This window comes from Leopardus geoffroyi, chromosome D3 (assembly GCF_018350155.1).
Source record: "Leopardus geoffroyi isolate Oge1 chromosome D3, O.geoffroyi_Oge1_pat1.0, whole genome shotgun sequence".
NCBI classification, from domain to species: Eukaryota; Metazoa; Chordata; class Mammalia; order Carnivora; family Felidae; genus Leopardus; species Leopardus geoffroyi.
Window position 1 is genome coordinate 28,239,105 of NC_059339.1, and position 137,721 is coordinate 28,376,825.

Here is a 137,721-nt window from a genome sequence, read left to right on the forward strand (position 1 = left end):
GAACAAATAACATCAGTTGCCAAGATTCAAAAAAAATCTGCATTTCTTTTAATCAAGTAATTCCATCTCTAGAAATTTTTCTTGAAGAAATAATCAGAGCTTCTGCTAAATATTATAAGTGGGGAAAAGGTGGAAACAACCTCAATGTCCAATGATAGACTATGGTATATCCATGGAAGGGAATAAGAAACTCATTACATACATACACATACATATATACATACATGTATATACATACATGTATACATACATACATACATACATATACATACATGTGTATATATACATACATGTATGTATATATATTTATGCATATATATTAGGTGACTGCAATAACATAATCAGGATCTAAAAATTTTTTTTAAATATTTACTTATTTACTTTTGAGAGACAGAGAGAGATAGCACAAGTAGGGGAGGGAGAGAGAGAGAGAGGGAGACACAGAATCCCAAGCAGGCTCCAGGCTCCAAGCTGTCAGCGCAAAGCCTGACACACAACTCAAACCCATGAACCGTGAGACCATGACCTGAGCTGAAGTCAGACGCTTCACCAACTGAGCCACCCAGGCACCCCACATAAACAGGATTTTTTAAAACAGGTTACAATCTGTTCCATATCAATCTTTCTATTTCTATTTTATTTTAACTTACACAGAGTAAAATTCCCTCTCTTTCATACAGTAATTATATAAATTTTAATAAAATCATAGAATCATGTAACTATCAACACAATCAAGATAGAGAACATTTCCACCCTCACCCAAACTTCCCTGTGTCCCTTCTGTCGTCAGTCTCTTTCTCCGCCCAACCATGGCAACCACTGATCTCTCTGTGATCCTATAGTTTTGCCTTTTCCAGAATATCTTACAAATGGAATTTTGGAGTATGTAACCTTTTTGTAAATTAAACTTTTAATTTCAAGATCATTTTAGATTCACATACAGTTATAAGAAACAATACAGAGGGGTCCCATGTTCCTTTCACCCAGTTTCCCCTAGTGGTAATGTCTTGTAAAACCATAGTAAAATATCACAACCAGGATATTGACATCGATACAGTTAAGGTACAGAACATTTCCCTCTCCACGGATTCCTCACCTTGCTCTTCTATTGCCACTCCCACTTCCCTCCCTTCCAAGCTCCTTCCTTTCCTCCTGGAAACTACTAATTTGGCCTTCATTTCCAATTTTGTCATTTCAAGATTGTTGTATAAATGGAATCATATACTGTGTAACATTTGGTGATTAGCTTTTTCACCCAGCATAATTTTCTGGATGTCCATTCAGATTTTGGGGTGGATCATAGTTCGATGCTTTTCATAACTGAATAATAATATTCCAAATACAGAACCTTTTGAGTCTGACTTCTTTAATTCAGTATAGTGCCTTTGCAGTTGACTCAGGTTATCCCATTTATCAATAGCCTGTTCCTTTCTATTGCTGAGAAGGATTCCACTTTAAGTGTATTACATTTTGTTTGGCCATTCACCAGTACAGTGATGAATGAAAGGAGCAAAAACAAGCATCTTTGTCTTGTTCCTAAACTTGAGGGGAAAGCATTCAGTCTAGCACCAGTGAATATGATGTTCAATGTGGATTTTTCATAGATGGTCTTTATAAAGTTGAGGAAGTTCCCTTCCATTCCGAGTTTTTAAAGTGTTTTGGCATGAAATTTTGTTGAATTTGTCAAATATTTTTCTGCATCAATTGAGATGATCATGTGGCTATCATCCTTAATTCCATCATTATGATATGTTCTATTGATTGATTTTCTTAAGCTGAACCACTCTTGCATTCCTGGGATAAACCCCAGTTGCTGTGTGATTCTTTTTAATATGCTATTGGATTCACTTTTCTAGTACTTTGTTGAGCATTTTTGCATTGTATTCATCAGAGATATTAGTATGCAGGTTTTTTGTGATGTCTTCATTCAGCTTTGGTATCAGGGTAATTCTGGCCTCATAGAATGAGTTAGGAAGTTTTCGTTTCTTTTTTATTTTTCAGAAGAGTTTGTGAAGGATTGGTGTCACCTTCTTTAAATATTTGTACACAAACAAAAATTAAAAATTAAAATAAATTTTAAATAAAGTAGGACTTTCTGGTAAAACCATCTGGTCCTGGGCTTTTCTTTGTGGGAATGTTTTTTTGATTACCATTTTAATCTCTTCAGTTGTTATAGGCCTGTTCAGGTTTTCTATTTCTTCTTGAGTCAGTTTTAGAAGTTTGTGTCTTTCTAGGAATTTGTTCATTTCGTCTAGGTTATCTGATTTGTTGGTATTCAGTTGTTCATATTATTTCCTTATAATCCTTTTCACTTTTTCATGGTGTGTAGTGATGTCCCAACTTTCAGTTTTGACTTTGATAATTGGAACCTTCTCTCTTTTGTATTTGTCAGTCTAGTAAATGTTTCTCAAAGCTGTTAAACTTTGAAGAAGCAGCTTTTGGTCTTACTGATTCTCCCTATTGTTTTATATTCTCTAATTCATTTATTCTACTCTACTCATTATTATTTCCTCCCTTCTGTCAGCTTTGGAATTAACTTGCTCTTCTTTTTCTATTTCCTTAAGGTAAAGTTAAGTTATTGGTTTGAAATATTACTTCTTTTTTAAAAAATGTTTACTTATTTTGAGAGAGAGAGAAAGAGAGAGAGAGAGAATCCCAAGCAGGATCTGTGCTGTCAGGGCAGAGCCCCGTGTTGGGCTCCATGCTGTGGGAGATTCATTGCTTGAGATTCTCTCTCTCTCTCTCTCTCTCTCTCTCTCTCTCTTTCCTGCTCATGGTCTCTGTCTCTCAAAATAAGTACATAAGCTTAAAAAATAAAATAGATATAGGTGAGCTTTAAATGTTTGTGTCTTTTAAGGAATTGGTCCATTTCATTTAAGTGGTGAGATTTATTAGCATAAGGTTTTTTCTAGTATTCCCTTCCTAGCACTTTAGTGACTACAGGATCTGTAGTAATACCCCTCTTTTATTTCTGATATGGACAATTTGTCTTATCTCATTTACTTGCTCAGTATGGTTAAAGATTTATCAATTGTATTGATTTTTCAAAAATCAGATTTTTATCTTATTAGTTTTCTCTATGTTTCTCTGTTTCAGTTTCATTGATTTCTGCTCTTCACTGTTTCTTCTACTTGGAGTTGATTTTCTTGATTTTCTAAATTATTTTTTTTATGTAAGGACTTAAGATTTATTGAAACTATATATCACAATAGAATCTTTAACCAGGAAAGCAACTTTACAGTGACAAAGTATGGAAGTAGATTCACAACCACAGGCTCTACTTACAGCCGTATTAAGATCATACTCCCCAGAAACTGCCAGCCTGATAGAAAGAGTTGAATTAACAAGATAAAAACTCAGTGGATCCAGATGACCTGCTTTATCTTGCTTGGGAGAGAATCAGAGTGTGTAGATGATTGTTTTAGGCAGCATCTGCCTTGTATGTTAGGAAGCAATCTGATCATACATATGGTGAATTCCCCTTAATTTCTATTTTAAAATGTTCTTTTTTTTAGCCCCCCAAATTTTTAAACAAAGTTAACAAACAGTGTATTATAGGTTTCAGGAGTAGAATTTAGTGATTCATCACTTACATATAACACCTGGTGCTCATCTCAACAAGTGCCCCCTTAATGCCCATCACCCATTTAGCCCATCCTCCTACCCACCTCCCCTCCAGCAACCCTCAATTTGTTCTCTGTATTTAAGAGTCTCTTATGTTTTGTCTCCCTCTCTGTTTTTATCTTATTTTTCTAAATTCTTAAGGGTGTAAGTTTAGAGAGCTGAAGTGGATGAAAAAGAAAATACAAAATATCAATATTTATGGGACATAGATGAAGCAGTGCTTAGCGGGGAAAGCTTATATAAGAAAATAAGGGGGAGCACTCAAATATGTAAATTAATTAATCACAAGCATAAAGAAACTCATTGATAATAATACCATAATAGTAGGGGACTTCAACGCCCCACTTACAACAATGGACAGATCATCTAAACAGAAAATCAACAAGGAAACAATGGCTTTGAATGACACACTGGACCGGATGGACTTATCAGATATATTCAGAACATTTCATCCTGAAGCAGCAGAATACACATTCTCCTCCAGTGTACATGGAACATTCTCCAGAATAGATCACACACTGGGACACAAATCAACCCCCAATAAGCACAAAAAGATTGAGATCAGACTGTGCATATTTTCAGACCACAACGCTATGAAACTTGAAATCAACCACAAGAAAAAATGTGGAAAGATAACAATATTTGGAGATTAAAGAAAAGAAGAAAAGTATCACATAAATTTTGTTTTAAAATATGAATAATACACTTATTTATTTTAAGTAAACCCTACCCTCAATGTGGGACTCAAACTCACAACCCCAAGATCAAGATTTCCATGTTCTACCAACTGAGCCAGCCAGGTGCCCCAATAATATACTTTTTTAAAAGCCTAGAAGAAAATATACTAAAACTATTAATAATGTTTATCCATAGTGGACTTACAAATAATTTTAACTTTAAGTTTCTTCTTTGATTTTCTTTATTTCCCAATATTTCCTTAAGATCATGTGTGTCTTATTTTGTCTTTATTATTTTTTGTTTTATTTTATATTAGAGAGAGACAGAGACAGAGACAGAGCACGAGCAAGGGAGGGGCAGAAGGATGAAAACAGAATCTGAAGCAGGCTCCAGGCTCTGAGCTGTCAGCACAGAGCCTGATGCGGGGCTTGAACTCACGAGCCGTGAGCTCATGACTTGAGCTGAAGTCGGACACCCAACCGACTGAGCCACCCAGGTATCCCTTATTTTGTCTTTAAATATAATTTTTTATCGTGTTAAAACACACATAACATAAAGTATATCAGCCTAATTACTTTTAAGTGTAGAGTTTGGTGGTATTAAATACATTCACTTTGGTGTGCAGCCATCACCACTGTGCATTGCCAGAACTCTTTGCATCTTGTGAATCTGAAACTCTATACTTTTTTAAAAACTTATTTATTTTGAGAGAGAGAATGGGGGAAGGGCAGGGATAGAAGAAGAGAGAGAATCCCAAGCAGACTCTGCACTCTCAGTGCAGAGCCTGATGAGGGGCTCAAACCCATGAACCATGAGATCATGACCTAAGCCGAAATCAAGAGTCAGACACTTAACTGAATGAGCCACTCAGGTGCCCTGAAACTCTATACCTTTTAAACTCTATATCTTTTAACCCCCTGGAAACCATCATTCTACTTCCTGCTTTTATGATCTTGACTACTCTGAATACCTCACATAAGTGGAATCATGCAGTATTTGAGCACTAACAGTGCAGAAATGTTCCAATTTCTCTACATCCTTACCAACACTTGTTTTCTAGTTTGTAATTTTAACAGTAGCCATCCCAATGAGTGTGAGGTTGTATCTCATTGTAGTCTTCATTTGCATTTACTAATTATTGGTAATATTGAGCATCTCTCATGTGTTTATTGGCCATTTGTGTATCTTCTTTGGAGAAATGTCTGTTCAAGTCTGTTGCCCATTTTTGAATGGGTTGTTTGGTTTTTTCCCGTTGAGTTTTAGGAGTTCCCTATGTATTATGATATTAATCTTTTATTACATATATGATTTGCAAATATTTTCTCCCATTCTGTGGGTTGCCTTTTTACCCTGTGGATAGTGTCTTCTGTTGTACAAAAATTTGAAATTTTCATTTCAAAAGTCAAAGTTGTCTAGTTTTTTTTTTGTTGTCTGTGATTTCAGTGTCATATCTAAGAAATCATTGTCAATCTGATGTTATAAAGCTTTTGTCCTCTAGCTTTTTTCCTAAGAGTTTTATTGTTTTAGCTCTTATATTTATTCCTTTCATCCATTTTGAGTTAATTTTGTATATGGTGTTAGGTAAGAGTCCAACTTCATTCTTCTGCCTGTGAATATCCATGTTTCCCAGCACCATTTGTTGAAAAGACTGCCCTTTCCCCATTGAATGGCCTTGACATCCTTGTCAAAAATCATTTGGTTGTATGTGTGAGAGGTTATTTCTGGGCTCTCTGTTCTATTCCACTGGTCTGTATTTATGTCAATACTACACTGTCTTGATTACTGTAGTTTTATAGTGATTCTCAAAACCTTATAATGTCTGCCATCCTTCCAAGTTTGTTCTTTCCCTTCACTATTGTATTAGCTATTCTGAGTCCTTTGCCCCTCTATATAAACCTTAGAATCAGTTTGCCAATATCCACAAAATATTTCTGGGAAAGCAATATTGCTGTGAATTTGATTGGGGATTGCATTTAATCTATAGATCAAGTTGAAAAGAACTGACATCTTGATAATATGGAGTCTTTCTATCCATGAACATGGAATATTCTTCCATTTACTTAGGTTTTCTTTGATTTCTTTAATTAGAATTTGTAGTTCTCCTCATATAGATTTTGTATATATTCTGTTAGATTTATACCTAAGTAGTTCCTTTTGAAGGGGATGATAATGTAAATGGTACTGTTTTTAATTTCAAATTCTACTTGTCATTGTCAGTATATAGAAAAGTAATTGACTTGTATATTAATCTTGTATCTGTAACCTTGTTATAATTGCTTACTAGTTCCAGAAGTTTTTTGGTCAATTCTTTTGATTTTCTTCATAATCACATACTTACAAAGACAGTTTTATTTCTTCTCTCCCAATCTGTATACCTTTTGTTTCTTTTTCTTGTCTTATTGCATTAGCTAGGACTTCCAATATGATATTGAAAAGTGGTGGTGAGAAGGGACATCCTTACCATGTTCTGACCTTATTAGGAAAGCTTCAAGTTTTTCACCATTAAATATGATGTTAGCTGTAGGGGTTTTTGTGGATATTTTTTAGCAACTTGAGGAAATTCCCTTCTAGCCCTAGTTTACTGAGTTTTTTTTTTTTTTTTTTTTTTTTTGTCATAAATGGTGTTGGGTTTTGTCAGATGCTTTTTCTGCATCTATTGATATGATCATGTGATTTGGTTCTTCTTTAGCTTGTTGACATGATAGATTACATTAACTGACTTTTAAATGCTGAACCAGCCTTGTATGCCTGGGATAAATCCCACTTGGTTGTGGTGTATAATTCTTTTAATACATTCTTGTATTCAATTGGCAAATATTTTGTTGAAGATTTTTGCATCTATATTAATAAGAGATATTGTTCTGTAGTTTTCTTTTCTTATAATGTCATTGTCTGGTGTTGGTATTAGGGTAATGCTAGCCTCATAGAATGACTGAGATTGGTAAAATTTTATGCTATGTATGTTTTACCACACATACACAGAAAGAAAGAAAGAAAGAAAGAAAGAAAGAAAGAAAGAAAGAAAGAAAAAGAAAAAAAGAGGAAAATGGCACTACACACAACAGGACAGATGGAGAGATAAATATTACACTTTAAAAAGGTATTTAAATGTATTTTATTGCTTAATTGTGTTATATATGTAATATTATTATAATTTTAAAACAAAAATCATATTGCAGCACAAAACCAACAACATCTGACTGGACCAGCTTCTAAGGTGGAAATGCACTGGTCCAATCCTCTGGCGGAAATGTTTGCATGCAATAAACCCCAACTTAATGTCACATCCTTGTATCAGTTAGGAGTTAACATCAGCAAAGGCAAAACCTGGGGCTTCTTGTGGTTTTGGAGTATCAGAGGATGATTCTATTGCTTCTCAATTATTCTGAGTCTTGTTTTAATTTTATTTATTTATTTATTTTTTAATTAAAAAAAATTTTTTTAAACGTTTTATTATTTATTTTTGAGACAGAGACAGAACGTGAATGGGGGAGGGTCAGAGAGAGAGGGAGACACAGAATCTGAAGCAGGCTCCAGGCTCCAAGCTGTCAGCACAGAGCCCGACACGGGGCTCGAACTCACAGACCATGAGATCATGACCTGAGCTGAAGTCGGACGCTCAACCAACTGAGCCACCCAGGCGCCCCTTGTTTTAACTTTAAAAGGGAATATTTAGATGCACGATCTAAGAAGACAGGTTTTGGGCCTGAGAGTTGGGTAGTGAGAGCACTCGTGGTCACGTGTGACAAGGTGAAGACAGACAAAGGGCTGGGTTAGGGGGAAAGGGTGGTCAGTCTCATTTGGACACGGAGAGTTTGAGATTCTTATTGGACATCCAGCTGGAGATGGTCAGTAGGTAATTTAGGGAGAGCCAAGGAGAGGGTTTGGGGCTGGAATAGACTCGAGCATTACAAAATGGGCAGTAGTGGGAATCCACAATGTAGGAAGATGGCAAAGAAGGAGGAGGACCCAGGGTGCCAGTCTGGGAGTCAGCTGCCATGCATTGACTGGGGTGAAAGAGAAGCCAGGGGAGAAGAATGTGGGATCTCAGGTGCCAACAAGAAGAGAGTCACTGAAAAGAGAGGCTGACTCTGTGTTGAATCCTGTAGATCCATAATGTACAACAGGAACTAGGGAATTGACCAGGAAGAGGACATTGTTGGTTCTGACCTGAGAGCTTTCAGGGAGAGATGGAGATGAAAGCCAGGGGAGCCTGCCATGTCCAAGCATGTGAAACAGTGCCTGGAGCTACTGTTGGATGGATGGGTGGGTGGATGGATGAATGGATGGATATGTGGATGATGGGTGGATGGATGGACACATGGATAGATGGACAGACAGGTGTCTCAGAAAGACAGTGGTCTGAGAGATCAGAGAAAGCTTCATAAAAGAGGTGGAATTGAATTGTGTCTTTGATGTGTAGAGAAAAAGTGTGTGTGTGGGTCTTCACATGGGAGCACCATGAGTCAGGAATGACCCAGTCCCAGACCAGTAGGCTCAGGGAGGAAGCCACCTGGCTAGACCATGAGAAATTGTAGAAGAGGAACCCTCAGAAGCCCTAAATGAGGCCAGAGAGGTCAGACAGGTCTGAGCCAGTTTAGGACTCACTCTGCCACACCATGTGAAAGAACGAGGCACTCAGGGATTTATTGAACACCTACTGTATGCAGTGTCACTGTCAGCACTGAGGATCAGGAGATGACCAAGACAGCCTTGGAAAGGGGTAATACACAAGACCCTGGGTGGAGTTGGCCTCAAACAGAGGGCTAGGCACAGGGACACCTCAGGGCTGTGGGCTCATCCAGGTGTGCCACAGCTTCTGGGAGGCTGGCTGCCCAGCCCCACCTGCTACAGCCCTGTGCCCATCACAGGTTCCTGTTCTGGCCTGGCCCCCACGGGGCAGGCCCCAGGTGCTGGCCCGGTGGGTTTTGGTCCGAAACTCAATCACCCTGGCTTGTTTTCAGTGAAGGAACCCAGCTCACCGTCCTAGGTAAGTGGCTTTCACCATATTTCCCAACATGTCCCACCCCTCTGTTGTCTGAGGAAAGTTACTTTTCTCTGGAGGCCGTTTCCTATCTGCTTCCCAGCCTTAAGGGAAGATTTACCCTTAGCAAATCTGTGGGATCTGGGAGAGGTGGGTTGGTCTCAGGGAAACCAGAAGGAAGAACTTCAATGGTACAAACATTTACATTTAGAGTCTGACAATTGAACGTGGTCAGGTCCTAGGGCCTGGGTTGGAGGCGTTGGTCCAAAACTGGGGACTCCTTCCCTTCTTCCAGAGCAGACACCTGTGTGGGGTCCAGAGACTGGTTCTGACTAGGGGCACTGGGGCAGCCTTGGAGAGAGTCATTTGGGGTCTTGGCTAAGGGCTTGATGCCCATCCACGAGGTTGGGGACATGGCTGGGGCTGTGACCTCAGCCTTCAGGAACATAGAGGAGCAACCCGAGAGGAGGTCCATGGGAGGAGGACAGGGCAGTCTGGTTTGGTCCAGGCTGAAGCGCTCGGGGCCTCTATGAGGCTATGAGGATGCAGGGACACAGAGACATGAGTGATGCAGGACAAGGTGACCAGAAGCACGGCCCTCCCAGGACATTGATCAGAAAGGAGTGGGTCCTGGGGCACCTGGGTGGCTCAGTCGGTTATGCATCCAACTTTGGCTCAGGTCATGATCTCACAGTTAGTGGGTTCTAGCCCCGTGTTGAGCTCTGTGCGGACAACTCAGAGCCTGGAGCCTGCTTCAGATTCTGTGTCTCCCTCTCCCTCTGTCCCTCCCCCATTCTCTCTCTCTCTCAAAAATAAGTAAACACTTTTTAAAAAAGGAAAAGAAAGGAGCAGGTCCCATGGGAAGAGTTTTTTTCTGTCCCTGGAGCCCCATAATCCCAGGGCCCCAGGTGTCTCACCTGTCTAAGGTGAGAGTGACCAAGTGGAGAGTGAGTGGAGGCTCAGAGCTACACAGCTGCCCCTTAAAGTCAGCAGTCATCAGGATTGTGTTGGCAGGATAGGTGGTAGACTGCAGTTCACAGGGGAAGTACCCAGATCCAGAAGAATGAAGTGATATGGGGGCCAGATGCTGGGCTGAGGGGGAAACCGAGGCTGCAGATGCACCTTTCATCTACCTGGGAGAGGTGACACGGAAGGGCTATTGGGAGCATGGGGAACTGCCTGCTGTCCAGGGCTGAAGTGGAAAGGAGGATCCCCTGGGTGAACCAGCATGGCCACCATGGGAAAAGTCACAGAGGCTATAGATGGGGAAAGGGCTGCCCAAAGCCTGGACTCTCCCTGTGTTTCTCCCCCCTCTCCTCTGTCCACACAGGTCAGCCCAAGTCTGCACCCTTGGTCATGCTCTTCCTGCCCTTCTCTGAGGAGCTCAGAGCCAACAAGGCTATCCTGGTGTGCCTCATCAGTGACTTCTACCCTGGCAACTTGACGGTGACCTGGAAGGCAGACGGGACCCCTGTCACCCAGGGCGTGGAGACCACCAAGCCTTTCAAACAGAGCAACAACAAGTATGTGGCCAGCAGCTACCTGAGTCTGTCACCTGACAAGTGGAAATCTCATAGCAATTTTACCTGCCAGGTCACACACGAGGGGAGCACCGTGGAGAAGAGGGTGGTGCCCTCAGAGTGCTCTTAGGTGCCTGAGACCCCCACCCACCCAAGAGGATGTACAGCCAATGGACCTCCAGGAAGGTCTCTCCTCCCACCAGGATCATCCCAGCCCTTCTCCCTGCACCCAATCAATGCTCAATAAAAAGTCCTTCATTCAATCAGAAATCATGTTTTCATTGGGGTTCATCACTTTGTGCCCTAAACTCAACCATCTTCAAACATGAACACCATTCTTTTCATCCTGTGGGAAAGGAGTTGGCAGAAGGCATCCTCATGTTTTTTGAGGGATAGTTTTACTCTCATCCAGAATTGCCAGAGAATATTCCAGAATAGGAGATACAAATCGAACCAAGATAGACTATCTTCCACCATGTCTGTATGCTTGCTTTTCTTGCATGGACCACATCAGTCACCAGCAGTACTGAAGCCCATGGACTCCTGGATAATGTCTGAGCTCCTCCCTGGACCTGGGGCCTCACTGTCTGCTATTAGACCCCCTCCTGAGATGTCCACTTTCCTTCCTTGAATGCCCCCACTGATGCCACCATGCAGAGAAGGGACGTGCTGAGGATGCTGGGAGGCAGGCCAGGGCAGGGTCCCAGGGGCAAGAGTTCTCGAGGGTGGAGGAGTGCTCAGTGCCACAGGCAGGGGATAGGCAGGACAAGGGCATGAACGCACATGCTGAGCCCTGCTAGTTGACTGGAATGTCCAGAGCCCAGGAGAGGGACAGGGATGGGGCTCAGAGGAAGCAAGCCCAGGGGTAGAACTCCTGAAGGCCTTGGCCCTGACCAGATCTGTGGTTCCAAAAGGCAACTGTACCCTAAGATATTATAGAGTGGCCTTATTGTGTCCATACTATTTATAAAACATGGGGACACATGTTATTCAGCTGAGCCATTCAAGGATTCTGTGAGGTCGACAGCCAGGATTATGGGCCCATTTCACAGGTAGGAAAACTGAGGCCCAAAATTATTAACATACCAAAGAGCAAGACAGACTCAACTCCTACATGTCCCAACTCCTAGTCTGGGGCCTCCCATCTGATAGACAGGGAAACTGAGGCCAGCAGAGGATGGGGCCTACCTGAGCTCACATAGAACTGCACCTGTATGGAGAGCTGCCCTCTGCCAAGCACCAGGCATGCTCACGTGGGGTGACCTCCCTCTGTCATTCTGCGGCCCCAACTCCCTTCAGAAGCGCAGAAAGGAAGCCCAAGAGTGGATGGCAGGCTGAGCCGGGGCTGCAGACCCCAGTGACGGTCCCTCTACCCATGGGTGACTAGAGGGAAGGCCAGCAGGCAAAGGTCCTGGGGGAAACTCTGTGGTAGGAGCCCATACCCCAGATTTGGGCAGGCTGGGATCCTCACCCACATGCAGCCCTTCTCAGCCCTTGACCTTGGGTGACATGCAAACCCTCTGTGGGCCTCAGTTTCCTCAGCTGTACAAAGGGGAGATAACTAGTCTCTCCCCCACAGGGTAAGTGTGGGGATTCAAGACAATGTCTGTGATGTACCTGATCCACAATGACCCTCACTAACCCCCCCAGCTATTGCTGTCATCTCCTGGGCTCTTGCCCAGGGGATGCCTCTGACATGCTATGTGACTGTGAGCAAGTTGCTTCCCCTTTCTGGGCTCCAACGTTTCCCTCTGCCCAAGGACTGCTGGGTGAGAGGCTTCAAGGGCCAGCCTGCCAGGAAATAGGAGGATACCTACATAAAGGAATTTGGCATGGAGGCCCTGGGCCTGCAGGGGCAGTGAGACATAAAGCTAAAGGGGGTTAGAGTAAGTTGCCTCCCCCAATTCTAGTGGCCTTGCTGGCCACCCATGGGAACCCCCAAGCTAAAGTTAATCTTAACTTTGATCTCAACCAGAACTCAGGATGATAAAAGGGGAGAAATAAGGGGAAGAGAAACTGACCCTATGGTCAGCGGGGCGTGGGACAGGTGACAAACAGAGCCAGGTGTGGCCCAGGAAAGGGACAAGCAGATTCAAGGCTATAGCTGGAGGTTTGTGTAGCTCACAAGAGAGGGTAGCAGAGTCCTCACCCTACACTCAGCCCTCTCCCCAACCCAGCCTGGGCCTGGTGCTGGCCCCTGGCTGCCTCCCTGAGCTCTGCTCAGAATCCTGGAATCCTAGAGGGCATACCTCTGGGTCTCTCACCTCCTTCTTCCAGGACCTTCACTGAGTGCAGTCTCTTCCTAGGACTGCAGACTCTTTATCTCATCTTCCACTCAGTACCTGGTAACTGCAAGGCTACCAAGAAAGTTTGAAGGAAGGAAGGAAGGGAAGGAAGGAAGGAAGGAAGGAAGGAAGGAAGGAAGGAAGGAAGGGGTGAATAGATAGATATGTGCATGGGTGAATGATTGATGGATGTGTGGGTGGATGGATGGATGGATGGATGGGTAGTTGGGTGGGTGGGTGGGTGCATGAACAGAGATAGGTGGATGATTGATAGATGTGTGGGTAGATGGGTGGACGTGTAGATAGATGGATGGATGATTGATGGAAAGGTGATGAGTAAATGTATTGATGAGTTCATGGGTAGGTTAGTAATTGGATGGGTAAATGGGTGGATAGATAGTTGGGTGGGTGGATAGATCCTAACCATGAGAAACACAGAAACTTGGTGCCTGGCAGTTCTGTGCAAAGTGACTGAACCCGACACTTGGGTTCTGATGCTGATGCTGACTTGAGTGTGACCTTGGGGCCATCACCACCTGAATGCACTAGCAATGAGCAATCCCAAAAAGGAAATTAAGACAATCCCACTGACAATAACATCAGAAAGAATACAGTTCCTAGGAACACATTTAACCAAGCTGGTGTGAGGTTTGTGCACTGAAAGATGGAAATGCAAGTACCCTGAAGAGCCAAAAATATCTTGAGGGGCGCCTGCATGGCTCAGTCAGTTGAATGTCCAACTCTTGATTTCGGGTCAGGTCATGATCCCAGGGTCATGGGATAGAGCCCCATGTTGGGCTCCATGCTGAACCTATGGGGCCTGCGTGGGATTCTCTCTCTCCCTCTGCCTCTCTTCCCCACTCACGCTCTCTCTCTCTCTCTCTCTCTCCTTCTCAAATAAAATTTTAAAAAGTATCTTGAAAATGAAGAACAAAGTTGGAGAACTCACACTTTCCAATTTCAATGCTTAGTAAAAGCGACAGTAACCAAAATGCAGTCCTGGCATAAGAATAAGGATCGATGCAATGGAATTGAGAGTCCAGAAACGAAACTATACACCTGAGCCAACTGATTTTTTTAAACAATTTTTTTAGAGAAGTTTTAAGCTCACAGCAAAATTAAGAGGAAGGTGCGGGAATTTTCTGTTTACTGCCTGCCGCCACACATGCACAGCCTCCCTATTTTCAGTCTCCCCCTCCAGAGGGTGCTTGTGTCACAACTGACGGACCTACATTGACCAGTCATTATTGTCCAAAGCCTAGAGTTTACATTATGGTTCACTTTTGGTATTGTGCCTTCAAAGGTTTGGAGTCAGCCAAAGGACCTGGAGGGGCTAATCTTGGGAGAAAAGATCCAGGCCTGGGAGGTATTTCTCTCCTATCTTGGGACCAGCCTGATGGAAAGTAGTCTCTGGGGCCCCTAAACTTCAGGCTCAGGTGGAAGCAATAGAGTGTGGACGAGCTCAGCTCAACATAAGGGAAAATCGCCTTATTTGTATTCTGAGTTCTTGTTAAAATACAATTTGTTCATCTTGGTCTTTAGTTTAAAAATAACAACGGCTCACTCCAAATAATGTAGAAAGTACAGAAACGCGAACAGGAGAGAAAATCCCCCCCTCATACTTTGCCCAGAAGAGCCACTGCTGATATTTTGATGTACTTCCTCTACTTTAACCGTAAACTAGAACAACCATAAAAAGTATACATAAAATGTATTTGTAAAGTTTAAAAAGTAATAATAAAATAGGTCATGTACCACCTTAGAATCTGAACGTGACCAGGACCTCAGGAGCCCTTGCGTTAACCATCTCTATACTTTTTCCCATAGTTTTATGTCCTCTGGGTGCCATTGAAACAACTGTTTTTCAGCTTCATCTGTTTTTGAACTTCATATAGATTCAGTGAGACTGCATGTGTTCTCTCTCTCTCAAGACTGTGTCTTTCATATCCATCAATGATGAGGCTCCTCTTCACTGCTGGTGGAGGAGCCACCACCTGGCTGTGTGCCCAGTCCTCGGTGACACTAGGCAGGTCTGCCTGAGGAGCCGGCCCGCCACCACCTCTGGAGCCCCAAGTGAGGGTTTCCTCGGGGCTCTATCATCATGCAACCCATTGTTTTGATTTGTTTTGTCTTTAAAAATGGAGACAGTTTAGTTTTTTTCCTGTTACAAAGAGGAATACAAAGATTCTTTTAAAATAAAACAGAAGAAAAGTATAAAGAAATTGCTAGCACAGCCTGGAGACTGTGCTGGTTGTATCTGGTGTATGTCCTTCCAGACTTGACCTTGCATTTCACATAGACAACAAATAGATGACAGATGATAGGTAGATAGATAGACGATAGATAGATAGAGAGCTTTCTTTTGTCACTGAACAGCACACCCACCCAGGGGCAGGTAAACCTGGGCGTGCATCACACTTGTGAACCTGAGGTTCTAACAACACTCAGGCAGCCTGTTCTGGGTCCCACTAGCGCCACCATTCCATACAAGATGCAGCCAACACCCCTGGCCTCCATCCCTATGCACTTGTCCCACCACTGACTTTGAGTTGACCATTGCCACACTAATCAAAGGTCATGCCTGTCTAAGGCTCTGGAAGCATGTTACAGACTGACTTCCAGAAAGGCAGCACCCCACTCCTCAGAGCCCAGAAGGCCCCCCTGGAACCTAAGGAAGGGACAGCATGGACATGGATAGACAGGCACCCAAGGACATTGCCCTTCTATCTGTCCCACCTTGACTCTTGCTCTGCTCTGAGGCAGGAGGCAGAGAGGGGCTCTTAGGTTTCTTCCCGGTTCCTGGGGGCATCCACCACAGAGCGGTCCCTCCTCAGGAGGTCTCAGAGGAGGCAACCTCTCCCCAATGGTTGCCTCTCCCCAATGGTGTTTCCTTGGCAGCACCGAGCCCCAGGTGGAAGGAGAAGGCTTGGGACTGTGAGCTCTGGGGGGTGCTGGGAGGGTGTGAGGGCTGCGAGTGGAGGGCTGTGGACCGGGGTCTGTGGGGTCTGCACATGTTGGGCTGTGGGAAGGCGCAAGAGGCCTGCTGCTGGTCCCCACAGTCAGGGCCCCAGGAGGTATTTGGTCTCCTCTGCCCGAGATAACACATGGCTGCTCAGTTTCTGAGGCCAGAGGCCCAAGTCTGGCCTTCCTGGGGCACCTGCCCTTGATGTGGAGGTTGGAGGGAGGAGCTCCAGCCCCAGCACCTCCAGCAGCAGGGCCTGGGGCTCCCACTCTGGGAATGGGTCTGAAAGCCTTGGCTGTCAGGCCCAGCAGGGGCCCCAGTTGCCCCAGGAGACAGAGGGGAGCTTGAAGGGGGTGGGGTCACTGGGACCTTAGAGACTGGGCTCCACCCACTCAGCTTTCACAGCAGAAACTGAGGCCCACAGGGGGCAAAGGACTTGCCTAGGTTACACTGTGAGCCTGGCTACCAGCTTCTAGGCCCAGTGCTCTCCATCACATGGCACTCACATGTCCTTGGCCCTGAGGGGCCCCCTCTCTGCTGGGCCTCAGCCCTGTAACCTGCACCCTGAGACACAGCATCGCTTCTGGGCTGTGTAGCTGAAGCACATTCAAGCACATCTTGGCTCAGTTGGCACTTGTCACTGTGCAAATCAATAAAGGGAAACCTCACTAAAGTGGACCCTGGAGGATAGAAGGCGAGGCCAGAAAAGGGAGCTGTACCACTCAATGTCAATTATAGGGAGAATAGTCAGTTACAGACCTCAAATGAAGAATCATCAACAGAAAAGAATGACCACAATTACAGGCCCAAAGGGACAAGACGTACCTTGAAACTTCTGTAATAAACCCACCCCGTCTGCAACTCAGCCAATGAGAAACTATCCTCACCCTCCCCTCCAGCCACCTCTCCTTCAAGGCCTGGGGGAGCCGAGTGAGCCCACTACCCCACACCCACATTCCAGGTTCCTTCTGATGGGCCAGGCCCACCTTCCTAGCACTGACCTAGCCCAAACACCTCAGGTCCACGCCTGAGGAGAGGAGCTTGGGTCTGTCAGGAGCTGATGGCCAAGTGGTCAGGAGCCCAGCCAGGAAGTCACCATGCATGGTGTAGAGGTATCACCCACACAAGGATGTCACCATCTTACCCAGCTGTCCTCCATGGGCCACATGGTGTCCTGGCTACATTCCTGGCCAAGACATCCCTGTACAATGCTCTGTCTCTCTGTCTCTGTCTCTGTCTCTCTCTCTCTCTCTCACACACACACACACACACACACACATTCGGGTTCCCAGGATCCTCCCGGAGCCCCAATGCTGGGCCTTCTCCCAGGGGAGGGGTGGGACAGAGGAGCTTAGGGTCTTGAACCTCCAGGTCCCCCCAACACAGGGTGCACAGACTGCCCCCCCCATGAGGGAAGAAAGCATCATGGGGAAAAGGAATTTCCAGACCAGAGGGTCCCTGAGAGGGGTCTCCTCCATGCTAGATGCGGGGGAAACACAAAAATACCAAGAACACTGACATGGTTGTGGCACACTCACCACACATAAGCAACAAATCCTAACCTGTGGTCAACCAGCTCCCAGCTTTCCGTAAGAGAAGAAAAACAGCTGGCCAAGCTGGACTCCCTTGTTCCGCCCTTGTCTCCTAGTTCTATGTACTCCCTATTCTTGGAAAGAAACCCAGCGTCATTCATTACACAAGTAGCTACTGATCTGCTCTGAAGCCTGGCATTGCTTTAGGCCCTGGGGACATGACTGTGCTGAGACCAAGTCCTGAAGCAAAGTTCCAGTGGGTGGCAGAGGTCAGAACAAAGACATGTTATGTTGTAGTATGTGGTGTGATGAGTTCTTTAGGAAAAGGGAGAGGTTAAGGGAAGAGTGTGGCAACTGTTAGCTTAGATGGACGGTCAGGAGAGGCTACTCCTGAAGGAAGTGAGAGGATCAGCCAGGGAAGGTGCTTGGGGAAGAGTGCTCCCTTGCAGAAGGAACAGCAAGTGCAAAGGTCCTGGGGAGGGATGTGCCTGACAAATTGCAGGAACAGCAAGGAGGCCAGTGTGGCCTGATTACAAGGAAGGCTGGGAGGCGGCAGAGGGAGCCAGAGTGTCCTTGGGGCCTTGCAATTTATGCAGAACATCTTGAATTTTGTTCCAAGTTTTCAAATGTACCCGAACATCATGTCGACATATCTTGTTCCTTGTAACTTTCTACGTACAATCAACCAGGCTCTAACCACTGAGCTCATGGCTCCGTGTGTGAATAGACAGCATGGTACTGGCCATCCGGGTAGATGGATGAACATTTGGGCAGGTCCCATTCCTCCTTCACAAACACTGGCCCAGGGAACCCCTGCGCATCTCTGGTGCACACAGCAGACCTAGAACTGCAGGGACACAGGGAGTCTCTATTCCTGCAACCGCGGGGACAAGGGGTGTTTATGTTCACTTTTGCTATGAACTGCAGCCAGCTCTTAGGAGCAGCCAGACTAATTTACTGCCTGGAGACAGGTCATGGCCCCACTGTCCACGTTCGTGCGTTTCCTTGGATTTTTGACGTTCCCAGGTTGCTGCCCCCGCGGTGTGCATCACCCCCTCCCCCTCCTCGGGCCCCGCCGCAGCACTGGGAACCGGGGTAAAGCCAACTGGCGTCAATCGGCAGTCACTAAGTCCCGCCGTCCTTGTCCTCATTCTACCCTGCCTAATATGACCCTGGATTCTGGAACTTCAGTTTCCCGTGGCCTCACTCGGAATTCCCTGAGCCCTCCCCGCGGTCCTGGTCTCCGCTCCTTCGTGTCCGCGCCCTGGAGCCCCCACCTGAGCATCTAGCGAGGGGACAGAGACCCCTGGCGACCGAAAAGGGTAAGGTGGGTCCAGGAGCCCGGGTGGGGCTGCCGGGGGCTAGAGAGGGATGGCGTGGGGCGACCCTCGAAGAGCACAGAGAACCCCGGACCACCTCCCTGGGACTCACGCTGTGGACAGAAGCTGGGCTAGCAGTGTGCCCAGAGGGGGGCCCTCTCCGGATCGCCCCCCAGTGTGGGCAGGGCAGCCCGGCTTCTGGGGTTGAAGGCAGGAGGGTCCTGGAGCCCAAGGAACACCTCTTCCTCTCAAGCTGCAGACCGTCGCCGGCCCCGCCCACTCTCCCACCAGGTTCCCATCCTGCCTGGGGTTCTCTTTCTTAGCCCGAGGTTCTTCCGTGTATAGTAAGGGTCCTCCCTTGGCTCCAGAGGACCAGTGAATGAGAGTGAAACAGTGTGAGGCTTGGACAGGAGGGTGAGGAGTCAAGAAAGTGCTTGTCTGAGGGATTGTGTGTGGGGTGAGTGTTTGTAGGCGTCTGGGTGTGAGCAAGTGTGAATGTATGTAGGTGATGTTCATTCCTCTCCCAGCTGATTCACATATGCCTCTTTCTCTTCCCCTCAAAGAAAAACCAGAGCCGCAGAGAAGTTTGTGAAAATTAATAAAGGGAAACTTTCCTGAAATGGAGTGGCAGCAGCTCTCAAGACTTACCACTAGACTCAAGGGTTGTCAGTTACAGATCCTCAACAGAAGCATCAACAGGAAAGAATCATCAATTATAGGCCTCAACAGAGAAAGCTGGGCATTGTATCTCCTACAAGAAACTGACCACCCAGCTACTCCACCAATGAGAAGCCTTCATCACCCTGAACGCTTGTCTTTCTCCAATGATCTCCTTCAAAACAACCCCTCCCAACTTCCTCCTTCTCCATATGATAATGTTTCTCTCCTTTGTTGGACTAGCCTATGGTTGTTTCCCCAGCTTGAATTGCAGTATTCTGGTATTCCCTAATAAACCCATTTTTGCTGGGAACATGAAATGCTTTTTTAAGGTCAATGTTACTTGGAGATCAGAAGTAGGATCCAGAGAAGACCCCCCCCCCCCAACAATTCCGAGGCTGGTGAGCAAACAGGTGATGGTACCCGCAGAGCTCACTGCTTTCTTGTTGAGTTTGAGGATAAGTCTCTCCTGGATTTGGAGCTCCACTTTCTGCATTTTGAGCTTTTTAGGATTCATTTGGGATTGGTTTGAGAGCTTTCTTTGTTCTTTCTGAGAGTACTCATTTGGACTTTGGTCCAATTTCCTATTTATTTATGTTATTTTATTATTATTTTAAACGTTTATTTTTGAGACAGAGACAGAGCATGAACAGGGGAGGGTCAGAGAGAGAGAGGGAGACACAGAATCTGAAACAGGCTCCAGGCTCTGAGCTGTCAGCACAGAGCCTGACGTGGGGCTCGAACTCACAGACTGTGAGATCATGACCTGAGCCGAAGTCGGACGCTTAACCGACCAAGCCACCCAGGTGCCCCTATTTATTTATTTTAGAGAGAGAGGGCAAGTGAGGGAGAAGGGCAGAGAGAGAGAAAATTCTTTTTTTTTTAATTTTAAATTTATTTTGGGAAAGAGAGAGTGCGCATGTGTACACAACCAGGGGGAGGGGCAGAGAGAGAAGAGAAAGAATATCCTAAGCAGACTCTGGGGCTTGAACTCACCAACGGTAAGATAATGACCTGAACTGAAATCAAGAGTTGGATACAACTAAGTCACCAGGTGCCCTGAGAGGGGGGTGGGGGAGAAAGAAGGAGGAAAAGAGAATCTTAAGCAGACTACACCCTCAGTGCGGAGCCTGATGTGGGGCTGAATCCCAAGGCCCTGGGATCACAACTTGAGCCAAAATCAAGAGTTGTAGGCTCAACCGCCTTAGCCACCCAGGTGCCCCTGTCCAGCTCCTTTTTAGAACCAGCTATTTCTATTGAAACTGTCCTAGCCCTTGGTCTGATTTCTTTTGGAACCAGACTGTGCCTATTAAAACTGTGTTGTTTATGAATTTTTCTGCTCTAGATAAAAACCTCTAAGAAATGGGATCCCAGCCCTCAAAATGCTTTAAGAGGGCCCTCCCCTTCTGGGACCCTGGCCAGTTTTATCTTTAAAAACTGTGCACATATCTCATGCACATTTCTAACTAAATGGACTGACTTGATCAAAAGTAATTTAAGAACACCCATGGCCATTATGGAGAATTTGAGGCCACTCTGGCCATCATGGGGATTTTTCAGTCTCTCCATACGTCCTTTTCTCAAAACTGAATTGGGCAGCCATGCTTCTAAAATTGTCAAAACTGAATGGGATGGTATTCAGTTCTACTTGGATTGGTTTTGAAGCTTTCAAATATTATCAGGAATCTAAAATTATCTCTGCAAAATACAGTTTCTAGGCTGAGACAAAGACAAAAAGGCATCTGAGGCCTGTTTTCCCCTCCCTGTTTTCTTTGTCTCCAAATACACAGCAGCCATTTCATCAGGCCCCACTTCGGGTGCTATCTTCTTCCCCTCTGCACCACCTCCATCTCCTCTATTTCCTCAGTTTCCCCATCCAATTATCCTGCCCAAATGTCCTGAACCTCTCCTTGCTCCATCCTACTTTGAACCTATCAGAACCTGCCCCTTTATTTTATTTTTTTAGTGTTTTACTTACTTTTGAGAGAAAGAAAGAGAGGCCAAGCACAAGCTGGAGATGGGCAGAGAGAGAGGGAGACACAGAATCAGAAGCAGGCTCCAGGCTCCAAGCCGTCAGCACAGAGCCCAATGTGGGGCTTGAACTCATGAACCGTGAGATCATGATCTGAGCTGAAGTCGGACGCTTAACCTACTGAGCTACCCAGGCACCCCAGAACCTGTCCCTTTAAAGTCAAACCTTCTGAGGATCCAAATTAATGCCAAATATCTTCCATTCCCGGGACTAAGGCCGAATTTGGAGCCATAATCAAAGTGTTTCCTAAAGTGACCGAGGATCCCCATAAGTTTGCTGAGGATTTTAATAGAGTTGTTAAAATTTACCAACCTCATCTCTCAGATTTGGACTAGTTAATCCAGTGTTTGTTGGTGAGGGGCAGGCCAAACATTGGGGGATGAAACTTGCCCAATGGGAACATCCTGAAAGAGAAAAACAAAACCTAACTTTTGACAAAAATGTTAGAACACTAGCTGAAAACCTCCACTGAGCTTGTACAATAGCTTTGCGTAAGCTTGTTGATTGGAATGAAATTCAGGCTTGCTCACAAAAATTTGATGGATCTGTTTGTGACTATTGTAATCAACATTTGTTTGTTTTCAAAGAATATTCTGGTCTTCCTTTAGATGTTGAAAACACTCGGGTCACCTTAATGCCATGTTTATTAAGGGGCTGAACTGGGATCTTTCTCTTTTAGTTAAAAAAACCAGGATGCAATGGGAGACTATGTCCCCTCCAGATATAATCAGTTTGACAAACCAGCTTTCACACCCCAGATGAGACACCTAGAAGAAACACTTCTAAAATTCTTAATTTTCACCTCTCACCAGTGGAGGCCCCCGGACAAAACCAAACGCCTCATGGTCTGTGCTGTTACTGCAGAGACCCAGGACATGGGGGAAAAGATTGTTACAAAGTGAAGTGTTCCAGATGCCTTCAGCCCTCTAGTCAGTTTCTCCAATGTCCTAATTCCCAAGGATAGGGCTCTGCCCAATCCTCCTTCTTAATTGTCTCAAGAGAAACAATGCTCCAGATTGGCAATAAATCTCTCTGTTGTTATTTTAATTTAAGGTTATTTATTTTGAGAGAGAGAGGCAGAGAGGGGCAGAGAGAGAGGATCCCAAGCATGCTCCGCACTGTCAGCACAGAGCCCGATGCAGGGCTCGATCTCATGAACCATAAGGTCATGACCTGAGCCAAAACCAAGAGTTGTACGCTTAACCGACTGGGCCACCCAAGTGCCCCTCTCTGTCATTGTTGACCCTGGAGCTACACTCTTGGTACTCAACCCCACTGCTGTAAAGCAGCCTCTTCCTCAGAGTACTAAAGCAGCTCAAATACTAGGGGGCTCTAATAAATCTCTAAAGGTTCCTGTCTCAAAACCTATCCCCTTTTGCTAAGGTGCTTTGAGAGATACCCACTCTTTTCTTCTTAGTTCCTCTGCTCGTAATCATTTTGGGGGCTGAGATTACTTTTTTAGGGAATGGGGGGCAAGATTTATTAGGAAATATCAAAGGGGAGAACTAGTTCTAGAATTTGACAATGGTAATAAAAAAAGCCAACCAGGTCAATTAAATGACACTTTGACATCCTTCATTTTCTCTATCTTGGATGGCATGATAGCAGAGTCTGGGGACACTGAAAATGTGTCCCTATTGAATCACTTACCATCCCCTTTAAGGGCAAAATCTCCACAGTGAACTTCTTTCAACATTCAAATAGATCCCTGAAACCTCTCCCCCAAATTAGTCAATACCGTATAAATAAAGAACCCTTCAAGGCATCAAGCCCATAACAGAAGATTGTAAGGCTCAGGACCTCATTATCCCCTGTTCTAGTCCCTGAAATACACTTATTTTACCTGTGAGGAAGCCCATTGGTGGAGACAGAGGTTTGTCCAGGACATCTGAGCAATGAATAACATTGTTATCCCTTAGCACCCTGTCTTCCTAACCCCCCACCTGCTAACTGGCATCTGTTCACCCCGAAAGCCAATTTTTTCACTGTAATTGATCTGTGCAGTGTGTTTTCAGTAATCCAGTTGATAGAAATAGCCAATATCTTTTTGCTTTCACTTGGGAAGAACGGTAATACACCCAGACAGTGATGCCCCAGGGTTTCACAGAGAATCCTTACTTTTCACAAATCTCAAAAGCTGATTTGGATGACAGAATGTTTTCTGCAGGCTCTACTTTGTTGTAACACACAGATGATTTGCTTCTCTGCTCCCTTTCCCAAACCTCTTCACAGGAAAACAATATCTACCTGTTAAAACTTTTGGCCCTAGAGGGCCATAAAGTCCTCAAAGAAAAATTGCAGTTTACTCCAACTCAGATTTGATACCTAGAGCACCTGATCTTGGAACAAGGATTACATTTGGATCTAGGTAGGCTTTGTGGCAGCCTGAAATCTGAAATTCCCCAAACCTAACACTAAGTGCCAGTTATGAGGTTTTCTTGGACTGCCTGTCTACTGTTGAAATTGGACTTGAAACTTCTCTTTTCTGGCTCAACCTCTAAATGCTTTACTAAGAAATGACAAACCTGGCCTTCTTATTTAGAAAAATTGGGACAACATAGTTTGGGAGACAAAAACCCCCATTCTTGGGCACCCTAATTATTGCCTTCCCTTTTTTTCCTTTTATGTGAGAGGGAAGGGAATACCTTTGGAGTACTTGCCTAAAAACATGGAGACAATCATTAGCCCATAAGGTACCCTAGCCAACAACTGGACCCTGTGGCATGGGGATATCCCCCATTGCCCCAGAGCCATTCCTGCCACTGCCCTTTCGGCTAAGACTACTGAAGAGGTAATTGTGAGGTCCCCTTTAATCATCCCTGTGCCCCATGCAGTAGAAGCCCTCCTAAATTCTCTTCAGTCAGCTGCCTCACTTCCTAGGGGATCCTCTTGCAGCCTGCTCCCCCTAGAACTCCTTCTTGCTGCAGTAACCTTAACCTGGCTATTGTTCCTCCTTCATGGACAAGACCCCTTGTAACAGCTTAACACTGACAGATCACCTTTTGACTCCCCATGACAGTTTGTTAGCAATTCCTTTAAATTTTTGTTTACGTTTTTATTTATTTTTGAGACAGAGAGAGACATAGCATGAACAGGGGAGGGTCAGAGAGAAGGAGACACAGAATCCGAAACAGGCTCCAGGCTCTGAGCTGTCAGCACAGAGCCCGATGTGGGGCTCAAACTCACGGACTGTGAGATCATGACCTGAGCCGAAGTCGGACGCCCAACCGACTGAGCCACCCAGGCGCCCCTGTTAGCAATTCCTTTAACCACTGCATATTCCAGGGTTTACCGATGGGTTTCATAGAAGTATGAAAGTATTAATTAATTAATTAATTAATTAATATAAATAAAATAAAGTATGAAAATAGTAAATATTGTGCTGGGTATGCTATTGCAACTCCTTCTGAACTTGAGACCACACCTTTACCTTTAGCTACGTCCTCAACAGGCTGAGATTTACCCCCTTACTCAAGCTTGTATCTTACCAATGGTGAACTGCAAATGTTTATACCCATATTTCGTATGCCTTTTGGGTCACTCATGACTTTGGAATGTTATGGAAACAGCAACATTATGTAAGGTTTCCTTACCTCTAATGGGGATAAAATCTAAAGTGGCTCCTGTGTCAAAAATTTATTAGATGCCATACACATGGCTGGTAGTTCTCGTTATTGTTAACGTACCTGGGCATTCCAGACTGGACTCCCTGGAAGCCAAAGGAAATCACCTTGCTGATATTTCTGGCAAAAATGATGCTGTTAAAAAAACAATGACTAAACCTTTCTCATGGTCCAAAGAGATGTTCTCCCAAATGATCATTTGGAAAAATTGACACCCAACAATTGGCCCCAGAAAAGGAAAAACAATATTGGAAATCTAATAGTTATTGGTTTGGGGGGCCTGGGTGGCTCAATTGGTTAAGTGTCCAGCTCTTGATTTTGGCTCAGGTCATGTTACCAGGGTAGTGGGACTGAGCCCTGCATCAGGCTCCACGCTGAGCATGGAGCTTACTTAAGATTCTCTCTCTCTGGACCCTTGGGTGGCTCAGTCGGTTAAGCGTCTGACTCTGGCTCAGGTCATGATTTCATGGTTCAGGAGTTTGAGCCCCACATCAGGGTCTCTGCTAGCAGCATAGAGCCTGCCTCAGATCTTCTGTCTCCCACTCTCTCTGCCCCTCCTGCATGCACATGCACAGTCTCTTTCTCTCAAAAATATATAAACATTAAAAAAAAAAAAGATTCTCTCCCTTTGCCCCTCTACCCCACTAATGTATTCTCTCCCTCTCTCTAAAATAATTAATTAATTAATTAATTGTTGTTGGTTTGATAAAAAGAGAGAACTCTGATTTATCAGGATGATAAATAACAATTTGGCCTGTTCAGAAATTCTAGATTTCCCACTACCTACCACTGCACATGCATTAAAACATTGGTGCACTGACAAAATTATGGCATTCGTGAACCAATATTGGTGGGGAAATATTAATAAGGCTGCAAAAAATGTCTACCTCATTTGTCCCAACTGTCCAAAGTACAGTCCAGGGAACCTTGTTTAAACTGTTCCCAGACACTTTAAACTGCCCACTGGATCATTTGAAGTTTGGCAAATAGATTTCATACAGCTTCTCTGGTCTCATGGATATAAATGTGTTTTAGTCATGGTTTGTAGGATTTCTCACCAGGCCAAAGTTTCCCATTGTAGACAGACCATTGCTGCTCTACAGCTAAAATTCTGTTAGAAAATATTATCCCTACCTGTGGAACCCCTTTAGAATTTCATAATAATCAGGGAACCCGTTTTGCTGATTGATTTGCTTCTGCAAGTGTGTTTGGCCAATTATACAACACTTCCATTGTACATATCAACCTCAATCCTCAGGATAGTTGAACATACTAATGGCACTATTAAGACACAACTGGCAAAAGTTGTAGAGACCCTACAAATATATGGCTGAAAACCTTGCCATCAGTCCTTCTACATCTCAGATCTATCCTCCTTGGAATTTGGAGACTCTCACCCTTTGAGAGGGTCACAAGACCTCAAATGCACTTGGCCCCTCCCTCCTTTGACCCACAATTGAAGGAGATATATTTCGATATCGTAAAGGTTTAGTTGCTTCTATTAAAAATAACCATGCTTCAGTAGAGCAGTCTTTTCACCGTGTACTCCCAGGAGATTAAGACCTTAAGCATCACGCCTTGCAATCTGGAGATATTGTCTATTGGAAAAGATACCTTCAGAAAGACTCCCTTCAACCTTGCTGGAAAGGTCCTTAAAAGGGGCTGCTAACCAACCCTTGTGCTGCCAAACTCGAGGGAACAGACTCTTGGATTCACGTAACACGTGTAAAGAAAGTACCAAAATCTCACTGGACCTATACAGCATCTGGTGACCTGGAACTGAAGCAGATGACATCTGACACTTTCCCTTTCCCAAGATGTCCAGACAAGGCCTGTTAGAAGGCTCAAGATTAACAGAAGATTGTGCTTTTCATCTGGACCATTGAATAACTCTGGATTCTTACCCAAGTTCATGGTTTCTGAATTTATTAGACTGTATCATGGATAATACATTCAGTTCCATTTTGAGATAACAGTGCTGTTTTAAAATGTCTTTAAGGTTTTGCTGTTTTGCAAAAAGTTCATCACCTATTGCTTCATGTTTAGACCTGCACTACATTGTCCCCAATGCACTTGGTTAATTCTGTAAGTGTGCTTTTGCAGTATTCATTTTTCTGTTTTCATGACTGCTTTAAAGTGGGGAATTCCAGGAGGCATACATGACTCCGGGTTTGCCTCCACAAGGAGAACTTTTCTCCCTTAAGTTAGAATAAGTGCCAAGAAATATTTTCAGTTGGCTGTCTTCATACCTAGGGTTCTGAAACCCTAGGATCATCATGCAATTTGGAATTATCATATGATGTTTCATTTTGTACTTGTTGGCTGTCCAACCTTTATAAAAAGGATGTGTCCAAGAAGGAGATGATCTCCAGTGTTTACGATCTTGATAAATACGGACTATAGTTGGGAAGTGCCTGAGAGTTTTCCTGCTCCACCTCCTTGTTACTTGAACATGACCTCAGTAGATTTCCAATTTGTACAACTTCTCTACATTGTGACACATGACACCCAGGAAAGGTCCTGGCACTGAGGAACAAAAGACCACTGAAAACCTGACTCTCAGGGCACCTGGGTGGCTCAGTCAGTTGAGCATCTGACTTCAGCTCAGGTCACTATCTCAGGGCTCTTGGGTTCGAGCCCCATGTTGGGCTTTGCTCTGATGGCATGTAGGCTGCTTCAGATTCTCTTTCTCCATCTCTCTCTGCCCCTTCCCTGCTCATGCTCTCTCTATCAAAAATAAACATTTTTTAAAAATTAAAAGAAGACATGGCTCTTGATCAGCAATGCTTTCAGAGAAAGATCTTCATCAAAAAGACAAAATGTGAAAATTAATAAAGGGCAAACCTCACTGAGTTGGAGTTGGGAAGCCAGAAGAGGGAAGCTCTCATGCCATACCAAGACTCAAAAGTTATCGATTACTTTTGAGTAATTCTTCTACAAAAGAAGAATCCTCAATAGGAAAGAATCAATTACAGGCTCACAGGAAAAGAGGAACATTGCATCTCCTACAAAAAATTGACTACCCCAGCAACTCAGGCAGTGAGAAATGGCCATCACCCAGAACTCTTGCCTTTCTCCAATGGACTTTCATTTATCTTTTTTTAATAGAAGTTCTATTTCTTTAAAAGTTTATTTATTTTGAGAGGGAGAGACCGTGGAGGGTCAGAGAGATAAGGAGAGAGAGAGAATCCCAAGCAGGCTCTGCACCATCAGCACAGAGCCCAACACGGGGCTCGAACTTATGAACTGTGAGATCATGACCTGAGCCAAAGTCAAGAGTCAGACACTCAACTGACAGAGCCACCAGGTGCCCCTCCAATGGACTTTCATTTAAAATAGTCCCAACTTCCTCTCTTTCTTTTCAATAATATAATGTTCCTCTGCTTTGTTTGCTGGACCAGCCAATGATTTTTGCCGTAGCTTACTTGTCACAGATTGCAATTCCCTGCTATGAGTAATCCTATCTTTTGCTGGTAAAATAATGGTGGCTGCCTATTTTTAAGGTCAACAAATTAAAGTAGTAAAAACAGGTTTTATTCAGGGACTATTGGAATAGGAGGAAAGAGACCTTAGTATAGAACCAGGCTCATTTCAAATACAGCATGGGCAGGTGGGGATTTGTTGCCAAGGCAAAGGGCAAGGGGCAGTGGATAGAAGATTACTAAGAGGGGACACCATGGTAAGGGGGATTCTGGCTAACCCGACCTAACAGGATTCTTTACTGAAGACAGGCCAGGGTGATCAGACCTTACCTGGGGGATGGCAGAGGAAGAGGAACCCAATCAGAATTGAGGGTGGGGGGATTCTGGTTAGATGGACTTCAGAGAGTTCTTGCTAAAATCAGATAATAGAAGGAAGTGCACAGATGAGCCTAGGAGAAGATTCAGGAGCCTGACTGCAGTTCCATCCAGCAAAGAGTCTTTGTCAAGATTCACACACCCATTTGATATCCTGTAACTTAGATACTGAAATAGAAGATTACCCACTATTAATACATCTAGTGTTAGATTGTATGGAAATGGGGGGGGGCTGTTATTATAAATGCATATAGATGTAGGGGTGCCTGTCTGGCTCAGTTGGTGGAGCATGTGACTCCTGATCTCAGGGTTGTGGGTTTAAGCCCCATATTGGGTGTAGAGAGAACTTAAAAATAAAATTCTAGGGGTATCTGGGTGGCTCAGTTGGTTAAGTGTCTTGATTTCGGCTCAGGTCATGATCTCACAGTTGGGAGACTGAGCCCTGAGTCGGGTTCTGCACTGAACAAGGAGTCTGTTTAAGATTATCTCTCTCCCTCTCCTTCGTCCCCGTCCCCACTTGCACCCGTGTTGGGTTCTGTGCTAACAGTGTGAAGCCTGCTTGGGATTCTTTCACTCCCTCTCTCTCTGCCCCTCCCTTGCTCGTGCTCTCTTAATTTCAAATTAAATATTTAAAAAATTGTTTTTAATCTTAAAATAGATATTCACATAGAAACAAGAAAGACATGCCAGTAAGTACTAACCTACTTACTTGGTTAGAGCTGGTGTTTATTGTTCCCACTGCCCATTCTGTATTCCCTTTGCCCTCAGCAAGCACCTCAGCTGGTCAGGGTTACTTGTCCAGTGGGGTAACCCAAATCTCCATTCTTGAGGGTCTAGGACATGAGCACTCCTGCTTGAAGGAGTTGGGAGTAGTTGGCATTAACTGTCATCGTGGGATGAAGGTACCCTGAGGTCCTCAGAGTTCCAGACACATTCCTTCCAGCCCCCAATACCTGACAGACCAATCACCCGTGCCCAATTGTTCACTGGTATGAGATGCCCACAGTGGCCAAGGAGGTGGCCTCTTGTGTGCTTGGAAGAAGTCTGCTTCTCTTGGGAACGAAAACTTCTAAACTAGTAGAGCCCAAAGTTGGGAGGACATTCTTGCTGGTGGTGTCCCAGGCTGGTGAACCTTGGTGAGGGGGGGTAAGCGGCACCTCAAACTGGTTTTCTGGTTACATGTTTCTGGTTACTAGCATCACTGTGTTGTATTCCAAGAACATAATTTGTACTTCAGCCCTTTGACATCTGCCGATTCTGTTCTTTATAGCCCAGCATGTATGCACTTTTTGTTCTGTGTGCCTTGGAAAGAATGTGTGTTCTGCACTCAGCATGCGCTGCTCCATGGATGACTAGGAGGTTAACTGTCTTGTTCAAGTCTTCTCTAGCCTTTTCCATTCACAACACACTTGTTCTGTTAGTTCCTGGCAGGGATTTGTAAAAATCTGGTAGCACCCATGCATCCAGTAGGAGTCCCCAAGCTTGGTTTCCTGTGGAGATGGAGGTTGGATGCCCAGCAGCTGCCTCCCCTCTGGCTTCAGACCCGCAGAATGGCTGAAGCAAAGGTGAGAAGGAGATGCTGGATCTGCTCCTATGGAGAGGCCAGAGGGGAGGCAGCTGCTGGGCATCCCGTAGGCTGGTGTGCACCCCACAGGTAGGTGGGGTCCTGTTTCTCTGATCTCTGCCAGGCAGACTCCCAGCACCCCCTGGTGACCTCTTGCTTCATGTCAGATACTTAGCCCTGGAATGCACTGAGGTCTCAGACAAGGAGACTTTGTCCGCTGCTGCCCTGGACAGTTCTCCTCTGTCTCTATGGATTGGCTGGTCTCTTTGTCTCCCTCCCTGTCACTTTCCTGCTGCAGGTACTATGGGGAAACAGGCTCCTGCCAGCATTCTCCCCTTCAGTGCCTGAGAACACAAAATGCCAAGGACTTCTGTTGTCATCTTGGAACTGATTCCAGGCTCTCCCTGCTTCACTCTTCTATGAACTAGCCTTCCCTTGAAATTCCGGCTGGGCCCTGGCTCCATCATAGTGGGAAGAAACCAAGGACCAGGTGAGATTCAGTCACTGTGAGAGTCTGAGATTTGGTTGTCCTGGTCAGGGGCTAGGCTGTGGAGGGTGAGGGCTCAGTCAAAACCATAGTTAGGGTGCTTGCAAAGTCATTTTTAGGAGGACTGTAAATATGCCAGGTGCTGAGATGATGTGAAAGTGTCATAGTGTGACATAAAGGAGAATAATCACCCTATCTTGGACCCACTCTATCTTCTCATTCTCCACTAACCAGAGTGCTGGCCCTGACCCTAAACTTGGTCTTCCTCCCTGGTCCAGCTGCACCTGACACCTAGAATACAGCACAGGGCTGGGGAAGGTTGTGTGGGGGAGGGGAGCCTGGCCTTCTCAGAATAGCTAATCCTGGAGAAGGATGCCCCATCTTCAGCCCATGCTCTTTCCATGGGTGGGAGATGGGTGTACCCTTAGGGACACCCTTCCCGCCAGAGGAAGGCATGTTCCAGAACATAGGGGTTCAGTGTGGCTGGAGCATGGAGGGCCTGGGTGAGGAGGAGGGTGTCACATCAGGAAGGGCCTACAGGCTGGCCTCAAAACTTAGGTTGACAGAAACCAACAGGGGTGTTTGAGGAAGGTAGTGACCCCATCAGAGAGTAGAATGCTTACTCTGACTGCCAAGGGGAGAAAGCCAGGAGGCTTTCTGACTGGCCAGTGGTAGCAGACCAGGGAGGGGGTGGTGCAGCAGCCCAAGGTGGGAGCAAATGACAGGAAGAGGTGGCACCAAGAGATATTAAGGGCAAGACTTGGGGGCGGGGGGGTGGTGGTGGAAATCAGTGAATGAGAAGGCACAGCAGGAAGTGGTTTCTAGCTCTTGGCTTGAAATCAGTCTGGAGAAAAGAACAGGTGATAGAGAGAGGGTTGAAAAGCATTCTTGACATGCAGAACAGGCAGGAGTAAGTCTCTTGTGCACATAGCACTTGCTCCACAGCGCAGTGTGGGACCCGGTGGCAGATTCCTCCCCTACAGGGCTGTCAGATAGAAAGGAAGATGGGCAGAGAGGCCCCTGTTGGAGACCTCCAGGATGGGCTATCAGAAAGGAAAGACCTTGGGCTTTATTTATAAGACCAGATAAAACCTCACTAGCCTCCAAGAAGGCAACTATCTCTACCCCCTTTTCACTCCCACCATGAACCCAGGACAGCTCTTCACTTTTGGGGGTGCCTGTGGTCCTGGGAGACCTATCCAGAACCACACAAGGTGCCACTTCCTTTTTCTTGAAGATGAGGCAACATGAAGGCTACATAAGGAGCACATTGTTACTTGGCTGCTTGTGACTCCTTCTCTCATTTCTGGTGTGGACCTGGAAGACCTAAGTGAGGTGCAGGGAGCAGAAAGAGTAGTGCATCCAGTTATCTCTGGGGAGGAGAAGAGTTAGCCTGGCTAAGGGTGGTGGCAAAAGGAAGACACTTCACTTGGGGAGCTCTTGTAAGAGCCTTTCACAGGTTTGCAGGTTGTCACCAGGTGCTCTGGACCTCAGAGGGAGGACACCCCCCAGGGGGGAGGCCACAGACACTAGAGGTCTTCAGCATGTGCCCCCCACCAGCATTCGGAAGACTGTGCAATTGTATGGCCTGTACTACAGGAGGGATGGTCCATGTCCTGACACCCCAATTCCACACTCACCAGGCAACCTTCTGATGCAGTTTCCTGGGCTATTAGATACTGAAGATGGGGTTCTCCATCCAAAAAGGGCTTCTCTTTTCCTACCCCCAGTAAATCTGTGCATCAACATTCTGGCAAATATATATATTCACCTTGTGTAATGTTGGCAAATGTCAACTTGCCCCTCAAGGGCTGAGCAACTCAGCAACTTGCCCCTCAAAGGCTAAGCAACTCAGCACACTGAGAGCATATGGTTTTCACTTCGGCTGGTGGTGACTAAACCACTCTTCACCTTGGAGAAGTCCTGGCAACAAGTAACCAAGGCTCCAGCATAACATCCGGAATTGTTCTTCCCTATGGCTGCCAGGTAGATCTAACACTAATTTGCCACACCTTTGGTAAGTCATTGGCGTCAGTTTCCCCATCTGCCAAGAGGAGTGGCCAGAGTGACCATATTCTTGATCCTTTGCAATTATGACAGTGCTTTTCTCCCACCATGGAGAGGGGGAAAGGGAAGGCTGACAGGGAACCCACCTGGGACAGACGGGTGATGGGGATGGAGGTTATGAGATCAAATTACCATACAGGTTCACTCAGGGAGCATGGGACGGATCTGTGATGTCTAATTCTCGCTATATCTGGCAATATTTTCTAAAAAGCAAAGTACGTAGGTTATGTTGAAAGAACGCTGGGAGTAAGAACAGAAAATTAAAGAAATCTTTCAAAACACTAATAGTATAAGAATCTTCTACGCCCCCAGTTTGCCATAAAGGTTTGTATTTCTTACTCCTCTGAGCTCCACAAGGCTGTGAGGTGGCCTCATTCCTCCGTGTTACAGCCAAAAACACTGAAGCCAGAGGTAGTTAGAGTGGGTTCAGGACAGAGCCTGGCACTGACAAAGACAGGGAGGAGCAGGTGTGCCCAATGGTGGAGCCTCTAGCCTACCCAGAGATGATACTCCACACATGGTTAATAACTCCTAGAGATAAGAGATTAAAAGACATGGCCTTTCTGGGTTAAATATGTTAATATATGTTAAAATATAAATATGAAGATAATTTATACCTTACTCTAAATGATAATGATATGAGAACTTCTTACATAAAAAGAAAAAGAATTATAGAAAGAATCAGAAAACAAAATCCAACACTTTGCTGTTTATAAGCTATACAGCAAAGCATATACACAAATTTTAAAAATAAAATGCTGAGCTAAATAAACTCATGCAAACGCAAAGTGAAAAAAGCCAGGGTCTTCAATTATGATATCTGAAAAAGAGAAATTTCAGCTAGAAGCCTTAAGAAAGGCAAGGAGGGTACTAAAAGGCACAATTTTTCAATATATTACTGTTCAATATATATGTTCCAAATATCATGGTACTTACTTAGTGATACCCTGCCTACTTCTCAAAAAGGATTGGAGAGAACTGTACATCTAATATTACAAGGACATACATAAAATAGAAACAAAGTGAAACAGAAATAGGTAGGGTAAGAAACACATCAGACCATGATTTGACCAGGCCAATGAGTGTTCTTAACTATTTTGGGGTCACAGAGCCTTTCCAAAATGTCATGAATGCTACAGATACCCCACCCCACGCCCAACCCCAAGCAATTCATTCATGGACATAACCACACAGCTTTGTTTGATCCCTCTACACAACCTCCAAAATAGATCTGCATGCTTATGGACTCCTAGGCAATCTGCAGACCCCAGGTTAAGAACTTGTAAAGTAAGCAACAGAGAAGGTGTGAATTTGAATACAGTAATTTAAAAACTGAGTTCACAAATAGAAGTGATAGAGTAAAAATACATTTCTTGAGAGTACACAAATGCTTTATAAAAATGGATCATATATTCAGGCCCAGAGAAGTTCTATGGACACTTAGAAATGTTGACACCACAGTACAGTAAGATGACAGCAATGACCTATGCATTCATTACGTGGAAATATAAAAAATAACACTTGGGCCAAAAGGAGATTCCTAATAACAAAAAATAGCACATGTCAAAGTGATAAAGAGGACAGAAAAAGCTCTGAGAAAAAAGTCGTAGACCAAAGTAACTACTTTTACTAGAAACATTAAAAATACAATTAACTGTATCTAAACAATTAATCTTAGAAATGTGAAGTATTAAGTCAAAAAAAGAGAGAGAGAGAGAGATGGAATACATACAGTTGGACAAAACAATTCGATTAGTAAACAAAACCAAGAGTTGGAGCTTTACAAGACTCAACGTCTGTCATAAGAAGAAAAAAAGTAAGACAACCAAACAAAAATGACAAGTAAATTCAAGGGCGATTAAAATATTACCAGGATGTTCTATTACACTGTTCAAGAACCTAAATAAAATGAAGGATTTGAAAACACATAAAACAGTGAAGAAATGTGAAAAGAAAGGACTAGCTTCTGCTCACGCTTTGAAAAGTACCTGGTCTTACCATAGTTCTGTGAGGACCCGTCAACTATTCAGAAAGGGGGTCTCATTCCCCACGTTCCATAAATTGTTGAAAGGAGGGAGGAGAGGGTTGGGGGAGGAGGAGGACAAAGTGCATATTCCAAAATGCAAGAACCGCATAAAACAGTGGAGAGAAGCTGGGAGTGGAGAGAGCGTCTGGGCGGGTGGCCAGGAACTCCCTGTGGTTTGTTCAGAAGGGGCAAACCAGGTTGGCTGAAATGGGGGCTTATGTGCAGAAAAGCCCCTGCAGGTTGGTTTTAAGGAGAGTGGTGACATGTGCAAAGAGATGCTTTAAGAAAATCGATTTGGCTGGGGTGTGCAGAGGCACACGGAAAGAGACAGCAAAGGTAGGACCCAGATGACTGCCCAATAAGGAGAGGCCGAGGACGGGCCCAGGTAAGGCCAAATAGGGGATGGCCGAGGAGGTAGATCTAGGGGAGGGGTCTGCTGTCCCACCCACGCTGAACAGGCGTCTTGATTCTCTCTGCACTCATGGTAAATGACTGAAGACCCTCAGCACAGGCCACCTGCAGGAGACAGCCAGGGGCCACCCAGTCAGGCCAGTCTAGCTAGTGGTACAGCAGGTTCTAGGGGACCTGACCAACTGGCAGTGCTATGTTTCACACACTCCTTCAAGGAGAAGAGCTGGACGGGAGCAACTGCTGTTCTGCAGGCTGGGACTCCCACTGTGATCCCCCAGCTGGAGACCAGTCCTCTGAAAATTCCTAGCCTGCCAAGTCCCACTTACTAACAACTATGACTTGCTCATTTTTATTCATCAAAACTATACATAACTGCCAAGCCAACCCCTTGATTAGCTGAAATAGCCAGCATTACCATGATGGGGTTATGGGATTCCAGCCATCAACTTTTGGAAAACTTCAAAATAGCTCAGACTGCCTCTGAGGAGCCTGGGGGAAAGTAGCACCAAAGAGATCCCAGTGGCCAAATGAAGGCCTGAGCACCTGGGACACTTACCAACTAGCCAGACACAGCACTGCCTGAGCCCATTCCTGGGGGATGGGAGGCATGGGGACTGAGACAGAACTGCCACCTTCAAGCTCTGCTCATGGCAAGCAGGCCTCACATTTGGGTGATGCTAGGGTTGCACGGATGCCCAGCAGAGGGCTCACACCCTGGCCAGAATGCCCTAATCACCTGGGGAGCTTTAAAAACACACCCCTGTCTGAGCCCCTCCTCTGGGGATGCCGACTGAGTTGGTCTTGGCAGGACACAGGTGATGGTACTTCTGGAACAATACCCAGGGAGAGGACAGCCCGAAGCATGGGACACAGGCCACACAGACCATGCTGCTGCTAGGGGGAGGTTCAGGATGGCATCTGGGAAGGGTCCCTGTCTGGGACAAGGCCCAGGGTGCAGGCTGGAGGGAGTGAAGGAAAGCCTAAGCTCTGGTTTAATGGGAGAGCCTGCTGTGAGCCCGGCCACCTGGAAAACAGACAGGGTTGCCTTTCAGATCTCTGAGTGGGACAAGGGTCAAACTGGGTCTCCACCCACCTTCAACTGCCAGTCGCCAAAGCACCTTCATGGGTGGTTTCATGGCGAACAGGAGCCTTGGACCCTCAGAGGTACGTGGCCAGGTCCCACCATCCGCATCTCACAGATAGGGAAACCGAGCCTTGGAGCCTCCTCAAGGCCACTGGAATAGGAGGGGCAGAACTGGGGCCTCTGACTGAATCGCCCTGCTTCCTATGTCCCCCAGCACTGGAAGCCAGACCAGACACGGGCCCTGCTGACAACCAAGGCATACCATGGTCTTGGGGGCCCTGGGTCTTATAAAGGGGTTATCACTGGAGGGCACTAATTCCTTGTGCCAGGCTGAGTCCAAGGCAGTGTCAAACGTCCTCTGGCCCATGGAATGAAACCTCAACCCTCTTGTGAAAGAGCCACCTGCCAAAGACCAACCTCATTCTAATCCAGAACAGAGATTAAAACACCACACCAGGGGCTTGCCACCCTCTCCCTCAACCCCAGAACGAATGCTTCCAGACCCTCCCTTTCTTCTGTAGCCTGTTTCGGTTGTCCCCACCAATGCCCAAGCCAGGTGAAAGATTCCATTTTGCTGCTAATGTATCTACTTTTGGATTCATCTTCCTTCAGCTGATTTGGACTATGAGCAGAGTTCTGTCTTCTAAAAGTGCCAAACTGCAACCTGATGTTAAAAGAGTTCACCTGACATTCTTGTGTGTTTCACTCAACTTTCTCCCTCTGGCGTTCATTCTTCTGAATTTTGGCAAAGGTGAAGAGACGGCAAAATTCAGTCTCCTGGGCTTGGGAGTCAAACATGAACAATCGAAGGCCAGCTCTCTTTTTTGGGCAGGCCTCCATTTTAGCAGCTTTCCTGTTAGTTTACCCTCCCTTCCACTCTGTAAACCTGCTGAGTGTGGGGCACCCAGCTGGCCAAGAGGGGGCCTTGCTGCTAGTGTGGATGGCCAGGAGCACCTAGGTTGACACATTTCTTTTTGGCCCTGGGATCAGGGGGGTGGGTGGGGTCTCAGAGACAAAGCTATGGGGTGTGGGCTCCATCTGGGAAAGGGTTTCGAGCTTTGGTGTGAGCTCTTCTTTCTAGAGCTTCTCCCCAGCATGGATTTTCTGGTGCCGAATAAGGTGTGAGCTTCCCCTGAAGGACTTGCCGCATTTGTTACACTCATAGGGCTTCTCTCTGGTGTGGGTTTTATAGTGCTCGATCAGGGCTGACCTGTGCCGGAAGGCCTTGCCGCACTCGTTGCACGTGTAGGGTTTCTTCCCTGTGTGGATTCTCTGGTGCTGAATCAGTGCCGAGCTGTGGCAGAAGGCCTTCCCACACTGGCCGCACTCATAGGGCTTCTCCCCGGTGTGGATGCGCTGGTGCTCGATGAGGGATGAGCTCTGGCTGAAGGCCTTACCACACTTATGGCATTTGTAGGGTTTCTCGCCAGTGTGCGTCTTCCGATGCTCAATGAGGTTGGAGCTCTGGCTGAAGGCCTTCCCGCACTCTTCACATTTGTAAGGTTTCTTCCCCGTGTGAATCCGCTGGTGCCGAATCAGGTGGGACCTGTGACAGAAGGCTTTCCCGCAGAGCTCACACTCGTGAGGCTTCTTCAGGGTGTGGATTTTGCGGTGCTGGCTCAGGCCGGAACTCTGGTTGAAGGATTTCCCGCATTCCTTACACTGATAAGGTTTCTCACCCGTGTGAATGCGCTCGTGTTTTCGGAGACTTGAGCTCCGGCTGAAATCTTTCCCACATTCCCTACACTCGTATGGTCTCTTCCCAGTGTGGGTTTTCTGGTGTTGCGTGAGGGCTGAACTCTGGCGAAAGGCTTTTCCGCATTCCCGGCATTCATAGGGCTTCTCCCCCGTGTGGATTATCTGATGTCTGAGAAGGTGCGAGCTCTGGCTGAAGGCCTTCCCGCACTCACAACACTCGTAGGGCTTCTCCCCGGTGTGAATCACCAGGTGCCGGAGAAGGTGGGAGCTCTGGCTGAAGGCCTTCCCACATTCCCGACAAGCATAGGGTTTTGCTGGCGGCGCAGTTCTGTGAGGTTCGTTAGGTCCTGCGTGCACCCTGCTCACCTGTTCACAGTCACGTCTACTGGGTTCTTCTCCACTGTGGATTATCTGACACATACTAAGGTCTGATTTCTGGAGGAAGGTTTGGCCGAAAAGGTCATCGTCCTGGGGTCTGTGTACCAGGGGGGTACTCTGATGCTGAACAGGGCTTGAGCACAGACTAAAATTGCCCTCATAATCGTCATGTTCCTCGTCCTGCTCCCCAAGAGGGATCTCCTTATAAATAACAGCCATTTGCTCTAAGCCTCTTTCCTGAAGAAAAGGGTCCCCCAGGTCCTCCTCTGGGAAAAGTTCTTGCTGCATCTCTAATCCGTCCTCAAACACAAAGGTCTCACCAAGCTTGGCTGCTGCGGGAACCTCCATTGTGAATCTAGTATCACCCCCAATGACTGTATTTCTTAAAAGATGGTCTTCTTAAGGACACACTTACTGTTCTCGTCACCTGGGAAGAAACCAAGGGACACTGTCAAGTCTGCAAATCTGAAAAGAAACCAAGGGACATTGTCAAGTCTGCAAATCAAGTACCTAGTAAGTGCCTCCTTCCTGTGTCATATTCTATCGTGGACATAACAAAATAAGCAGAAGATACAATTTTGCCCTTGAGATGATCCCCACTGAATTAGCAAACAGTTTGATTTATCAGAAACAACTACAGGGGTGCCTGAGTGGCTCAGTTGTTGAGCGTCCAACTTCGGCTCAGATCATGATCTCACAGTTTGTGAGTTAGAGCCCCGCATCGGGCTTGCTGCTGTCAGCATAGAGCCCACTTTGGATCCTCTGTCCCTGTCTCTCTCTCTCTCTCTGCCCCTCCCCCACTCACAATCTCTCTCTCTCTCTCAAAAAAAAAAATACAATATTAAAAAAAAACTACAAAAAAGACAGAATCAAGTGCCACATTGTAGTGTCTAGAATCGAAAGGCTGAGGTTGTTCTGAAAGGCGGGACTAGAATAGGAAGCAGAGCCATTGTGGAAAAGGGGCAAGAGTCTAGCTACTGGAGGATGTTGGGGGTAGGGGGTTCTGAGGAAGGGCACAGACTTCCCTCCTACACTAGGTTGGCTGCACCCCCTCCAGCTAGGAGCCTAAGCCACAACACTGGGAGTCAGCCTAGACTTCTCCCTCTCTCACCCCATATGTCTAGTCTGTCCATTTCCTGAAGCTTTATTAAGAGGCCTCTGCCTGTCAGGTCACAGCTCAGGCCTCAGTGCAACTCCCCAGGAGTATTTCATTACTGACCACCTACCTCCAGCTTCTACTCCCTCTCTCTGGTAGTTCTCTACACTGACACCAGTGTCAAATCCCCAAACACAGGTCTGATCGTCTGTCTCGGGATCTTATAGCAGCTCAAATCCTTCACAAAGCCCTTCACACCTGGCCCTTCCAGCACCATCTGTAGCCTCTCCTTCCACATACTCCTAGTTGCTGTTTTCTCCTCCTCCTCTTCTTTTTTTTTTTTTTTTTTTTTTAAATTTTTTTTTTTCAATGTTTATTTATTTTTGGGACAGAGAGAGACAGAGCATGAACGGGGGAGGGGCAGAGAGAGAGGGAGACACAGAATCAGAAACAGGCTCCAGGCTCTGAGCCATCAGCCCAGAGCCCGACGCGGGGCTCGAACTCGCGGACCGCGAGATCGTGACCTGGCTGAAGTCGGACGCCTAACCGACTGCGCCACCCAGGCGCCCCTCTTTTTTTTTTTTTTAAATGTTTATTTATCTTTGAGAGACACAGAGAGAGAAACAGAGCGTGAGCGGGGAGGAACAGAGAGAGAGGGAGACACAGAATCAGAAACAGGCTCCAGGCTCTGAGCTGTCAGCACAGAGCCTGATGTGGGGCTCGAACTCATGAGCTGCGAGAACATGACCTGAGCCGAAGTCAGACACTCAACTGACTGAGCCACCCAGGTTCCTGCTGCTTCCTCCTCCTAACTGATCCTGCTCCCTTCTCACACTGCCACTGGCTCATCTTCCCAGACTCAGTCCAAATGTCTTTACTCACCCTACAACTCTCACAATCTCAGCACATCCCGAGTGGCCCATGGAGCTTAGTGCACATGTCTCTCACAACACCCATGGCCGTGGATGGCAAACATCTGCCATCAGGACTCTCGCCACCACTGCCTGAGAGCTCCCTGAGGGCAAGGTACTGTGCTCTTTCATTTTGGAATGGCCAGCGCCCCCAGCACAACAGGACAAGCTCCACACACATTTGTTGAATAAATACAAGACTAAATGGAGGGAAAGCCATCTGTTTTTGTGCTAGAACTGATGGTCACACTTTTTGGGGGGAAGGGAGCAAAGAATTCTTTATTTAAATAAATTGTATGGGAGATACCAATAAAGAAAGAAAAACAATGATTCCAATCAACAGGGGTTGTTTCCATAGGGACTGCCCATTCGGCACCCCCCATCCCACTATGGTGGCCTCTGAGGGAGCCCCTCAGGATCCCCTTCCAAAATTGCTGTGCAAGCTGAAGGGAAACTCCCCAGGTACCAGGATAATGATAATAGCTCATGTTTACTGAGCATCTACTATGTGCTAGGTACCACTAGATCTTCTACAGGCACATTTGCATTTAACCCTCACCAACTCTATACCCAGGTATTATTAACGGTACACTGAAGCGTGGAGAATGAGCTGCTCAAAAGACATGCCATGCTAAATTAATCAGCATAGTCACGATGGAACTCATTTCTATTTGGAAACTTTTGTTTTGTTTTGTTTTAAATGAATTTCCAGGGGGTAAAAAAGCCTGGTGTAACAAGAAGCATAGAACTGAAGGATTCTCAAAAATTCTTTGACCACTTAACTCCCCTCCCCCTCCTCTTCAGGAACCATAATCTCCAGTCCTTCGGGCTCTCTAAATCCACCTCATCAGGTCAAACAACCCAACAATTTCGCCCAGGTTCTCCTTTTAGTCCACCTTTCCCTGTCTAGCTTAGACTCTATCATGGATCTAACAACTATGGACTCTGACCAGCATCACGTTCCTCACCTCCTTGCCCTGCTGTAACCAGCTGCCAACTACCAACCTCCTCCGTCAATTCCTCCTAAGATGTTAAATGTTGCCAAAGAAAATCATACGACTGTGTACTGCACTGAGACAGATTTCAAGTTTCCAGTTTCAGCAGGGTCTTCAGCTGTCGCATCCAATGACCTCCTTATGGCCAATCCCTCTCTTCTCAGACTTCACTTTCCCACCTCTTTTGGCAATGCTCACCAATAGCTCCCTTCTCAAAACCCTTCATTTCAGAAGTTGCAAATTGGCAGCCTGGGGATCCTGCCACAGACGCGTTTTGCTTGGCTCGCAAAGAGTTGAACTTTTCCTTTTTGTTTGACTTAGCTGCCAATACTGAAAACTCAGTAAGTTTCAGGCTTTCTCTTGAAAACCTGGGAGATGTGATAATACAGGTCCACCCCTTCATTAAACCCACCTTGCCTACTACTACCTGAACACCTCAAGGTTTTGAACCACCCACCCCATTCCCACCCCCTGCTTTATTCCCTTCGTTTCTGAAACTTTTCCCCCTAGTTTTAATGCTTTCTGGTTACTTTTTTCTTGGGTATCTGTGATTGCAACTCTTCCTCCACCCACCTGTTAAATCCTGGTGTTTCTAAAGTTCCCTCCTTAGGGGTTTTCCATTCCCATTACGGACCACCTATACGCTGACGTTCCCACTCTGTTTAGAAAGTTGGCAATCCTTTAACTGTCCTCAACAATGTTTTAAATATTTTTGGGCCGAAGATCCAAAGGTCTGGGACCCCATCTTCCCACCTCTCTCGGGGTCTTCTTCGGCTCCTCTTGCATCTGTCACCCTATGCTTCAGGGAGCCCCCAGGGCCTGGGCACTGGGGATACCCTCGGACCGGTCAAGGTTTCCTGGTTGGAGGCCCTCGAGCGGCCGCGGACACGCACACGCCACGCAAGCGGCGACGCTGGAGCCCCTAACGCTTCCCGCCGATGGGGGACGCCCACACCCGGGGCCACCGGAGGGGCAGGTGGTCACACTGGCTGACGCGGAGCCACTCACCTGGGTCGGGGCGGGGCCGCTCACCTGGGCCGGGGCGGGGCCGCGGGCGGGCGGGGCGGGGCGGGGCCGCACCTGAGCTGCTCCAACCCGCGGCCGACCCGGCCTCGCTTCGTGGCTGCTGCTGACGCGGAGCCCGCGGCGGCCCGAGAGCCCGGAGCCCCGCCCCCGCCCGCGGGCACTTCCGGGACCGCTCTAGGCCGCGCGGAGGTCCTCGCGTCTCGGTGGTCCCGCCGCACCTGTAGTCCTCCGCTTAGCCGCTCTGGCTCGGGGCACAAGGTCTGGGAATGGTCCCGGGTCCGTTCTCAAAGCGCTTCCTGGTCGTGGGGGAAACAGCTGGGCAGGCGTTGGCGGGAGTGAAGAAGAGGAAACTGAGACCGGGAGGGGCAGGCCGGCCTAAAGCCACAGGCCGAGGGTCGAGTTCCGGCTGCACTTGCCCTGGGGGTGGGGGCAAGCCAGAGGACACTGGGGCGGCTGGGGTTTTTGGGAGAAGGGAAGGTGTTCCCAAAGCTGTGGAGCCCGTCACCCCGCACAGGCCCAGGGGGCCTGTTTGATTCACCCTCCCTAAGTAGCCTTGGTCTTGATTGCCCAGCCGGTACCAATAGAGACTGAGATATGGAGAAGTGGCCCAGTGAGGACCCAGGAGGCTGGGAGTGTGGGTGGGACTCTCTGTGTTCCCTGGAGACCCCCAACTCCAGTACATCTGAGGGATGAATGACTTCCGGACATAAGGCGCCTGTTGGGGGAACCAGGATGGAAGAGGAATATGTGCCTGAACCCCACCCGCCCAACCCATACCCAGACGCTCAGCTCCGCTTCTGATAAGAATTGCCCCTCTACCCGGTGCTCCCTGTTGGGCTCAGTTGCTCAGGTAAGGCCTTCCCTGCCTGTGGGAGAGCCTGGAGTGGGGAGAGGGGCATAGCCCCTATCACTGGAGACCAGTGGAACACATGTTCCTGACAGGAGAGATGCTGCCCACCTGTGTTCAGTACCTTCTGACCTGGTCCACAGGTGCCTCTGAGCCCCGCCCCCCCCACACCCCTGCCTCCCTGCCCGGTCAGGGAGTAGGCAGGAGCTCCCCTCCGCCCTCCAAGCTAACAAACAGCCTGGGCTCCATGAGAATCCAGTCCAGTCACCCCTTGAGCGTTGGACCACAACCTGCCATGCGGAACTAGGAGCAGCAAGGGCTGGTTCCTTTTTCTCTTTCTCCAGTTCCTCAGGTAACAGGAAGCCCAGGCCACCAGTCTGAGTCCCTGGGGGCCAGTGGAGAGGCTGGGCCCCCCTCAAGGGTCTCAGGTGCTTCCTCTTCTGTAACAATCCCCTGTATCCCTACCCCCAACACTCCCAGTCACTCTTTCAGCAGGGATCTCATGGTTCTCAGAATAGTTAATTGTTCACGTTTAATATTACTAACCCATCTTACAGAGGAGGAAAATCAAGATTCAGAGAAAGTTAGGGGCCCAAGGTCAGGGTGCAGATGTGAGACGCAGTCAAGAGGCGCTCATCCCACAGTCTACTCCTAGGATATGTAACCCACAGAGCAGTAATAATCTGCATCATCCTCAGGCTGCACAGGGCTGATGGTCAGAATGCAGGTGTTGTGGGCGGCGTCCGTGGCTGCTGAGAAGCGGTCAGGGATGTCAGGGGGCCGGTGGTAGTCCTCCTCTGAGCGGTAGTAGAGGAGGTATCGGGGGGCACTGCCTGCCCGTTGCTGATACCAAGACACGCCGTACTCCCCGATGATGGCATGGCGGGGGCTGAGAATGCAGGAGAGTTGGGCCACTTGACCTGGGAAGACAAGCAGTGCATCCGGCTGGGCCAAGCCTGGTTGAAAGACAGAGAGAGAGAGAGACACCCATGGGCCCAGGCCTGACATGGGCTCCTTTTTTTCCTGCCCCAACCTTGTGAAGGCTCCACGGAGACTGACTCCCAAAAGGCCCAGAGCCCAGTGCCATGGATTCGAGGTTGGATGGGGCACAGAGTTGGTGACTGTTAAATCCTCATTGGTGGTATGTTCCCAAAGATCTGTGTTCAGTTGAGCGCCTAGAGTTCAGAGGGTGGGACTGGTGGCCTCTGGGTCCTTCTGCTGCCCACCCCCATTCCTTGCCCTGCAGACCCCTACCCCTCAGTCACACTGGCTCTTCCAAACCCTGGCTATGGATTAACCACCACCAGGAAGCCTCCTGGGCTGTCCCACCCATCGACTCAACCTCAGACAACTGGCTGCTGGGAATCTTCTCAAGGATAGGTTGTCCCTGAGGCCCTGTAGGGTAGCTTCCCCTGTGAAAAACTAAAAAGACCCCAAAGAATCCGAATCCAAAGGGATCCTAACAATCTCGTCATTCACAAATGGGGAAACTGAGGCCCACACAAATATGTGACTTGCCCCAGGTCTAGGGCAGAGCCATCTATAGCCAGTTCTCCCCTCCACCTTAATGCCTTTTCTAGAACCCTCCCACTGCCCACATTGACTTGTTTCCTTGCAGGGGACTTCTGGAGCCAGTTCCACCCCACCCCACCCCAGGTGAGCCAGGCCTAGGGTGAGCTCACCTGACAGGAGGGCCCCAGTCAGAAGAAGGGCCAGATGCCAGCAGGCCATGGCCAGAGGCAAGGAGGCAGACAGGAGTTGTTCTGTTGGGAGTGTTCCAGGTGCTTCAGAGCACAGGCAGGGGAAGCCCCTGGACCATGACAAGGCATGCAAATCAGCCCATTAACTGGGGGTGGGGACTTGGGGTTATAGTAGCTGGAGCCCAACAGCTGGCCCTATCTTCCCAGATGTCTTTGGGGTCCTGGCCCACAGGGACTTCCGAGGAGCCTGAAAAGCTACACATATGCCTGTATGTGTGTTATAGCAGGTAGATCCTTTTTTATTGAGGTGTAACTCACATGAGGTAGAGTTCACAGATTTTAAGTGTATGGCTTGATGACTATACCATTCACCTGTTATTAGACATTTGGGTGCTTTCCAGTCTTTAGCTATTACAACTAAAACCACTGTGAACATCCCTGTCAATGTCTTTGGTGCACCTGTGCTCTCATTTCTTCTGGTAGACACCTGGGGCTGGAGTTGCCTGGTGATAGGGAATATGTACATTTCACTTTAGTAGATTACATAAGTGTTCCCAACATGGTTGTACCAATCTGCACTACCACCAGCAGGTAGGAGAGTTCCAGGGACATCCTTGCCAGCACTTGACATGGTCAGTCCCTTTAATTTGCCAGACAGAGGGGAGCTGACTTCCCAAGTTGGTATTCAAACTTGAATCTCAGAACCTCCTCGTCTTCATGAATTCAGGCAAGTTCCTTGCCCTCTCTGTGGCTCAGTTTCCTCATTAGGAAAATGAAGATGAGCATAGTGCGAGCCCAAAGGTTGGGAAGAAGCAGGCGGGATTTATTTGCTCAGTGCCGGGGACAGTGTGTCTATTAATCATGCCTTGCATTTTCTGTGTTCTGATGCTTTGACATTTGGGGCCTTGCTGACCTTGGAGGGACTCACTGACCCTGTCAGAGCTAGCCAGTTCCTGAAATAATGCATGCACTTATCAGATGCAAACCAATCCAGAGCCCACACCCACAACTACCTCCTCTATGGCTCTCATACCGTGGGGCAATATCATCCTGTCTTAGTCACCCAGGGCCAGGTGCCTGACATCCAGGGAAAGTCCCTATGCCCCAGAGCCCTGAAATTATTCAAACTAGCCAATCTGGAGCCTACTTACCCTTCCTCCTCTGTTCTTAGCCTCAGAAACCACCAGTAAAGACTCCCCCTCTCCCTCTGCCTGCTGACTTACTGGGTGTTTCCCCATGTGTTCCCCTCTGGTGCGGCATGCCCCCTCCTTTAGAGATCTGCAGGGAACAAACTGTCTTCTCAATGGCAACCTCCTGGTCTGCTGGCCTTGCCATACCTAAATAATAAAAGTAATTAGAACAGTGCACTCTTATTAACTCAAAGACTAGAGAGTTCCCTTGGGGGAACTTTACCTCCAATGGGTCCCATCCCATTCCTAACAACTCCTCAGGGCATCTCTAAGACCCTCAACATCTGATTCCTCCTTGGTCGCACTGAAGATGAACTCTTGGGACAACCATGATGGTTGTTGGAGCTGAGGCTCCCGGGCTCGGAGTGGCCATTCTTCTGGAATCTGGTTGCAGCCACTCCTGAGCTGTGTTCTGCAGGACACAAGTCCCAGAGATAGTGCTGTCCCGAGAAGAAAGTGTCCTGTGTTTAAACAGTTTCGGGGGAAACACTACCTGTTTCTACACTACTGAATGTGTACTTTCTGCATGCTGAGACCAAGGTAATATATTTTTTTGGTTTTTTTGTTTTAATTTTTTTTAACGGTTTTATTTATTTTTGAGACAGGCAGAGACAGAGCATGAACAGGAAGGGTCAGAGAGAGGGAGACACAGAATCTGAAACAGGCTCCAGGCTCTGAGCTGTCAGCACAGAGCCCGACGCGGGTCTCGAACTCACGGACCGCGAGATCATGACCTGAGCCGAAGTCGGCCGCCTAACCAACTGAGCCACCCAGGCGCCCCTCAAGGTAATATGTTTTAAAGAGTGCCTGGCTGGCTCAGTTGGTAGAACATGCAACTCTTGACCTCAGGGTTTTGACTTCAAGCCCTGCATTGGGCATGGAGCCTACTAAATAAACAAAGTGTTACCACATTTAATCCTCACAAGGACTTTGCTGAGTCATGTTCTTAACCCCCTTTCTACAGGTGGAAGCACTGAGCTGAGTGCTGAAACAGAGGCAGAGTGTGGTGCTGGGGGAGCCGCATGGAGGATCCAGTCCTCCTCTTGCCTCAGTGGCCCAGAGGGCAGGACAAACAGCCTAATCACTGTGGGGGAAGGGGGGAGAAGGCATTTCTAAAACCTTGGGGAAAAGGGAGCTGGCACAGGATGGGAGCCTGCTCCAGACACCTACCTGGCATCCTGGCTGAAGGGGTCTGGTAGAGGCTCATGGAGACGGGGCAGGAGACAGAAATGAAGAGGTAGAGACAGAGGGAAAGGCGCTAGGGGGAAGAAGGAAAGACGATGATAGAGAAAATGAGAGAAAAAGTTAAAGGATGGGCACGGATTGGCGCAGAAACACAAAAACCTATCTGCACAAAAATGTCTGTACTGGCTTTAATCCTAATGGCAAAAAACTGGAAACAATCCAAACAATAGGTGAGTGGATCAACAAACTGTGGCACATCTAGACAATGGGACCTTTCTCAGCAATAAGAAGGAATGAGCCATTGATACACACAACAACCTGAGTGAATCTCATGCTAAGTGAAAGAAGCCAGACTCAAAAGGCTCCATGCTCTATGATTTGTTGTATACAATTCTGGAAAAGGCAGGGGCGGAACACAGAGCAGTGGCTGCCAGGGGCCGGCATTGACTACAACGGGGCATAAAGGAATTTTGGGGGTGAGGGAAATGATCTGCCTCCCCAGTGTGGTGGTGGCTCTATGCGATTTGTCAGATTTTTGTCACTTTAAGTGAATTTTACTGTAAATCATATCTCAATAAACTTGATGGAACAAGGAGAGAAGGAAAGAGAGAGGAGGCTGAAGGTGTGGAGGAAAGCAGAGAGGGAAAGGAGAGCAAAGACAGCACAGGGAAGAGGGCCTTGAGAAGGTAGGGGAGAGCAAGGTTGGTGAGGATGCCAGGCTTTGGCCATGGCCGCAGCTCATAGTTGGGAGTTTTCCCAGGGACAGGGTCCTCTCCCACTTTCAGCCTGCGAGCTCTGTCTGTACTGGTGGGGAGATGTGGTCTTGGGCCATCCGTGGACTACAAGGCTTGAGCCCGCACTCTAGCCCTGCCTTAGGGAGTGCCCATACTCCAGCCCCAGATCCTCTTACCAGGATACTGTGGGGAAGGCATTTGCTGCCTAGACCACTTGGCAGCTCCCACTGCCATGGAGACCAGATTGGAAGCTGGGAGGGCCTCAGTCTGCTTTCTGGCTGCTCTGACCCAGAAAGCTGCTCTGACCCAGCAAGCAGGAGAAAGAGGAGGCCAGGCGTCCTGAACTAGCTGCAGGGACCCCTCTAGGCTGGTGGAGCCCAGCTCCAACGGTGGCCAAGCAAGAACCTAAGCCTGGATCCACCCACCCATTCCCAAACACGTATGCACGTTTCCTGGCAGGGCCCCACCCAGAATAGATCTCAGCCCCAGATCCTTCCTTAGTCAGGAAGTTGGAGGTTAGGGGATCGAAGCCCACACATCTGTCTACTCTCCCCTGCAGAGGCATGTTTATCACAGTGATGTTTGGAGGTAAGCGGGATCCCCTGTCCTGAGACAGGTAGGGGGAGAGTACATTCAGAGGCTTGCTTTCCTCCGCCCTAGGGGAGGGTGGGGAGGCAGTGTGAGGAAGGGGGGTGCACTTGGGTAAGGGGATGGGGGGTTTAGGGAAACAGCTCTATGAGAAGACAGAGCAAATGCTTGGAGTCCCTTGAGGGGAAACGCTGGTGGCTGGGTTGTGGGAAATTCCAGTGGGCTCCTCTAGGAGAACACCCACCACAACACCACAGGGCATGTTGTTAAATTACACAGTCTCTAATTCAGTCAGTTGTCTTCAAGCTTCAGGGCACATTAGGCACCTAAAGCTCTAGCCACAGTTAAAGATTTCCGGACTTCTGGTGGCAGGTGGGGCTGGGGTAGGAGAATGGGGGGGTCTGGTGCTGGAGAGAAGTCCTGTGTAGAGGCGGCGCTGGAGTGGGAGGGGGGCACCCAATGCAGGAGGCATGAGCTATGTGCCCTGGTCACTGACATCTCAGAAGATGGGTGGAGGAGGGTACAGTCTTAATCTTGGAGACCTGTTCCCTCCTCGGGTTACAGAAGAGATGAAAGCGAGACAGATGGTCCCAGACTGGGAGAAGCAGAGGGTCCCATTCACTCACCTCTGCCCTGTCCCTACAGCTGGCTGCTGGGAGCTGGTGAACACTTGGTGCAGCCTGGTGACACTCACTGCCCACTTGAGGCAGAGGGGGCAGGTGCCCCCAGATGGTGAGGGGGCATGGAGGGGTGCTGGGGAGGAGGGGCCAAGGGTCCCCAGGCAGAGGTACCAGCCCCTGCCTTGCCTTCCTCCCTGCCCTCCCAGCGATCATTGCCCTCCTGGCTGAGGATGGGCACCTGGTGAGCCTGGATGAAGGGGCTTCCCAGGCCCCTTCCATGGGCAGCCCCCTGCTGCAGGAGCGTGGGACCTATGTCCTTGTGCAGATCATCAGTAAGTGGGGCCCAAGATTTCCCCTTGGAGTTATGTTGGGATGTGAGAGGGGGACAGCAGTCCGAGACCACCCAAGGCCCGGGCCAGCCCCCCACTTTGGCCAGGACCTAGCCTTGACCCTTCCCATCCAATGCCTTGTTGACCCCAGCCAGGGCCAGCAAATAGGTCGAGTGAGAGGTGAAGGTGGGAACCACCAGGCCAGTCAGGAATCGGTCTTACTCCCTCCACAGAGGGGGAGGATGGGGCCCCCACCCGCTACGAGTCCCTACTGGAGAACCTGGATGACCAGTGTCCAGAGCTCGCAGGTGAGTCTCACGCTACATCCCCAGGGGGAGGGTGCACCTTCTCCCCAGCTCCCATAGGTAGGGCTTCTTGGGCCTTCCAGAGGAGCTTCGCTGCCTGTCAGGCCTACAACCCACAAGTGATGGCCGGAGGAGGCGCACAAGCACTTGGCGTGACCACCAGGAGCAAGGCCCCCTTTCAAAGCCACGAAGGAAGGGCTCCCTGCCATCCAGGACCCGTTAGCTGGGGCCAGGAGCCAGGTAAGGAGGAGACATAGACACCTGGAGGAATGCTCACACCCAGAAGTCCCAGGGAACAGACTTATGTGTGCTGAGAGGTAGACCCCAAACCCCCCTCCCCCAGAAAACCCCACACGCAGAAGTACATACAAGCTAGAACACAGTGCACCAAGAGACATTCCCACCACTCCACTGGGATATAAACGCCCAAGGGCAGGAACATCCTCAGTGCCCCCAGAGATATCGAATAGGGCCTGGCACACAGTAGGTGCTCAACACAGAGCTGGTGAACTCAAGGAAGGCAGTAGCACAGAGCACATGATAGTGAGGTCTGCCCTGGGATCGAAGGGCCTGCTTCTCTGTTTCAGCAGGCCCTGTGACCTGGCACATCACAGCCAAGTGGCTGAGCTGGACTCAGATCCAAGGGGGCTGGCCATGACCTCTGCCATGTGTGATCAGGCCCAAACAGATAGCAGCCCAGTGGCATTCTTCTTGCAGAATCTGGAATTACTGAGAAGCTGCCATCAGCAAGAGGGGCAAGGTCACAGACTGGACGCGAGGCCACCAAGGGGGGGGGGCCCTAAGACGTGGGTGCAGAGAAGGGGATCCAAAGATGTGGGGGCAAGCAACCCTGACAGGGGGAGACAACAGGTTTATCCAGGGATTCCAGCACCTAGAGTCAGGTGCCCTTGGGGTCCCTGCTAACGACTCATCCCTATTTGGATTGTCAAGGTCATCAAATTACAACAGGACTCCTCCCCCTCCCGCACCCAGGATGCTGGCATAAAGTGAAACATTCCACCCCTCCGTTGGACATCCATCCATGCCCCCTGACCCCACCCCAGCAGATAAACTAAATGAGAGGGCACACAGCAGGCTATGGTCTAAAACTCTTTTAATTGCACATTTGCGTCTCCGGTCATCTGCAGGGTGAGAAACCCCCTCCTCACTTCCAACCCCAGCTACATGGGTACAATCTGACATAGTGGTCTGGCTGTTGGTGAAGGAGTGAAGGTGGGTGCAGGGTTGGCTCATGGATCTGCACCGGTCTACACCAGTCTCTTCAGGGCAGGGAGCTCAGACCTGTGGAGGGAGGGGTGGGACAGGCTCAGGGTCAGCCTGCAGGTTCAGGAAGAGGGACTGCCCCTCCCACTCCTGCCCCAGTCAGGAGCTGCTCACCGTGGTTGTACTTGCACTGCTTCAGGGCCTCACTGAAGCCCTCACACAGGGACAGGTCACTCTGAGTGGTGGAGCAGTCCAGGAACTGCTTGATCTCGTAGGCGCAGGGCCCCATCTGCAGGGGCTGGGGGCCAGTGCGGATGGGGGCCTAGGGTATGGCACAGGAGGCAGCAATGTCAGCTCCAGGTTGGCACCCAGAAGTGGGTTCCAAAGCTGGGGGCTGCCTGCCTCTCCCCACACCCCCAGCCCAGGTGCCCCTGGGATCCCTGGCAGCCTACCCTGTCTACACTCAGCTGTTCCCTCTGTGAAACAGAAGGGGCCCACAGCCCTGTCAAACCCACTCAGCCGATGCTAGTGCTGGTATAGACGGCATTTCCCAATTGCCTCATAATGGGCTCACTGGGCATGTAGGGCCTGAGAGGTGGGAGAAGGCTCTGGAAAAGCATGGCGTTGTGCTTGTACTCTTGGAGTATAAGCCCCACCTGCACAAGTACCAGTAGCTTCCAGCCTCAGCCATACTGATCTTCATGACCCCTGACCCTGCCACTAAGCCGCATGTGGCTCAGGACTGGTGGGGCACCCAGTAGGGGATAAGCCAGCAGGAAACAGGCCCAGAGTCGCTGGCTACCCCTTGCCTTTGGGATGCAAGGTCTACAGGGCAGAACCTGGGAACAGGGAGAGCAGGGACTCAGAACTTCAACATCCCCCCCTCCACTAGGTTGGGTTACCTTGGGCCAGTCTCTGAACCGCTAAGGACTTTGGCTTTTCCATTTTTAAAGTGCTGGTGTATCCCTGGGAGTCTAGGGACCTTGGCCTCAGGGAAGGGACTAGGAGAGCCTGCCTGTGAGTGACAGGAGGCCAACAGCAGAGGAATAAGACCCTTCTTGGGAAAAGTCCTGGGCCTGAGGCAGCTCTCAACACGCCACAGCACTCCTTCATGGACATTCCAGCAGCTCCTTACTATGTGGCCTTGAGAGAAGCGGGCCTCAGTTTCTCCTGAGCCCGCAGCTCACCTGCTGAGTGGCAGGCTGGGCAGGCTCTGAGCTCCCTCCGCTGAAGGCTCCGGTCAGGGCGCTACCCACGACGTGTCCCACAGCCGAGCCCACAGCCACGCCAGCGGCCGTGGACGCCATCTGCGCCATCAGGCCGGGCTGGCCTGACGGGGTGGGGGCCGGTGCAGCAGCAGACGGCGGCGGGTGCGCTGGCGGGTGAACTGAGGGCGCAGCGGTGCGGCTGCGTGTGGGGGGAGACGTAGAGTCAATCCCAGCCGGACCCCGGAACTGGGACCCCAAGAGCCTTCGACTCCCGGGCACGAACCCTCCCCTCCTCCCCCCAGAGGGTGGGCGACCACAGTCTTAGACACGTGGTTGCAGCACCCCGCCCCTCCCCCCACCAAGATGGCGTAGCAGTCGCCAAGGTCACACTATCACGCCCTGGTGGGGGAGTGCCCCCGCTTTCCTAGCCCTCTCCCCACCCGGCCCCTGTCCTGCTCACACCTGGCTGGCCGGGCGGCCGCGCTGCGGCTTCCCCGGGGCATGGTGATGACGGTGGGACTCGGCCAAGCGCAGTCTGAGACGACAGTGGCAGCGGTTCTGTCTCGGGACGAATGTGGCGCCGCTAAACTCAGCTGGCGCCAGGGGGCGGGGCCTAGGGGACACGCCCCCAAAGGGAGTAGCCAGGCCTGGGGCCGCTCTCACCTTCGCGCGGGTCTCCGAGACCTGTCCCTTCCAGCATCACCTCGTTTCAGCGTCCTTCTTAGTTGGAAATATTACCCTGCTTCCTCCTTGCGCCTGGCCCGAGCTGTGTGGGCCCTGGGGACACGGACCAACGCTGCAAAGTGACGAGGGCTTACGCCGGGGCGACGGGCAAAGTCCCTTCAGAAACTATCGCGGAGCGCTGGGAGTGGAGTTGGTTCGTGTCCGAGCGCCAGGGGAGAACTTGACAGGGGGGCGACCGGTTGAAACCAGCAAGGTGGGGGGCACGGGGCGCCAGGCCAGGCTCTGGTCCCCCTCCAACGGACTGGGTTTACTGACTACGACTTGATGTCAGGGTCGCGGGGAAGAAATTCCTGAAAGAAAGCCCAGCGCGACCCATCCCCAGAACCTCCGCCAGGGGACGTCCGGAGCCCTTCTTCGACTCCATCCTGCCCTAAATGAGCCACAACCCTGGCCAGTCTTGGGCAGCACCATCTTGGGGTGGGATGAAACCCCCCATGCGGCCAAGCACCCTGCCTGACACCCTACCCTGCATCACGGATGCAGCGCCGGACACTGACAGTGTTTAGCGACATACTAGCAGCATGCCCATTCCAAAGGCCCTCTGGGTGCCCAGAGGCGTTGGCCGCGGGTTTGAATACTGTGGCCTCGCGATTCTACCACCTTGGTTCCAGGCCAAGGGAAGGGCCGAGGCGCGGATTTAGGACGCTTCCCAGCCCTTCAGGAGCTTGAGGTTTATAGGTTTTTTTTCTGAGTGATTTTGCAGTAATCACATATGACCCTTGGGCGGGAAGGAGCTCTAATTTCTTTACCCTCCCCTATCACTGTCCCGTGTGCCAGTGGGGGGCCCTGTAGCACCAGGATTGTAGGGAAGATGAAATCACCCCAAGTAAAAGTGAGTCACTTTAAAGAAACAGATTGCTCACACTCCAGGTAGTAAAGATAGCTGATGCCTTGTTTCTCCTCTCCTGGCCCTCTAGGAGTCTCTGTGGAGCCTTCCTGGAGAGGCCGAGAGGTCTCCCTGGACCCGAACCTGGAGGGAGGGGTTGAGTCAGCCTAATCGCCCTCTTCTCCCTGTTGGCCTCCTTCCCTTCTTACACCCTGGCTGGGTGCCCACAGCCTCACCTTGCAGCCTCTCAGGACCCTGCCTGATAGGATGGGAGCCGCTGCTTGGGTTTTGGCTCTGCGGGGTTGCCCATGATGGAGCAGATTGCCTTCATGAAGTGGTGAGGCACCTGGTCACGAGTGGAGGATCCCTTCCAGCATATGGACATCACCCTCTCCTTTGATTTTCACCTCCTCTCTCTCAGGTCTCAGAAACCTGGCCTCTAGGGCCCTTGTGGAGTGTGTTAGTCTCTTGAGCCACAAGTGTCTCCACTCAGAGACTGGCTCCCTGCCTGCCTCAGTCTACCGATAGCATCCTCCTTCCTGACCCCTCCACTTGCCTGCTGGTATGGGAAAGCCTGATCTTGGGCCCTCAGTTTTCCCATTTATAAATTGTCTACATGTTCTAAGCTGGGGACTGGCTAGCCACCTCCTTATGCCTCAATTTCCCCTGAGACACATCCCTTGTTTCACAGGGGCTGCTATGCCATCTTCCAGACCTATCAGCTAAGGCTCTAAGGAGAACTTTCCCTGGGAACAACCACCTGTCATAGGCTAGCAGTAGGTCAGAGGTTAGGCCACGAGGGAGATCAGCTAGGAAAGCCCCTTCCAAAGGTGGGGTAGGGACCAGGAGGAGTCAAATTCGGCTCCTGTCAGACTCCCCACAGCACAGCAGGGAAAGTGAGGCCTGGAGTAGCACCAGCTGGCCTGGGCGCCCAACACCAGGCCTCTTAGACCTCAGGCTCTCCCGATCCTAGGAAGGACTGGGTCTCCGAGCCTCCAGCCCTAGCGGGACCAGCCCTTCCCCTCCACCTCCCCCACCTTGGCCGCGGCCTCCGCGGGGAGAGTTTAGAACAAAAGGCGTGTGGGGCGGGGCCGGGGCGGGGCGAAGGCTATAAGGGGCGGTGGCCCGGCGCGGCCCAGCAGGCTCAGCAGCCCCGGGGCGGATGGCTTGGGCCGCCCGGCTCCGCGGCGCGGCCCCGCGCGCTCTCCTGCTCCCGCTGCTGCTGTTGTTGCTCCCGCCGCCGCAGCTGCTGGCCCGGGCCCCGCGGCCCCTGGTGAGTGCCTGGAGCTGGTCGGCCGCTCCTCGCCGAGGGGGTGCCGGGCACGCGGGCTGGGCCCAGTGACCGAGCTGGACCCGGACCCACGGGGGCGCCCGGGTGGCCTGGAGCGGCACGTTACCCGAAACGCTTTCTGGGTCCCTATGGACGTGAAAGATAGTGAACTTCCCGTCCCTGGAGGTGTGCAAGTGGAGCCTGCGCCGGGATTGCTCAGGCTGGTGAGGCGGGACTCTGCGCTAGACGCACGCCCCCTCCCAGCGTGGGGACCTGCTCCTCGGCTCCCCAGCTGCAGAAGCTGGGTTGTTTCCTGGACCAGGTAGCAGAGGGAGTGGTTACAGGGCCTCCTATTCTTCGCGCGGACAAAGCCTCAGGCTGGTGTCAGCCTCCTGGTGTGTGGCCTCGGTGAGCACACCTCCAGGGGTGCAGTGAGCTGGAGGATTAAAGAAGAGCTAGGAGGACAGCACTGCCCTGGGGCAAATGGGGTCTGAGCCCAGAAGAGGTGGCTCCAACTGGGCACCTACAAGTGGCAAGTTTGGTAGGTGTGAAGCCAGGACAGCACGAGTGTGAGAGCTGTGGTGTGTGTGTGTGTGTGTGTGCGCGCGCACACGCGTGTGTTTATGACAGAGAAAGAAAGAACCGAAAGTGGGCGGCTGAGACCCTCAGAAAGGAAGGGGCTGGGAAGAGAAAGGGAAGAGAGAAGACGGTCCATGTGAGAAGGCAGCAGAGTGAGTAGAGGAAGGACAATCGTGGGGTGTTGTGTGACAGCCTGTGTGTGCCCAGTACCCTCCCCTCCAGCTGGGGCCTTGAGGGACCAATCACAAGGGTGGCTAGGCAGAACCTGGGCAGCTGCAAGCCCACAAGCCCCCTGGATCTCAGCTGAAGCATACAGACCGCCCAGGTAGGGATGGGAGCATTAGGAGGTGTGCCAGGCAGGAGTCGTGAGACCATCTGGACGAGGGAGATCTGACCAGCCTGGGCCCCTCTCTCCAGTCACACCAGCTCTACCCTGGCCAGCTTGCCCCATCCTGGCTATGGGAGCAAAAGAGGACAGGATGGGTAGGTTAGGGAAAGGAGGTACCTCAGTCCCAAGGCTCTGCCTCTTCCCCAACTCTTCTTACTCCCTTTGAACTTGGGAGAGTCAGAAATCACCCTGGGTAGCCAGTTGACCTCACTGGTTCAGGAATTAGAGAGATCTGGGCTTAAACCTGGTGCCCTAGGTGAGCCCTCTTGTGTCTTAGGATCCCACGCCTCAGTCTTGGCGGGTGGGTGGGGGATAACAGGGCACTGAGGATTAAATGAGGTAATGGGAGGAGAGGGCACAACCAGTCACTCTGGAGACACAATGTCACCTCTGACTGCCACTTTGACGCTTGTGCAGCGTCAGTTGGGGCTGGGTTTGAGCTGGGATGTTGTCTGTCACTCTGCAGATATGCAGGGAGCATTTGGGGTCGCCTTCAACGTGTTTATTCCCAGGCTGCCATCACAGGGGCCAGGAAAGCTCTGTAAATATTTATCCATCCCAGTTCACAGCTTTCAGGGTTGATGAAAGCCCTGCAGTCCTGTAGGACAGAGGCTGCATTTGTTCCTGGAGCCAGCAGGGACCGGGGTGGGGAGAAGATTAGGTTCAATGTGGGGCAGTTGGTGGACCTGCCTATTGCCTGGCTGCACAACTTGGGCAGGTTGCTTGACTTCTCTGAGCCTCAGAGGGGCATGGTGCTGCATAGAATGGTGTAGTGATGCTCCCCATTCTTTCTCACAGCCTAACAAAGTGCCCTCCCATCAGGGTCACCTCCTACCAACAGAGGAAGGCAGAGCCGTCTTTATTAATTATCCCCGTTGGACCAATAGCAAACTGAGGCTCAGAGAGGGGCAAAACTAACCTGGCCTTACCCAGCAGTTTCCTGGCTTGGGGTCCTTTATCTCCCCTCTACGGGGTGCCTCCCGTTTTCTGGATTGGAAGTTGACCCAGGCACTGACCCCAAGCCTCTAGCTCAGCCAGGAGACTGAGTCAGCTGAGAAGTTCCTTGTACGTTTGAGGCTGTGATTTGGTGCCCCGCAAGAGGAAGGCAGGGTGAGTGAGCTCAGTGCCCACCACAGGGCAGGCCAAGGAAGGCTCCTGGCCTAGGAGGAGGAGGAGGAGGGAAGGCATTGAAAAAAGAAACACTTCTCAGGAACGTGGGTTTTGGAGACAGGCCAAGAGCTGAGGAGGTAGGGGGAGGGGGGCCTTGTGGGTGGAAGAAGCATGGGCCCCAGGTCTAGGTCCAGCTCTCTTCTGACTTACTGTGTGACCCTGGGCAAAGTCCTTGACCTCTCTGGGCTCTCTTTCTTCCTCTGAGAAATGTGGTGGTGTCTGCTACCCACCCCTCCCATAGATGAGACCAGGCATGGTCTGTGCCCACCACCCCACCTCACAGAATCCCAGCAACCTTGGGAGAACCAAGCACACCAGTCTTAGGGATCTGAAAGGGGCTCTGGGCCAGGACTTTCAGTTAGGGTGTCTGACCCCAGGCCAGAAAAGACTCATAAAGATGAAGTGTAGGATGTCAGCAGGGCAGGGAGCATGTGTCCCACCCCAGTAATGGGGAAACTGAGGCCAAGAGCCGTTAAATGATGGCTCCAGAAAACAAATACTGGAAAGTACCACTGGCTGGAGACCTTGATTCTAGGGCCTCCTGCTCACTCACTCTCCAAGACCAGTGAATGTGACATGGACAGTGAGCATGAGCCTCTGGCTTTCTGAGAGACCCTGCACAAGTCAGTCTTCTCTGGGCCTGCAAGCTACCTTTGCTAGCTGCAATTCCTGTTTATGATGTAGTCTGGGAACTTTGGGGGAGCAGGACACCAGGTGGGTGGTGGGAGTTGTAGCATGTGTGGTGAGAGCAGATTTCCAGGTGTGGGAGGGGAGGGCCCACAGGGGCAAGGGGGTGGGCCAGGCAAGGGGCTCTTCTCTGTGCCAGATGCTGCAGTGGGCACCAGAGAGGGAGGTTATTCAGCCCTCTGCTGTAGTACCTTCCCCCTTTGACAGAGAAGTCAAAGCTAAAAGAGGGCAGGGACTTGGCCAGGGTCACTCTATCCAGGGTGAGCATGGCCTAGAACTGGCCTTTCTGAATCTCAGACTGTGACTCTTGCTGTTGGACTGAGAGTGCCATGATCCAGCAGTCTGGGCAAGGACCTGTCATGCCTCATGGGGGCAGGAGAGGAAGGTATGGTGTGTGTGTCCATTACCTACCCTCCCTCCATGGCTGGCTGGTCCAGGCCTCACTGCAGGGCAGAGGAGATAAGGGATTTCTGCTTACAGGCGTAAATAGAGCTGGTCAGCTGGGCTCTGGGCTACTTGGGGCTCCCAGGTGACAATCCAGTCTTACCCTTTCCAGGATTGGGGGAAGGAATCTGTTTATCTAGGAAGTCAAGGGGGCAGTGTGGGGAGGAGAAAGGGCAGGCTCTCATGGCTAGGCACACAGACCTGGGGTCCATAACCTCAATGGGAGACCTCACATATATATCATCCCCACCTTATTGGGGGTGTGGGGGTGGAGGTTCAAAGAGCTGACAGAGTGCCCAGGAAAGTAGCAGGTGCTTAATAATTTCCAATTCCTTCTCTTCTGTCATCAAAGTGAGGGCAGCCTGGATCCCTCCTCCAGGGGAAGGGTGGCTCCAGCCTGAAGAGCACAGCAGAGGTAGCAGGTAGGGAGTGGGTTGTGAGCACAGACAGCCTACCACCAGCCAGCTGTTACCTGGGCTAGTTGCTTAACTTCTCTGGGTTCTGTTTTCTCATCTGATAAATGGGGGATAATGACAGTAGAGTTAGTAAGAGGTCCCATCAGGGGCTAAGAGCATGTCTGTGGAACTGTTGGTAGGGTCCTGGATACAGGTGAACTGCAAGAGTGAAAAGTACTTAACTAGCAGTAAGTCCAATATCAACAGGAACCCACAACCCAGTGAGGCTGGGCTCTGCCAGGTAACTAACCATTCAATAAGCAAGTTCTGAAATCAGAAAGCTGGTCCAGGGTTTTTTCTCATATCTCAGGTAGCTGTGCCCCTGGGTGTTCAGAAGACCCCTTTCTAGTGGGGTGTTTTTAGGGTTGAGTCTGGGTGACTCTGAGAGGTTGAGTTATTAGTGGCCCTGGAATTGAGAGACTAGGGGCACTGGGACAAGGATCAGAGCCCTGGGACGCCTACCGCCTGGGAGAGCTGCCAGAGGCTAAGGGCGAGGGTGGGGCCTGGGTGACCTGGCTCCCACCCCAAATATGGCTGTGGGGGAGGCCCCAACCGCCCAGACCAGTCAGCCCCAGACCAGGCAGGCACTTAGTCTCTAGCCAATGGTACAGCTCCATGCCTCTCCAGCTTTGCAAAGTATCCCGAAACTACCTTCTGATTCCTGCCTGGACACCAGATTCCTCAGCTGGCTCTGCCATGCCTTTGCTGCGTGATCTTGAAGGGTCTCCCTACCTCTCTGAGCTTGTGCTTTTTTCAAGTGTGAAAACTGTGACCTCTGCCCTGGATGTTGCAGGGGGTGGGAGCTCTGTGTTAGAATCCCCATCTGCGGTGCTGGGGCTCCAGTCTGGCAGGGCTGGGTGGGGCTGGGCATCTGGGAATTGTCTGTCTCTCCCTGCCCAAGCATGGCCCAACACTGGGGAGGTATCATCCCCATTTGTCAGGTGAGCAAACCAAGGCTGTGCCACAGGGCTGCAGACCCACGCTGGGGTGTGGCAGTGTTGGGGGCCCTGGGCAGGAGCCTGCTTAGGTAATTGGGAGAGGGTAGAGTTGGGGGGCGGGGTGGAGGAAGGAAGAAAAGGAGGCAAAAAAGCTTTGCTGGGGTGGGAGGGGTGGGGACCAGTAGGGGGAGCAGGAGGAGCTTGCTTGGCCTTTCCTTGAAAGCTTTGTGGGATCCATTCCTGGGTGTGTGTGGAGTCAGGGGCTGCATCCCCACCCAGACCTTACTGGCCCAAGTGGCTGGACAGACAGCCCAGGCCCTCCAGGAAGACACAGGAAATCTGAGCCAGTCCATGACAAAGGGCCCTGTTGTGTGATGGCTGGCACACCCCTTCTCTTGCCCTCAGTTTGCCCATCTGCAAGGTGGGTCAGGTTGAGCATGAGTATGCTGATGGGCCATGAGGTCCCAAGGCCTGATCAGGCCTTCACATCCTCTCTCCTGCCCAGGATGCACCCCGCCGCCATGTGAGGAGGGGGCCACAGTCCTGGCATGAAGCTGCTCCCAGCAGCCTGGCACCTGCCTCTACCGCCGAGGAGACTCTCCAGCCAGCAAGCAGCCCCAGACCTCCCCGCTGCGGTGTGCCTGACCCACCCGATGGGTTGAGTGCCCGCAATCGACAAAAGCGGTTTGTGCTGTCAGGCGGGCGCTGGGAGAAAACAGACCTCACATACAGGTAGGGGCCAGTGGCTGTGGGAGCAGGCTCTAGACATACCTGTGTGTCTGTGTGTGAACTGCCACCCTCACACTTGCTTCTTGAGACACGTGCTAGAGCCAGATCTCTGTGGTTAATAGACCTGTGTGTCCACCGACCCCTGAGCCATCCATGGACCAACTCACTAAACCCCAACTTAGATGCACACACAGACAACACCCCACCATAGCCATGCCTTCCCACATCAGAGGGGCAGTAGCTCTGTCAACACACAAAAAGTCTCAGCACACACCTGGTGGCTCCATTGACATGTGGGGCAGGGGGCCTTCAGTCACCCAGGCAGCCCCTACTGGGGACATAGTAAGCACCAGGCCTGCCCTGGGACTCTGTGGTAAACGAGGGAAACATGGCCGGTCCTCTCGGCATTAACCACATCATTGTTCAGACCTACCATCATAGCTTGGGGTCCATGCCGATGGGAATAGTGGTGAGTGAGCAAGTAATACTGGGAGTGATGTGGAAGGTCAGACTTGTCCTGCAGGTGGAGAGCTGGCCTGGGACGGATGGCATGTGACAGATGGTATGGTGTCACACAGATTGGAGCTCAGAAATATCCTGGGTGGGGAACTGAAAACCAAGACTGGGGTGAAAGGGCAAGGTCTCCCCACAGTGAGTGGCACCATCAGGTCTAGAAGGCGGGTCTTGGGGCTCCTGGTCCTGCATTCTTTCCACCAAATGCAGACACCTGTGTGCACCAAAGGCCATACAAACCCACACAGAGATGTTCCCATGTGGACGAGGGACCACAGCTGAAGCCCAGAGCACACTTGGCACGTGTCCCATATGCATGCATCCCCACTGAGCATCCAGGGGCAACTCCGGGTCCAACAGCCATCAGGGGGCTGTCCCAAGTGAGGCTCAGACCCCTCTTCCTCCCCCCAGGATCCTCCGGTTCCCCTGGCAGCTGGTACGGGAGCAGGTGCGGCAGACGGTGGCAGAGGCCCTACAAGTGTGGAGTGAGGTGACGCCACTTACCTTCACCGAGGTCCATGAGGGCCATGCTGACATCATGATTGATTTTACCAGGTGAACCAGTTACCTAAGACCCCTCCGGGAACTAGCCCCACCTGTCAGTAGCCACTGACTCTGCCCACCCACCCATAGGTACTGGCATGGAGACAACCTGCCATTTGATGGACCTGGGGGCATCCTGGCTCATGCCTTTTTCCCCAAGACTCACCGAGAAGGAGATGTCCACTTTGACTATGACGAGACCTGGACTATCGGGAACAACCAGGGTATGGGCTGGGGACCCATTTTCCAGATGGGGCAACTACGATTGTAGAGAATGGGGATAAGTCCTTGACCTGGGCTCTGGAGTTTGAGTGTTTTCTGGTGGGAGGTTTGGGGATTGCTGGGCTATCTCCCTTTTTCAGGCACAGACCTTCTGCAGGTGGCAGCCCATGAATTTGGCCATGTGCTGGGGCTGCAGCACACGACAGCTGCTAAGGCACTTATGTCCCCTTTCTACACATTCCGCTACCCATTGAGTCTTAGCCCGGATGACCGCAGGGGCATCCAGCACCTCTACGGCCAACCCCGGCCAGCCCCCACCTCTAGGCCCCCGGCTGTGGGCCCTCAGGCTGGGGTGGACGACAACGAGATTGCCCCGCTGGAGGTGAGGCCCTGCTCCCAGCTCCCTTCACTCTTTGGCCTCTGTGGCTCCAATGTGGGCTCTTGCTCAGCCTTTCTCTCCCACACCAGCCGGAAGTGCCACCAGATGCCTGCGAGATCACCTTTGATGCAGTCTCCACCATCCGTGGCGAGCTCTTCTTCTTCAAAGTGGGCTTTGTGTGGCGGCTGCGTGGGGGCCGGCTGCAGCCTGGCTACCCTGCACTGGCTTCTCGTCACTGGCAGGGACTGCCCAGTCCTGTGGATGCAGCCTTTGAAGATGCCCAGGGCCACATCTGGTTCTTCCAAGGTGAGGAGGACTGGGTTCATGCTCAGGAGACTTCAGGAGCCAGGAATATCATGGCCCAGGGTAGGGACAGCCAGGCAGACATGATGGGCAGTGCCAAGGGAGAGTATGACTCACTTCTCTGGGCACAGCTGGGAGGCTCCCAGAGGAGGTGGCTCTCAAGATGGGAGCAGGATAGAAGGCATTGCACAGTGGACTGTGCATCCATGCATTCAACCCTCAAAGCCATCCTAGGAGGTATGTGTGATCAGTACGCCTGTTCTAGAGATGAGATCTCTGGGAAGTACAGGTGGTACAGTGACTCATTAACGGCACAGTTTGGAAAAGGTAGAGCAGGGATATGATCTCATTCTGGCAACCCCAGAGCCCGTGCTGTTAACTTTCAACTGGGAGAGACAAGAGCCTGAAGCATTCTAGGTGGCAGGGACTTCATCAACAGAGGCCCAAGCCTGCTATGGCAAGGATGGGGCCCAGGGAATGGTCTGAAGCACTTGTCACAAGGAACCAAATGCCAGGGGAAGAATCGAGAGCTCAGGGGTTTCCTTCCTGTTTAGAATAACCTTCCACATGCAGTAGCTCCCAGAGCATGTATCACCCAAACTTGTCCTCACTGGCGCTAACTTCCCTCTGGGGATAAGGGTGCTGAGTGGGATTTCTGGCCTGAGTGTTTTATGGACAAGGAAACTGACACCGGGAAAGTCTGGCGGTGGTGTTGGCCAGGTAGGTCCATGGTGGCCGGGTACAGTGGTTGGGCAGCTCCATCGCAGCCTTCCCTCTCTGGCAGGCACTCAGTACTGGGTATACAATGGTGAGAAGCCAGTCCTGGGCCCTTCACCCCTCTCTGAGCTGGGGCTGCTGGGGCCCCCCATCCAGGCTGCCTTGGCCTGGGGCCCTGAGAAGAACAAGATCTACTTCTTCCGAGATGGAGACTACTGGCGCTTCCACCTTAGCACCCGCCGTGTGGACAACCCCGTGCCCCGCCGGGTGACTGACTGGCGAGGAGTGCCCTCTGAGATTGATGCCGCCTTCCAGGATGCTGATGGTGCGTTGAGTGGGGGGGAGAGGAGTGGCTGGTACAAGTGGTGTAAGAGCCACATCTCCTACCTGGTGGTTGCTGGGCATTAGCTCCTCATCACGGGTCCTTTGTCCACCCTCCTCCTTGTGCCAGGGCAATGCCATGCCCCCATACTGCAGATGGGAAGACTGAGGGGTAGAGAGGTGCCAGGACTTGCCCAGGTCTCTCAGTATAGCTGGTAAAATAATAGCTGCTGCACACTGAGGACCGATGATGTTCTAGGCACAGTGCTAAGCTCCTTATGTCTCATGCAGTTCTCAGAACAGCCCTCTGACATAACATTTGTTGTGAACCCAGTTTCCAGAGGGGCAAACAGAAGTTCACGTAATGAGGTCCCTAACTGGGCCACTTAGATGGACAGTGGGGAGCCAGACCTCCCACCCAGGCAGTCCCTGCTCCTAACCACTGAACTGGCCTACTATCTTGAAGGACTAGAGTGGGACTTGCAGTCCAGTACTTTTTCCCCCATACCCTGAAGCTTGCTTCTGTGTTCTCCCCCACCAGGACCCGCTGGGAGAGCAGTCCTGTGGTAGCTCTGGGGCTCTGGGTCACCTGCATGGCCCACCTTGCCTCAGGATGCCAGTCTATAGTCTGGCTGGCAGGTACAGGAATAGAACTGACATGGGGGTAGGGTGGGGTGGGGTGAGGGGAGGGAGACTTGCTTTCCTGAGAGGTAGGAGTTGAGTTTCTGAGGCTCCAGGCATCTGTCAAGCTGGAATGATAGCCCAGATCAGATCTTGGGACTGGTAGTACTCCAAGGGATTGAAGGTTCCAGAAAGGCCACCCTGGGGCCTGCAGGTTTCAAGAAACACAACAGTGGTCAAGCCCTGAGAATCTGACTTCCTCCTGTGCCTGTCCCTGGGCACATCCTGACTGGCAGGTGCAGGGCCCAGTGTCCACTCACCCAGGTCTGACCCTCATCTCTCCTCAGGCTATGCCTACTTTCTGCGAGGTCGCCTCTATTGGAAGTTCGACCCTGTGAAGGTGAAGGCCCTGGAGGGCTTTCCCCGCCTCGTGGGCCCTGACTTCTTCGGCTGTACCGAGCCTGCCAACACTTTCCGCTAACTGACTTGGATGCCCTCAGCGCTCCTGACTCCTGCCAGGCCACTGATATTGGATAGAGACCAGTGGCCATCCTTGTGGCTGTGGGTACCAGGCACAGGATGGAGCCTGTGTTTCCTCAGGAGGGTGGGGAGGGGCTGCTGTCACCTTGACAACTGCAGGGAGGGCCACGCAGGTCGTGGTCACCTGCCAGCGACTGCTTTGGACTAGGCGAGGAGACTCTGGCATTACTTGAGGGTGAGGGTGGTCTCAGGCCAGCCCTACCCAACCTGTGCAGGTCACAGTCAAAGCCTCCTGCCCTCAGTTTCTATACTTATCCCTCAGGGTAACACCTCAGCAGGGCTGGGGGAGCTGAAGCCCTCATTCCCTCCCTGCTGTGAGGTTCCTGCAGGGTGCTGGCATAGGGGGGCCAGGGGCACCACTGCCTTCTACCTTTTCTTGAGAGGTCAGCTCTGGGCAGGTGCTTGGATCTGGCTGCTTTCTAGTTGGTGATCCTAGGGATATGTTCCCCAGGATCCAGGCCAAAAGGTCCAGAGTCAGCTGGGGATGGGAGTGCTTCCTGCTGGAGACCCGGGCCCTTGAAGCCTCAACATACCTCAATCCTGTCTTGGGCTAGATCCTTCCCAGCCCTCATCCCAGCACTGGGATCCTCCAAAATCATGTAAATGTGTGTACAGTGTGTACAAAGCCTTTTTTTTTTTTTTTTTTTTCTACTGAGTACTGTCATTAAATATGGTTATTTTCTACTTGCCTGCCTGGGTTCTTTCTGTAACTATGAGGCCTGAAGGGGGGAAGAGCTGGGGACCTGGGAGCCAACTCAGCACCTGCTGTGTCCTGGTCACAGCCTACTCCCACCCACCCAAGCTTCTGGTCCTTGGGGCTGGATGCAGTGCCATGGCTCCTCTTGCTCCATTCCTCCATCTAGCCTGGTGGGACTGGAGTGGCTTTGTAATTGATTCCCTGCTTCCCCGCTGGCCCCTCAACATCCTCCACCAAGTGGTGGCCACTTTATCTGGTCATGCCACACCGCAGTTTTGATCCTAAAATACTTTGTTTCTCACTGCTGTCAGGACAGGAACAAAACTCATGGTCACCACAGTTGACCCCACCTAACCCTCAAGGGTCTCCCTGCCCTGCCACCCAGCCCCATGTGTATCTTCTTGATAGTAGCACCTATCACAGCTGCAATTTTATTAGACTGAACCATATGAAACTGTCAGCAGCGGGCCGTTTTTGATCTGCTGCATTGTGCAACCAAACACGGATGCTTTGATGCTTTCATTATTGTTAGCCCCAGTCCTGGCTGTAAGCTCTGCAGGGCAGGCCTATCTAGTTTCACTCAGCACCCCACGGCTGCACTTGCTGTAGACACAGACTGCAGAATTAAGGAAGAGTGCAGAGAAATGGAGAAGTTTCCCTCCCATCTAGCTCACCGATGCCCCAGCCCAACCAAATACCACCTGGGCCTTGGAATCCTGCCAAGCCTGGGGAGCCTTTGCCCATGCCAACCCCTCACCCAGTGTTGCCATTCTGCCCATCTCCACAGCCGCAGGAACACCTGTGGGCCTGGAACTGGGGTATCTGTTCCTAGGATCCCTCTTATCTACTCAACTACACTGCGTGTTTCAGGTGGTGAAACTGAGGCACAGGTAGCTCTGGCCTCCTCTTGGCCTCAGGCCTCATTTTGCTCCTCCTCCACTGGGCTGAGTTCTAGTCCCAGCTGTGAGGCTGGAAAAATCACCGCTTGAGTCAGGGCCTCTGTTGCTATTTCTGTCCGTGAGAAATTCTTCGGAGTACCTCCACTTGGGAAGCAGTCTGGAAGAAACGGGTCGCGGTTCCTTTAAGCGGCCCGAAGGGGCGCTCTCCAGCCTTTTGTTAGGGAGGCGGTGGCGCGCGCGTCAGCGTCAACGCCCGCGCTTGCGCACTGAGGGCGGCCTGGTCCTTTGCGGCGGCGGCTGAAGAGCCCGGAGACGGCTCTAGCACCTGATCTGTCCGCCCTTCGCCGCCCGGTCTCGGCTGTTCTCGGCTCGGCAAGGCTCGGCTCCTCCTCAGTCCTCCCGATCCCTTGCAGCTCGGCCTCGGCCGCCCGCCTCCGCCGCCGAAATGATGATGATGGCGCTGAGCAAGACCTTCGGGCAGAAGCCCGTCAAGTTCCAGCTAGAAGACGACGGAGAATTCTACATGATCGGCTCTGAGGTAGCCCGCCGCGCGTCCTCACCCTCCCCAGCCTCGGCCCCGCGGGAGCCTCGGGGCGGGTCTGCTTGCCGGGAGCGCGCGTCTCCATTCATCGCGGCGGGCGGGCGCGTGCGCGCGTTGCGTCAGGGCGGGGTGGGGCCTGTCTGGCTCCGCCCCGCGCAGTCGGCTGTCTGGGATTACTTACTTATTTCGTCTTGGTGGGGGTCGCCCACTGCTGCTAGGGCTTAGGGCACTCCGAGGAGCCACTGGTTCCATTCTGAGTTGGTACAGCTCCAGCCAGCCGCAAAGAAACGGGATGTTTCGGTTAGCCCCTGGGGCGCCTGGAGGAGAGATTTTGGAAGTTTCGCTTGTATCCCTCCTCCATTGCTGCGTTTGGGATCGTGAAATCTCAGACTGAAAACATGGGGTTTATTGATGTCTCATCTCGCAAAGTGTTGGTTGCTGTTACTTACCAATGAGGAAATAGGGAGGAGGATGGATATCCTGTGTTGGGTGGATAAGGCCCCAGTCCCTGAGGTGGATCAGTTCAGAGCCAGTTGACGCTTTGGCTATCTTGAATTTAACTCAGAATTATGAGGAAAGGATTCTAAATATCTTTGATTCTTGACCAGAAGTGACAGCATTTTTATGAGTCAGCTGAACAGCTGATTTTAGGAAAACCCTACACCTCGTCCTTCAATGGGAAATTTGTACTAAGTCTACTGTTTTTCCAGGTTGCTTCAAACTACCCCTTTTTGATCCAAAAGCAATCCCCAGCTAGTGTATATTCCTTTTTTTTTTTTTTAATTGTGGTATATGCAGTTCAGATGTGCAAATACCAAGCTGTAGAGTCTTTCCTGTATAATGAGGTAAGTGCCAATCCTGGAGAGCTAAAGCAGTTTCAGAATGCCCAGGGTTGTCTTTCCTTGTAGTGGTGTTCAGTATCCTATGCCAACGTTTCATTCTTTTTTTTTTTTAATAGTTTTTTTTCTCCCCTTCACAACTGAACATAGCACGAATGAATGACCCCCTGTGGTTCCTGACTTGTTTTAGTTGGATCAGGTTAGGATACCACTGTTGTCAGTAGTATCAGGACTTTAGTGTTTCCATTTTTCACCAAGTTTTATAAAACAAAAAGGGCAGGATGCAATACGTTTTTCATGTTATGACATAAATGCTGCTCTTCAGATATTACAGGGGAAGTGGAGTCAGTGCCTATCCATGTGCCACAGCTCGGAATCGTCCTCATTGACCAGTAGGAAGCTGCCTAAATGTAGGATAGAAGGCACTTGAGGAGTTCCCAAATGATACTGGGCAGATTGTTTAAAGAAGCCTTTAACCGATGTAATGGACAGGAAAAGCAGTCAGTTTGGCTTTGACTTTCAGTGGGTGCTACTTTTGAGAAGGAAGCTTTCATTTATTAGGTGGAGTATATTGAGAGGGAGCATGTAGCCAGATGGGAAGAAGGGCTGTCTGTTTCCTGGTAACTTTTTTCATGTGTGGGAGATGCTTAGACTTGATGGCCTCAAGATCTTCCCCGTAACATGCCTTCGTTTCTAGAAGGCTAACTGCAGTCTTCTCTTTCAGCCCTGTTGAGTAAGAACAATTGTCCTGAGGCCCAGTCTATAGAGTCCCACATGGGAGAGGGGAGAGACATCTACTCTCTTGGGCCAGGCTGAACATCTGGAGGTCTGAGAAGGGTTCAAGATCAGGAGGCTGACTCTTGATAACCAGAAGCTCCTGTGACAGCGTTGGGTGGTGGATGGCCTGCAGGTCCCTTCCCCTTGGAAAACAGGCACCATACTCAGAGAGGTGGGTCGGCCATAGCAACACATCCAGTGCCCCCATGCCACATCTGTGGAGCAGCTTTGGGAAGGCATGTGTGATTGCAGCAAGTGCGTGTGTCACTCTTCTCCCCCCATCTGCAGGCAGCTGTGTTCACTAAGCCAGAGTCACAGAGCTGAGAGGACCCTAAGAAATCCCCAGGTTCACACCTTCATTTTACATCTGGGAAACAGGTCCAGAGAGGGCACAGGCTGGTTTGGGGGAAACCCAGGAAGGCAAGCTCCAGTCTCCAAAGTTCAGGGGTCTTGGGAAGGATCTAGGCATCCTGGAGCACTATAGGACCTGCGATAAGTTTATTTATTTGAGAGACAGAGTGTGTGTGAGCAGGGGAGGGGCAGAGAGAGAGAGAAGGAGAGAGAGAATCCCAAGCCTGATGTGGGCTCGAACTCAGCAAAGCCTGAGATCGTGACCTGAGCCAAAATCAATAGTTGGACAGTTAACCCACTGAGCCACCCAGGCACCCCTGTGGCCATTCTTCTGTTAGGCTGTTCAGCAGCTCTGGTTGTCGATCATAAAAATCTTTGATTCATGAAAAATGGAGAAACACATTTAATAAACATACTGTGCTGGGTAGGTAAATGGGAAAAATAATAGAAATGGTGCTTCGTGGGGCAAAGTTCAGAATTGCTCAGCATTTGACAGGTGAGTAAGGAGACCCAGAAAAGGGAGGTGATTCCCAGTCACAGGTGGAACCAGCACGTGGCACCCAGTCCACTGGCTGTCCTTTGCCGTGTGGTTATTTTGACTCGAGTGGTCATTTCTGCAATGTCAGTGAAATAATTGAGTTTCTTTATAAAAACTTTGAGACTAGGTTTCTTTTCATTAAAGAAGTTATACTTTGAGTATCTGTTATAGATAAACTGAAGCTATTGTTTGAGGCAACAGTGATTTATATAGCAATCTGGTGATTGCCAGTAAGTGTTTTTTAAACTCTCGGAAAATTCTTTTGGTGTTCCTGGTTTGAGTTTGTTACTAAACAAAGCAACAGGGGCCATGGGGGAAATTATCCTACATCTGTCCAAAATTAAAAGACCTTTTTGGTGTTTATGGCATCATAAAAATATCAAAGTCTTGTTCTTAAGATAAAAGAAAGTCAAAGGGGCCTTACATTTCTGGAAAGTGTTCGGGATCCTTAGTTTAAAGTCAGAATCACTTCGAGCGTCTCAGTGAGCTCTGGGGGTCTGCCCGAGAAGCGCCTGGTCAGGCCTTTTGGAACTTAGCCCTGTCGTTAGGATGCAGATGGTACTGCCCCCGCCTAGAGAGGCAGATGTGGGCCAGATGTGCACTGCTATTGAACCCTTGATGTCAGCAGAATGTGTTTTTATGGCTGCAGAAAGCCCGGTGCCTGGAGGCCAGCTTGTGCTCTGTTACTCGGTCGGCAGAGCCTCTGCACCAGGACCCTCCCTTTCTGCATCAAGATGTGACCCTCATAATGAGCCTTCTTGCTTTACCCATAGGTGGGAAACTACCTCCGTATGTTCCGAGGTTCTCTGTACAAGAGATACCCCTCACTCTGGAGGCGACTAGCCACTGTGGAAGAGAGGAAGAAAATAGTTGCATCGTCACATGGTAAAAAAACAAAACCTAACACTAAGGGTGCGTCTTCACGAGGGTTTGTAAACCTGTTTCAAAACCACTCGCTTATGTCATGAAGTTAAAACGTTTTCACTCCAGAGTGTCTTCACTGCAGCCCTGACCTTAGCGTGGCAGGAGCACGTGAGGGGCAGAGTCGCTGCAGAGCACGCTATGCAACTCAGGCGACAAAGCAGCTTCAGGTAGCCAGGGGTCCTTTGTCAGGTATTTTCAGCAGGGCCAGTGGGGGTGGGGGGGTGGGGGGAGCGTGAGGGGGGCAAGTCTGGGACAGTAATGGGTGCTGTGAAGACATGTTGGTTTCAAAACGTTTTAGGAATGCTGTGATGCTCTGCCATCTGCCGTGGGCGTGTCGCCATAGTCACCCTCCATGCAGCCCGAGTGGCGGGTGGTGGCCCCAGCTCCCACTCCCCTCTGGGGCTTTCACCGCTTTGCTTCCCAGAGCACCTCCATCCCGTAGCACTTCGTTCTGGCAGCCAGTGTGCTAGAGCTCATGTGCATGTCCCTGCGTGGTATGCCTGAGGTGTGTGCCTGGGGCTTGGCGGGTGAGCTAACTGATGCTAGAGAGCCAAGTGTGCTTTGGCTCTTCAGAAGATGCTCTTCAGATGCTCTGAGGGCTCCATCAGGGGAGTCTCACTGTACGTTTTGGTTCGGATGCTATGCGATGTTTGGCAGGTGGCGAAACTGCTTCGACTCGGCTGTGGCCCCTTACAGAGAGCTGCCCTGGGCCTGGGTGAAGACTCTGCCTGAAGCCGTGTGTGTGTGTGTGTGTGTGTGTGTGTGTATGTGTGTACACTTCACAGTCTGTCCTGTTTGGTTGTGTCTGTAGGTATTGCTGTGGTCTTGTCCACTGTGGGCAAAGTAGTGGTTCTTTTAATGCAGGAGCCGGGGCTGCTTTTTTTATCTGCTGCTATGACTGCCACTCACTCACTTTAAAAAGTCTCCTTTTTATCCTCCCTCTACCCCCCAGTGGAGCACCAGTCACTAACGCAGTGAGTTCCTAGCTTTGCTTTCCCCTCCGCAAGCCTCAGGTGAAGTCTCAGTGACTCTTCTGCCTTGTGCTTTGGAGATACCTTCCCCATAACCGGTTTGTTTCTCCAGGAGAAGCCAGTCTGGACCTGCAGACAGGTAGCAGCTCTTGACCGAGGTTCCCTAGAAGAGCTGTGGGTCGAGTTGCCTAGAATCTGTCCTGCTTCCCAGATAGCACGTGTTGACTGCACGGTGCCGGGAATTCATGTTGGGTGTGAGGCAGCTCTTTGTAACTCTCTGGGCTCTTGTTTTAAAAGAAAAGTATTTTTCATCTTTCATTCCATCTCTCCACTTTGCTTCGTGTCATGGATTGCAGTTGGTGTCAGACCTCTTCCCACTGGTGGTATCACTCTGGAGCCCCCCCCCCCCCCTCCGCCTTTTCCCCGTTGGCCATGCTGCACTGTAGCTGCTGCTGCCCTGTGCCCAGAGCCAGTGCTTCTGGGACAAATTAGTGCAAGTAAATCCCATGGGAGCGTTTTCTCAGTAGGACCTCTAAAGCACTCGGTCCAGATTGCCCTTTTGGAAGAGGCCAGCATTCAGCAGTAGTAAGGTTGACACTCGCTTTTCCCTCCTGCATGTGAGGACCTCGATGTGCTGCATCTGCTGGCTGCTGCTTCTTGCTGCCCCACCAGCAGGGTGACCGCAGTGGTGTCTCTGGTTACAGATCATGGATACACAACCCTGGCCACCAGCGTGACGCTGTTAAAAGCTTCAGAGGTGGAAGAGATTCTGGACGGCAATGATGAGAAGTACAAGGCCGTCTCCATCAGCACGGAACCCCCCACCTACCTCAGGTAATGTACTCCCAGCCAGGGCGTGCTCTCAGGATAATACCCACAGATATTTTTCTTATACCCTAGAACTGGTTGGGGTTAAATTGAACCAAAATACCTTTAAACACTTCACCTGCTGTGCTTACAAATTGTCTTAGCCAGATTGCCAAGTTTCTTGTGTGTCTGTGGAATTTCTAAGACATGAAAGCCAAGTCTTGGGTTCTGGAAAGTCATTAGAAGTGGTTTGAAAGTGGGACTAATCTATCAGAAAAATGAGTGGCCCAGATAAACTCCCAAAAGAAACGAGCAATAGATCTTAGTGTGTGAGCTTAGAACCTTTAAAAAAGAGTATTTACAGTAATAATTAGACAAGTAATTGAGAGGTGATTATATTGTAGAGTCTGTTCATTCATATTTATTTTTTAAATTTTTTTCATTTTTTTAAAGTTTATTTATTCTGAGAGAGAGCAAGGGCACACGTTTGAGCAGGGGAGGGGCAGAAAGAGGAAGAGAGAAAGAATCTCAAGCAGGCGCTGCACTGTCAGCACGGAGCCTGATGTGGGACTCGAACCTATGAACTGTGAGATCATGACCTGAGCTGAAACCCAAGAGTCAGACGCTCAACTGACTGAGTCACCCATGTGCCCCTTTTCTTCATTTTCATAGGTATTTTTCTTTGGTTTTGATTCATTCAGATTTATAAGAAAAACCTGGATACCCCAATAGCTAAATAGGTAAAGGGTGGGCCATCCTGGAAGCATAAGGAGTAAACAAATAAGGAGATGATGTTTGTCCTCGTGTAACATTAAGAATTCAAAGTAAAACAGATAAGCAACTATTGACATAAAGAGTTGGGGAAGATACAATAGAGCTGGCACACGCAAGCACCCTGCACAGGCTTTGGTACACGGGCATGGTCATGACATCAAACCTGTTTTCATTGTCTGACCCATTAATTTCACCCCTAAGAATCTGTCCCAGACAAATAACTTCAAAGAACACCGCCACCAACGGAAACTATTATATGGAAGGAGGTAGCATTGTGAGTAATAATGGACAGTATGGAGCCACTTGAGTGTTCAGCCTTAGGGAGAGGCTGACTGAGTGAAGATACAGCCAGCTGAATAGACTAAGGTATTACAGACTAGGATATAGACCAGGATAGACTAGATCTTGGAAGCAGGTAGACTGGATAGATAGGTAACTGTTTATGTCATAACTAAGTAGACCCTGCGGCAGCCAGAAATGTGGTTTGCCTGAGTGATGTGCAGAATATCTAGAATGAGTGCATTTACGTGCACAAAACCCCGGGGGCACTGAGGAGGAGGGAGAGGAGGGTTATTGTTTCGAGTGATGTGGTTATGGAAAAATCATTTCTTTCCAGATTTTCTTTCAACTTTACTATTGAATTGTTTTCATAATCCTCCCCACAACCCCCATGTAAAGGTGGCCCATATCCAACTTGGCCAGTGTTATAGATGTGTGCTCTGCAGATTCCTCTTTCCCCAAGGGATGCGGTAAGAACATAAGGATGGCTAGACTTTCCTAGGGAAGTGGCAGAAGGAAGTGATGTACATATGGCTGGGGCTTTCAAGTCTGCACATGTCAGCCAGGAACCTTTTATGGGGCAATAAATACTTCTTGATGATCGTGTCATATGAGGAACAGCTGACGGAGGAGAGTACTGTTACCCCAGAGGTCAAAACTACAGAGACGGTTGGGCATTGAGGTTCGCAAGAAGCTGCTTTCATGGGCTCTGTGCTCAGGAAGCGCCTTCCCACTGCCCCGTCAACCCCACAGGAGGACCAGCACCTCCCCTCCTCATCACTGGACAGGCTAGGCAGAGGCTGGATGTCCCCCTCCCTTGGGAAGACCTACTTGTAGCAGAAGAAAGGTTGAATTATATGACCCAGATTCTCGGATTTGGTGTATGACGTACTCACTGTGTCTGACAGAACTTGCACTCTACTTTAGATAGTTACCTGACAGAGGTTTGGCAGAATAGCCCAGGCCTGGTTATGAACTAGATCACTACAGAGATAGGGCAGGAGTTTTTAGGGTGGAGGGGGAGCCTCAGTGCCAGCTTTAGGAGGCTCAGAAAAGAGGCAGCAGTCTAGACCTTAGGTTCTCAGATACGGGCCCAGCTACATTGGCATCGCACATGGAAGTTGTAAAGAACCCATATTCCTGGGCTCAGAAAAGAGGTGGTGGTCTAGACCTGAGGTTCCCAAATACGGGCCCAGCTACATTGGTATCACACATGGAAGTTATGAAGAACCCATATTCCTGGGTCCTCTCCAGAGACAGGAGTCCCTTGGTCTAGGTGGAGCTCAGAGCTTTCCTACTTGAAATTTCGCACTCTGAGGGAGTCTGCAGCCAGGATTCAAAACCACTGGCCCAGTAGCTCTAAGCCCTGCCCAGATTAGTTCCACGTTCCTCCTTTTTCCAGGCCTCTGGTATTGGTAAGGCTGGTCATAAGATCTGAGCAAGACTTGGGTACAGGAGACTTGATTGAGTCCCAGCAGAGTTTGGTACTGTAAATCTCTCCCTGCCCCCACCCTCAGTCAAGGGGTGCTCTGGGACCACAGCATCTGAGGTGCAAGTGGTCACAGCTTTAATTTTTCTTTTAATGTTTATTTATCTTAGAGAGCAAGTGAGTGGGGGAGGGCAAAGAGAGAAGGAGACACAGAATCTGAAGCAGGCTCCAGGCTCTGAGCTGTCAGTACAGACACAGGGCTTGAACTCATGGACTGTGAGATCATGACCTGAGCTGAAGTTGGACACTCAACTGACAGCCACCCAGGCACCCCAGTGGTTCCAGCTTTAGAAAAGAGTCAAAGAGCCTGGGGCCTGGGCAGGTCATGGCCACTGCTTCTGGTCCTCACCACCACATGGAGAGAATGACTGCAAGCCACATCTCCTCATCCCTCCTGTGAGGACAGTGAGGGAAGGGAAATTGAGTGGTTGCCGTCACATCCTTTAAACTGTAGCAAACAGTTATGGAAGGAGATGTGGTACAGGTGTTGGGGATGTAAAAGCGAATGACACACAGCTGCTGTCCTTACAATGCTCAGACTTGTTAGGGAAGGCAGTGTCCGAGGATGATAAAATGATGTGCAGAGCATAGTGGGAACCTGAGCGCTTGCCTTTCAAAGCCAGCACTGGAGCTTCAGATTAAAAAAGCCTTTTGGGGGGTGCCTGGGTGGCTTGGTCAGGAGAGCATGTGACTCTTGATCTCAGGCTTGTAAGTTCGAGCCCCATGTTGGGTGCAGAGATTACTCAAAAATAGAAATCTTTAAAATAAAAAAGCCTTTTGGTATTTTCCTAGTAGTAAAAGCAACCTGTAATTTGGACAGAAGAGTGAACCCTTGATGGTACGTGGGTTACTTAAACTACTTTGAGCCTCACTTTCTAGAAGGTTTTTACTAACCCAGCTTCTCATACCCTACTGGTCTGGACCCTTGCAAGGCAGAAGCATTATTGAAGTGTTATACTCTGGCTGGCCCATATATCTAAAAGAACGGTCTGATCTTGTCTCTCCCTTCTTCAAAGTCCTCGGGGACTCCCAGCTGCCTGCTGAGTACAGTCATTTCTCATGGAGCACACCTGCCCCTAATCCGGACCCTCTCCATATCCGCCTCTCCAGCCCTAGTTGAGGCAACAATCTGTCCGTGCTTCCTCTCTTCTGCCGGCCATGCACTTCCTGAAACGCCCTCCCCATTCCGGTTGTTCCCCTACCCCCATCCCTAGTGAGCCCCAACTCCATGCTTAAGGCTCTACTCCAGGGTCTGCTCCTCTGGGAAGCTGCTTCCTTGTGCACATTCTCCGCAAGAAGGGAGAGTGCTTTCATGGAGTCATGCCTGGCACATAGCATGTTACACTGTGACTTGTGCACTGGGCTGGGGCTGCTCTGCTGTGTTGGGGTCCCCTCTGTACCCTTCCCCTAGCCTGGGTGCCTGTGAATGGGTGCCAGTGGGCGCCTGAGGAGTAGACACGTACAGAGTCTAGGGTGCGTAGTGCTCACCACCGGCGGGGGTGCAGTGGGCATCCATTGACCATGACTTAGAGCCTGATGGCCAGTATCGGGCTCCTAGACTGAGCAGGGGCATTTCTCACGTCTCTCCAGGGAACAGAAAGCCAAGAGGAACAGCCAATGGGTGCCCACCCTGCCCAATAGCTCCCACCATCTGGATGCTGTGCCCTGCTCCACGACCATCAACAGGAACCGCATGGGCCGGGACAAGAAGAGAACCTTCCCTCTGTGGTGAGCACGCCTCACCCTCCACTGATTCTGCCTCAGTCCTCAAACATGTTTTAGCCTCTTCCTCTCCTCTGCCTTGACCTTGTGTTTCCTAAAACACGCTGCCTTCTTGAAACTGTTCCCCCTTGGCTTCTAGGACAGCTGGTTTCTGGCTTGCTTCAGTTCCGAGCTCTGCCTGCTTTAGTGTCCCTGCTGTCTCCTGTTTCCCAGTGTCTCCAGTGCTCCTGGAAGCACAGCCCTTGGATCTTATCTTGTGGTTTCAAACGCCATCCCACTGAGACCCCACCGTTAGTTCCCTGTGGCTGCTGGAGCAGATCACCACAAATGGGGGGCTTAAAACAACACAAATCTATTTCTCACCGTTCTGGGACCAGGAGTTTCCGTGCAGCAAAATCAAGGTGTTGGCCAGACCCCACTCCCTCTGGAGGCTCTCGTGGTGGGGCGGCGGGACAAGCTATTCCCACCTCTTCTGGCATTCCGTGGCTTGTGGCTGCATTACCAGCATGTGCCTCAGTGGCCACACGGGCTCCTCCTGTGTGTGTGAAACTGCCCTTCTCTTAAAGGACGCTTGTGTTGTGGTTTAGGGCTACTTGCATAATCTCCTCCTAAGATCCCTAATTATATCTGCAAAGTTCCCTCCCTCCCTTTTGCCATATAATGGTCACAGGCTCCAGGGATTAGGACTAGATATCTTTTGGGGGGCATTTTTCAAGTTCCCACCCCACTATCATCTCTGCAGCCTAGCCTCACCCCTACACGCTGTCCTCAGGTATCTCACACACTGCTTTACAGATTCCTCCATCCTGGGACATAGTAATCCCACCCTTCCTGCACTCAGGCCAAAACCCCACGACTCTTCCTCCTTCTCCAACCGCAGAACTAGTCTCAGCAAATTCCTGCCTTCTCAGCCTTCCACGTGTCCAGAGTTGGACCACCCTTGGCCAGCTCCTCCTAAGATGTGGGCCCCCTCACCCAGGGCAGATGACTCCTCTCCTGGACGCAGGTCTTCCAGATACCCCGTCACATGCCCACCAGGGCTGGAGTCCGTGTAGTGGCCCCTCCTCTCTGGCCTCATCCCCTGCCACTGTCACTCTGCATCAGTCATGTGAACCTCTTCACTGCTTTCAGAGCCACCCAGAACACCCAGAAGCTTCTGCCTTTATAGTTCCCTCTGCCGAGAGCTCACTTCTTACCAACATCTGCATGACTGACCCCTTTTCGCTCTTCCCTCCCTTTCTTCCCTTCCTTCCCTTCCTTCCCATCACTGGCTGACTGTCACTTCTCAGAGCTGCCTCCCCTTTGGTAGAATGGCTGCTCCTGTCTCTGGCACTCCTGTCCCTTTCCCTGTCCATGTTTCCTAGAGCATTGGTGTCTGGCATGCAGTGTGCTTTCCTTGTTTGTCATCTGTGTCCCTCCCAAGAGTAATTCTCAGCCTGCTTTATTCCACTGACACCTTTAGGGTCCCCTTGCTCTCCAGCGTTCCCTCCATCTCTTCCCCGGCGTCTTCCCTCTTTGTCTTCCTAAAATACAGATATGACCACGGGACTGCCTTGCCCTGGGTTCTCCTGGGGCTCCCTCATGGGAGAGGCTGGATCCTGTAGCCCAAGATGGAGAAGCGTGGGCACTGGGACACCCATGCTACTCCCCGCCCCCGCAGTCTGCACCCCATCTTCTGTGCTCTTGCTGTGCTTCCTCAATAGTTCCTCACCTCTCCTGCACCCCTTGGCTTTTGCTCAAGTATTTCCTCTTCTGGAGATACCTTTTCTTTCCTAGTTACCAGTGAAAGTTCTGCCTGCTTTGGGGCTTAAATCTCCCTCTTAGGGTATGTCTAGGTCATATCCCACTGCCTAAGGCTGCAACTCCCTCTCCCTTCCCTGTGTGTCCTTGAAGTATGGAGCACTGCCTCTGTGACCCCAGGACCCCTGCTTGCCTCATCTCTGCTGGTTCAGCCCTTAGCTGACAAGTCCCCATAAGAAGTGGGCTTTTCCCCTCCGGCCAGGTTTGCAGTGACAGGCGGTGCAGGGAGGGAAGCCCTGAGCATGGAGACCCATGGCACTCCTGGCTGACTGTGCTTCCTCTTCACTTCCAGCTTTGATGACCACGACCCAGCTGTGATCCATGAGAATGCCTCCCAGCCTGAAGTGCTGGTCCCTATCCGGCTGGACATGGAGATCGACGGGCAGAAGCTGCGAGATGCCTTTACTTGGAACATGAATGGTACGTGGGAAGCTGGGCTCTGCATGGCCCAGGCCCGGCTGCTGTGTGAACAGACCTTTTTCTTGCCTGTTGCCTGCTGTGCTGGATCCTGGACTCTGGGTTCAAATCCTGCTTCTGCCACCGTTTCCTATGGGCTGAGCCCGTGAACCTTAGGTTCCTCCCTCCCCCAGTGAGATTGGGGTGTCAGGGGTCAGCCACGATGCAGGCTGTCGGTCCACAGAGCTCTATAATGACCTCGATGCTGCTCAGACCGGTTCTGCTGCCTGACCGCCTGCACACCACCCTTCAGCCCTGCCCACCCCTCTGGCCTCTCACAGTACCGTGTGTGCAGGCTTGTCCCTCTGTCATCCCCATGAGGTCTGCCCTCCCTCTCTGTTCTTCCTCTTTTTGTCCTCGCTCTGTAAGTCCCAGGTCAGATGGTTGCTCTTTCCTGGTTCCCAGAGTCCGAGCATGACTCTGCAAATGAACCAGAGAAAGCACAGGAGACGTTCACCATAACACTTAGTCCTTATCCCATCTAGGAAAGAGGACTGTATGAGTGTTTATTGTTTCTTTATTGTTTTCTTGAATCTTTCAGGCTTTTTACAACACATTACTTATATTAAGACCGAAACCAAATAACAACACCCCAAAGAGTATCATTTTTTTTTTTTTTAATTTTTTTTTTTTTTTTTCAACGTTTATTTATTTTTGGGACAGAGAGAGACAGAGCATGAACGGGGGAGGGGCAGAGAGAGAGGGACACACAGAATCGGAAACAGGCTCCAGGCTCTGAGCCATCAGCCCAGAGCCCGACGCGGGGCTCGAACTCACGGACCGCGAGATCGTGACCTGGCTGAAGTCGGACGCTTAACCGACTGCGCCACCCAGGCGCCCCAAGAGTATCATTTTTAAGTGAAGAAAAGTTTAGAATTCCCAGAACCTCACTGCTCCTAATAGTTTTTTTGCCAGTCACTTCCACATGCAGATGTATTTAACAGAGTTGTAATTGTAGTGCAAATACAATTTTTCTTCACTTGTAAGTGTCTTCCTGTTTTCCTTGGCCTTCATAATTGGTGCACAATTTTCTGTTGAGTTGTGGTGCCTTAGTTTACTAGAACTCCTTCCGCTATTAGATGTTTCCATGGCAGAAAACATAACGACTTACAGCTTGTTTCTCCCACAGGGGATTTCCTCAGGGAGGAACGTGTGTGGTTGTTGATACGTGGTTGCCTTAAGCTTTCTGGAAGGATTAGGCTACTTCCTTTGGTCATCTCCTGGCACTTGGTGTGCCAGGCCTGAGTCCAAGGGCCTCTGCCGAGCCCTGGGAACAAGGCCTGAGAGCCGAGTGTCTGTCCTCCAGGGTTGACAGGTTAGCTGGCGAGAGAGGATGTGGCCAAAGGGAGATGTGGTGAGGGGTTTCCAGGAGGTTGTATTGAGTGTAGATAGGGCAGGTGTGGTGGTGATACTCCCAACTCGGGCACAGGACAGCTCATGAGTGCCAGGCCATGGCCAGTGCTGTACATCCCCTATTATACCACTCCGTGCTTAATCTCAGCAGGCCTGTGTTATAGTTAATTCATCTCTCTCTCTCTCTCTCTCTCTCTGTCTCTCTGTCTCTCTGTCTCTCTCCATTTCAACCCCTTAGGTCAGGGATCTTGTTTTTTATTGCTGCTTTTCTTACAGCATTTGGCACAGAACCTGGCCATAGATCATAACATAGGAATTTAGTTGTTCAGATTGACTCAGTATGTGTATTACCTTGTTACTTTCCTTTCAATAACACATAAAAAGCCCCAACTATTTATTTAAACTTCCACCCTATTCCAGAAGGAGTAAGGCATCTTACATGAGAACTCTTAGTACAAAAGAATAAAGCAAATGCAAAAGGTGTGGTTAGGAAGAATTGGGTGAAGGGGAAAATGGAATAAGAAGATACAAAATGAAGTGAGTGCTCTGGTTCATACTCACAGTTCAGTGGGCATACGTTGCTAGGGGAGGGCATGATGCTCAGACCTTTAGAACCAGGCAGAGACAGGATGATCAGTTCTGCAGTTCTCAGCGTGGTCAAGGTGAGCAGCCGCTGGTGGCTCAGAAGCAGCAGAATCACACATAGCATTTGAATTAGAGAGAAGCTTTCCCCCTGACCCTCAAGAAGTGGACACAGTATAATGCAGTGAAGACCTGCATCTGTCCAGGAGCTCTGCCATGAGCTTCTCCAAGCTGTTCCCCAAAGGAGCCCTTACATAACATTCCATATCCCAGTAAGTGTAATTTGGTCCAGACACTTGGAGAACCAAAATAATTTTGTTCTGTGAACTCTTCCTTAGTGGTACTTACGTGATTCTTGGGGTGCCTGGGTGGCTCAGTTGGCTAAGCGTCCAGCTCTTGATTTTGGCTCAGGTCATGATCTCATGGGTTCATGCATTTGAGCCCCACATTGGGCTCCACGCTGACAGTGTGGAGCCAGCTTGAGATTCTCTCTCTCCCTCTCTCTTTGTCCCTCCCATGCTTGTGCGTGCTCTCTTTCTCTCTCTCTCTCTCTCTCTCTCTCTCTCTCAAAATAAATAAACTTTACGGGCTGTGATTCTTAACTGGTGGTTAGGAAGCCACACCCCTGGCATGGTAGTTAAAAGCACATGTTCAAAATTGCTGGTGATTTTCATAGTCCTACCTAATTTACTTTGAAATTTCAAGTAACCTTAAAGGTGAGTGTGAGACTCTTTATCACAAAGGGTCCTAAAAATGTTGAGCAGCATGAACGAACTACATGTCCTTCAGAACCAGGACATTCTTCATAACCAAGATTTGTCTCCAACCAGCTTTTGGTAGGTATCAGTTAACAGTGAGTTCAAGGTTATCTTCTCTTAGAAGGACATGAAAGAGAGTTTATCTGAATTGCTGGTGAATTATAGCATCATTTGTCTCAATAGCTAGCCTCCTTGGGGTGTGTTAAAATTCTCCAGGAAGAACAAGCTGCTGAACAAGGACACATTGATGCCAGCTTGGCCCCACTGGGGGCAAGGGAATCCTAGAGCAGGGCCAGGAACTGCATCAGGAAAAGGGGTGGAATCTGCTCCTGCACACAGGCCAAGGGTGATCAGGGCCCTGCTGGTTAACACTACAGGGCATGGCTACAGGAAGCAGGTTCTAGAGATATATATCCACATGTTCACTTTGGATGCTTAAAAACCCCAAATGACAGATTCAACAAGCTGAGTAGATCTCAGCAGTATAAACCCAAAGAAGTCCATGCCAAGATGCATCCTAGTTAACTTCCAAAAACTAACACAAAAGATCTTGAGAGCTGAGAAAAATAACACCTGACTTCTAGAGAAAGACCTGGAATAACTGCTGATTTCTCATCCGAAACCATGGAGGCTGGAGGACATGGCACATGGTTTTTCAAGCACTGAAAAAAAAGAACTGCCAATCTTGAATCTTACACCCAGTAAAAATATCCTTCAGAAATGAAGGGGAAATCCTCAGATGATGGAATACTGTCACCTGTAGACCTAACCTAAAAGAAGGGAGATGATAAAAGAAGAAACTTTGGAACATCAGGAAGAAAGAATATGATAAACAAAACTATATGGGTAAATACAATAAGCTTTCTTTCTCCTCTAAATTATGCTCAGCAGTTGAAGCAAACCTGATAATGCTGTCTGATGTGGTTTTAAATGTATGCAGAGGAAGTACCTTTCTTTGAGAAGTAAGCTTTCTGTACTTAACTTGAATTGGTGAAAATATATACATGGACCTGAATGAAAGTATCACATACCAAAAATTTTAAGACATAGTTAAAGTAGTGTAGTTTGTAGTATCAATTTGTAAAGTAGGGTAATATGTAGCATCAGTGTTTATATTAGAAAAGTAGAAAAGTCTCAAGTCTGTAATCTAAGCTCCTACCTCAAGAATTGAGAAAAAAAGCAAAATGAAGCCAAGCAGAAGGCAGGACATAATAGAGCAGAAGTCAGTGAAATTGAAACTAGAAAATGATGGAGAAAATTAATGAAAACACAACTGATACTTTGAAAAGATCAGTAAGGGGGTGCCTGGCTGGCTCAGTTGGTGGAGCATGTGACTCTTGATATCAGGGTTGTGGATTTGAGCTCCATGTTGGGTGTAGAGATTACTTAAAAGTAAAAAAGAAAGATCAGTAAAATTGATAAACCTAGCAAGATTGACAACAAAAGACAGAAACAAAAATGATCAAATTCAGCAACGAGATGGGCTATCACTACAGACCCTGCAGATATTGAAAGGGAGTATTACAAAAGCTCTACCCACATAAATTTGAGAATTTAGACAAAGTGGATCAATTTCTTGTAAAAAACAAGCTACCACAATTCACTCAATATCAAATAGATAGTTTGAGTTGTCCTATCACTACTAAGAAATATGATTCATAGTTTAAAACCTCCCCAAAAGGAAATCTCCAGGCACATGGTGTCTCTGGAGAATTTTACCAAACATTTAAAGAAGAATTAATATAAATTCTCTTGCAGTCTTCTCCAGCAAATAAAAGAGGGAACACTTCCCAGTAACATTTTACAAAGCTAGAATTACCTTGATCTCAAAACTAAAGACAGTACAGAAAAAGTAAACTATAGACCAATATCCCAAATGATTATAGACACAAAAGTCCTTAATAAAACGTTAGCAAACAGAACTAGATATAAAAAGAATTATACACCACGACCCAAGTGGGGTTTGTTGTTCCAGGGATGAATATCTAGTTCAATATTTGAAGATTGATCAATGTAATCCACTATATTAACAGACTAAAGAAGACAAGCCAGATATCAGTTGATGCAGAAAAAGCATTTAACAGAGGCACCTGGCTGGCTCAGTCATTAGAGCATACAACTCTTTTTTGTTTGTTTGCTTTTTAATTTTTTTTTTAATCTTTATTTGCTTTTGAGAGAGTGTGAGCAGGGGAGGAACAGAGAGACAGGGAGACACAGAATCTGAAGCAGGCTTCAGGCTCTGAGCTGTCCGCACAAAGCCCCATGTGGGGCTCGAACTCACGAACCGTGAGATCATGACCTGAGCTGAAGTTGGACGCTTAACTGACTTAGCCACCCAGGTGCCCCTAGAGAATACAACTCTTGATGTCAGGGTTGTGAGTTCAAGTGCTGCATTGGGTAGAGAGCCTACCTAATTTAAAAAAAAAAAAAAAAAGCACTTAAAACATTTATTCTTGGTTAAAAACTCTTAAGAAAAATGGGAATAGAGGGAAACTGCTTCAACTTAATAAAGAGCATCTGCAAAATATCCTATGTCTAACATTTATTTAATGGTGAGAGACTGAATGTTTTCTGCCTATGATAAGGCAAAGATACCTGCTCTTATCACTCTTGTTCAGCTTAGTGTTGGAAATATTAGCCAGAGCAGTAGGGCAAGAAAATTAAATAAAAAAAAACGTACAGATCAGAAAGAAATTAAACTGTCCCTATTTGTAGATGACATGACTGTCTGCATAGAAAATCTCAAGAGATCTACAAAAAACCCTGCTAGCACTAAGAGTTCAGCAGGGTCACAGGATACAAGATAAACATGCAAAAATCAATTGTATTTCTATGTACTGTTGGTGAACACATGGACATTCAGAAATAAATTACCATTTACAATCACTCAATAAGAAAAGGAATACTTTGGTGTAAATCTGACAAACATGTTCAGGACTTATATGTCCAAAACTACAAAATACCAATAAAAGTAATTAAAGATCTCAATACCATGTTCATGGATTAGAATACTCAAGATGTCAATTGATATACAAGTTTAATGCAATTCCTGTGAATATTTCAGCAAGGCTTTTTGTACATATAGACAAAATTACCTAAAATTTATATGGAGGGGCACCTGGGTGCCTTAGTCAGTTAAGCATCAGACTCTTGATTTTGGCTCAGGTCCTGATCTCACAGTTGGTGCATTCAACCCCGCATCAGGTTCTGCACGGACAGTGCAGAGCCTGCTTGGGATTCTCTCTCCTTCCCTGCCCCTCCCCTACTTGTGCTCTCACTCTCAAAATAAACTTAAAAAATATTTTAAAAAATAACATTTATACAAAAAGGCAAAGGAACTAGAATAACTAAAGCAATTTTGAAAAAGAAGGACAAAGCAGGAATCACCCTCCCCAATCTTGTCTTCATATATAGCTACAGTAATCAAGGCTGCATATTAATCCACAGTTCTCTCAAAATAAAAAGTTTAATATAAGAAAATGCTTTGCACAGTGTACTCATAGGGTGCTTCATAGGACACTTCAGCTTCATGCTGTGCTCTCCAAACTTATACTTGGCTTGCTGTATGAGTTATTGATCATAGGCTGGTTGAGTGTTCTGGGTCTGTCCTGATGGTATTGTTAGGATGGCTGGTCTCTAGCCCTTCTGGGCCAGTGAGGAAATACGGGGTCAGTTGTTGAGCAGACCTGGTTCTTGATGACAGAATCATGCTGTGTGCTAATGAAGTGATTCATCCTTGGTCACTGCCTTGTCTGGCTCATCCCAGAAGTGGTGCATGGTCATTAGAGTTTGGGTTACAACAACAGGGCAGAACAGAGAGAAGACATTTGACCACATGGGACCTTCTTGTAATCTGGCCAGTTGCAGATGGTCCCTACAAGTTCACACCTGGTGTGGCTACATTTCCAGAAGGCAGGGTCCATTACACACCTGCATGTCTGTTACGTGTGTGTTGCCTGGAGAGTCAGAAACAGAGGAAGGGTCTGTGAAAAGCCACAGAGCAGCCTAATATCTCAGGGATTTTTTTATTGGTGAGGAAGTGGCAGATGGTTGTGTGCCCATGGGACACTGACTTTAAAGTGATTTATCTGGAAGGAAGCTGTTACTTTTCTCGGGCTTCCATAACAAAATACCAGACTGGATGGCTTAAACAACAGAAATCCATTTCCTCTTAGTTCTGGTGTCTAGAAGTCCCAGATCAAGGTGTCAGAGGATGTGTTTGTGGATGAGGGCCAGGAGGGGGTGGTGCTCATCCTGTGCTTCCTCCCGCAACCCCATGTTGGGAAGGGCCACCCTCAGTTGTCATTCTCTTCATCCTCAACTTTGTCAGGGAGGTCTAGCAGAGGAGGAAGGGGATGGGAGGTTGGGGCCAAACATGGTGAGGTCAGGTCCTGCAATCAGTTAGCAATTCCTGTCCTTTCTCCTGATTTCAGAGAAGCTGATGACTCCTGAGATGTTTTCAGAAATCCTCTGTGATGACCTGGATTTGAACCCTCTGACATTTGTGCCAGCCATCGCCTCTGCCATCAGGCAGCAGATAGAGTCCTACCCCACAGACAGCATCTTGGAGGACCAGTCAGACCAGCGTGTCATCATCAAGGTAGGCAGCTCCTGGGTGGGCCATAGGGTGCTGAGAGTACACTGAGGCCTTAGTCAAAGCCTGTCTTTGGGGTCCATGCTGTGGGATCAGACTTCTGGAAAACCATCTTTTGGGTAGCTCGTGGCTCTTTACCCCAGGAAAAGTATGGGCTGATTTCTTGGAGGAAGGTCTCATATTCTGCATGTCTTCAGGGCACCACCAGGCATTGAGCAGAGCCCAGGTGGTGCTCCAGAGGAGATTATGCCAGCTGCCAGGCAGAGCAGGGAAGCCCATAGTGAGAGGAACAGTGGTGCCACACTCTTCCTGTGGACTGGCTGGGCCAAGCACACCTCATACCATGTAGTAACCTGCCTCAGGGCTTGGGGGAGATGCTGCCTTGCCTGTTGTGTTACAGGTGAAGAGGTTGCCACATGGAGAGGTGAGGTCACGTGTCCCAGACTGCCCAGCTGAGAAGTGAGTGCTGAGATTTGGGCCCAGGCCTGCCTGCCTCAGAGCCTGCTTGGTGTGAAGTGGTATCTCATTGTGGGTTTGATTTGCATTTCCCTGTTGATTAGTGACGTTGATTAGTATCTTTCAGGTGCCTGTTAGTCAGTTGTAGATCTTTGGAGAAATGTGTGTTCAAGTTCTTTGCCTTTTTTCAATCAGATTTTTTGTTCTTTTGTTGTTGAGTTTTATGAGTTCTTTGTATATTCTAGTTATCAATCCCTTATTATACAGGTGATTTGCAAATATTTTCTCCCATTCTTTGCGTTTTTACTCATTTGATAGCGTCCTTTGCTGCATAAAAGTTTTCATTTTGATAAAGTCTGCTTTGTCTTTTCGTTTGTGCCCTTGGTCTCCTATGTAAGAACTCATTGCCAAATCCAATGGCATGAAGCTTTTTTCCTGTTTTAATAGTTTTATAGTTTTATCTCATATACTTGGGTCTTTCATCCATTTTGAGTTAGGCAAGGGTCCAACTTCATTCTTCTGTGTGTGTGGATAGCCTGTTTTCTAGCACCATCTGTGGAAATGACTATCCTTTCTACATTGAATGGTCTTAGCACCCTTGTCGAAAATTATATGCCTGTATTTTTGAGAGTTTATTTCTGAGCTTTCTATTCTATTGGTCTATATGTCTTTTTATGTCAGTACCACACTGTGTTGATTACTGTAGCTTTGCAAAAAGTTCTGAAATGGTTCGAACCCACGAACCACGAGTCAAGTCAGACACTTAACTGACTGAGCCACCCAGGCACCCCTTTCAAGATTGTTTTGACTGTTCAGATTCTATTTAAGTTTAGGATAGATTTTTATTCTATTTCTGCAAGAAATGTTGTTGAGATTTTGATAAGGATTAAAATGAATTTGTAAATTTTTTTGGATAGTCTTGGCATCTAAATAATACTTAGTCTTGGGGCATCTGGGTGGCTCAGTCAGTTAAGTGTCTGACTCTTGATTTCGGCTCAGTCATGATCTCATAGTTGGTGAGTTTGAGCCACATCTTGGGCTTCATGCTAACAGTGTAGACAGAGCCTGCTTGGGATTCTCTCTCTCTTTCCTTCTCTCTCTTTCCCTCTCTCTCTGCCCCTCCCCCATGCTCTTGCTCTCTCTCTTCTCTCAAAATAAATAAATAAACTTAAAAAGGTAATACTACATAATAATAATAATACAATATAATAATAATATTTTGTAGTATTATTTCTTTAATTTCTTTGAGCAGTGTTTTATAGTTTTCATTGTACAAATTTTTCACCTCTTTGGTTAATTTGTAAGTATTTTATTCTTTTTAATGCTATTATAAATTAAATTTTTAAAAATTAAAAAATATTTTTTTTAATCTTTATTTATTTTTGAGAGAGAGACAGAGTGTGAGCAGGGGAGGAGCAGAGAGAGAGGGAGACACAGCATCCAAAGCAGGCTCCAGGCCCTGAGCTGTCAGCACAGAGCCCGATGCAGGGCTTGAACTCATGAACCGTGAGATCATGACCTGAGCTGAAGTCAGACACTGAACCGACTGAGCCACCCAGGCGCCCCTTAAAAATTATTTTGTTTATTTATCTTGGTTTATTTTGAGAGCGAGAGAGAGAGCATGTGCACACATGCACAAGCTGGGGAGGGGCAGGGAGAAGGAGAGACACAATCCCAAGCAGGCTCCGCACTGTCAGTGCAGAGCCCGATTTGGGGCTTGAACTCAGGAACCATGAGATCATGACCTAAGCCAAGATCAAGGGCCGGACGCTTAAACGACTGCACCACCCAGGTGCCCCAAATGAAATTGTTTTCTTAAATTTTTTTTCACATTTTTTATTGTTAGTGTATAGAAACGCAGCCGATTGTGTGTTGACTTTGTATCTTGCTGCTTTGCTGAACTTATTCGTTCTAACAGTTTTTTTGTGTAATCATCAGGGTTTTCTATGTATAAGGTTATATCATCTGTGAGTAGAGATAACTTTACTTCTTCTTTTCCAATTTGGATACCTTTTATTTCTTTTTCTTACCTAATTTCTCTGGCTAGAAATTCCAGTACTGTGTTGAATAGAAGTGGCAAGAGCAGGCATCCTTGGCTAGTTCCTGATTTTAGAGGAAAATGTTTCAGCTTTCACTATTGAGTATAATGTTCACTGTCGGATTTTTATATATAGATTTATTAGGTTGAAGTAGTTTCTTTCTTTTTGTCGTTGTTGACTGTTTTTATCACAAAAGGATGTTGAATTTTGCCAAATGCTTTTTCTGCATTGAGATGATGATGTGATTTTTGTTTTTCAATCTGTTAATATGGTTTATTACATTGATAAATTTTTGGGTTTTTTTTTGTTTTTTGTTTTTTTTTCCAACGTTTATTTATTTTTGGGACAGAGAGAGACAGAGCATGAACGGGGGAGGGGCAGAGAGAGAGGGACACACAGAATCGGAAACAGGCTCCAGGCTCTGAGCCATCAGCCCAGAGCCCGATGCGGGGCTCGAACTCACGGACCGCGAGATCGTGACCTGGCTGCAGTCGGACGTTTAACCGACTGCGCCACCCAGGCGCCCCGACATTGATAAATTTTTGTATTGAACTATCTTTGCATTGCTAAAATAAATCCCACTTGGCCATGGTATATAATTCTTTTAATATGCCACTGAATTCAGTTTGCTAGTGTTTTGCAGATTTTTAGATCAGTGTTCATAAGGAATATTGGTCTATAGTTTTCCTTTTTTTGTAGTATTTGGCTTTGATACCAGGGCGGTGAATTATGAAGTGTTCCCTCCTCTTCAGTTTTTTGGCAGAGTTCGAAAAGGATTGGTGTTAGTTCTTCTCTCGGTGCTTGGTAGAATTCACCAGTGAAGCCATCAGGTCCAGGACTTGTTTATTCATTCAGTCTCCTTACTAGTTAATTTCGTTCGTTCGTTCGTTCGTTCGTTCCTTCCTTCCTTCCTTCCTTCTTCTCTCTTCCTTCCTTCCTTTCCCTTCCTTCCTTTTCCTTCCTTCCTTCCTCCCTCCCTTCCTGCCTTCCTCCCTTCCTTTTCCTTCCTTCCTTCCTTTGTTCCGTGGAGCTTGAACTTGTGACCTGAAGATCAAGAGTCTCATGCTGTACTGACTGAGCCAGCCAGGTGCCCCACTAGTTAATTTGAGAGAAATACAAATCTGTTTTTCTTAACCCATTTTAGTTTCATATTATGGCTAACTAACAGGAAAAGGGCATGGGGCATCTGGGTGGCTCAGTCAGCTGAATTTCTGACTTCAGCTCCGGTCATGATCTTGGTGTTTGTGAGTTCGAGCCCTGCATAGGGCTTGATGCTGTCAGCTTGGAGCCCATTTCAGATCCTCAGTCCACCCGCTCCCTGCGCTCTGCCCCTTCCCTGCTTGCATGCCTATGCTCTCTCTCTCTCTCTCTCAAAAATAAACATTAAAAAACAAAAAAAGATAAAAGGCATAATTGAGAAAGAAGGGGAACTTCATAGGAGACAAGTGGAAGGCAATGGGAGCCTTACCTGCTTTCTCATGCATAGCCTGTCCCCTCTAAAGGATGGCCCTGAGAACTCTGCTCTGTGCTGTGTCTTTGTCCTGTTAACTGTGGTGGGGATGTGGCCTTATGGGGTTAGCCACACCCACCAACATGCTTCCAAATGGATGGGGTTGGCCACAGGCAGGGTCCTCAGGAGACTGACCAGTTAGCATCCCTGACATTTTTCTCAGAATTTTTCTTTTTCTTTCTTTTCTTTTCTTTTCTTTTTTTTTCTCTTTTCTTTTCTTTTCTTTTCTTTTCTTTTCTTTTCTTTTCTTTTCTTTTCTCTTTTCTTTTCTTTTCTTTTCTTTTCTTTTCTTTTCTTTTCTTTTCTTTTCTTTTCTTCTTTTTTTAAATTCTGACAGGGCTTCTGAGCAGCCATACAGAAAGTGGTCAGGCAGTTGAAAACCTGTCTGGGGTTGCCACCATCTCTCCTGACCAGAGGCTTTCTTGGTGACTAGACACTTGTCAGCTGTTGGCCCCTTTAAGCCCTCCATCCCACCTGTAATCCCCACCGTGGGACGGTGTCAGCTGGTAGGTAGGCTTTGGGAGACCACCCCCAGGTTGGGTTCCCTGCCTGGTTCTGGCAGAGGTCTCGCTGGCACCGAAGTCTGACACGGCTGGCCCAGGGAAGCTTTGCTGCCGTGGGACAGTGCTGTGTTTATCAGGTCAGAGCCCTCATGGGCATTGTGACCTAGGGGACAGCACCCATCTTGTAAGTGAGGAAACTGAAGGTCACACCCAAGGTTTTGGTCAAGAGGACTCAAGGAGAGCTGGGTACTTCTTTGAGGATATTCTTCCTTGTATGGCTCCTGGGACACGGTGGAGGACAGGAATCTTTGCCATGATGGCATCTGAGGAGTGTCTCTCTTCACAGAGCTGTGCCTTAGCATGGAGTGGCCACTTAATAGATGTTCTTGGGGTCTCTGGGACTATAGTTCAGACCTGGCTGCCTTTATGGGGGCACCTGGCCCAGGTTGGCTCTCTTCAGCTTCAAGGATTTGGGGGGGACTCAGTGCTTCTCCTAAGTCTAGCTGTCAGGCTCTACGGGGCTGGCAGACTTCTGTGAAGGTGTGTGTGGTGATACGGGTTGCAGCTGGGGAGCCTGGCCCCTGTGCTGCATGCCTACTCAGGAGTCCTGGCCCTGTCTCATCTCTGCACCTCCTCAGGGTCCAGCCGCTCCTGTCCTCACCACCCCACCATCCCTACAGCTAGATGGCTACCTCCAGTAAGGGTCTCATTGGCAGCCAGTGTCTCTTCTGTGCTCCAAACAGGGCTTCCAGATCCCTCTCTGGAAGCTGGAGGCCTTAGGACGGCCTCAGGCCCAACTTTGCTCAGGACCCTTCTCTCCGAGGAGCCACATGGCCTGCTCTCTCTGCCCATGCAGTTCTTCTTAAAATGCTGCCTCCCCCAGGAGGCCTTCTTGGGCCTCCTGGCTAATGTGGCCACCTCTGTACTTTCTGTTCCTCCCTTCATTTTCTTCTTAGGACTTGGTGATGTGTGACATTTACCATGCATTCACATATTTAACTTGCTTAGGTGTCTCTCCCCAGCTGGAACATCCTCCACGAAGATGGTTTTTTGTCTGTCATACCCACCATTGCATTCCCTGTGCCTCTCTGTGATAAGCACACAATCTGTATTTTTTTAATAGACGCAAGCATTAATGACCAGTTGGCAGGGGACAGGCAACCCAAGTCCACACGGTGGCTAAGATATGGCACCAGGCATGCCAGGTATGGCACCTGGGGCAGGGCTTGCCGGGCCTGGGTGTGGATGGCTACACCTGTTGGTCCTGTTTGTTTCTTTTTGATGTTTTTCTGTGGGCTGACTGCTGCATCATGTCTTTCTGGTCCTAGCATGCCCTTGGGGCTCAGTGGGCATTCGTTTCCTGTGAGGGGAAGGGACAGCTCTTCCAGCTCCATTCTGTAAACCATCATTCATTACCCAGCGTGAGCAGAACACAGAAATGGGAAAGGACCCAGGCTCACTGGCAGTGAGTGGAAGGTGGTATACAGGGCCCAGAGGTGCAGAGCTTCATGAATGGGGACAGGGAGTGGGGTCCCATGCTTCTTTGAAGGCAGTGGAAAGGCCCCAGTGGCTGTGGGCCCTGAGCAGTGGCCACCCTGATCTTTGTCTTAAAGAGCTGAGCACTCAGGGACAGTGGGGTGAATGAGCAGTACTGTGGCCTGGAGTACTACTGAGCAGTAGAATGAGCAGTACTGCTCACCTGGAGAGCAGTGAGGGGTGGTCCCAGTAGGAGGAGTCTCGTGGATACAGTGCCCCAGGACACAGCCAGCCCCTCAAGAGTCCTTCCTGTGTGTCTCAGTGATGCCCAGTTTCAGAGCAGGCCTGCTCATCTGTGGGGTGAGGAGTAAAGATGGTGATTCTGAGTGTAGGTGTAAGTGGGGAGCCCTGGGTCACAGGCTAGGTTCTGTCTTGGTCTGGGTGCTGCACAGGCGGGGCCTGGACCCTCTTCTGGCTGTAGTTTACATGTCAGCAGGATATCTGCTGGGTACATGGTGGGCAGAGTTGGCTGTGGGCCTCTGCTGCCCACCCAGGCTTTGCCTGCACCTTGTGGGCTATTCAGGTGGGGTGTGCATCTAATGTGAGATGGGTAGCTGTGCCAGGCCTTGAGCCAGAGCCCCTTGTGGCAGCCCCAGGAGGTGCGTGGTGTCATCTCCAATTTCTGGATGGGGACCTGCGGCCAGAAGGACAAGGGCCAGCCCCAGTTCTCAGCTAGTAAGTTGTGGGCAGTGTCCAGCCCGGCCTGGTGGCTCCCTAGTGGGCTGTCTCATCTCCTTGAGGCCTCTCCAGGTAGGGTACGGTTCTGACTCCTTTAACGTGTGTTCTTTGGTTCTTGTCCCAGCTGAATATCCACGTGGGAAACATTTCGCTGGTGGACCAGTTTGAGTGGGACATGTCAGAGAAGGAGAATTCACCAGAGAAATTTGCCCTGAAGCTGTGCTCAGAGCTGGGGCTGGGCGGGGAGTTTGTCACCACCATCGCGTACAGCATTCGGGGACAGCTGAGCTGGCATCAGAAGACCTATGCCTTCAGGTAGGATCCCAGACAAGCCCCGCCCTCCTTTGTAAACCTGTTTTGGGGAAAAGACGTCTCCCTGTGTGTGGGACATGACAGCCTTCGGGTCTGTCTGGAGCCCAGAAAAACGGTCTGGCCATGGGCAGCTGCAGCCAGCTCAGCGGCAACTTGTTGGCTTGTTCCTCCCGCCTCCTGTGTCTCAGTGGTAGGGCTCCCCACCCTTATCATGGTGGGGGTGACTCTGAGGAGGTGGTTTATCTGCCCCCTCCATCCTCCAGCACCCCCATCCCCTGCCTGGGACCATCCTCTGTTGCCGAAAGCCCCTCCACACCTCCACCCTGCCACCACCTCTGTATTCTCCCAGACTTTTCCCTCTCTCAGGGTTGGGTCACCCACCCCAGGGTTTGTCATCTGATGGACTTGCCTTCTGTCTCAAACAAGAGCTGCTCCAAACAGCCCTCCCTAGCTTGTAAGAGTCAGGAGACCTCCAGCAGTTTTCTTTTTTACTGTTGCATCTTGCCAGTCAGAGACTTGTTGGTGAGCACCCATTTGGACTGGACCCCTATATAGGGTGCCGCGGAAGATAAAGAGCCACATCCAGGCTGCCTGTGAAGGTGGGAGTATAAACAAAACATTCCAGACCGGTATCCTGTGGGTGGACCAGGGGACAGGGGCTCCCAGAGAGGTAGACATGGCCTTCCTATTGGTGGTGGCCCCACAGTGCAAAGTGTGGGCCTAGTAGGAGGTGGGGGGCGGTGGACGTGAACTGATAGTAGAGCTTGCCCGCCTCAGGACTGTTCCACCATAACTGGCCCTGTTCCCTGTGCTCCTTTTCCTCTTGGGAAAGTACAGTCTGGGGGTGGCGCTGAGTATCCCTGCATCAAAACAGGATGTTAGGATTTATTCCGCTCATCAAACTGTCATCGTCTACATTTGGCGATCATTACTCAAGGACCACAGCTTAAAATGGCACATGAGGAGCAAGTACGAAGGTCTTTTTGCAAAGATAGGACAGTTAATGGAGCTCGTGTGTATGTTTGTGTCTCAGCTGGTTTTCCCAGAAATCCCAGGAGACTGCTTTCTTGCTGCTTCCTGTAAATCTGAGCAAGAGAGAAGGAATGACCGTACACCCTCAGGGCTTGAGGTCCCGGCCCTGGGAAACCACTGGGTTCTGTGGGGATCCAAGCACCGCCCATGCTCCAGGCATCTGGTCTGAGATGTCACATATGTCACCTTCCCGGAACCTCCCAGTGGCCCTACCAACCAGGTAGTCCTGCTTCACAGACAGAGCCCAGGCCCTGGGAGGAGGTGTCAGTGAGACATGATGTAGTGTCTGGGTCCTTGAGAGCCCTGCTGGAGGTGTGGCCGCACATGTCCGTTCATGTTGTATTTGAGCCAAGGCCGACAGGCCTGAAGACCTGCCTGGGGTGGCCCCGCTCCCTGGAATGCTCCTGGAGGTGGGAAGTGGTGATGTTGTACAGGTCATGAGAGTGAGTACCCCAGGTACCTGAGCCCTCAGATGCTGGTTGAGCCTGAATCCATGTTCTGACTGGCAGATGGTGTGTGTGGAGTAGGGAGTATTCCTGCTGCAGGACCCTGAGGGTGTTGGCACATGTGGCAGCATCCCTCCTGCTCTGACCCCTGGGTGACCCGAGTGTCCTCCTAAAACTCTTGTCAAGCTTCAGGCTGTCAGCAGTGTGCCGGATAGCTCCAGAGTAGTACCCCCTGGGAACTCTGGTGGTGGTAGATCAGGACTTACAGCAGATCCCCCCCCACCCCATCTCAGGAGCCAGTTAATGAATTCCATTTGGTGGACAGGGAGCATCACAGACCTCTATCCTGCTGCAGTCTGTAGTGCTGAGTGTGCAGGTTTCACGTCCTTGGGATTGAAGGCAAGGTGACTTACTGGGGACCAGGGTGAGCACACATCCCCTCCACAGCAGCCCAGGCCAGCCAGGTTGAAGGGGCACAGCCTGCCTGGGATCTGGGAGGCAGCCCAGTGCCTCTTTTGCATCGGGACAGCTGCTTGTGTTTGTTTTCCCAGCTGACCAGGCCTCGAGCTCCTCAGGCTAGGTCTGGCCCATTGTGTGTGCTGTGTGTGGTCTGGGCAGCTGGATGCTGTGGATAGAGCTTGCAAGACCAGAAGGGGAGGTTAGGGTCAGAGGCTGGCTTATTGTGGACTCCATCATCCAGGGGACAGAACTATGGCCTTCTAAGGCAAGCAGGGAAGGGGATTGGAACTTATGTCTCCTGACCCTGACCCACATTCTTACCACAGCACCACACCATCCCTTGGGAGCTCTCTTAACTCTCCCTGGGGAGACCAGTGTCAGCCCTTCTCTCTGGGTTACTGCCTGGGGGAGGTAGAGTGGGCTGCCATGTCCCCACAGCCAGGGGCCACTTGGTCCATGGAGAGCCAGACCAGGAGCCCCCACCTGATCACTACTGCACACAAGACTTGACACCTGCTGAGTCACATGACTCCTTAAAAGGGACTTTAAATTTTGGGCCTCTGTCATCCCATGTTGTAGATGCTCTGAATCCCTGCAGGCCAGTCCTGTCTGTCTCCCCCTCACCAGAACTAGCCCAGTGTCTGGCTGCAGTGCTTGGTGATGGTGGTGTTGTGTCCATGGTGGAGCAGGGCGTGCTGCTGGTCACAGGACATTTGTGGGGGGTGGGGGTGGGGGCAGAATGCCCACAAACTAGTCAGGGGAGTGAAGGCAGGCTGCTTCCTTTCAGCAGTGGGACAGGCAGGCCTGATGTCGGCAAGCCTGGGGGGACACGCATGTGACAAACAGATTGGGGGCCCCAAGCTTCTAGAGGACAGAACTGACCCAGAGTGACAGTGAGTGACAGAAGGGGGACAGAGCTCTGCCAGGGGAAGGGCCTGGGCTGAGCAAAACATGTGGGAGTGTCAGACATTGACCGAAACCTGTGAGCTGCTACCTGGTTGGAAAGTTGCATCAGTAGACTTACTGGCACCTCCTGCAGGCCAGCCTTGTGCCTGAGGCTGGGGACACAGAGAAGAAACAGTACTTTGTCTAGCAGAGTGCACTGGAGGCTGCAGGCGCGAGGAGGGGAGCCATGGGTAGGCGGCATAGAACCTGGGGTGAGGTGGCCGGGCAGGGTGCTGACTGGGAGGAAGCTGGAGATGGGCAGAGGGTCAGAGAGCCTGGTGGCTGGGATAGGTGGGGGACAGGGAGACAGTGTCACTGGCACATATCAGGGTCGGGAGACACCAGGGTCATTTTGGACTGGTTGACCATGAGCCACAGAGGTTACTCCTGGAACTCTGCCCTCTTGACGGCAGCAGGGTTTGCTTGCTTGCTTGTCTGTTTTTATAACAGCTGCATTGAGCTATAATGCAAATACTGTACAGTTCACCCATCTAGAGTGTGCCGTTCCTTGGTTTTCAGCATCCACAGAGTGGTGCCATCACACCATGACAATTTTACAACATTTCCATCACCCCAAAGGAAGCCTCACACCCTTTAGCAGCTGCTGCTGTGCCCCTCAAGTCTCCCAGCCCTGGGCAACTACTAATCTACTTGCTATCAACTTGCCTGTTGTGGATACTCTGTATAAATCGAATCATGTAATACATGCTCTTTTGTGGCTCATTTCTTAGTATTATTATTTCTGTGTGGCAGCCTGTATGGGAGCTTCATTCCTGTTTATGGCGGAGTACAGTGCCGTCATACACATGTGCCATATTGTGTTTACCCAGTCATGGGTTGACGGACAGTCGGGTGGTTGACACTTCTGGGCTGTGGAGAGTGGCACTGCTGTGAGCATTCATGTCCAAGTGTTTGTTTAAACATCCATTTTCAGTTCTCTTAGGTAGATCGTAGGAGAGGAATTGCTGGATCACGTGGTAGCTGTGTGTAGCATTTTGAGTTCCTGCCAGACTGCTTTCCAAAGCAGCCCACCATTTTACTTTTGCACCAGTAGAGTCAGGCTTCTTTCTCGTTTCTCCACATCCTCGCCAACATTTGCTACCTTTTTTTTTTTAAATGTTTATTTACTTTTGAGAGGGAGAGAGAGAGAGAGAGAGCGCGCGCGCGCAAGCAGGGGAGGGGCAGAGAGAGAGGGAGACACAGAATCCAAAGCAGAGCTCTCAGCACAGAGCCTGACGTGGGGCTCAAACCCATGAAGCATGAGATCATGACCTGAGCTGAAGTTGGGCACTTAACCGACTGAACCACCCAGGCACCCCTGTTAACCTGACTTTTTGATTCTTGCCATCCTAGTGGGGGAGGAGGAGGGAGTGGCATCTCGTTGTGGTCGTGATTTGCATTTCCCCACTGACAAATGATGATGGGGCATCTTCTCAGGTGCCATTGGGCATTTGTATATCATCTTTAGAAAAATAGCTGCTCAGGTCCCTCAGTTTTTAATTGGGCTATTTGTATTTTTATTATTGAGTTGTAAGTGTTCTTTACATATTGTAGGTATAAGTTCCTTATCAGAGGTATGGTTTACAAATACTTTCTACCACGTTGTAGCTTGTCTTTTCACTTTCATGACAGTGTCCCTTGAAGCACAGAAGCTTTAAATTTTGGTGTAGTCCACTTTATTTTTTCTTCAGTTGCCTGTGCTTTAAAAAAAAAATTTTTTTTTTAAGATTTTATTTTTAAGTCATCTCTACACCCAGGGTGGGGCTCGAACTCAACAACCCTGACATCAAGAGTCCTATGCTGTCCCGACTGAGCCAGCCAGGCACCCCCTGCCTGTGCTTTTTAATATGATACCTACAGAACCTCTGCCTAATCCAAGGTCATCTTGTCCCAGTGCCCATTTGTTGGAAAGACTGGTCTTTCCCCATTGTATGGACTTTGGTACCCTTGTCAAAAGCCAGTTGGCCATAAAGAGGAGGGTGCTGTTGAGTTCTCTCTCCCCCTCCTCCCAGTGGAGTGGCCATGGGCAGGTAGGTCATTTCCCTTGAAGGCTCTGTCCTTCTCATTTGTAAAGTGAGTAGAGCAGTGGTTCTTGGCTGGCATTTTGTATCATGTGAGGGCATAAAAGTGAGCCCATACTGAGATACCCTACAAGCTACGGCCCTGGGCCCTCTGACATCTCCGCCACAGCCCTCCCATTCCTGGGCTCTGTGTCCCCACCTGGACTCTGCAGGGTGGTAGGAACATCTGGGATCACAGGGAACCTTGAAGTCCATGATGCAGAATCCCCTCAAAGGAGGGGGAGGCAAGGTGACCCCTGCCTGTGTGTTTGTCCCAAACCCGAGAGCCCTGCTGGCTCTCGGCCCATTCTTACATGGTTGGATTGAGCAGTTCTTATTTTAGAACAAACCCACTGGAGTGGAATCTTCCCAGAGCCAAGGGAAGGTAAACAAAGGGGCCTCCAGGACTTACTCACAAGCCCTTGTTTAAATTAAGAGGAAAACATGTTTTGCTTCCCTCAGCGTGGGCTTGGCGCCTTTCATGTCTGCCCTCCCAAGGAAGGTGGCTGGGAGCCCTTGAGGTGAGGAATGATGTTTGGGTCTGTGGCTGGGTGGTTCAGGATTGCCAAACCACCACACTGGCTGGAGAAGAGCTCTCAGGAGCTGCTGAGGAGGGTTGGCCCCAGGGTACCACGGGTGGGGGCTGGTGCTGCTCTTGTCACTAGCCTCTGAGTCACCAGCACAAGCTTGGGCTTTGGGGACCTAGCTCAGCAGGAAGAAGTGAGCCCTGCTTCTGCAGGGGAGCCAGGGGCAGTTCTGGGTTGTGGTGACAGCCTTAGTGCATGCACCAGGCTGGGCCCTGTCTGCTCCCGGTCCTTGAGAATCAGGATGAGAACACTAGCACACAAGGGAAGCCAGAACAGGCCCTCAGCTGCTGTGTGCCACCTGGCAGTGTGAGGGGCACAGCCTCCTGTCAGGCCTGGGTGGACATCCCTCTCTAGCTGGCCACTCACACAACCTTGGGCACAAGTTCCAGGGAGACTGCGTGACAAGGCTTCTGGCACCTAGGGAGCCCCCTCAGTGGACATATGTTGGCTGTTTTAAATAATAGTAATCCTCTGAAGAGCCCTCACAGCCCTGTAATTGTTCCTATTTTCCAAATGAGGTACCAGAAGCAAGGCCACAGATCAGGGGTCCATCCTCTTTTATTCTGTCAGTGTCCTCCCTGCCTCCCCTGGGCTCTGCCTGCCTTCACTCTTCTCAGAGGGAACTGTGCTGTGTAGGGCTCCAGGCTGAGGTGGGCAGACACTTGATAGGGCTGCAGTGGAGCAGGCCCAGCCTTCTGGGGGTGGTGGGCCTCGAGAGACAGGTGCAGGCCGCCCGGCTGGAAGAGAGAGAAAGGGCCTGGTGAGGAAAGGGAAGGGGGTGGAAGAGATTCACTGTTAGGGCCACAGTCTGAGACTTATCTCCTGGGCCAGGAGTTTGAGCGGTCAGCTCTGAAGTATCCTTGCCTCTTCAGCCTCCTGTCACACAGGCTTGGAAATCAAGGCCCAGAGAGGCAGCACCTCAGCTGTGTCCTCCCTTCTCTTGTGCTTCTGCGTGTGTCTCCCTCACCCCTACTGCTGTGTGTCCTTGGCAAGAGGGTGCATAGGTGGCCTTTGGGGTGGTCACTGAGGGGCCATGGAGTGTAGTGGTCAGGGGACAAGGGTTCCAGGCCCAGCTATCTGGATTTAGTTGGGTCAGTAAAGTGCACTGAGGGGCAAATGTATGGAATATTCAGGAGCAGGCTGGCCCAGTGGCCTTCATTGATGAGGTATCAAGGCCAGTGGATCCAAGCCCCAGGCACTGAGCAGGGCAGACTGCCCTCCCCTACCTTCCCAGCAATACTGTCATGCAGAACCACCTCTGCAGGGAACCCCCACTCCTTTACAGACCAGAGACACCTAGGCGACAGCAAAGGGCCTGTTTGAGCGTGCTTTGAAGAGAAGCTATTGTTATGGGGGACCTGGCGTCTCCAGTGATTCTGCCTTGAGGTTCGGATGGTGGGTGTTGACCACACCACTCTTGTTCTGAGGAGCTGGGCATGGAAATGGCCCAGCAGGGAGGAGACAGAAGAGGAAGCAGGAAAGGCTTGGGCCTTCCTTGCTATGCCCTGGCTCTGGTGTTCTGGCAGGGGGGTGGATACTGGTCTCTGGGGGCCTTTCTGGTTGCTGCTCTGTGAACTAACAGTTACAACCCCCATTCCTCACCCCCGGCCCACAGTGAGAACCCCCTACCCACGGTGGAGATTGCCATCCGGAACACAGGCGATGCTGACCAATGGTGCCCACTGCTGGAGACTCTGACAGACGCTGAGATGGAAAAGAAGATCCGAGACCAGGACAGGAACACAAGGTACCCCTCCCCCCTTCAGGCCCCTTGCAGCTTGCTCTGCACACAGCCACTGTCTTGCAGGCAGGGGAGGGACCCTGGTTCTGGGAAGGTACCTGCATGGCCAGAGGCAGGCCCTGGGTGATGAGTCCCAATCTAGACCCCAGGTGGGTTTTCCTTCAGGGAACAAAAGTCAAGCCCTCAGGTTGGATCTGACCACAGCCCAGACCTATGTGTCTAGAACCCTGGAGACACAGGCACGACATGAGCAGGCAGGAGAGAGGGCATTGTCAGGGCGTCAAGCAGGGGACAGGCTCTGGCCGAGGGAGGGGCTGGGGATCCCACCTTTTGTATCCTGTTTCCGTCCCCGCTCCCTTGGCTGTGCTAGAGATCCCTAGGGGAGGGCAGCCACCCAGGGCTGGAAGCTGGCTCCGGGTCATCACCTCCTCTCCTCCTGCAGGCGTATGAGGCGTCTTGCCAACACTGCCCCAGCTTGGTAACCAGCCCGTCTGCGCATGGCTCCCACGGAGCATTGAGAAGATCGGACCGCCTCTCCTTCATCTTCTGGCAAGGAGGGAGGCAAAGGGGCAGGCCGGGGCCATCCTGAGGAACATGGGGTGTGGGGAGGGCTTCTGGTCACCCTCCCCTGGGCACATTCCATTTGTTGAGCCCAGTCCCTGTCCAAGTCTCTGGTCAGAAAGAGGCCTCGTTTTGGGTTATGTTTTGTTTTTGTATAGGAGCCCCAGGCAGGGCTAGCAACACTTTTTAAATAAAAGACAACAGGTCATGTTCCATTTTTTTAAAGTGGTAGCATAAAAATAAGAAAGGGGACGAGGAGAAGGACTTGGCTGGGGTGGTGTGGGACCAAGGCTGGCATGCCAGGCCTCTCAGCCTTCTCTGCCTCAGAGTCCCAGGTGGGCAGGTTGGGGCTAAGTTTCTATCCAAGGCCAACCATAGCACAGTCTTGCTTTTCCTCAGGCCCTCCAGCTGATGGACATGACAAGTGAGGTCATGAGACTCAGGGTAGGGGGGCCCACTTACCTTTCAGTGACGGCCCCACCCCACCCCCTTTGCTTGGCCTTGTGAAGGAGCTACAGGCTTTCCTGCCATCCTTGGGCTCTGCACGTCTGGGCTATTGTGCCACCCCTGGCCAGGAGCATTGCTTCTCTGGAGTCCCTTACAGCAGCCCCGTCCTTTGTGGTTGCTGCAGGGGCATTACCAGCTTGGGTGCCCAAGGGCCCATGCCTGGCTGTTCAGGCTCCAGCGGGCGTGCACCGCTCTTGCCACACCTTGCAGCGGTGCATGTGCAACAGGTGGTTGGGGCCCAGCTCTGCCCCCAGCTGGTGACTCCACCCAGGCCAGCTCCTCTCTCCCAGGTCGGTTATGAGAAGTAAGGCACACGGAGCAGCATGCCTGCCCAGTGCTGGCCGTGGGTGCTATGTGTTGAGAAGGAGGCAAGCTCTGGGCCTCTTCTCAGATCCGCCTCCAGTGAGCTGTGTGTCCCCTCTGCATTCTTGTCTAATGTGGAAGTGTCCTCACTCTACAGAAGGGACGTGGGCTCCATGAGGGTGGCATATGTGGGTCTCCTCACTGAGTGAGTGCTACTTGATTACTTGGGCGCACAGCTACATTCTTAACGAAGGTAACGGACCCAGATCTAAGCACTGGGTTGCCTCCTTCACTTGCTGGCAGGTCTTCCCTGCCATGTCAGGGCTACTCTGCCCTCCAGCAGCATGGCAGGAGTGTGATGGCACCTGGCTCCCAACTTGAACCCCACCCTGGGCAAGGGCAGAGCTCTGAGTAGGAATTGAGGTCTTGACTGCCAGGATGTAGGGGTAGACGCACCTAGCCCTCTGGGCTTGGGGTCCTGTGATCATGTCCTGGGACGTGACGGCTCCTGGCTGCCGGGGAGTTTGTACTCAAGCCCCCTACCCTTCATCCAGGAGTGGAACTTGCTGGAGCCCCACAGCAAGGGGACACCTGGGCTTCACTGGAAGGCCTTGAACAAAGAGCAGGATTCCAGGCCCAGGCTCCACTGGCCTTGGAAATAAGTGGGCTCCATTGCTAAAGGGTTTGCTTGGTCCGTGAGGCCCTACAACTAGAGGGCAGCCCAGGGGCTGAGCCCTCACTCTGAGCATTGCCAGCCCACGCTGCTACACTGCTACTCCGCAAGATTTCATTACCAAATTAAGGTTAGACTCCCATGGTGAATACTTGTGTCACCCACGAACATGACGACCTATGGCTGGAGGAGCCCCTATTGCTGCCAATCATCCAGGAATAAATTGTAATTTGGACTGGTCTAGGGTGATGAGGAAAGTTGGCCAGGTTGCCTGATGGCTGCTTTACCAAAGAGAAAAGTGAGCTGTGTGATCAGATAAGGTTTCCATGGTCCTTAGCTAAAAACATTAGGGAGAGAACTTTGCAAGGCTCTGCTATGGTGAAAATTTCTCAAAGCTTTGGGGTTGCAGAAAGGGTAGAGGACCCAGTCCTGGCCCTCCTCTGCACCTGACCTCATGGAGCCTTGGCCAAGTCCATTAACTGCTCAGCTGGAAAGTGGGCAAAGGTCCACTTAGTTGCTGATGAGGGACAGTGAGGCATCAGCCTGAGGGCACCATGGGCAGGAGCCCCTACAGACTAGGCTTGGCACAACAGGGACATCCCAGTCCTGGCCCCAGCCAGTGAGATCTGACCAGCTCCCTTGCTGCATGGCAGGGAGCAGAGATCTGGTGCAGGTGGGATTTGCCCAAGGCTCCAGCAAGGCACTGGCAAAGCTAGAGTGAAAACCCGGAGTGTGCCATCTGCTAGTTCACTGCTGCTAAGCAACTATGGGCAGGTTCTTGACCCACTCTGGGCCTCCCTTCTGGTCTGAGAGGGCAGGCCAGGCTTAGTGGCTCTACGTCAGGGCCAGCAGCATGGAAAGGCAGGGAGCCAGTGCTGTGGACGAAGAGGTGCAGGTCATCCTGTTTATTTGGGTGGGCCCTGGGCACAGGCCCAGTCTGCAGGACAGGTTGCTCTCCTGAAAGCGGGAGTTAGGGGTGGGAGGGAGGTCTGTCAGAGACCAGGAAAACGGGCTTCTTGGGCTGGCCCTGGCCCTGGGTAGGGTCATTGCTGCAGGGGTCCTGGCTGCTCCTCCGGGAGGGGCAGGTAATTGGGGTCCTCCTCTCGGGCATCCAGTAGCAGCTTCCTGTAGGGAGGGGCCCACACTGAGCTGAGGCCAGCAGGGGTCCCCAGTGGGGTCAGGAGCCATCTTGAGGGAGTGTAGGGGGATAACTGTCATCTCTAGCACTTACAGGAAACTGGGGGTCAGCAGCAACCTCTTGCCTCCAGGCTGGTTGGGGAAAACATCCTCTAGGAAGTAGTAAATGTGGCCCACAGCAATCCCTGTAGGAGAGCAAAGGACTGCTGAGGCCACCCTCCACAGTCCCGAGTCTGGAGCCAGCACAACCTGCTCCCTGACTCCACGCACAGCTCTGGAGGCCAGCCAGGCCAAGTAACCTGAGGCCCCAGAGTACACAACATCTTGCACAGACTGCCAGCCCAGGGTGGGGCCAGGGTTGACCCTGAAGGATTGGCTTACCTGGCCCAGAAGTGGGCAGGACTTGGAGAGGGGATGGGCTGAGAACATGGGAGGAACAGGAGTGAAGGTTGGAATCTTGACTTACCCAACCCCACCCTGGTCAGGACCCCCACAAGCATCAGTACATCAGGCCTAAAGATGTGAAGCAGGTATCTGGCTGGCTTATTCAAGGGGCCAGAAGAACAGAGGAGTTGGCAGGGCAGGAAGTGGGGGTGGGAAGACAGGTGAGAGGTCCATTCCAGGTGGGTGCTGTGCTCTGGCACAGCAACCAGCCTGGGAGCCCTCCCAAAGGTCATCAGGTACCAGACAGCCTGTTTCTGGGGGGTCGGGGCTGGATGCGCAGGCAGGCTCACCCAGCAGGTCGACAAGGATTGAGTTGCCCAGCAGCAGTGAGAAACCCATGAGTGCCCAGGGCAGGAATGGTGCCTGGAAGGTGAGGAGGCCAAAGAAGTTGACCCTCACTCGGGGGTTGCGGCGACTCCAGACATACACCAGCATGACAGTGAGGGCCTGGCCCAAGAAGAACAGGCTGCCCAGGAGCCCCAGCAGCTGAGCCAGAGTCAAGGTGCTGGGAGGACTTCTCCTTGTGCAGGCCTCAGAGCCCCTGTCCAGGACCCCTCTGACTGCCTAAACCCCTGGACTCCTCCCCAGTTTTCCTTCCCTCCTCACTTCTAGTGATGGACCCTTCAATCAAAGCCACACTGTGGCCTTCAGGCCAACGTGATCTGCTCTGCTTCTCCACCTGGCCCCAGCCTCCAAACACTGCCCTTCATTGCCCCAGTTTCTTCTGGCTACTGGCATTCGGGGCTCAGCCTGCAAGCACCCTACCTGGCTCTCCACATCACCCTGTGATACTTTGCGTACAGCACTGAAGAGCTAGTAGCCCGGGGCTGAGCAGATGACGTACGCTAGATTCACCCTAAACCGGAGTGAACCACTCTGTCCCCCTCGGGCCCAGGCGCTCATGTCGGGCCCCAGGGCCTACAGAGGCTGGACCCAGAGGCGCAGCGCCTAAGGTTTCAGAGCCTGGGAAGGATACGGTCATGAGGACGCCCCCGAAGAGAAACATGAAGACGAAGTCGGCCGTGCGGCCACGGAAGGAGCCCTCCTCCAGCATGCGGCAGTAGCGAAACCTGCGGCGTCCGTAAAGGAAATGCCACCGGGAGGAGCCTTGGTTTCCCTGCTCCTGGCCATTCCGGGCCTCCCCCAGCCCCGCTGGGCCGCTCCCCAGCCTGGCGGGCCGCCCACCACCCTACGCCTACGTCCGCTCGGCGCAGGATACACGAAGAGCATGTTGAAGAAGAAGCTGAATCCCAGGGGCCCAAAGAAGAGGAAGTTGGTGACGAGCCTCCAGACCTACGGGGATAGGGGGTAGGTGGGCGGTCAGGCGCGGGGCAGGCAGGGCCCGGCTGTCAGGTGCAAGGGGCGGGTGGCCTCACCTGAAACTTCCGGAACACGAGGTGCGGGTTGAAATAGAGCTGGAAGGGGCTGAGGAGCTCCAGTTGCTGCGGAACCAGGGGCGCGTCAGGGGCGACCCCGGGGAATCTAGCGGTAACCATGGCTACACCCCTCCCGGGCTGCAGCCAGGGAACCGATCCCACCCGCCCGGCCAGCTTACCACAGCTGCGGTGGTAAGGACACAGGCCGCGGTGTAGGTCCGCGTCACCGCTGGCACCTGCAGGAACTCGGCCGCCAGTCCCTGCCACGCCATTGAACCTTCTTTGACACTCGTGGCCCAACCTGCTGCGCGCTCTTTAACCCGCCTCCCAATCCCGCCTCACTCCCCGACTTCGGCCAATCCATGTCGGGGAGCGCAGTGCGCCCAGCGTAGGGGGCGGGTCCCTGGGCCCAGTAACCAATAGGAGGAGGAATCTGGAAGACGAGGGCGGGACAGGAGAGTGGGCGGGTCGGAACTCGGGACCAATGAGCAGGCCCCACGGTTGAGCACGTGGCGGTTGTTGTGGTGGCTGTAGTGGCGGCGCGGGAGAACGTGTAGCCAATGAGGAACTGGTCGCTTGGCGTCAATCTAAGGAGAACCAATAGCAAGGACGTATTGGGGGCGGGACTGAAATTACTCCGCGAGTGGAAAAAAGACAGGACCGAGGAACAGCGAGACCGGAAGGGGCGGGGTCACGCTGGAGCGTGGGCAAGCCGGGATTAATACGTGTCTGGTCCCCGGGCTCTGTGAGTACACCTAGGGCTGGGGGAGACTCGGTCCTGTCTATCTCCCCTATTGAGAGCCAGAGACAGTGCCACCTAGCCTACAACAAAGGAGGTGCTCAGCACCACGTCCACTCTCCGACCCCGCCTCAGTCCATTGGACCCCACGCCGACTCCTGTGGGAGGTCTCCCCCAGGGACGCCAGGGTGCCCACACGGGCCAGAACGAGTGGACAAGCTGGAGAGGGCCTCATCATTTTGATGGAAAAGAGGAACTCCATTTATGCACTCATTAAGTCAACTGTTTACTGAACACCGACTATGTGCCAGGTGCTTTTCTGAATTCAGGAGATACAGCAGTCAATAAAGGATGCTATCCCTTATGGTGTAGCCGAGAAGACAGGCAGGCATAGACCTGTGCGAATATGAGAGCTAGTGTTCACAGGACCAGGAAATGACGCAAATAACGCCAAGAGTAGAGGGTCGGGCAGTAAGCCGGGGAAGTCTCTGTGAGGAAGTAACACTTGATTGTCACTTAAAAAAGGTCCCTGTGGCTTCTGCAAGCACAACAGACTGTCAGAGGAATCTGTGAGCAGGGGGAGGCTTCAAGGCACAGTAGTGACTTGGGCAGCATGGAGCCTGGAGTGTGAGGCTGGGGTGAGAGGTGGTTTTGTCCACGGATTGGACAGAGCTGTGAGGGAGGAATCAACGGTGATTTAGAGGTCTGTGCCACCGGGAAGATGGATGGTGGTGGCCTTTACAGATATGAAGAACACTTGGGGAAAAGGCGGGCAGATGGAGTACTGTTCTCGCCTTGTTGAGTTTAGGGTATTTGTGTGATATCTGCCTGGAGAAATCCAAGTATAGTGTTCAGGGAGAGGTTGGGCAGGCAGTCCAATTGTGGATGTCAGTCAACCGTAGACCTGTGGCATTTGTAGCTTTGGGCCTGCGTGAAGCGTCCAAGGGGCAAGGCTAAATGGAGAAGAGAAGAGGTGAGGCCTGGGCAGCTCAACCTTCAACAATCAGAGAAGGCAGACCTGGTCAGGGAGGCCAGGGGAGGCTGGGAGGGGTCTTCCAGGAGTTGAGCCAGGAAAAGGCATCAGGAGCAAGACAGAAGCTCACAGAGACATGGCCTGGGAACAGAGGGTTGCAGCCCTGCCAGTGTCTCTGTAATCAGGATAATAGAAGGTAGGAGGGAGAGGAAGGTGCCCAGACAGATGTGCCCTTACCAATATGGGAGCTCAGGTGTGGACGTAAGTGTGGAAGATGAGGAATGCCCTGGACGGGGCCCTGAGGTCCCCCAGAGGAGACTGGAAAGGGGGATAACCAGTTGATAAAGTTATTTCAGGTGGATCCCAAGAAAATGAGGGCGCTCAGAGGGATTCCCTAGTGAGTAGCTCATGGAGCTGCTGGGAGGGGAGGGAGAGGCTGGGAGCACCGAAGGGGGATGTGCATTTGGCTTAGGGGTGAGAATAGGTCTGGCCTGATACAGCAGGAATTGGACCAAGGTGCTGAGAGGTTGGTGGCGGGAACAGTCCCCCTTGGGCAGCCTCCATTTTCCAGCAAAACAGGCCAAGGTCACGTCTGCGGTGGGCCCAGCAGAGTAGATTCCATCCTGGTGGAGGGTTAGGGGGGAGGTGTGGCAGCTGGTGGGAATGCAGGACCTCAAATGCCAGGGCTGGTGCCTGCCAGGCACAAAAGAGCCATCCAGGGAGGTTAGGTTTCTTGTCAGCATGGGGAAGGGGAGGTGTTCCTGCCTCCAGGCACTTAGCAGGGGCCCTCCACTCAGGGTCAGGCCGAGGCTAATAGGAGGGGCTATCAATTGTGGAGCGGAGGGTGGAGGAGGGGAGGGGTGTCTGTCTCCCCTCTGATTGGGGCTGATAAGGCAGGCGCCTGGTTTGGGGACCAGAAGCACATTCCCGGGAGGCTGGGAGCCCAGGGTAGGTGGGGGTTGCCAGCTGGAGGGACAGTCACAGGAACAGTGGCTGGACTTTACTGCAGATGCTCCCTCCTCAGAACCCTGGGGAAACTGAGGCCTAGTAGGAGGCACAGCAGGGCCTGGGGCAGACCTCCATCACCAGTCCAGGCTTTTCCTGTCCAGTCTCAGGTCCAGGGCAGGCCCATTTCTCCTCTGACTCAGGTACCTGCAGACAGTTATTTTTGGAGAGAAGTCCTGGGCATCACATGGTCCCAGGGGCCTAAAGATGTAGGCAGGCTGTGTGCTGGATGCCAACGTCTATTTAGCTTCCTGTCCCAAGCAGTAGGGCCAGCTGGGCCCACCCTCTCTTCTGGGCAAAGGATGTAGCTGAAGGAGGGCCTGTGGTCCTTGGGCAAGGTGACAGTGAACGCTGCTCCTCAAGTTGTCTCTCTGGCCTTGCAACCCTGCCTGCTGCAGAGCAAGGAACTCCAGCATCCCCAGATCTGGGGGCACCCAGAGGACCCCAGAATCTCCTGTCTAGGCTCTTAGTGCCCACAAACAGGACAGTACCCCCTTCATGCCCACCAAGCCTGCCTTCCTCCTTACAAGCCTCACAAGCTAGGAGGCCCCATCATCAGCCCCAGTGACAATCCAGAAACCTGGGGTCATCCAAGCCCCACCTTCCCCAGCCCACTTGGAACTTGAGGCTCCCATGGAATTCTCCAGTCCCCCCGCCTTTTTTTAATGTTTATTTCTGGAGAGGGGACAAAGAGGGGTGGGACAGAGGATCTGAAGCAGGCTCTGTGCTGATAGCAGCAAGCGTGATGTGGGGTTCGAACTGACAAACCGTGAGATTGTGACCTGAGCTGGTTGGACACTCAACGGACTGAGCCACCCAGACATCCCATCCAGTCCCTTTTCATCTCTGCAACACACCTCACCACCACTGCTGCTGCCACCTCTTATTTGGGCTTCGGCTTCTCTCTTCCAAGGACTGCCTCAGATCTCTGGTTCATCCATTCATTCATTTTCCTCCCTACCAGCTTAGATGAAAGTGGTAGAAATGCTCCCTACTCCAGGAAGCCCTCCCTGAGGGGACCAGAGCTCACCTACCTAGGCTCATCTAAGGCCCATATACCTAATTTTTAAATGTAGTTTATTCCAAAGCCAACACTTGCCTGTGGTAACAAACCCAAAGAATGAGAAACAAGGTGTTTGTGTACATGTTGGAGGCAGCTGTGTTTTCCTTTTGACAATACAAGGCCACCCCATAGTGACCCTGAGCCTCCTTTGTTGGGGGCTTTTGCTCGGGGTCTGTGAGCTCAGTTCCCACCCGCTTCCAGAACATGGACCCCAAACTGCAGTGGGAAGGCCTCTACCACAGCCCCAGCCAGCCCTTCCCAGGAACAGCTGTGTCCCCGATGGCCCTTCCTGTCTGGGTCATGGAGTATTTTTAGCACTGAGTCTAGAACCTACTTGGCAGCAGCTGCTCATGGCTGGAGTGCAAGAATGACAGACTGTCCAGGTGGGCTGTGTTAGGCTTGGGCCTGGTCCTCTGAGCTTGATAGCAGATTCCAGGCTCTCCAGGAATTAGCAGGTCTCTGGGGTGGGGAGGGGGGATAGGGAAGGACAAGGAGGTCTGGGACAGAGGATGAGTAGCATTAGCCATGCCCCAAGGGGAAACAGCCTGTACAAAGGTCCTGAGGTGCCATGGTGGGGGTGCAGAGAGAAGCAGAAAGCATGGCAAGGAGGAGCTGTGTGCAGTTGGAGGCTTAGCAGGGCTGTGTAGGCTGTGGTCTTTGTCCCAAGGCAATGAGGAGCCCTCAGAGAGTTTTCAGCATGGTGGTGAGGTTACAATCGGATGACAGCTCTCTGGAGGAAGGAGACAGGAATAGAAGCAGTCATCTGAGTGGAGGAGGATGGCAGTGGCGGGGATGTGACGGAGTGAGTGGGTCAAGGAGGTAGAAGCCACAAGCCTTAGCTATTGGGAGAAGGGTGAGATGCAGGGGAGAGCCAGGTTTCTGAGGGAGACTGCCCGCTGGTTTGGGACAGGTTGAATTTGGGGTGCTGTGAGCCATGACCGCCTCAGGGAAGCCCTGCCCTGGCCACCCAACTTGGTGCTCCCAGCACTTTGCCACCTATGGTGCTCCTCATGCCCACAGACATGCTGCACCACACTCTCTGTCCCTGGTGTCTGCTCTGGCACCAGTCACCAGAAGTCCTTGGTGATCTTTGAGCCTCAAGAAGGTGGAAACCTTCTCTCCAGGGCTGGATCTGCAGCCTTGGGGCTGGCACTGAGACCTGACCCTGCCCGGCACCCCCCCCCCCAGGCCTCTGCATCCCTGTCTGTGAAATGGGCTGGTCTCCCATACCTGAGAAATATATTTTGGTCATCTGAATAACCAAATCTGTTTCTTATAAACCACAATATCACAGGTGTCTGGGTGGCTCAGCTGGTTAAGCATTCAACTCTTGATTTAGGCTCAGGTCCTGATCTCACTATCGTGAGATGGAGCCCTGCATCGGGCTCTGCACAAAGCCTGCTTGGGATTCTCTCTCTCCCTTTATCTCTCTTTCTAACCCCCCCTGCTCATGCTATCTCTGTTTCTCTCTCTCTGTCTGTCTCTCTCAATAAATAAATAAACATTAAAAATATTGGGGCACCAGGGTGGCTCAGTCAGTTAAGTGTCTGACTTTGGCTCAGGTCATGATCTCACGGTTCATGAGTTCGAGTCCTGCATGGGGCTCTCTGCTGTCAGCAGAAAGCCTGCTTCGGATCCTCTGTCCCACCCCCCGCCTCTCTGCTCCTCCCCTGCTTATTCTCTCTCTCTCTCTCTCTCTCTCTCTCTCTCAAAATAGATAAACTTTTTTAAAAAAATTCAAAGGAGATTAGATTAAAAAAAATCACAATATTGCACCTCCACCTTGCAAACTAGATTACTATTACAGAGTGAAGTAACTCACTCAGAGATGCTCAGAGAGATTGAGTAACCTACTTGAGGGCACTCAGCTAGAGAGGTACCAAGACACTAAGGTACTGGTGCTGGCCTGGCCACCAGGAAGGGTGATGGAAGGGGCTGCTGGGGAAGCGGTGAGCTGCCCCCAGCCTATTGTTGGGGCACAGGGGCTGTCACTACAAGGAGTGAAGGGCATCACCTGCAGGTGCCTGTGGCGGGGGCCGCCAACCAGCCAGTGTCGTGCAGCCTCAGACACTTCTCCAGCCATAGTTTGGAGGCAAAAGCTCTTTGCTGCCTCTGGGCTTCTGGAAGTGTCTCCATAATGAGACTTTCCTCCTTCAGTGATGCCTCCCCAGGCAGCTTGGGTGCCTGGCTCTTTGCCTGGGCCTCAGTTTCACTGTCTCTGACCCTCAATGGCTGAATGAGCTAGGCCCTTCCCAGCCTCAGCTGCCAGGCCAGCCTGAGCTTGTGCCCAGCTGTCTTGATCCTCAGCAATTGCCCTTAATTCCCACTTCCTTCTGTGGCCACTACAGGAATGTCAAAGCTACCTCCGGCCAGCCATTCAGAGTCCCAGAGCGTCTGGCCAGTCCTCCCTTTCCCCCGGCCTCAGCTATTTTCAGGCTCAGCGCTGTGGGCAGTGTTTTGGGGGAAGCAGATTATCTGCTTGGCAGAGTCAGCCAAATGGCAGGGCCAGGGATGCCAGGTCACAGAGACAGGAGAACCTCAAGACATGGTAAAAAACAAAAACAAAAACAAAAAACACCCCGACTCTACAGCCACTGTGGGAGCCCCTGCCCAGGACCAGTGGCTCAGAGCTCTGGGCAGGTGGAAGTAGAGGCTCGAAGGGCTACGGTTTGGCCACGTCCCACCTGGCTTGCCCCCACCGACATCCCTGCCAAACATCCCTGCTCACACACATCCAGGGCAGGTGCTCCCCATGACAGGTGCTGGCCCAGCCTCAGGGAGGGAATGCTCATAACAGCAGGCAGGGACAAGAGCCACGTGTCTGTCCCCCCCTGTCTACGCCACCAGAACTCCCTGCCTCCTTGCCCTTTGCTTACAAGAGCTATGGGGGTGGTGGTGGTGGGGGGGGGGCTTTAACAAAACAAATGCAAAGCTAAAATTGCAAGATTCAGTACAAAAGGGCACATTTACTTAGAAAGAGAACTCAAACAATAAATTCATAAAACTGACAAATACCACCCAACATCATGAACTCCAGACAGAAAATCCTCCCCTCCCCGCCCCGGGTTGGAAGCCTGTGGCTAGGTGATGTGTTGGGCCCAGGTCAGGCAGGGGTGGGTAAAAAAGCATTAGCCAGGCCCCTGCATGTTCCCTCTGCGCAGCTGAGGTTGGGGGAGGGCTCAGGTGAAGGGGTAAGGGTGGACCCAGGAAGGGATGAGCTGCCTGTTCAGTTCCCACATCCCCACCCTGTGGCAGGTGGCCAGGCCACAGGGGACTGGAGCACTTTGGCGCCCTCCCCTCTCCCTCTTCCATGGACCCTAATGGGAGGGGTCATCTCTTCACCAAGAAATTCAGGCATGGGTTCTTCAGACTCTAGCCTGACCACCACCCCCACCCCCACCCCCCACCTCCCATCCCTCCCCTCCAGATGTGGGCACAGCTATATTTTTAGAACAGCCAGCCACAAGGACATTCTTTCCTTCTAACTAAGATGGGTTCAGATTTCCTAGCCGCAATCAGTCTCATTGTTCAGTCCTCAAATATCAAAGGGTGGCCATGAGAGACAGCTGGCTGTAGCCTTTCCTTCCTTATTTCCTTCCTAAGTTCGCTTGTTTGTTCCTTCCTTCCTTCCTTCCTTTCTTCCCTTCCTTCCTTCCTTCTTTCTCTTTCTTTTCTTTCTTTCCTTTTCTTTCTTTCTCTTTCTTTCTTTCTTTCTTTCTTTCTTTCTTTCTTTCTTTCTTTCATTCTTTTCTTTCTTCCTTTCATTTCTTTCTTTCTTTCTTTCTTTCTTTCTTTCTTTCTTTCTTTCTTTCCTTCCTTGTTTCTCTTTTTCTCTGTCTTTCTTCTTCCTTTTCTTTCTTCCTTTCATTCTTTCTTTCTTTTTCTCTCTCTCTCCTCCCTCCCTCCCTTCCCTCTTTCCTTCCTTCCTTACTTTTTTTGAACCATTAAATGAGAAATAAGACCCAGAACTGGAGGGAATGCCAGCTCTGAGGAGGAGGGTGAAGCAGGATTTGGGGTAGGGCCTGCAGGAGCTACCCCAGAACTTGCCCCTGCTGGGGATGCCCGTGGAGGCTGCAGCCCCCTGTGTTCAAACACCCAAGTGTAGGTCCGTCTGGGACAAGTGTAGAGATCAAGAGAAGGCCCTTAGGATGCCCAGTGCAGGGAGGGTCAACATACACACATGAGGGCCTGAGGATACAATGCCTATGAGGTGGGCAGGTCAGTTGTTATGATGTCCCCATTTTTCAGGTAAGCAAACAGAGGCTCATAGCAGCATGCTGTGCTTGGTGGTGGCTCACTGTCACCCTAGCAGCCTGGTGTCCAAGGTCAAGAGGCCTTCTGACCTCTGCTGCCTTGGGAGGCTTCTGGTGTGGGGCAGAGATGTCAGTCCAAGTGGGAAGAACAGGAGGAAAGACTGTAAGGAGGAGGGACCTTTGAGTGGCCTGAACCAAGGGGGCCTACAGGCTGCTCCCACTCGGCAGCACTTCCTAGAAACCTGACAAAGGAGGAAATGGAGGCTCAGAGAGGCTAAGAGGCAGGCCCAGAGAGGGTCAGCCCTAAGTCAGGTGCTAGGTACCTCAGTCTGATGGAGTTGTGATGGACTGGCCTTCTGGCCTGAGTCCTGGAGGAGAGGCCCAGGAGACCTGGGGTCCAGCTTGAGCCCTGGTCCCCGGGGAAAGGCATTAGCTGAGACCACTGTCCTGCCCCTCATGGAGCAGGGAGGGGAGGCTCACCACCAGGCAAGAGTTTCCGCCTGGCTCACCTGGTGTGCCACAGTCTGAGTCTGGGTGAGCAGGACAGAGGCAGTGAAATCACCCTGGGATGGGTGGAGGAGGGAGGCGTCTGGCCTGGGAGGGCCAGGTTTGTCGGGGCAGCTGCCTCCCCTGAAGTGCCACCGCACCAGGGAGAGCACTGACACAGGCCCCTTTGTTTCCCAGCCACATGGGAGTGCTCGGCGATGGCCGAGCTCCGCAGTGCAGGCTCCTGCACAGCCTGGGCTTTGTCGCCCTCTCGTGGCCGGAGCGGGTCTCGGCGGCGTCGGGGAAATCTCGGAAACCCAGCGGGACCGGGTAGACTGAATGGGTCCCCGGAGGGTGTGGAGGCCGAATCCCTGGGATGCCCCTCGCTCCATTGCTGGGACCCCAGGTCCGGATAACAGGCAGAGGCATTTTCTGGGGCGGCCCGGGTCGGAGGGGCGGCTGTGCCGCTCCTGCAGGGGTAAAGAGCAGCAGAGCCAGCTGGCTTGGGTTGGGGCGCGGACCCCCATGGGAGTCGTCGCCAGCTGGCTTTTCTGTATTGATTACTTTTAGTGTGAGCAGCACTCCTCCATGCTTCCTGCTGAGTACCAGGGGCAGATCCCTTCCCGCTCTGGGCCTCAGTTTCCCTATCTGCAGCGTGAAAGGCCCTAGCTTGTAGGAGGGGCCGTGGGGGTGTGGACTCGCACCACGGGGGAGGAAGAGTCACCGGCTACTAGTCACTACTAGTCACTGGCTGCTGTGTTCTCCTGTAGCTGGTCGCTGTGGGCAGGTCACCCCTCCTTCCCTGTCCCTCACTTCTACCTTCTCGGGAAACAGACTAGGTGAGAATCAAATGCAGAAAGCCAAGGGCTGGAAGAGTCCAGGGGTGTTCTTTCCACACTCCCCTCAACTCATCTGAGTTTGGGGGCGCTACGGGTGTTGGGCTGGGGCGGGGCGGTATGAGGGGGGGCGCATCTGTCAGGAGATCTGAGGAAGACCAGCTCCAACTTTTACTTCCCACGGGGTTGTTGCAGTCCCATGCTTGACCTTGTGGACTCTCAGGGACTCCTCTATAAGGAAGGCTGAAGCCACTCACAATGGGTTGCTGAGAGGATTAGTAATTAGCACGGGGCCACCAACTATTCAAAACTTCACCTTGATACTCAAGGTTAAACTCCCAGGTAATGTTTGCTGAGGACAAACTTCAAGCTTCCTGGCTTGAGGACAATAATTAATGGCTGGGGAACCCAGGCACCTGGGGGCTGAGTGAAGTGAAGTGTCCAGGTGTCATTTCAGGGAGGAGGGAGGGGCACCCGAGTGTGATCACAGCAGTGGCCCTGGACACAGAATGATAAACCTAGTTCTGAATTTGGTATTTATCCCCTGCACACCCTTGAGCTTTTACTACATAAGCATGCATCCCTATGTAAGACATAAGGTATGTTTTTGTTTATTCCCAAACTTAAAATAAAGGCTTTATAGTCTAGGGGTGCCTGGCTCAGTTGGTTGAGCATTGGGACTATTGAGTTTGGCTCAGGTCATGATTACAGGGTCGTGGAATCGAGCCCCGTGACGGGCTCAGTGCTGAGTGTGGAGCCTGCTTGGGATTCTTTCTCTCTCTTTCTCTCCCCCTGTCCCTTGCTGATGGACTCTCTCTCTGAAATAAAACTATAAGAAAGAAAGGGAGGAAGGAAGGAAGGAAGGAAGGGAAAGTAAAAACAGAGGAAGAAAGAAAAAGAAAGAAAGAGAAAGAAAAAAAAGAAAGAAAAAGGAAGAAAGAAAGAAAGAAAAAGAAAGAAAGAAAGAAAGAAAGAAAGAAAGAAAGAAAGAAAGAAAGAAAGAAAGAAAGAAAAGGCTTTATAGTCTATGCAATTTTCTGCAACTTTATTCAGGCGGTGTTAGCCACTCTCCGAACTTTATGTTGTTCCTCTAGTTTGTCACTTTCCACTGATGAAGGCATTCTGGTGCAAACCACAATTTATTTCTCTGTTTTCCTGATGATTGACATTCGGTTGTTAAGTTTTCCATTATTAAAAACAATGCTGTATTTGTGAACAGATGTTCTTTTTTTTTGTGTGTGTGTGTGTGTGTGTTTATTCATTTTTGAGAGAGAGAGAGAGAGAGCGAGCGAGCAGGGGAGGGGCAGAGAGAGGGAGACAGAGAAACCAAAGCAGGATCCAGGTTCTGAGCTGTCAGTGCAGAGCCTGATGCAGCGCTCAAACTCACCAACTGTGTGACCATGACCTGAGCTGAAGTTGGACCTTAACTGACTGAGCCACCCAGGTGCCCCCAGAAGTTCTTGAGCATGGGATTAAGGGTTCCTCTGAGGCAAGCCCAGGAGTAGAACTGCAGGAATTGCTATGTTGCTGGGTATTTGCAACTCCCATTTGGATATGCCCAAATTGTTCTCCTCATTTACATTTCCATCAGCAGTGAGCGGTCCAGCAGATTCTTGCCACTTTGGTATTGTCAGAATTTAGTTGCCAGTCTGTTGTGTGAAACAATACTCTTTTGTGGATCCAGCTTGCGTTTCCTGATTGCTGACACAGGCCAGCATCTTTTCATGTTTGGGTTTTTTTTTGCCACTTCAGTTTCCTATTCTATAAATTCCCTGTTCATAGACGTTGCCATTTTCTTGCTTTTATTGATATATAGGACTTCTTTAGATATTCTGAATACTATTACTTTTTTGGTCATATTCTTGTGGACCCCTTCTCCAACTTGGTAGCTTTTAGTCTCACCTTTTTGTGGTATCTTTTAACATAGATTTTTAATCTTAGATTTCACTATTTATTTATTTATTTTTTTTAAAGTAGGCTCCATGCCCAATGGGAGGCTTGAACTCATGAAATCAAGAGTCGCATGCTCTGACACTGAGCCCTCCAGGTGCCACTAGATTTTTTATTTTTAATGATGTTAAATCCTCCTTAGAAACCTGTATGTTTTGTCCTTATTTATCCTAAGGTTATTGTAGAGGCCACTTTTAGGCAACCAACTTGAGCAGGGGAAGGAAACCTGAGTAAGGTAGAAGGTTCCACAGTGACCTCCTACCCGCTGCTGAATACAAACAGGCCCATTAAGTGACCCACATCAAAATATCCGTAAGTCCTAGCTGAACAATGGGTTACTTAAACCCAGGCATAGGTACCAAAAATTGAGAATTCCATAGTTTCCATACCCCCCCCAACCCCTGCGCCCTTAACTACAGCCCTACCCTGTGCACCCCACCTCTTGGCAGACAGCCTCTCCTTTGCTAAAGGCCTGTGGTCCCTTGCAGCATATTAGGTAAACTTCTATTCCTTTGTTCTGCCTTGGGTGAATTCTTTCACCACCTGGGCCCCTGGCCTCCATCCGATTGGGTCACTGCACAATTACAAAAATATTCACTTTCTTCTAAAATGGTTAAAGTTTGCTTTCAAATTAGGTTTGTAAGCACCCAGAATGATTTGTTATGTATAGGGTTAGAGGTCCAATTTCATTTTTCCCCATATAATCAACTGTTCCAGGACTATTAGCCCATTGTTTCCCCACTGATTGAGGGGAAGAATAGTTTTTTTTTTTTTGAAAAAAATAAATCTAAATAAAATATTAGCAACTGAAACCAACAACGTGTTAATAACAATTACAACACTACGAGCAAGTTGTGTTTATCCCAAGAAATCAAGGATGAATTACCTTTAGAAACTTTATTGATGTAACTGAGCTTATAAACAGAGCAAAGCAGAAAACCCGTATGATCTCAACAGACATTTGTCAGAAAAAGCATGCAATGGCTAGTATTTTATTTATTGTGTTTTTCCTTAAAAAACGCATGGTGTTTTTAGAAATTTTTTAAAAGTTCAGGGCCGCCAAAACCAAACAAAAACCAGGCAGGAGCAGGAGAGATACTGCAGTCTCCATTCCGGTGTAAGTCCTATCACAGCCTTTGCTCTGATGGCTTCCTAAGGCCACTTTCAGGTATGTGTTTCTATGACCACAAATAGCATCTTTGGCAAGTCGGGTTTCGGTTTGGCCTTTATCCAACTCCTGGATTCCATGCAGGGCCTGAGAAGCCCTGAGAAATAAAAGATTAATCAGGCCCGGTGGACCCTGTGGTTCTCCACCTCCAAAAGGGCCAGCCTCTCACGCAATCAACCCGAGACCAGTTCTCTTCTCACCCCGAATCACTGACTCTGCCAAGATTGACAGATGAGATCGCTCCAGAGACTGGTTGGGTCTGCCCTTCGGTCCCTCCTAATTCTGCCCCTCCTCTAGGGAAAGAGTGGGGACGTCGGTGTGGAATCAAAGGTTGTGCGTGGTGACACGGGCCTCCCCGGGACTGGGGGCTCCCCGGCCACGGTGGTAGGCAGGGGGGCCCGAAAGGGGCAAAAGGAAGGAGGGCCCCGGTGGGTGGGCAGGGGGGCCTGAAAGGGGTAAAAGGAAGCGTGACAGAGGGGCCAAGCGGGCCAGCGGCGAAGGTCGGAGGGGGAACGAGGCAGGAACCCGCAGAGATTCACTCCGCGGGAGGCCGCGGGCGAGAGGACGAGAGGCCAGGGCCAGGATCGCGAGCGAATCTGGAGCGCTCCGGTGACCTCGGACCAGAGCTCCCTTCTGGTTTGTGGAGATGAGCCCCAGGCTTGACCGACCAAGGAGTGTGTGGCTTTTCCGCCTCAAAGCTACGGAAAGGGAGGAAGGGAGTATGAACCGGAGCGGCGGTTACGGCCTCAGAGCCAGGTGACCTGCAGGAAACACCTCACACTCCTTAACCTCCCTGTGCGCCTACGCAGGTGTCTCGGGAGCGCGCCTCGGACAGAGGTACGCTTTGCGCGAGCCTTCCGCTTACCAGGGCGCCCTCAACGCCCACTGCGCTTGCGCATCCGCTTCTGCCTCGAAGATAGCACACGCTGCTTCAACGCCTACGGCGCATGCGCCATGGCATTGTGCTCTCCTTCCGAGAGCCTGCTGAAATGACTGCACCGCCCCCCTCTCGGCGGGCATGCACTTCCACTCCGCTCGCCTGTGGCAGCGGCCGTCCTGAGCCGAGAAGCTGGCTAGCTCAGGCCCCTGTTGCTGCGAATGCTGGAGAGATGTGTACGTGCTTGATGCCCGCCTGAGATTGGGAAAGATCTGAATTCCGAAACACGCCCAGCCCAGGTATTTCAGACCAGGGATTGCAGACCTGTGTGAATGCACAGACGCAGCCACTCTGGAAGGCTTAACGGAGGTGTCAGTGTACAAAAATAGCTGGTGCTTATTTGTCAGTGGAGTTAGGTGCTGGGCTCAGACGAACAGGAGGTCGCTCGCAGGGATGGCCTGGGGGTCAGTGCAAGGTTGCATGGGGTCATGTGTCTACAGGACCTGTGGCCCCGCAGGATCCCACCCTAGCAGCCCTCCCCATGCCCGTGCTGTTCTGGAGTCTTTGGGAGGGTCAGCTCTTGAGTATTGCAGTCCTGGCCGCTTTGCCGGCTTCTGCGACTATTTACCATTCTCGCCTCATTCCCCAGCCTTCACATCCTCCATGCTCCCTCTAAACCCTGGCCTGATGTCCTTCACAGAGAAATGGGAGCAGCCAGAAGAGAATGACCATACCATTCAACCTCCCATCTCTGAGTGCCTCTTCCCCTTCCCCCAATCCCCTCACTCCTCTGCCAGCCTGCGCTGATTTCCTTCAGATATCTGCATGTCACATTCCCCTGTCTCTTTCAAGTCTTTGTGCAGATGTCACCTTCTCAGGGCCTATTTCCTGACCACCCTCTCCAAACACTCCCTCTCACCCTTCCTTGCTTCATGTCTCCATCACACCAGCTGACAGACTATGTATTTTCCTTGTTCATTTGGTTATTGCCCATCTTCCCCAGCTGCAAGGACAGCTCTGTGAGGTCACAGATTTTTGTCTCCTGTTCTGCTGGTTATATCCATAGCAACTAGAAGAGTTGATTTATTGCCCACAGTAGGGAGGCAAGAGATGTTTGTTCACTGAATTGATAATCACCACCATAGCTAATGTCTGAATGTTTTTCATGATCAGGCACAGGACTAGGCAATCTCCATGCATGATCTCAGTGAATTAAATAATTTCCTGCTATCTTGGAGACCTGCCAGCATATCCTGCCTGCCACATGGACTCAATTGTTATCAGGCTCTGTGTCTCATTTATTTATTTGTTTGTTTGTTTATTTAATTTTAGAGAGAGAGCGTGAGCCAGGGAGAGGGGCAGAGGGAAAAAGAGAGAGAGAGAGAGAGAGAGAGAGAGAGAGAGAATCCCAAGTAGGCTCCACACCCAGCACAGAACCTGGTGCAGGGCTTGATCCCACAGCCCTGGGATCACAACCTGAGCTGAAATCAAGAGTTGCATGCTCAACCAATTGAGCCACCCAGGTGCCCCCGCCTAACCTCTTTTTTTTTTTTTTTAAGTAATCTCTGCACTCAACATGGGGATCAAACCCATGACCCCAAGATCAAGAGTCACATACTCTTCTGACTGAGCCAGCCAGGGGCTCCAGGCTCTGGGTCTCTTGCTGCTTTCTGCAGATCTTCTGTCTCAGTGGAACGCTCACCTCCGTGCAGCCCACATGGAGCTTTAATGTGACTCCAATGAGACCAGAGTCCTGGGTCCTTACCTGGTTTCCTCCTGTGGCTTCCAGCTTGGAAGGAAGTTACTTAGGACTTATTATAGGAACTTTTGGCAGGCCCTGTGATGGACCTGTCTCCAGAACTGTGGCGAGATCCTTGGCAGGATCCTGCCCCCCAGAGCCTCTTTCTCAGCCTGCCCAGTGCCAGCACAATATCTCACCAAATGGAGAATGCACATCAGTCTTTTGCCCAGCTGTATCTGCCCCCCCCCCCCCAGCATAATTTCTAGCTGGGACAGGCACTTGGTATTTGACAAAATGAATAAATAGTCTTCAGGTTCAGGAAATTCTTCATAAAATCTTCAGCCAAACATCCTTCCACTATGAACTTGTGTGTAAGTATTTTAAAAACCATAAATTTGACTCATAGGACTTCAGGTTTGCAGGATGATTTGCTAGAACAAGAAAGGCAGTATGATAGTTACTGGGAAAAGACCAACACTTTGATTTTTGTGTAGTCAGCTACTTCGTGAACACCCAGGAAAGTATCTGAGAGGAGCAATTCAATGCCCTGCCTTTGGGTCAGTGGAGAACATTCAGCATATACTAAATTTTCAAAAAATTTAACAAGCATGTTATTTTGTAATTAAAAATTATAACAGGGAAAATATTAAGATTATGAGTCCCTAAAAAATATACTGACCTAATGTGATGGGACCTCAGGGCACTGAGTTCTTGTGGCTGGGTACTTTGGAGAGTTCTCTCTCCATCTCTAAGGGTATTGCACAGGGATGAAAACTGTTCTTTATTGTACCAAGTATGTGTGGCACACATATACCCTGGCTGTCCCCCAACCTGGAGGTAGGTTATCATCTCCAGGTCCAGCAAAGAAGTGACTCAGGACAAGGGAGTAAGGGCAGAACTGGCATTGGGACCCAAGCACTGTCACTGGCTGCAGCCACTCTCTGCTTCTTCCTGTGCCTCCCAAGTCCCCACATGTGTAGGTCCATGTGACCCCTTCTGTTAGCTTTATTGTGGAACTGGCTGGCAGGTAAGAGAAGAAGGCCCAGCCACTCTGTTGGAGAATGTTTTTCTGGGGCTCAGGGGCTCCAGTCCTGTTTGGTGCAGAGCTTCACTGTCCTGGGGCCCCAGCTCAGGGCACTGTGCTCCTGAACCACAGCAGGCCTGCCCAGGGACAGCCTGGCAGGGAGGACCAGAGAAATGTTGTCCATTTGGGGAAAATGCTCATGGGGGAGAGGGTGGAGGGTGAGGTGCCAGCAAGGACCTGGACTCAGAACAGAAGGCTGGGCTTCCTGTGCTGCCTGCCAGCAATGTGACCTAGGTAACTCCTCTCCTCCTCTGTGCCTCAGTTGCCTCATCTGTAAAGTGGAAGCATTGCTGCCTGGTTCAAATAGATTGCAATGCTGTGATTGGTAGGTTCCAGTCCTGGGAGGAGATGGAGGCTGCCAAAGGTCACTCTGTGTCCTCCCCTCTCTCCTCAGATTCAGGGCAGTGTCCTGCTCCTGACCATCTGTGCGGCTGGCATTGGTGGGACTTTTCAATTTGGCTACAACCTCTCCATCATCAGTGCCCCGACGTTGGTATGTATCCTCTGTGCTCACCGTCACCGTCCCAGTGGGTGCTGGGTGAGGGCTAACAGCTGCCCACTGTGGGGCTTCGGGCCAGCATCCACTTGGTGGCACTTTCTCCCATGTGTCCACTTTCACTGGGATGTCCCATTGGTCCTGTGGATTCAAATTCAAACCCACCTCTACATCCTCTCTTGAACCTGCACGTCCTCCTGGGTCCCTGATGTCAGCAGATAACTCTACTGTCTGCCCAGTGACTGGGGGTCAGCCTTGACTCTGGCCCCCTCCCCCTCAAACACTGAGTCCTTGCTCATTACCTCTAGCTAGCCATTTCTCCCCGTGTCTCTGCCATGACTCCAGTTCAGATCCCATCTTTCCTGCCTGGATTGCTGGTTTAGCCTCCTCATTGGCATCTCTGCCTTCAGCCTCTCAAGTTTGATCAAGCCACTTCCCTGCCCAGAAACATTCTGTGCCTATAGGAATGAGGACAGACTCATCCACCTGAAGTTCAAGGCCTCCTTGATCAGAACCTGCCCGCCTGTCTTCCACCTTTATTCCCTGAACCCCACTAGCAAAGCAGGTTAAATGCAGTTCCTCAAATGCACACAGCCCTCTCTTTAAGCCTCCTTTGTTTGGGAAGCCCTCTCCACTGCATCTGCAGAAGCCCCACAAGAACCATCCAAACATCCTGCCTTCCTTCAATAGTCTCTGGCTGGAAGTCACCCCTCCATCCCCAGCCCTTTGTGCTGACTGTCACCACTCAGGTTGCATGTCGGCTGTTTGCAACCTCCTGCTGGTTTGCTCTGAGTGTCTGAATCATCTTTGTGCCCCCAGCACCTGATGCTGACCTGACCCATGTTGATGTTCAGTGGTGCCCATGGAAAAGGTGAATCTTCCAGCCCATTGATAAAAACTGGCCTGTAACTTAAATCAGAAGGGTGAGTGTCCTGTCCCATAGCTGGGAAGGTTGTGGGGCTGCACACTGTAGGTGCAGGGGAAAGAGCTGCAGGAAGCAGGTCCCAGGACAGAAGTGCAGCTGTCTTCTCCCTGCCTGTCCTGTTCCCTCTACCCTCTCCATTCAGTGACAAGAGGGCAACTGTACCAGACTGACTTCCTGCCAGTTGGAAACCCCCAAAGGAAAGTCCTCCCTAGTAGTTCCAGCTGAAAGGTCTGGGAAGAGTCTGATTGGCTGATTTGGATCATATTCAGGCCAGCCAATCATGTGATCAAGAGGTGGAGCCCTCCCATTGGCCAGTCTGAGTCAGGTGACCACCTTTGGACAGGACAGGCTGTAACTGGGGATGGGAGAGAAGTCCCCAAAGGAAGAGAGGATAGCCTAGCAGAAGCCAGGGTGGGACCACATTCTGGGCAGAAACAGTGACAGCAGCCCAATGCCTTAAAGAAAGGATGAAATGCAGGGCTTAGAAAGGGAGGTCTGAGCTAGCTGTATTTGCTTGTTTATTTGTTCATTCAACACACATGTGAGTGCCCACTTCACAGTACACTTACAGGCTGGAGAAGGATCCACCTGCAACAGGCACTCTTGGGCTTTATCTCCCATGGGCCATCCCCAGCCTCCCAAAATAGGACTTTCTTGGCCTCAGAGGCTCCTCCTAATCCCCTGGATGGTCATTCTTGAGGAGTTTCCGCCAAGGGACAGGGAGGCTTGCCCTGGTCCTAGCTCCCCTGGACAGTCTTTCCCCCAGAGGGAGCTGGCGGGTGCTAGGCTTGACAGCCATTACCCTGAGCTGGCCTGAGCAGAGGAGAGCTGGCCCGGCCCTTAAACTCACTGTCCTCCTCAGGTCCTCCCTCACATCCTGTTGGGAGGCCTGAGATCAGCCAGACACTGACATTTCATCTCTAAGCAAGTGAAGTATGCCCGGGTCTTGCCCAAGTGCAATCCTTCCTAACCATTTGGCCTCCATTAACTGCAGCTCTGGGGGTGGGGCCCTGGGGTGTCCTAACTACCTGACTTCAGCCCTGACCTGTGGCTGAGGCCGTGGGCAAGTCCTTCCACTTCCCCAGGCCTAGTGCCAGTCTAAACAGTGAACACAGTAATGTGTATCTAACAGAGTACTTCTAAGGGCTGTGAAAATTGGGGTCCCAAGGAAATGAGTGGCACACTCCAGATAAACCAAGCAGGTTTAGATACCACAAGGGATGATTTACAAAGGTTGAGTGGGGCAGAGACAACACACAAGACCAGGGAGAGCCCAGTAATGCCAGAGTCATTACTACTCCTACCCCCAAAGGGACTCGTGGAAGGAGTCTGGAAACTGGAAAGAAAGAGCCATATGGAGTAGGACCCCTTGAGAGGAGCAGTGACCTTTGGTTGAGTGTCACAGCCAGCCTGGGGTGACCTGGGAACAAACACCCCTTCTGCCTCTCTCTGATACCCTGCTGGTGCTCACCATTGGCCAAGTCCAAGTCCAACAGAAAGCCAGTCAGCAAGGAGCCCACTGATGCAGGTGGATTCTTGGACCAAAAGCAGGAGGACAAGGGGTGAAGTGGACTCTGAAGGGCAAACAGAGACTGTTCCTGCCCCCTGGCTGGGGAGCAGTATTGCTCAGGACTTGGTGCCTGCTCTGCAGAGGCAGAGCCCTGTGGAGGGGAAGGCCTATTGTATCCAGCCTGTCCCTGGGAAGTTGATCGGTATCTCTGTCCACAGCCCATCCAGGAATTCATCAATGAGACATGGCAGATGCGTACTGGCCAGCCACTGCCCGACCACCTAGTTCTGCTTGTGTGGTCCCTCATCGTGTCTCTGTACCCCCTGGGGGGCCTCTTTGGAGTACTGCTTGCTGGGCCCCTGGCCATCATATTGGGAAGGTAAGGGCTTTCTGGGTACACCCCAAATGCCCTTTGATGATTGGTACCCCAGTCTGTAAGCTGAGGAATGTGGGAGAAGGAAGATGCCCTGTAGGCCCAGGCCTAGGTCAGCTCCCCAGCCTCCTACCCTACCTGTAGTTTCACCACAAGAGTCACATTTCCAAGTGGATTTGGTAGAGGGAAGAGCCCTGTGTCCTGAGGGAGGGAGGACTCCTTGTTTCCAGTTCCATTTCTCCAGCAAGTGATATTGGACCGTAAACAAGTATTTCCTCTTCAGACCTCATTCCCCTCTCTGTATCCAACTGATGCAGTCTTGGGGTGCAACCAAGACGGGCTCATAATGAATGAATAAATTAATGGAAGAAAGAAAGAAAGAAAGAAAGAAAGAAAGAAAGAAAGAAAGAAAGAAAGGAAAAAGAGGTGCCTGGCTGACTCAGTTGGTAGAGCATGCGACTCTTGATCTCAGGGTTGTGAGTTTGAGCCCCACATTGGGTGTGGAGCCTACTTAAAAAAATTTGTTTAGGGCTCCCTGGGTGGCTCAGTCAGTTAAGAGTCTGACTTCAGCTCAGGTCATGATCTCACGGTTTGTGAGTTTGAGCCCTACATCAGGCTTCTCTGCCATCAGTGCAGAGCCCACTTTGGATCCTCTGTCTCCCTCTCTCTGCTCCTCCCCTGCTTGCACTTTCTCTCTCATTCTCTCCCTCTCACTCAAAAATAAATAAACATTAAAAAAATTTTGTTTAAGTTTTTATTTATTTAAGCAATCTTTATACCCAGCGTGGGGCTTGAACTCACGACCCTGAGATCAAGAGTTACACGCTTTTCTGACTGAGCCAGCCAGGTGCCCCTTGAATAAAAAAATTTTTAGAGGGAGACAAACCATAAGAGACTCTTAAATACAAAGAACAAACTGAGCATTGCTGGAGGGTAGGGTAGGGGGATGGGCTAAATGGGTGATGGGCATTAAGGAGGACACTTGTTGGGATGAGCACTGGGTGTTATACATAAGTGATGAATCACTAAATTCTACTCCTGAAACCATTATTTTTATTTTATTTTATTAATCTTTTTAAAATGTTTATTCATTTTATTTTATTTTATTTATTTTTTAAAAAAATTTTTTTTTTCAACGTTTATTTATTTTTGGGACAGAGAGAGACAGAGCATGAATGGGGGAGGGGCAGAGAGAGAGGGAGACACAGAATCAGAAACAGGCTCCAGGCTCTGAGCCATCAGCCCAGAGCCCGACGCGGGGCTCGAACTCACGGACCGTGAGATCGTGACCTGGCTGAAGTCGGACGCTTAACCGACTGCGCCACCCAGGCGCCCCTGTTTATTCATTTTAGAGGGAGAGAGAGAGAGAACATGAGCAGGGAAGGGGCAGAGGGAGAGGGAGACATGGAATCCAAAGCAGGCTCCAGGCTCTGAGCTGTCAGCACAGAGCCGGATGTGGGGCTTGAACTCACAAACAGCGAGATCATGACCTGAGCTAAAGTCAGATGCTTAACTGACTGAGCCACCAGGAGCCTCTCCTGAAACCATTATTTACACTATATAACTGTATATTAACTACATATATAACTGTATATATTAACTATATATATAGTTATTAACTATTATATATATAGTAACTGTATATATAATATATATACTAACTATATATATATAACTACGTATATTAACTATATAACTATATATTAACTAACTTGGATTTAAATAAAATAAAAATAAATGAAAATTTTTAGAAGTCTACTTGAGAGAGAGAGAGAGAGAGAGAGACAGGCTTGGACTGACTTGATGAAAAATTGTAATAACTGGAAAGATACTGGAGTAGCTCATAGAATGAAAGGAAACACTCAGAAGCCAGGTCTTAAGAAGAACAGGACCTGAGATGGTGCTGAGGATCTCAACAGCCAGAGCATTGGACCATCCTTCTGGGAAAGATGCCTTCAGTGCATTAGCTCCAACGACATACACATTCTGTCTCCACTGTCTTCATTCAAGATTCAAATCCAGAAAGACAGATTATTATTGACCCACTGTGGGTCACATATCTACACCAGTGAAGCAGTGGGAGAGAAGCATTGTGGGGCAGAAAAAAACAAATGGCTACCAGAGTCCACCAGTTTGCTGGCCGCCCCGCATGTGTAGACCCCTTTGTCCCCTGTATTCAGCTCCATGCGTGCCCTCCTAATGTTCCTCACCCATCTCATCATATACATCAGCAAAGTATTCACCTCTCCCTGAGTGAGACCACTTAGAGCCTTGTCTTGTCACACCACAAGGGCCAGTATCAGGAAAGCATTCTTTCTGAGTCCAGGATTTCCACGTAATGACCATTCTGCCAGCCCTGCCAATACTTCTCAATGTTCTGCAATCTACACAATTCATGGCAAATTAACCTGCCATCAAGATATCCCACAGAAGGAGGAAAGGATAAAGAGTAGGGGAAACACTTATTAAGGAACAAAAAAGTAGTGGGTGAATTTATTTTGAAGCACATGATGCAGAAAGCCTGGTAGTGCAGGTAGAGTTCTACTCTGTGGTTTTGGAACTGGTTCCAGGCTTTGCTTGCATTGGCGACTTCATCCTCCAGTTTTCTACTCTTGTCTTGAGCCAGTACTTCCACTGGTTGAGGCTCTTTGCCTGTCAGGGTGACCCAAATCTTTATTCTTGAGTGGGCTTGGTGGTCCTAACAGCGTGGAATGTCCAGCAGGTTATTACCCTAAGAGGTCATCTGCTTCTGGATGGTGGGACTCACAATGCAGTAATGAGTTCCATGGCACCAGCCCTTCTTCTTTCATTGATGTAACTACCTTTCTTGGATGCAGATTACATCCATGTTTGTGTATTTAACAGGTGTATCTGTTAGGATGCCTTCAACTGCAAGTAACAGAAAATCAGGACTTAGTTGGCTGAAACAATAGGAGGTCCTTTGTCTCACACAAGAAGTGTATAGGTGGGTGACTTCAGGTCTACCTCAGTGCCCTGGATGTGCTCCTCTGAGAGCACTTCGTCTGCCGGCTCCACCGCGTGTTGGCTTTGTCCTCGGGCTTACAGCTAGAAAACTACAAGTGCCTCACTCAGAGGCAACATTATCTAGCAGAAAGGGGATTTCTGCCTAGCTGATGTTTTTTTTTTTTTAATTTTTTTTTAACATTTATTTTATTTTTGAGACAGAGAGAGACAGAGCATGAACGGGGGAGGGTCAGAGAGAGGGGGACACAGAATCTGAAACAGGCTCCAGGCTCTGAGCTGTCAGCACAGAGCCCGACGCAGGGCTTGAACTCACGGACCGTGAGATCATGACCTGAGCTGAAGTCGGCCGCTTAACTGACTGAGCCACCCAGGCGCCCCTGCCTAGCTGATGTTTTAAATCCAGAAGAGAAAAAGCTTTTCTTTTTTTTTTTAAAAATTTTTAAGTGTTTTTATTTTTGAGAGAGAGAGAGAGAGAGCGAGCGAGCATGAGCAGGGGAAGGACAGAGAGAGAGGGAGACACAGAATCCAAAGCAGGTTCCAGGGTCCAAGCTGGCAGCACAGAGCCTGACATGGGGCTTGAGCCCACGAGCCATGAGATCATGACCTGAGCCAAAGTTGGATGCTTAACTGACTGAGTCACCCAGGTGCCCCAGAAAAAACTTTTCAAAAAAGGTGCCATGTCTCATTGCCCAGTACCAGGCCACTAGCACAGAGAACAAGATCACCAAGGCTAGGTTAGATTGTTGGGTTCACACCTGAACCTTAAAGGGTAGGGGCACATTCCCAAACAAATTTAGGCTCTTCCTGCAAAACAGAAGAAATTAGCTATTATCTGATCATTGTTGCCTAAATATCTAATGATACTTGGTACAGTGTCCTTATGTGATGGCACTGGCAGAAGATTGAAGGGAAGGAATTAAAAATTCAAATTCAGCACACGTACCTGTTTCATTTATAACAACTTGCTGTCCCATCCCCAGGGCAAGGATCCAGTGTAGTTCATCTTCCACCCAGTGGCAGACTGAAGTCCTGACATGTGTTGCCATTTCTGGGAGTCAGGGTTGGGTGTGTAGGGTGGCAAGGTGGTTAGTCTGGAGATAGGAGACCCCTATCATTGAGTCCATATGCATTTTCCTTTTTTTTTTTTTAAGTTTATTCATTTATTTTGAGAGAGAGAGAGAAAGAGAGAGAATGAGCATGGAGGGGCAGAGAGAGAGAAAGGGAGAGAGAGAATCCCAAGCAGGCTTCATGCTCTCTGTGCAGAGCCTGACACGGGTCTTGAATCCATGAAACGTGAGATCATAACCTGAGCCGAAATCGAGAGTTGGATGCTAAACCAACTCAGCCACCTAGGTGTCCACCATGTGCATTTTCTATCCTTGTGACTCTACTTGATTTATGAGGCAATGGAGTGACCACTGGGTGGGCTGAGGAAGGCTGCTGCATGCTATCCCAGAGGGGTTCACTCTGTCTGCTTGGTTTTTAAGAGCCTTTTCTTCAGTGGAAGGGAGATTCTGGTGAGTGGAAACAGGGACATGTATAGGTTCAAGTTTTGGGCTAATTCTGAGAGATCCATCTGTTTAACCTTCCGACACCTTCTTGAAACCAGTCCTCAAATCCTGCTTCATCTAAGACTTTGACTATCTGACCAAATCCTTTGGAAAAGGGGACAAAATTCTGTGCTCAAGATTCTGTCTACAGGAAGGGCTTCACTTTTCCAGTATCTTTTAGGGCCACATCTGAGAGTGCTTTAATGCCATAGCCCTACATTTCTGGCTAGAACTACTGCGCAGAGCCATCTACAAACCAGGGTTAAGCTTTGTTTTGTTTGTTTCAAACTGAAGACAAGAGGGGCACCTGGGTGACTCAGTCAGTGGAGTGTTTGACTCTTGATACTGGCTCAGGTCATGATCTCATGGTAGGGGAATCAAACCCCATGTCGGGCTCCACACTGAACGTGGAGCCTGCTTGAGATTCTCTATCCCCCTCTCTCTGCCCCTACCCTGCTCTCTCTCAAAAATAAATAAACTTTATTTGTGTGTGTGTGTGTGTGTGTGTGTGTGTGTCCCAATAAAACTTTATTTGGAAAAACGGGGCAAGCTGGATTTGATCCGTAGGCTATAGCTTGCCACCCTCTATTTTTGGGGATAGAAATATTTATTTATTTATTTATTTATTTATTTATTTATTTAATTTTTTTTTTCAATATATGAAGTTTATTGTCAAATTGGTTTCCATACAACACCCAGTGCTCATCCCAAAAGGTGCCCTCCTCAATACCCATCACCCACCCTCCTCTCCCTCCCACCCCCCATCCAACCCTCAGTTTGTTCTCAGTTTTTAAGAGTCTCTTATGGTTTGGCTCCCTCCCTCTCTAACTTTTTTTTTCTTCTTTCCCCTCCCCCATGGTCTTCTGTTAAGTTTCTCAGGATCCACATAAGAGAAAAATAAACTTTAAAACAAAAAAACTGAAGAAAAGAAAGAGGCCCTGGTGTGCCTTGGGAGAAGGGTGGCAGTGTGGTCGTGTAGGCGTGCTTACATGAGTAACCTGCTCATCAGAACCTTTGGGGCCACATGGGGCATCACTTAAATAGCAATTGAATGCTACTGGGCACACTCAACCTTAGCATAGGTGTGTCATACGGCACCCAGTTCATGATGGGTACATGGCCACTAGGGGTCCTACAGCCTTGTGTTTATTCCCCGCTAAGGCCTACTGACAAGGCCAGAGTTATTTCTAATTAAGAGGATGGTAATTCACTGAAGTAGAGTGGCTGTACTCCAAAACTCTAGGTCTTGCATTGTGATTGTTCTTCTAGACAACTGCCACAGTCACTTGGAGCATTACAGGGTCTCCTAGGTCTAAAGGGGCGAGTGGCAGAGCTCTTTGCACTTAGTTTGGACTCCCTAGAGAATATTCTTCTTGCTTAGCTCTGCTGGAAGCTGCTAGGTTTTCAAATCAACTGATATATGTGCTAAATCACAACAGCCTGTGTGGTGCAGGCTCCCTCCAAAATGGGAAGATCCTCTGAGATTTGCCCATCCTTAGAGGGAGGGCAGAGAGTTCTCATGCACTTTGGAGGAAATATAATGACATATCTTAGCTTGTTGAACCTCAGCAGTTCATTGATGCAATGGCCCCTTCGTTTTTCAGTTTCTACTCTTTGTCATGCTTGTACCTTGCAAGACCTCTAGTGTACTATTATAGTGCCTTTCTCCATGTCCTTTCGGTATAAAGTCATCAAAGAAGTGGGCCAGCAGGGTGCCCTGTGGGATGTGTAGCTCCCGGTGGAAGGGATTCTGGCCCAGAGCTGGAGAGCTGCTCTAGCCTCAGGCAGGTCAGCAAAGGTATATTACTGCCCCTACTAGGTGAAAGCTGCATGTTTCTGGTGCTGTCTGTGTATTGAAATGGAGCAAAATGCATTTACCAAGTAAATACCCCACAGTTGAAGTACTTTATTAATTCACACCACCGAAGAAGCCACCATATATGGTTTTCTTTTCTTTTCTTTTTTTTCATATATGGTTTTCAACTGGAGTTACTGCTGGATCAGGTTATAATGGATGTCATTCTCCATTCTCTTGACTCAGCAGATCTATGCTTTAACATTCACATTCTGTCACCAGTGTGCTGTTGACTTTGGGCAGAATACTGGCCTCCACTAGGTTCCAGTTTCCCTGTCGGTATAGTAAGCTGTATGATCTACAGTGAGCTCAAGCGACTGTGTGACAGCCCTTCCATGCTCAATATCAGGAATCTCAGAGCCGATGCCTCCTCACTGACATTTCTATTGCCTGCTCCCTGGTTTGCAGTCTGTCCCACTGAGTGAGGCCTGGGCCATCAAGCCATCCTAAAAGTTCTGAGAAGTGACTCTATAATACATGGAAGAAAATGTGAGGGGATTGTAATTGGCTTTCCATGCATCCCTTCCCTTACTCTGAAAGTCCCTGCTCTTCTTCTCTATGGTTTAATTGTGTCTAAGAAATCAGATGTTAGGCCCCTCATTTTACAAAGGAGTAGGAAGAAAGCAATGCTTAATCTGAAGAGATAAAGCCGTAAGATGCAAATTTTGCACACTGTGGTGCAGGCAGAAAGGAGAGGGACTTCAGGTATCTTGGGAGATGGGTGTGACAGTATGCCCCAGGTAGTCTGTAGGCACAATGGCTAATGGACATTTCCCTTCATGTAGCTTAGACTCCTTGACACGGCTCACACATGTTCACACATAGGTCTGATCAGGGCTGGCTGGGGCTGCAAAGAGGGATCCCCAGGGAGAGTTCTGCTAGACTGAACATGAGCCTCTCTTACCTGTATTCTACTTTCCCCCCAGGAAGAAGTCCATCCTGTTGAATAATATCTTTGTGGTGGCCACAGTGACCCTGTTTGGCTTCAGCCACAGACTAGGCTCCTTTGAGATGGTCATGCTGGGAAGGCTGCTCTTGGGAGTCAGTGCAGGTATGGGGGGAGGGCAGCCCATCCTGCCTCTCTCTTCCTGCTCATTCATGTATTCCATTTATTCATTCATCTGTTCTCTTTATTTCTTTCATCCATTCATGTATTCTCTTTCTTCACATTTTTTAAAATGTTTATTTATTTTTGAGAGAGAGAGAAACAGAAAGAGCGCAAGCAGGGGAGGAGCAGAGAGAGAGGGAGACACCGAATCCGAAGCAGGCTCCAGGCTCTGAGCTGTCAGTACAGAGCCCAATGTGGGGCTCAAACTCACGAGCTATGAGATCATGACCTGAGTCGAAGTTAGATGCTTAACTGACTGAGCCACCCAGGCACTCCATTCACATTTTTCATTCATGCCCACCTCTTCTTTTGCAAAATGATTAAATATGGTTTCTCTTAAAAAGGCTCATATAAGTAGACACTTAAAGTGGATATAGAAACATGAAAATGTTTCTAAAACTCACACAGGGTGTGAGTACAAACATACCCAAACCTATGCTGACAGAGTTCCCATATTTGAGCCATACTCTAAGCCATGAGCTTCCTGGCAGCCAAGGTACAAAGGATGCATTCTTGGGTTTTCATTACAGAGGCAGAGTAGGCTGTTAGGGACTCCTCAGTTTCTGGGGTTTGTCATGTGAGGAAGCAGAGTTTTGAGCACATCCACCTGGGTGTTTAGGGATACCCATCAACAAATCCCCTCTTGACTCAATACTGTTTATATGGCCAGGTGTCTATGTCTATATTAGTTACCTATTCCTACGAAAGAAAATACTCTGAAACTTACTGGTTGTGCACACATCTAGGTGTGAGCATGAATGTCCAGCCCATGTACCTAGGGGAAAGCGCCCCCAAGGAGCTCCGAGGAGCTGTGGCCATGACCTCAGTCATCTTCACTGCCCTAGGGATTGTGATAGGCCAGGTGGTTGGACTCAGGTAAGCAACCTGCCTCCATGTGCACTGAGTGGTTTGAGGGGTGCCAGTAAAAGCCCTTCGCCTAACTTTCTCCTCTATCCATTAAGTATTAAGGCATTGCTTCTTTGTATTAAGAAATCTTTGTATTGAAATCCTGTCTACACCTATCTGGCCAATATATAAAACAGGTGTTAGTCAACCACACTTCAGTGTAAATCACCATTTTGCATCCTCTCCAGATCAGGGAGCAAAGAACAGATCTTAAAAAGGGAGAGGGTGAAGATTTGGGCTTTTAAAGGGGAACGTGTCCTGGTCATCCCAGAAAAGAGGGGAGAGGGCAGATCCCAGAGCCCTGGGAAGAGGAGTTGCTACAGATAAGGTGGAGCCAACACCTGGAGGGAGGGATCTTGGTGTCCAGACCCAGAACTGGTTTGAGGAAACAGAGAGCAATGCAGATCCTCTGCGTTCAGGAGGGCAGGCAGGGGCCAGGTGGGTGGGTCAGGGGAGTAGGGGGCAAGTGGGCAGGGCTCTGGCAAGAAAGTACCTGGCCCAGCCTCTCTTTTGCCTCCCCAGGGAACTCCTGGGGGACCCACAGGCCTGGCACCTGCTGCTGGCCAGCTGCCTGGTGCCTGGGGTGCTCCAGCTTGCCTTCCTCCCTCTGCTTCCTGAGAGCCCACGCTACCTCCTCATTGACCGTGGAGACATGGAGGCCTGCCTGGCAGGTGAGTCCTTGTGTTCCCAGACCACCCTTGACAAATGGGCACATCTGTCCAGAGCATGTGAGTCTCCATTTCTTGGGTTTCATTTATCAGGAAAAAGCTGTCCCTCCTTTTTTGACAACCATTCATCTCTTCAAAACTATTTACCAAGGGGTTGTCCTGAGTGCCAAGGCAGTGGGATAGAGCAGACCTGAACCCTGCCATCCAGGAACTGTAGGATGGTGCCAATAAAGAGCCCCGCCCCCCCCCCCCCCCCCCCGCCATATATGTAAGATGAAACATGTTAAGACCTCACAGACCCAAGGCCAACTGGGTGCTGATGGGCTTATTCATTAGCTATGGCCATGATAGTGATGCCCAAGGAACAATACCAAATCTCTGGCTTAAAACAATAATCATTTACTGCATCCTCCACCCACTTACTTGCTGGGCAGGCTGCATGACTGCTGATATCAGCTGGGCCAGCTCATGGTGTCTGGGAATCAGCTGGAGGTCAGCCAGTCCAGGCTGGTCTGGGCTGGAGTAGTTTAGCTCTGCTGCACATGACTTTCCTCTCACTCTTAGTACCAACAAGCTAGCCCAGGAATGTTCTTATTACAGCGACAGCAGAGGCACAAGAAAGCAGATCCAATTGCACAAACACTTTTCAAACCCATCGTCCACCCCCCCGCCCATGCACATTAACATCCCATTGGCCAAAGAGAGTCCTGTCCCTGAACCCAAAGTCAAGGGATGGGAAAATCAATGGCATATCCTCTCCCATGGCAAGGGGTATAGATTTGGAGAAGGGTGAAGACCAGGGCCCACTCAGGCACCCTCTCAGCTTGCCGTTGTGGCCACAGCTATTATTGATATCCCTCCCCTGTGCAAAACATGCTCAATGCCATCCAGGACCCCACAGTCTCATCCAATCATGGTGTCAGTCTTGAAGTCCAGGATCTTAAGATCACATCAAATCTATACGTGCCTTCTCTTGATCCAGACACCTAGGCACTAAAAACACAAGTCTGCCCCTCTGAACTCAGCACACAATGTGAAAGTAGGACAGTGTAACCAGAACTAACCCTCATTCCAAAGACAAGGAGTCAAGGAAGCAGGACGCAGTCACCAATCCTTAATGCCGATGCGCTCTTAAGAAAACGCTGCCAGATCTCCCTGCCTTGGGGGTAGGGAATGTTTCATGATCAAGTCCTGGCTCTGGCCCCTAGGAGGGGCTCCCCAGGTCATGGTTTCCCCAGGTTCTTGCTTCTTCCCTCTGAGATATACTTCCTAGTCACCTTCTGAAGAGGGCATTGCAAATGTACCCACAGAAAGTTGGGCACATTCAAATTGTCTTGGTCCCTTTCTCTCCAGGCTGGCAGAGCGTTTGTCAATATAATTTTCTTGAAACCGATGTGATTTTTCTATGTATTTGATCGATGTGCCAAAAAGCCATACCCACAAGTCTTTCTGAGGCATGCTTCTCTCTTGAGACTCACTTACTGGAATTTGGGGCATGTTGGGAGGCTGGGGACCAACATCCTTAAGCCTTCTAAGTGCCTCTTTTTCCATTGCAGTGAGTCTCTGCATTAAGCCACACCCTTAATTCGATTGTTGCCCTGCGTCCATGACTCACTGGCAGTGCTCTGGATTTGATCTTTGCTTTCAGGCTGTCACTTAATGTGAGCCTCTTTTTGCTAACTGGAGAGGCTGGAGATAAGCAACAGGTTTATTTTGTTTGTTTTTTTATTAAACCAACCTAGTGAGTTCTGGAACTAAATCTTTTTCCCTCTGAAGGTTTTTTGAGCTCATGTTTCAATATAGTAAGCTTAGAATACTCAGCTAACAGCAACCAGTTCATGTTTTCAACATATAGAGGTTTCTTCACTCCAGTCCAGAAGTTCATTAGGTCTGTTTGTTTGTGTTTCTTTATTTTCTTCCACACTACTGCCCTGAATACCCAGGCTTCCATTTTTCCAGCCTCCTCACCATCTTCTGCCTGGTCTTGGAATCAATGCCATAGATCACAGGTCTAGTATGGTAGCACCTACTCCTGGTACCAGTTAATTCATTAGTTTTGTATTGCTGCCTAATAATCACATCTCATGGCAAACCAAAGAAGCAATTACTTAGCTCAAGTGTCTGTGAGTTCTCTGGGGCTGGCTGATATAGGCTGTGCCTAGCTGGTGGCTCTGCTGGTCTTGGTCATTCTTCAGGTCAGCTGGGCACTGGCAAAGTTAGGACAGTCTCAGCTGGGCCATTTCTGCTCCTCCTGGGACCAGTGGGCTAGCCCTATCTCATGTCTTTATGGTGATGGGAGAAAAGCAAGTAGAAATGAGCAAGGTCTCTTAAGGCTTGGGCAGAAATTTGCATATCCTCCTTACAACCTCATTCTATTGGCCAGAGTGAGTCACATGGCACAGCGCAGTGCCAAGGAGCAGGATGCATACTTGCCCCTTTTGTGGGGGCAGCTAGAAAAATCACCTAGCGGAGAGCATAGATACAGGGAAGGGTGGAGAACTGGGGACATTGCATAATTGTCATCTGCCACAATTGTGTCCCCTCTGATGTATCCACAGAACCCCCAGCTCCTAAAGCCTTTTCTGGTTCTTGATGCCCTGAAATGACAGGGACAGGAAGATCATCCCCATCTGATCAGGGGGACCCAGAGAGAGAGTGAACAGAGCTGGGGTGGGAGCTCACTGCAGGGCACCAAGCAGAGGTTGGGGGAAATGAGGCCCAGCGCCCTCTGCCCTTGCATCCTGCTCTAGCGCTGCAGCGGCTGCGGGGCACCACGAAGGTGGCGGAGGAGTTGGCTGAGCTGGAAGAGGAGCGTATCTTCTGCCAGGGCCGGCGCGCCCTGCGCCCATGGGAGTTGTTCCAGGATCGCGGGCTGCGGAGACAGGTGACAAGCCTCATGGTCCTGGGCAGTGCCTTGGAGCTTTGCGGAACCAACTCGGTGAGGCTCCCCGCTGCGTCCTTCAACTGGTTGGGGGTGGGAGGGCTGCAGACCACAGGCAGCTGGCAACCCACCCCTCTGCCCCCCTGTCCAGGTGTATGCCTACGCCTCCTCCGTGTTCCGGCAGGCCGGGATCCCCGAGGGGAAAGTCCAGTATGCTATCGTGGGGACTGGGAGCTGCAAGCTGCTCGTGGCCTGCGTCAGTGTGAGTTCATCTGAGTTTGTCGTGGGCTCAGGGGTTGACCCTCCACCAGCCCTGTGGGGGTGGGGGTGCATCGGGTGCTGACACCTGGAGGAGTGTCTTCTATCAAGTCCTCTACCTTGGGCCCTTTTCCACTCCAGTTCACTATGCTCAAATGGGGCGAGTCAGCAGCATTTGAAGTTTATTTATTTATTTATTTATTTTGAGAGAGAGAGAGCACGAATAAGGGAGGGGCAGAGAGAGAGAGGAGAGAGAGAGGGTGAGAGAGAATCCCAAGCATCACAGAGCTGTCAGCACAGAGCTCAATGTGGGGCTGGAACCTGCAAACCTTGAGATCATGACCTGAGCCGAAACCAAGAGTCGGTGCTTAACCCACTCAGGCCCCCCCTAATAATGTCTTAATCTCCTGAAGCAATCAACTGCTCCTAATTGCTCCCTCACACACACCTGGAGCTGCCCACTGCTGGCCTTTAAACCAAAGGAAGCATGCTTCCAGCGC

The 137,721-nt window shown here is 50.1% G+C and overlaps 8 protein-coding genes, 1 long non-coding RNA gene and 1 gene segment (V, D, J or C); 6 read left to right on the plus strand and 4 right to left on the minus strand.

Annotated features, from left to right (window-relative positions):
- LOC123587756 overlaps positions 1-11,069 on the plus strand; it is a 13,991-nt gene extending 2,922 nt beyond the window's left edge. The window contains 2 exon segments of the C gene segment in view: positions 9,174-9,292; positions 10,617-11,069. Of these exon segments, the coding sequence occupies positions 9,174-9,292; positions 10,617-10,936 (439 nt within the window).
- Positions 11,070-17,625: 6,556 nt separating this feature from the next.
- Positions 17,626-19,881, plus strand: LOC123587741. The gene is made up of 2 exons (XR_006707493.1): positions 17,626-18,907; positions 19,468-19,881. It is a non-coding gene; the product is annotated as an uncharacterized LOC123587741 (long non-coding RNA).
- A 14,556-nt stretch (positions 19,882-34,437) lies between these two features.
- On the minus strand, positions 34,438-42,904 carry ZNF70 (zinc finger protein 70). Of its 3 annotated transcripts, none has more exons than XM_045457213.1 (2): positions 42,739-42,904; positions 34,438-39,155 (listed from the first exon to the last, which is right to left on the minus strand). In XM_045457213.1, exon 2 carries the CDS (start codon positions 39,074-39,076, stop codon positions 37,730-37,732), a length of 1,347 nt encoding a protein of 448 aa, XP_045313169.1. In that variant the 5' UTR covers positions 39,077-39,155; positions 42,739-42,904; the 3' UTR covers positions 34,438-37,729. The 3 variants fall into 3 exon arrangements, with proteins under 3 accessions (XP_045313169.1, XP_045313170.1, XP_045313171.1); XM_045457214.1 differs by having other exon boundaries at positions 42,484-42,904; XM_045457215.1 differs by having other exon boundaries at positions 34,438-39,193; positions 42,739-42,895.
- Positions 42,905-44,109: 1,205 nt separating this feature from the next.
- On the minus strand, positions 44,110-45,417 carry VPREB3 (V-set pre-B cell surrogate light chain 3). 2 transcript variants are annotated; one of them, XM_045457088.1, is made up of 2 exons: positions 45,286-45,417; positions 44,110-44,559 (listed from the first exon to the last, which is right to left on the minus strand). In XM_045457088.1, the coding sequence occupies exons 1-2, from the start codon at positions 45,332-45,334 to the stop codon at positions 44,255-44,257; spliced, it is 354 nt and encodes a 117-aa protein (XP_045313044.1). In that variant the 5' UTR covers positions 45,335-45,417; the 3' UTR covers positions 44,110-44,254. The 2 variants fall into 2 exon arrangements, with proteins under 2 accessions (XP_045313044.1, XP_045313045.1); XM_045457089.1 differs by having other exon boundaries at positions 44,110-44,523; positions 45,286-45,406.
- A 2,014-nt stretch (positions 45,418-47,431) lies between these two features.
- On the plus strand, positions 47,432-51,377 carry CD3H22orf15 (chromosome D3 C22orf15 homolog). Its single transcript, XM_045457734.1, is given in 6 exon segments — positions 47,432-49,000; positions 49,646-49,732; positions 49,827-49,961; positions 50,177-50,257; positions 50,933-50,994; positions 50,996-51,377. Coding segments are annotated over 6 exon segments (573 nt in total). The 5' UTR covers positions 47,432-48,975; the 3' UTR covers positions 51,179-51,377.
- CHCHD10 (coiled-coil-helix-coiled-coil-helix domain containing 10) lies at positions 51,352-53,298 on the minus strand. Its single transcript, XM_045457733.1, has 4 exons — positions 53,149-53,298; positions 52,666-52,885; positions 51,653-51,800; positions 51,352-51,556 (listed from the first exon to the last, which is right to left on the minus strand). The coding sequence occupies exons 1-4, from the start codon at positions 53,187-53,189 to the stop codon at positions 51,537-51,539; spliced, it is 429 nt and encodes a 142-aa protein (XP_045313689.1). The 5' UTR covers positions 53,190-53,298; the 3' UTR covers positions 51,352-51,536.
- Positions 53,299-55,355: 2,057 nt separating this feature from the next.
- Positions 55,356-65,759, plus strand: MMP11 (matrix metallopeptidase 11). The gene is made up of 8 exons (XM_045457584.1): positions 55,356-55,529; positions 60,693-60,919; positions 61,841-61,984; positions 62,063-62,196; positions 62,335-62,576; positions 62,663-62,879; positions 63,661-63,918; positions 64,883-65,759. Exons 1-8 carry the CDS (start codon positions 55,419-55,421, stop codon positions 65,014-65,016), a joined length of 1,467 nt encoding a protein of 488 aa, XP_045313540.1. The 5' UTR covers positions 55,356-55,418; the 3' UTR covers positions 65,017-65,759.
- A 1,128-nt stretch (positions 65,760-66,887) lies between these two features.
- Positions 66,888-101,306, plus strand: SMARCB1 (SWI/SNF related, matrix associated, actin dependent regulator of chromatin, subfamily b, member 1). Of its 2 annotated transcripts, none has more exons than XM_045459766.1 (9): positions 66,888-67,209; positions 70,491-70,602; positions 72,317-72,446; positions 76,552-76,689; positions 78,776-78,903; positions 86,066-86,232; positions 93,073-93,263; positions 100,405-100,536; positions 100,973-101,306. In XM_045459766.1, exons 1-9 carry the CDS (start codon positions 67,117-67,119, stop codon positions 101,010-101,012), a joined length of 1,131 nt encoding a protein of 376 aa, XP_045315722.1. In that variant the 5' UTR covers positions 66,888-67,116; the 3' UTR covers positions 101,013-101,306. The 2 variants fall into 2 exon arrangements, with proteins under 2 accessions (XP_045315722.1, XP_045315721.1); XM_045459765.1 differs by having other exon boundaries at positions 66,914-67,209; positions 70,491-70,629.
- DERL3 (derlin 3) lies at positions 97,632-105,846 on the minus strand. Of its 5 annotated transcripts, XM_045459769.1 has the most exons (9): positions 105,711-105,846; positions 105,532-105,597; positions 105,375-105,448; positions 105,132-105,225; positions 104,446-104,641; positions 103,806-103,896; positions 100,956-103,699; positions 100,419-100,689; positions 99,330-99,526 (listed from the first exon to the last, which is right to left on the minus strand). In XM_045459769.1, exons 1-7 carry the CDS (start codon positions 105,801-105,803, stop codon positions 103,618-103,620), a joined length of 696 nt encoding a protein of 231 aa, XP_045315725.1. In that variant the 5' UTR covers positions 105,804-105,846; the 3' UTR covers positions 99,330-99,526; positions 100,419-100,689; positions 100,956-103,617. The 5 variants fall into 5 exon arrangements, with proteins under 5 accessions (XP_045315724.1, XP_045315727.1, XP_045315725.1 ...); XM_045459768.1 differs by lacking the exons at positions 100,419-100,689; positions 100,956-103,699 and adding an exon at positions 97,632-97,842 and having other exon boundaries at positions 99,392-99,526; XM_045459770.1 differs by lacking the exon at positions 100,419-100,689.
- A 7,696-nt stretch (positions 105,847-113,542) lies between these two features.
- SLC2A11 (solute carrier family 2 member 11) overlaps positions 113,543-137,721 on the plus strand; it is a 25,716-nt gene continuing 1,537 nt past the window's right edge. Inside the window, exons 1-11 of the mRNA XM_045459268.1 lie at positions 113,543-113,559; positions 114,249-114,380; positions 118,814-118,961; positions 119,142-119,180; positions 122,101-122,199; positions 124,856-125,016; positions 132,327-132,451; positions 133,255-133,384; positions 133,937-134,085; positions 136,833-137,020; positions 137,115-137,225. Coding sequence (XP_045315224.1) covers positions 113,543-113,559; positions 114,249-114,380; positions 118,814-118,961; positions 119,142-119,180; positions 122,101-122,199; positions 124,856-125,016; positions 132,327-132,451; positions 133,255-133,384; positions 133,937-134,085; positions 136,833-137,020; positions 137,115-137,225 — 1,299 coding nt within the window. The remainder of the gene's footprint in view (positions 113,560-114,248; positions 114,381-118,813; positions 118,962-119,141; positions 119,181-122,100; positions 122,200-124,855; positions 125,017-132,326; positions 132,452-133,254; positions 133,385-133,936; positions 134,086-136,832; positions 137,021-137,114; positions 137,226-137,721) is intronic.

Excerpts from the sequence above, each read along its gene's own strand:
- CHCHD10 (XM_045457733.1), bottom strand. The coding sequence starts at position 53,189 with ATGCCCCGGGGAAGCCGCAGCGCGGCCGCCCGGCCAGCCAG. Across the intron at positions 51,801-52,665 it reads CCCAGCCTGCCACTCAGCAG|GCCCCCATCCGCACTGGCCC; the intron begins GTGAGCTGCGGG and ends GCCATACCCTAG. Across the intron at positions 51,557-51,652 it reads GCAGTGCAAGTACAACCACG|GTCTGAGCTCCCTGCCCTGA; the intron begins GTGAGCAGCTCC and ends CTCCCTCCACAG.
- ZNF70 (XM_045457213.1), bottom strand. The coding sequence starts at position 39,076 with ATGGAGGTTCCCGCAGCAGCCAAGCTTGGTGAGACCTTTGTGTTTGAG.
- DERL3 (XM_045459768.1), bottom strand. The coding sequence starts at position 105,803 with ATGGCGTGGCAGGGACTGGCGGCCGAGTTCCTGCAGGTGCCAGCGGTG. Across the intron at positions 105,449-105,531 it reads TCGTGTTCCGGAAGTTTCAG|GTCTGGAGGCTCGTCACCAA; the intron begins GTGAGGCCACCC and ends CTATCCCCGTAG. Across the intron at positions 104,642-105,131 it reads TCGGGGGCGTCCTCATGACC|CTGCTGGGGCTCCTGGGCAG; the intron begins GTATCCTTCCCA and ends ACTCTGGCTCAG.
- MMP11 (XM_045457584.1), top strand. The coding sequence starts at position 55,419 with ATGGCTTGGGCCGCCCGGCTCCGCGGCGCGGCCCCGCGCGCTCTCCTG. Across the intron at positions 55,530-60,692 it reads CCCGGGCCCCGCGGCCCCTG|GATGCACCCCGCCGCCATGT; the intron begins GTGAGTGCCTGG and ends TCTCCTGCCCAG. Across the intron at positions 62,577-62,662 it reads ACGAGATTGCCCCGCTGGAG|CCGGAAGTGCCACCAGATGC; the intron begins GTGAGGCCCTGC and ends CTCCCACACCAG.
- SMARCB1 (XM_045459765.1), top strand. The coding sequence starts at position 67,117 with ATGATGATGATGGCGCTGAGCAAGACCTTCGGGCAGAAGCCCGTCAAG. Across the intron at positions 72,447-76,551 it reads GAACCCCCCACCTACCTCAG|GGAACAGAAAGCCAAGAGGA; the intron begins GTAATGTACTCC and ends ACGTCTCTCCAG. Across the intron at positions 100,537-100,972 it reads GACCAGGACAGGAACACAAG|GCGTATGAGGCGTCTTGCCA; the intron begins GTACCCCTCCCC and ends CTCCTCCTGCAG.
- VPREB3 (XM_045457088.1), bottom strand. The coding sequence starts at position 45,334 with ATGGCCTGCTGGCATCTGGCCCTTCTTCTGACTGGGGCCCTCCTGTCA. Across the intron at positions 44,560-45,285 it reads GACTGGGGCCCTCCTGTCAG|GCTTGGCCCAGCCGGATGCA; the intron begins GTGAGCTCACCC and ends TCTTTCAACCAG.